Source organism: Ammodytes marinus (assembly GCF_949987685.1).
Source record: "Ammodytes marinus genome assembly, chromosome: 12".
Classification (NCBI taxonomy): domain Eukaryota; kingdom Metazoa; phylum Chordata; class Actinopteri; order Uranoscopiformes; family Ammodytidae; genus Ammodytes; species Ammodytes marinus.
The window spans coordinates 5285435-5405008 of record NC_137216.1 but is presented as its reverse complement, the minus strand read 5'-3'; the positions used below and the strand labels follow the sequence as shown (position 1 = coordinate 5405008).

The window sequence follows — 119574 nt, the reverse complement described above, 5'->3', positions numbered from 1 at the left end:
ATAAAAATAGCATTCTTTGCACTGATGCTGTTTGATGTTACATATCATTTATGATCATCAGAGGAAAAATTTGACTGTTTCAGAAATATTTAAAAGTTTGTCGTAGCTACTTTAAGAACCAGTTGGTTTGATTTAAGCAGACATCTCTTCTGTACTTGGAATGTACACCTGTTCTGATATTCTGTTTTGTAGTCGATTTATAGTATCCACTGAAGTGGTCCAGAATTAGCAAAGCATGTCCATGTTGGCAGCAAAAAAACAAACAATCTAAAAGATGCGGTTTCACTTGGAAAATAGCAGTGTGTTGGCAGAGGTTTAGGCTCTAGTAGTAACAGGTGTCTATTTCTGTGAGATTGTGTCTTTGAAACAGTGATTTGGAATAGGTAGAGAAAATATTTTGAATAATATAAAATATTTGAAAGTAACTGTATTGTAGGACAATTTCTATACAAGTAACAATAAACAAGCTAGTTAATCAAATGATGCTGTATGTAATTTAAGCCATAACTGCATAATGTGTTTGCTCTATTATTATGATTATAATGTAAATATAACATTGATAGGCCTACATCACTTAGACTGAGATTTTTTAAGATTTATTGAACGACCCTAGTGTGTAAATGACTGTGTAGAACCCAGAGAATATAAACCGCAGTCACCTTTGTAAGATTATCCGTCATACAAATCGCCCGGTCACGCACACACCATCAATCAAAATCGGAGAGAAACCAAAAGCTTGCCCTCAGCTACGGCACTGCCTGTTGCTGTGACTCAGCCCAGCACAAACACAGCAGCACAGACCTTGAGAGGATATTTTGTCTACTCCTAATGAATTCCCTCGTAACACTGTCACGTCGGGTTGCCACAGGATGTCCCTTAGCAGAATGCATCGCCATAATTCTCCCTGGTGTGAGGGGCATTAACAGAAAATGAATAGCCAATTGAAATGTCCTTGTATGCCAACAGGACACATTTATGACTCTGTTGGGTTTTGCCTCAGCTGTAATTCCTGCCTAATTGTGAGGCATTATGTCGGAAGCTATGATTAATAAGGAACCGTGTGTGTGTGTGAGTGTGTGTGTGTGTGTGTGTGTGTGTTTCATCATCTCTTCCCCAAATGCCATTGCTGAAATGTCCAGTTCAGCAATGGCACGTCTCTCTTGACATTGGAGAAGGACAGACAACTCCCAGAACACAACTTGAACTCCTCTGAAAGTGTCTTAAGCCGTTAAAACCTTTCCAGAATGACGCTCTTTAAAAGCTGCAGGTGTGGAAGCATTAGCTCAATCAGCCGTTTGCTGGTCCTGGCATTAATCTCCACACCAAACCCTGAGGTGAGTACTCCCCATAGTGCCAAGCCTCTCGCAGATGGCACCAACAACCCCCCCACCCCCCTCATTCACTGTGCCCGTCGACTGCAATTCTTCCCCGATACAAATCAATACTGCTGGGCTACCGCGAGAGCAGAGGGGCTGGTGGAACAAGGGAGTGAGGGAGCCCAGGAGTAAGGTACTAAACTCCTCCTTGTGTCAATGTAGATGAAAAAAGTGCATTTCACATAATAGGTGACATGTTACACTTGTTCTCTTTTTTCACGGGTCGTGAGGAGATATTCACTGATTTTGAAATTCTTTTATGTTGACAACAAATGTTCTCCAGAATCACTGACTCCACCTTTAATGTAGGAAGGAAGGGGAGAGCGGGGAGGAGGCACAGGAGACAAATTGGGCCTCAAAATGAAAGGGATGGAAATAGATGGAGAGTGGTAGGGAAGAGCGGATGATTAATGGTGAAACACAAGAAGGAGGGAGATGGGGTCGGCCTGAAGACAACTGCAGCAAAGAGGACGGAGAGACAGAGACAGACAGAGAAAAAAAAGCTAATGGTTTCTCTTTTAGAAGACACACTGGGACATACGGGGACCAAGAGGGCTGTCCACAGGGGACAGAGAGGGGAAAGGAGGACAGAAAGAAAGAAAGTAAGGGAGGTTAGGAAGGAGGGAAGGAAGGAGAAGGAGCGGGTGGGAAGTGAGAGAGGAAGCATCTCAGTAGGGTTTTCCGCAGGGTGAACTCAGCCAGAGTGTGAGGCGCGGTGCAGAGCTGAGCCCAGACGAGCAGTAGGTCCTGAATTATTAAACACAATATTTTGCAGCTGAGCGAACGGCCGCAGCCATGTCGAATATGCCTACTGATCAAGGAGTGTGTGTGTGTGTGTGTGTGTGTGTGTGTGTGTGTGTGTGTGTGTGTGTGTGTGTGTGTATGTGTGTGTGTGTGTGTGTGTGTGTGTGTGTGTGTGTGTGTGTGTGTGTGTGTGTGTGTGGTTCATGCATTGCTGCTTTTATGAATGCTAACATGAGCTCTGATGTGTGTTGTGTGCGCTTTGTGATTGAGTGCACAACACAGTTTGTGCTCTTTGCTTAATGGTCTTGTTTTTTGATCTTGTGTGTGTGCTTTTGCTGTTCTTTGCGCACGGTTGTGTGTTTGTGTGTGTGTGTGTGTGTGTGTGGGGGGGGGGGGGGGGGGGTTGGACATCAGAGGCAGTGTTTGCCCATTTAGAGCCACTAATTAATGAGGAAGTGATGTCCTGAGGTCCTTTGTTTTAACTCCCTGCCCCAGTGGCGAGCAACCAGCAGTTTAAGACACACACACATACAGAAATACACACATGCACATACACACACAAGCACATTTTGTAACAGGTTTTACTACACAAATACTCCCATTTGACATTTGTCATTCAACCCTGATGTCTAAATATTGCTCAAATTATTTTTCATTAATGTTGTGGTAATCGCTGCCTGGACAATGTTCAGAGGAAGTTTTGAATTAGTTCTGAATGAATGAAGCACAACATGAACGGTGCTGAGTCACAGACAGCTGGTCAAGGCAGGACATTGGCACAAGACCCGGTTTTGGATCCTGATTCATGTATGTGTTATTTTTAACCAATGTTGGTCATTGGTTAAGGTTAAGGAAAGAGCATGGTTTCAGTTATATGGTAATTAACACTATGGGCCAGATCCCCTCCACCACACAGAATGGATTGCACACGCTAATAGCTCCATGATTTTGCGGTGAAATAGGGCCCTCAATCTGCCCCCGTTGTAGCACTTTATCCCCAAATTAATAGTTTTTACATGATTTTGTTTTAATCTTCTACATGACACATTTGAATCCACTCATTAAAACTTATTAAACTAGGTCACCCTGCGCATTTCCAGTAAAAACTAGCAGAGAGTGTCGTCTTAAATCTATAGTGCACAAGATATTCTACCTTTTTTAAATATTATAACATATTTGTGTGCCATTGGAGGTTATTTTGCACTGTAACCCTGCTGGTGTATTTGCATAGAAAATCATGTTTGGTCCAGCTTTAATGATGCATAATTTCTCCTCAGTGTCTGCTCCCTTCCTCCCCTCTCTCTGTACCTCATCCCTCCATTTCTTTGCCCAGCTGTCTTTACCTTACCTGCCTGTGCTCGCCATCCCATTTGTCTTCAATACTTTGCACATATACCGGATCTACTGAAGAAAAACCCCCACCACTCTTTCAGACACGTTCATGGCCTGCCCTCTTCTTAGAAGCGTTTTTTTCACAACTTCAATAACTTTGTCTATAGGGAGATTTTTTTTCTTTTTTTTCAGAGCACTTATGCAGATGAGACCTCGCTTAGATTGGAAGCTCAGAGAGTTTGACTGGAGGGGGTCCTCCAGGTCTTTCTTTCTCTCCCTTTATTAATCTCTCTCTCTCTCTCACACCCACACTGCCTGTCTGTCTGTCTGTCTGTCTGTCAGCCTCTTTCTCCACACCACGTCTCATTCTTATTCCCTATCTCTCCTTCTTTGCTCCTTATGATGTGATTGAATTGCATATCCCTGAATTGAGTTGTAGCCCCTTGAGGAAAAAAGAGAGGGAGAGGAGGACGTAATTACATTTATGTTTGGCTGCAAATGATCCTACTAATTCGATATGGATGTCGTGTCAGGGTGTGTGTGTGTGTGGGGGGGGGGGGGGGGGGGGTTTGGGTCGGTCTTAAGGGCGGTTTGAATGGGAATCAATGTAGAACATTGTCTGTCTGGAACCTGCTTTACCTGTCAGCCAAGAATTGGAAAAAAGGCACAAGGATGAGGCCATTTGGTAGTATAGTGAGATTAAACACATTATAGTGTAATAGTGAGATGAAACACATACATCGATTCAGTAACATTGTACTTACTTTAGTATTAGATTGAGGGGGCAGCTTGCATCACTGATAATCATAGTGGAAATAAGAGATTCAATTTAGGACTGCTCTGTAAGGAGCTCCTTACTGTTTAAACTTTGACATGTATGCATTGGTTGAGATGGTATATAGTACCTGTACTTGATCTTTTTCTCTTTATTTCTATTACCTAAAGCAGGGCCATCATAACCTCTTCCTTTGCTATAATGTCTGCCATCTCAAATGTGTGGTGCCATTATTGCCCTGTAGGTTGAAACAGTATACTGTACATTCGGAGAGTGATTCCTTCACTAATAGATTTCAAGTATCCACTTTGCTTGAAGAAACAGGCCGTTAAATCGGTTTGTGTTTTGTGTGTTTTTTTTTCTAATGGTGGTGTTTCGGTCCTGAGATTATCTGATGAATGAATATCTCATCAAATTACTGTCCAATTCATTCACTTTTCACATTCCTGTTCTATTTTTGATTTGTAGATAAGAGTGGCATTATATAACAGATTTTGTTCATAGTGTTCTTTTTTTTAAGCCATGTTAGCAGTATGCCTCTTGGCATGCTGATGTCAGTCAGTCCACCACTTTGGTTCAGATTGAAAATGCTCAACAATAGACATGTTCTTTACATACAACATAGTGCCCACAGGATGCATTCTACTGCCAAATGATGATCTACTGACAGCCACCATGTCATTCTTGTGTGATATTTCTCTATAGCTATTGATCTATTGAACTATTGTTCAGACATACTGTTCATGTATTGTAAGACATGTGGTGATTCTCTGACCTCTCATCTATTGCCATCATCATGTGTGCTTAGCATGCTAATATAATACACTAAGATGGTGAGCATGCTTAATATCAACATCTTAATTCCATGTAAGATTTTAGCATTTAGTTCAGAGCACCACTGGTGCTAAGCGTGGCCTCACAGAGCTGCTAGCATAGGTCACTGGTGGAATACACTGAAGCAGTACAACCATGTGGAATGATCTGCTGTTAAATGTAACCTTTATTTTAAATGATCATGGCCACTTTCATACATATTCCTTTGTACGTTTCGGATGACATGTTGGGTACTTTATGTCTAACATACGGGGTAAAGCACTGTACTTTCTCATACATAGGTAGCTACGCAGCAAATCATTTCATGTATGTGCACTGAGGACAGAATAACTCAAGATTTATAAATGCTTATCAGAGTGTTGTAGATGCTTGTAATTGGTCATGTTCACAACGACCTTAACAGCAACAACAAGTCTGGTCTGGAATTAATGTCCGACGATAAGATGCTGCCTCATCTATCTTCTGTTTCTCATCTGTGCCAAGTGAACACTGACGAGAGAGAGAGATAGAGAGATGCAGAGAGAGAGAGAGAGAGAGAGAGAGAGAGAGTATGGGTGTTAAGTGTTGGCACCGGCCCTGGTACTTGCATAACTCACTGATAATTAGGGTTGTATTGCTGCCAAGTGTTCTCTATTGCCATGTCTGTGCAGGTATTGGCAGGACATCGTTTAGTGGACTCTAGGGAATAGAATAGAATCTAGAATAGAAGAAAAAATATGAGGAAATAGACCAAAAAGGACACAATGGCCTCATTATAGCCATAAACTGTGTACTTGGCAAGGGTTAAGTGTTTAGCATTTTGTTACAATAAATGAACCAAACACAATGGAGGCAAGTAAGTGGAAAACTGACCCAGTTATTTAGATGTACTAGTTGAATTGTATTAGGCAACTTGATTGATCCCAAGAAGGGCAATGTATTTGCAGTTTACCCCATCAACAAACACACAAACAACATCCAAAATGTTAGATGTCAAAAGCACAATAAATAGACAGTGACAATCGTGTGACCAATCGTGTGGACACAGACATTACTATGCGTTTGCCCCTCCTTTGTCATCTCTTCTCCTCCTCTAGCCCTCTTTGTTTTCCCCTCTTCCTATTCCACTCCACTTCTACCTCCCTCTCCCTTCCTCTCCTTGTTAACACTGGTCACACATGCTTGCCTCCCTGATTAACTAACAACCCATTGGATGCTACTCCGTATAGTGTCTGCTCTGTCTCCCCGCGAGAGAGAGAGAGCCATCCATTTGCTGGCAGGCGGTAACCACACAGACGGCTGGCAGGCAGGAATGAGCCTGAGAAGAAAAATGAATAACATGGGCCTGAATATGAATACACAACATTTTCCGATGAGTAGCTCGTCTGGGATCAAAAGAAGAGTTCTTTGTTGTTTTTATGGCCTTGACGACCATACAAGAATTGTTTAAATTAAGATATGAGACACGAGGGGGTTGGTGAAAGTAGAAGATGAGCTCAATGGCTGAGATGACGCTGAGGAGTTTGAAAATGAGTCCCAAGTGAGACAAAATGCACAGAGAGAGGGAGAGAGAGAATGAGATAGAGAGAGGGAGAGAGAATGAGAGAGAGAGGGAGGGGGCATCTGTTCTTTCTGGAGACGAATACATTTTAAACTTGGCAGGAGAAAAAGTGTGAAACTGTTTGCGTCTGTGTGTGTGTGTGTTGGTGGTGCGTCCTCCCTCCGTCTAAGTGTGGATGAAGATTCCAGCTGACTCACTGTGTTGCTTATGAAGACAGAGGGTCAGACAAAAGAGTTGATGTACGCGAGAAATTCAGAGAAAAACATTCAGACTACACGTTGACACCCCCCCCCCCCCTCAACTTGACACTTTGGGGGGTGGGGGGGATATTTATAATACTAATAATAATACATTTACCTTTTCTCGCACTCAAAGCGATTTACATAGGTGCTTTACAATAGTAGCCACAGCTGCCCTGGGGCAGACTGACGGAAGCATGGCTGTCATTCATCTTCAACCACCTCAAACATACACCAGTCATACACATTCACACCAGGCAAGGTGGGTGTAGCGCAAGGACACACCCCAAGATAGAAACACCTAGGTCACAAGTGGATACCTGTGCATGGAATTAATATGGTTTATTATATAGTTTGGAAAGAAAGAGATGAAATGGGGAATGATATGCAGAGAACGACCACGGGCTGGATTCTAACCCGTGGTCTGCTGCTTCTGAGGACTGAGCCTATAAGGGGAGGGCGCTCAAACCACTACAAATTACCCATGTGCTGTCGTGAGATTTCAAAATAAAGGTCCCAGTGAACAAACCAGTTTGCTATCAATACATTCTCACTTTTGAATATACAACAGATTTCAGCATGAGCTGATTTGATTATCCGGCACTAATCACCAAATCCGATCACTGCAATTTATGTATTTTGGGATAATACGATACATACGCACACAATGTGCAGTATCATGAACATATCTTGGCCTTGAAATTGGAATTACATGGTTAAGTAACACCTATATTATAGACATATATAAGCCATGAGATTGAACAGTGACAACATTTGTATTTCTCTCTGTGACGGAAACAGATATTGCTTTAGCCAAATTCTATCTGATAATCTGCCTATTGTCATTCTGTTACAGTCATTTGGCTTCATTGGAGTAATAGGAGTTCTTGAGATGTGTAGATTCTACTGAATGAAACCCACACAACTAGGTTAAACCCATGACAGTCTCTGGTTGAGTGCCTCTCAGCCAGCAGGTCTCAGCTCTGTACTCTGATCTAAAGGCGTTCTTGGAATGCAGTCACACATAGAGGCTTTCAGCTCTAAGAGCCAATGATCATCAAGTCACTAACAAGTCACTGTTTCTATGCTGGTTCACCTCTAATCCCAGTCAACATTACACACAGCGCATACTAAAGGCTCCCATTTCTCACTATATAAAATGCCACAAATGCATACAGTATAACACATACAAGTGTGTTCACTAGATGTGTCGTACAGACGCGCCGCTCAACATGAGACAGATTATAAATATCCAGCAGTTTAATCAAACGCGATTAGCTCAAGTCACATTAACACAAAGCCAGATTATCCCTTCTTTATTCTTATTAGATTGTGTAGAAATAAATTGTTTTCTTGATTCTTGAATGTGTGCTAGTAGTATTTGACTACATGAATCCAGCCGACTTGAAATGTTCAAGACAAGAAGAATCGTAGATGTATGCAAGTGACTGATTTAATTGTATGTACTGTATGCTTTTTTTCAAGTGGACCTGAAGTTTGAGAAAATCCCTAATATTATTTTCAAACTGTTTTCTTCTTTGGCCCTGTGGTCATGAAATGATCTCGAATCAGAACCAATCATGAAAAGAGGAGATCCTGTCAGATGAATGGCCTGTAGCAGACAGTTCACCACAAACAGTAAAGATCCCTCCATGTGGCTGCATCATTACAAATGTTGAACATTGATCTCTGTGCAAGCTCTGAGCTTGTCATTGCCTAATACACTTTTGCTTTTCTTTACAATTCTAACAATTACACAGCTGATATCTGCTGCAAGTTCTTCAGTACAGCCTCAAGGTGCCTTAAAGTATGTTATAGACCTTTAGACGAGTGTATTTGGATGTCTATTAGCATCTGATTTCATCTCTCTAGCTCATTTTGAGGTGGTAAAGCGGGTCGGCTGATGATCAAAGGTTTGGCAGTTTGATTCCCGCCCTGCCACCTGGTTGTTGTGTCCTTGGGCAAGACACTTCACCCACCTTACCTTGTGTGAATGTCCAAAGTTCGCCTGCTTTTGGTAAATTAATGTGAATGGCAACGTATAAATGGGAACAGGTCTCCCTTTGAAAAGAGTAAAGCTCTTAATGGGAGTTAACTGTATAAATAGAAGGTTAAATAAATAAAAACTTTATTGACATATCTCCTAAATTCCTCCACACAGGACACAAAACAATGTCACACAACATTGCTTGTCAATAAATGATGGCAAATCAGAGCAGCTATACCAAGCATTCTAAGTTTATACCACTCAAACTGACAGAAAGTTAGGTACAGTGAAATAAAGGAGCCTCCACCTATCTGAATACACTATGGTGCTTGAATTTACATTAGAAGCCGGCACACTCCCAGTTTGGCTGAGTTTCTGGGCACCCCAGATGGGCTGGAGGAACGATAGAGCTACGGGGATCCAGCAAAGCCTGTTTGCCTGCGAGAGAGTTTGTACGTGAGAGAAAAGACAAACGAGAAAGAGGATGTGTTATTGTTAGAAAAGAGAAGGAGATTTTGGGTGACGTGAAAGGGACGGAGTGTGTGTGTGTGTGTGTGTGTGTGTGTGTGTGTGTGTGTGTGTGTGTGTGTGTGTGTGTGTGTGTGTGTGTGTGTGTGTGTGTGTGTGTGTGTGCGTTTGGGCAGTCAGGGGTTAGACACCCAGCCTGCCTAGTACCATCTGCCCTGTATCTGGGGTCGGTCTGGGACTGCCCTCTCCTCTATCTTTAACTCAGCTCTTTTTTCCCTTTCGTCTCTCTTTGTGCCGCCCTTGTATGAAAGAGACGCAACAGGCAAACAATTTTTTTTGTGAAGCACCGGTAAATTTTTTGGGATGCTTGGCTATTTTTCTACCATAACATGTCTTTTTTTCATGCTAGGATAAATAGGCCTATATAGTTAAAAAAAAATGCTAAAATTAAAATAAAAGCTGTATCCAGATCTATTCTATGAAAACGTTGGTCTCTATTACGTTGTTAAAATGAATGAATGAATGTTTTTTATATTTTTTGAAAGTTATACGTGTTTGTGTTTAAATATTGACTATAGTAGGCTTTTAGACACTGCAAAGTCACTCCATGTCTGCCAATGTGGAGGAGTGAACCCAGGCATACAGGCTACAACTCAAAGATATGACAAGAGACAGAGACAGAGTGAGACACAGAGGAGGGGGGGGGGGGAGAGATGTGTGTCAAAGGATATCCGAGTGTGAGAGGAAGAAGATGAAAGCGCTGGAGTTCAAACCCACTCCCAGCTTGGCCTCAAATCTCCTGTTACCATGGTGATATAGCTGCAGATATGCTGTCCCCTGAGACTGGCTCCCGAAAAAACACACAGGGAAAGAGAGAGAGAGAGAGAGAGAGAGAGAGAGAGAGAGAGAGAGAGAGAGAGAGAGAGAGTAAAACAAGGACAAGTGGAAGGTCAAACCAGCACAGGACCAGGTGTGCTAGACAAGGGGCTTCACTGCAATGATAACATATCCTTGATGCCATTCGGGGAACAACACATTTTGTGGGGTTTTCTGGCCCGTTAGTGTATACCGTTTCAGTTCAACACTCTCATCCAACATGTTAAAAGAAGCAGTAAAGCCCAATTGTGGATTACATTAAACAATGATTTAGTAAACAATGATGAATGTAGGTTGTATTGAAGCATTTGGCTTGTGAACACTGTATTTTTGACACACACAAAAAGAAATTCCCCCATCCTTTACTGTTATCTTCTTTCATATAATTATTTATGTTCCTCCAGACTGGTGTTTATTACATGAGGCACTGTATGTGCAGATCAACTTACGCACATCATTCATGCAAATACAGTATGCGACATTATGTGACAATGTGAGTAACGCAAGTGTCACATTACTATGCCATAGAAGTGGCTGCTGGAATTAAACCTACTTTATCAATTAATCAATCAGTTCTAACTACATTCTCTCTCTCTCTCTCTCTCTCTCTCTCTCTCTCTCCCTCCACAGCTGTTTCATTCATGAGACACAGCGCGTCAGCCTTTGGATTTGCCGTGAGTTCAACCTCCCTTTTTTCCCCCTCCATTTACATTGATCAATTACTCATCAGTTTGGTTTGTGTGTGATTTATTAATGAATCCTGCTATACCAAAGTGTTATTGGTCCCTTTGTCTCCACGGTAACAGGGCAGAGAAAAAGACACTGAGCTTTTGTGTTTGCTAAACCCGTCTGGCTGTCTCACCAAAATAAAGCGTGTTATGTGCAGCTTATTATTTAGAGGAGGTGATCGAGAGTGTAATTAGTTTAAAAAATAAGACTTAATAAGCGTGGAGTGAAAATGAAACTGTTCACACCCTAGGCCAGTGAAGGTGATGAACATTGTGTGATTAAAATATTATGATCCATAATCTGCTGTGCTAGTAGCTATCTCTTTTTAAAGATTGGATTTTAATTAGAAAGCGCCTTGCTGTCTATTGCAGTTTTGATAAAGTGGCAAGAAGACAATCATTTGATAAAGCCTAACGAAAGAAGGGTTATATCACAGCAAGTGATACCCTCTTTATACTGCAATGTTGAAAGTTGGAGTTTTTAAGTTCTTCTATATTAACCTGACTTGAAATCAAAGGATTGATGATCATGGCAGTTTTTAGATACATCTTCAGGTGGGGGTGACTCATGCCTGTAGTCTCCTTTGAGAAAGGATAACGGACAGATGCTGCACAAACGGATACATAATGTTGAGTCCTATTTCTCCCTTCACCGTGCTGGTAAAATGACATGCTATTTGTAAATTCCAAAACCATAGCTCGGATTGGGATTGGGATCCGCCACCACACATTTGGGACGTTAGAATTTGGTGGTGCGTGTGGTTTTCCAATGCATTGCAGTCGCATTGATACAGTACTATATCACACAACACATCATAATGTCGCTGATATTTTTAAATGTGTGCTGTGCTGCATGTTAACAACTAAACCAAGCTGCTGGTTGCAACACACTCTCTATTTACTTTGTTTTTGCAATGCTGCTGTTATTGTCAGATGTAAGCACACTGTAATAACGTGTAACTCAAGCCAGCTTTGCTTTGTTGCTGTGTTCACTGCATTAGTTTGATGCCACGCTAGACGTCATATCGTCAATCATCGTCATCTGGCGCTACAGCAATGCAGCAGCTGTGCACTCTGCGCACAGAGAGTATCTGTGAGTATACCAAACAACCCGCTGACTTTGAAGTAATGTTTGGCTAATGATAAATATATGTGTGCGTGATGCAATTTGGGTCACTTTACACCACCACCTGCGTCACAGCCAGAGGTATCGTGCATTTTAAAGGTGTAGTCAGTGATTCTGGGGAATGTTTGTTTCCGTAATGATCGAAAACAAATGGGGGGGGGGCCACCGTGGCTAGCAACATGCCCGTTTACAGAGCCTAGGATGTGTATTAACACTGGATTTTTTTTTCAGTGCACACACAGTACAGACAGGTAGCGGATTGTGCAGGGATATTCACTGATTTTGAAAAAAAGTGATTGTGGCATCCAGAATGGCTGACTCCACCTTTTTACTGTATATGTTCACAGATGTATTGATCCCTGGAAGGAAAGCTCAGAGCAGGGGATTGTTCTCTCAGGTGTTGTTATGTCAGATTGAATATGAAGAAAGGGAGAGAGAAGAGATAGGAACAAATAAGAATGGATGACAAACAAAAAATGTCTAGCGAGGCCTTGATCCACCTGGAGCCTCCACAACCTCCTGGATATACATAGGTTATCCAGGTTTCTTTGATGGCAGTGGATGGATGAACAGCATTCTACCAAGAGACATTCCCTCAGTATGGGGCTTTGATGATGATGGTGGAGAATACACTGTCTAACGCAGTGATCCAAAGTCTCCCAAAGATGTTCAATTGGGTGGAGATCTGGTGACTGTGAAGGCCAAAGCAAATACTTGTCATATACTTATCAAACCATTCCAGTGAGCCAGTGTTTGTATTGCATGTTCATTTTACTGAATGGGAGTACGGACACAATGGAAAAAGTGAAAGAGCTTCATTCCTGGGCCTTAAAATGAAGTCATTAAATATGTATGTGTGTTTGTGGCACGTCTTGATATTATCCTGAAAAACAAACTACTTAGCAGTTTCAGTGTGAGAGCTGATTTTTTTTTTTGCAAGGCTGAGGCATTGCACTGGATTCATTACTAGATAAATCAATTGTCTTTTCATATTCTTCATTAGGAAAAAAAAGGTGTTTTAAACTCCCAGCGGAGGAGCCTGCGTGTTTCAAGGATGGATGACTCTTTTACGTAATGGGTATATTCTCACATTAATATTGCTTTTTATTTTTATTTTATTGTGACTTGGAGATATGGAGCCCTGCCTTATTAGGATTGTAATCAGGTTGGGCACAGCCAGCTGGTCATATTCAATGAGAGTATTCCTCCATTTGAAGGTGGCAGGGAGTGGAGCAAATGACTGTGAACTAAACGAAGTCACTGCGTGTCACCATACCTCACTGCCAAACACAAACCTGTTAGTGCATAGTACATATACAGTACCAGTTTCAAGTGTGTCATGGAGAGAAATCATTCTAATACATGCAGACATTAAAAGTTGCCTTTTTCTGTGTAGCCGTTTTAATTCCATCCTGCATCTCTTAGGGTGTATTCACACTGGGAAAGTCCGCTAGTGCACTTGCTTTGGTCCAGACCAAATAGAGTTTTGATTTTTTTTGTTTGGTGTGGTCCACTTTCATATTGCCCCTTTTGCAAGTGAACCAGCATTACGAAGCAAAACCACACGTGATCTGAGGTCATTCATTCATTCATTGGACAGACATTCTGGGGTGGAGAGAAACAGGAAGCACGAAGTTTAAACTGCGAAATATATATCATTGATATAATATGGGGCTAAAAATAATAAAAGGGCCTACATCTAACCTATAAATAAAGAGGAAAAACATCAAATTATTGTTGTTTCATATGGTCATAATGTGTAGCCTTATGTCAATGCCACGTTATGTGGCTTGTAGCCTACGATGTGAAACATCATTTTTACTGTATTTTTGGTGCTGGATGCGCGTCACGCGAGAAGAATAGGCTCAAGCTGACACTCAGCTGATTAAGCTGTGTATCAGCTGGGTCGGCGCAGTTCAGCTCCAAACTGACACGGGGATAGTATTGACGGTCCCGTACATGGGAAGCAAAATAAAAACACACACTTCTTGCGCAGCGTGAATCTGTTGGCACTGTGCGAGAGACGCTCCCCTCTCCTTCATCTGATCGCTGAACACATTCAGCATTTATATTGTTCTGGGCTCCCGGTCAAACCACAACTAATCTTCCTAATAATGGTGACAACAACACTTTCCCATAATGTGAAGCTGACGGCTATTTATTAAAAAAGAAAAGAAAGAAAAGGCACAGTGCCTCCTGCATTTGGGTCGGATCGAGTCCGAACAAATTCACACCACAAACGAACTGCAGCAGAGTGCGTTTGGAAACGCATCGAGACTACCTCTTCAGCTGGGTCTCGGAGCGTTTGTTTGGTCCGCACCCGAGTGCGATTGCTGTATTCACACCTGCCTGAAAGATGCGCACCGAAGGCAGAAGTGCATCTGAGTTCGTTTCAACCGAACTAAACACGGCATGTGTGAATACACCCTTAGACTCGGTTCTGTGGTGAGATAGATGGCACTTACTGTAGATATTGTCATCTGAATAGTCATAGCAGTATACTGCTGCTAGAGCAAAGCAGTGTCAGTATTCAAGCATCCTGTAGCTCCTCCCCCAATCACATACATTCCTTTACAGATAGAAGCTATGGCTGTAGTTTGAGTTGTTAATGGCTGATTCTTTTATATATTGAAATGTTCCTTCGATATTGGATGTTGGTAAAAAGACGTTGCTACTTTGCCTCTCCTGTCAACTCCTTTATGTTATTGCTCTGGTTTCAACTGTAAGTACATTCCTCATGGCAGGTTTATCAAAGAGATCACACTTGTTGAAGCTAACTCCTGACATTCTGCTGTCTGTCTGTCTGTCTGTCTGTCTGTCTACAGAGCGTGTGTAGTGCTTGGGATTTTGTTCATCCTCTCCTCCATGTGCATCCTTGGAAAGGCCATCCATGATCTGGCTACCAAGGTGCCCCCGGAAGTGGTAAGACCAGACACACATATGCACGCACGCACGCACGCACACACACACACACACACACACACACACACACACACACACACACACACACACATACACAACAATACAATCTTCTTAGGAATTTGTAGACGGTTTGAGGTCCAATGTGGACATGAATAACCTAATAAAGAACTTTGTGGCGTTTATGCCAATTGGATAATAGTAAGTGTGAATGTTGCAGCTTCACTTCGAGGTTACATCCCATCTCAAAGTAAGACAGTAGGTTACCTTGGGTTTGGCTATACTTCATAAACACTGTGATCATGCCAGCTTTAAAAGTATAGTACTTTGAACCCCTCAAGAAACTCTAGAATCTACTCATCAGTAAGTACATTAAGACAATTATGTATCGTCATCTCAAGTCATTGTTGACAGCTGTAGAGTCGCAAGACTGCACTTTTTTTCCATAAAATGTGGTGCGAACATACGTTTCTCACTCACGTTTCTCATAAAACGGCACATTTATATATATGAATTAATGTATCACTATAAATTAATAATGGGGTGAGTGCTGGCATTTGTGTGTTATCGGAGGGCAGTACATATGTTAATTATTATTTAATGACCATTTGTTAGAACCTTGGTATACAATCAATGAGACGGATAATCCACCAATTCATATGTTTAGTATTACTACTCCCCAACATGGGTAGAGCTTCCCAACAATGTATATCCTACACTTCCTATAATGCAAATCAATAGTTTATTTTATTAGATTACACAATTACAAAGAACAATTTATCTTTTTTTTTTACCTTCTCCAAGACGATAATAAATAGAAATATATGTGCGCAATCTAAATCTATATAAACACATACAGTAGCAGCACACATAGAGAACACACACAAACACACACACACACACACACACACACACACACACACACACACACACACACACACACACACACACACACACACACACACACACACACATACACACACACCCACACACACTCACACCAAAAACGATGAGTTAGTGAGAGAGGTATCTTTTTATAGCTCTTTTCCGCGGCTCTTCTGACGTCAGCGTTTGAGTCTCCTCACACCTGACTTTTGTTCCTTTCTTCTCTTCGACACAGACACACACATTCATCTTCACCCCCCATACACACACACACATCTCCCTGGCGGTGTTAAGAAGGTGAATAGGGTCCCAGAATAGTCTCATATTTGTGTTGCTAGGGAATGGCTCACCCTTCATCTATTTTGCTCTTCCTTCATCACACTGTTTAGGGAGTGCCCATTGATTCACTTCCAGCTCTGTGCTTTTTAACCCTCTAATTTGGTTTTTAAATGATTTTAACCCTCACCATCTGTCCATCAGGCTTACCAATGAGTCCTCAACAAAGAGGAAAGTCATATTTGTACACTCCAAAAACACACACACTGTAGTTCCTCTGTAAGTTTCCAATAAGATAGTTTCAAGTTTTTTTACGATGCACTTCTTGATTTTGTTATAGAGCACAGCAGCGCTCCCCAAATCCCAAAATACCTTCACATTTTACTGTTGATGTTTTTCAGCTCAACACAGTTCACACTTGAATTTTTTAAAGCAGCAGTGAGCCGAGAGGAAATTGACTGTAGAGTTGGGGGCACTGCTGGGCCCTTTAACAGTACCAGGGTGGGGATATTAAAGGCCCCCACGTGGAGTCTTCCTGCAAATAAAAAGAGAACACGTGGCATATTTACTTGAGGCCTACAGTTGACAGTTCGGTCCCCGCCCTGCCACTTGTGTCATGGTTGTTGTGTCCTTGGGTAAGACACTTCCCCCACCTTGCCTCGAGTGAATGTCGATAGTTAACCTGCTAACGGTTTATGAATGTGTGTGTGAATGGTAACGTGTAAATGGGAACAGGTCTCCCTTGTAATAGAGTCTCCGGTCTCAATGGGATTTACCTGTATAAATAAAGGTTAAAGAGATCCTATTATACTACTTTTCTGGTCTTAATTCCTTGTTAAAAACTGCTATAGAGCAACCTGACACGAATCACGTCACAAAAAACTATGTAGATTTTCGGGAAGCTCTTTCTCTTATTTTGGCGATCCAGCAGGCCCTGTAAACACTTTGCTTCTGCCATCTCCGCCCCCTCCCCCCTTCCTGCAAACCCAACTCCGTTGTGATTGGTTACCTTGCGAAGGGAAGTCGTGATTCTAAATGTCTGCAAAGAATCAGCCCGGGCGGGACTCGAACGCGGGTCTACTGCTTCGTAAACGATCTCTCTACCGGCTGAGCTAAGCGAGCACTGGTCTAGTGTTGTCACCCCCTGCTATATATAGCAACCTGGGAGCTTGCCTGACCATATATGGAAAACATATCTGGTGACACACACATACCGGAAATTTTAACAAGTTCGGCTCGACTGGCTGCCATAGTTTTTAGTGCTCTGCACAGCCACCCCAGACGGTCAGCAGGGAATACGTCGAAATGCATGTACGTAATTACTTGATACTCTGGTATGGTTAAACATGACTATAAATCATTATAACAATGTTTATAGGTCATAAAAGTCGAAAAGTATCATAGGTCCTCTTTAAAGAAAAAATTATAATATGCATGTTCACATCAGCTAGCAGTTTTCTTCTTCTTCTATGGTGTTATCTGTACATGTATTGGCATTCTATATTGAATATTGGAATAGAGAGAAAACCAATCGGCAGGAATGTTAAATGCATGCCTCATGTGATGTGCATCATTGTTGCATTTTTTTCCATGAGTAAAAACATATTTCTGACTATGATTGATTTGCGGATATTTTACAACAATTACTAAAAGGTCGTCTAAGTTTTGGCTTTGCAAACTTTGTGTACATTTAGACCTCTTGACCACTTGGGGCGGACTGCTTGTGTCCGTTCCAATCAACCAATTTCCTGACTGTGGAGATGTTATCTACATGTTAGCAATGGATTTACTGTTGCAACAGCTGTCTGCTCAATTCTTTTTTCATGTCATGGATGTATATTAATGAAGCATGGTTAATAAAGCCCCAGTGTTGTGACTCTGGCGCTTTGACGCTTGTTCCTCTGACTGACACTACAATCTCTTGTGAAAACCCAATGCAATCACAAGCAGGCAGAACAACTTGCATGAGGGTTCTATTACCAAGACATTGCAATACGACATGTAATCCAAAACTTACATCTCTGGTCCTTTACTGATGTCCAATAATTTCACATTTAATCACAATCTTTTTTGCAAAAAAAATTCACTATTTGACACGGTCAAAAGCGTTCATGGATCCACACATACACACTTCTCTTCCTGTCAATAACACGCACTACCACATATTACGGTAGCCTGGTTCTACCAGACCATCGTACTTCATTTCATTTGTACAGAAGGTCTGGAATCGCTCAATTGACAAACGTTCCCTCACTTGGAGGCGGGTGTCTGTTGAGGTTTAAAATGATTGGATCTGCCCAGTGCCACTCTGGATCTGCCATAACCAATCGCATAACGTTTGGTCGTGACGTAGGTCTTGCGCCAGGACCGGCCGGAAACCAACAAAACTCAGCAAAGCTTGTTCTTGCTCCGGCTGAAATTTATCGATATTCGGCAGCGTTGCCGCAACAGACTGAATAGCTTCGTACAGACTGAATAGCCCGTATCCTTATCCATTGTCTTCCTGGTCTTCTTCTGTCTACAACTGAAACTGGCGCACAACCTCGACGTCATTGTTCTCAGCAACTTGATCTGTTCGCTGATTGGACCGGTAGAAATCTGTTCGAGCAGGAACCCATGAATACACCGCAGCCCCAGACTGACTACTGAAGAGAAAATTAAATTTGAGCGGAAGTAGGTAGGCGGGCGGAGCCAGGCTAAGTAAGTAGGCGGGCGGAGCCAGGCTAATATTACGGCATTGTACCTGTTGTAAAACAAAAGAATATAGCTTCTACACTTCATCTTAACTATTGTGTAAAATGAAATATGAGAATGAGAACATTTCAAAGAATGTGCTAAAGTGGCCCTTACAAGCAGGTTAGGCGTGAATTGAATTAAAGCTTGGGGGTATGCATATTGGACTGATGTTTGGTGAAATGAGGACGAAACAGCAAAACAGAGTGTTGTCATTCATGTAGATATAATGTGATTCAAGGGAAGATAAATGAGAGGTGCTCTACTGTGGGAATGCATATTATACTAGACAAATCAGGCGTGCGTCTTTCCTGATCATTCTAAGTGCACGTTTGATGTTAAAATAGAGTCGCTGAAGCCTCTTTGACCAAAGATCTAAAGAGATAAAAGCAGACAGAGTGAAGGTGTTGGTGGAGCAGGTTGAGGGCAGCAGCCATTCAGACTGTATTTGAGGCTCCAGTGCCATTATGTTAATAACAAGGTCTCAGAGGAGCTTCCTGACACCTGCAAGAGCCCATTACCCTTTTTTGACATTTCTCTCTCTCTCTTTTTTTCTCACCCTCCCGCTCTCTCCATCTGTCAAAACGGGCTCAAACACTCTTGTCTGTCTGTTTATTTTTTTATTTTATTTTTAAATGGAATTGACGTTGCTCTGCTTGGAGACATTTTGCATACACCCATACAAACAACTACCTTGCACATTATCCCTGGGCACTCTCACTATTTCATTCCTCTTTCAAAGTGTCCTCGCCACTGGTTCATCATTACACTGAGTCTATGTCTCCAGTCCCTCCCTATAACGCACCTTGTCTCTCTCCCTCCATTGTTGTGTTCATGCTCTTACATTTGTCATTCATAGCCTCTCCCTCTATTCCTCTCTTTCTCACTCTCTCACTATCTCTCTCTCCCTCTCTCTCTCTGTCACTCTCTGTCTCTCTCTCTCTCTCTCCCTCTATTCCTCTCCCCCCCCTCTCTCTCTCTCTCCTTCGGGCTGAAACAGGCTTTACTGAAGTCTTCATCAAACGGCAGTCGGAAGAGATTTATCATACCAGCAGTGATGTGTATGTGCCTGGTTTGTGTGTGTTTCTGTAGGACACAGAATCAGTGACTGAAAGAGCTTAATAGAATTGGATGTTTAAAGAAATAATGCAAAACTTCTGTCGCCCCCATGAGGAATTCTGAGTAAAAAAAACACTGTCGGCACATCTATGAGGTTATGGCTTTCGGTGATCGTGCATGGATTTTAATCCTACTGCTGTACGTCCAGGTTTTTTATTAAAAGTAGAATCAATAACTGAAACATTTTCTTGTTGCTGAGTTCTTGCACTAGTGTCGGGGGGGGGGGGGGGGGGGGGGGGGGGAGGGACACCAGTTTGTAAACGCTGCCATACTGAGAAATACAGAGAGAGTTTTATGGAGCTGATAGGCTTAATCAATTTGGTGTCAACTCATTAAAATTGGCTTAAATGTAACTGGCATTCTTTTATATACAAAAAGCTACACACTATAGCTTTAAGAGGGAAAGTATAATCTGCAGCTGGGATATGATGTCTCTGTTGATGGTTCCATTGACTAAAGTGGGTTTTCTGGATCTTCCTTTGCACGTCGTTTGTCCGGTAGAGAGAATAGAGTCTGAATTATGTCAGATGTTGCTACCTTGGAGCGCAGGGCTGTTAAAATCGGAGCAGACACAGAGGGTGAGGAAATTCAGGAATCCTGATTCGCGTCACGTCCCGGGCTGCTGCTCTCATGGCAGGCTGTCTGTGTCGGGTTGCCTGATTAAACACACACAGCTGAGATTGCCAATATGCCCCTGTGCTGGAGTGGACGGATGGACACTGAGGCAACAAATACATACATAAAAGTACATGCATGTGGACTGGACACACATTTGTATCATTAAATAGCAATCCAAACGAGGAATCACCTGTAAAGAGTTGAAAAGAGATCTGTTCCTTCTTAGCTCGTTTAGCTCATTGGAAACATGCCAGGCAGCTACAGAGAGGGGCAATGAGGCAGGCTAGCCTATTAGAATCTATACTGTATCATAGAATATGATACTGTAGGGAAAAGAATAGAGGATGAGAGACACTGAACACAAACAGCAGTCAGCCACTAAAGGCTACGTGTGCATGTGATGAACAACATGCTAAATTAAAATGTAGTTAGCTTTCTTTTTTTAATAGGTCTTCATTATGCAGCCTGTATATGTCCAAAGATGAAGAGCAATCAATAACTAAAACGAATAGGAAGCGTATCATGTCGCTTTACGTGACAATACAGTGTGTTTGTGTCTAAAACAAGGGAATACCTAGACTGACAATGTGTGGGGAACAACTGTATTCACTGTATTAACCCTGAACCATTTTATTGTGCCAAAAGTATGCAGAAATAATGCCCTCAAAAAATACACACCATGTAATATTAAAAATGTAGTGACCATGGCATATACTTCCTCTTAGCAATCCCACAGTACAATATGGTATTTTTAATTTAATTTTAAGTTATTTTAATTTAAGTTAATATACAAAATGGTTTATGTTATACTGTAAATAGCCCTGATCAAGAGTCTATGGAAGAAAGCTGAAGTCTGACAAGAACAGCATATTTGGATTTGTCTCACACGTATCGTTATCCTTACTGTCCTAGATTCCCTTTTCCCTTTCCTCTCCTTCTCGTCTCTGTCCCTGTTGGGCCAATTAAAACAGGGAGAAGCTCTGGGGTCAAGTGTTGGTTTCTGCTGCGTCTGTTTGATACTTGAGTTGAAAACAGCGGACTCTAACATCCTTTTAAGAGATGCTCCCTATGACCTTGGGTTTATGTACCAAGTCAAGTCTGTATATCTATATGTATTTATTATTAATGGTTGAATTGGCAAATGCTTTGTGGGGCCAGTCCGTCTGTCAGATTGAGAATGCTTTTAGTCTATGCTTTTTTACAGATACCTTGTGCAGCTTTCGTCTTTCTGTTTGTATGGTTTACCGTTACCCCTTTTAACTGTTATGTATAACCTAAATGCTATGATAAAAATAGAGTGCTTTTTTTATCCTCCCTCCCCCGTCTTTCTTTAGGATGACTTCCTGTACAGTGTGAGCATAGTGAGCGGGTTCACATGTGCTGTGCTGGCCGTGGCCAAGTTCATGCTGGGGAGAGTGCTGACTAGCAGGGCCCTCATCACTGACGGTAGGGTGCGCACACACACACACACACACACACACACACACACACACACACACACACACACACACACACACACACACACACAAAGACAAATTAGATCACCTGACCCTGAAACAAAGAGTGAGAACCAATGGGAAAGAGATTCTGAAACATTCTAACCAAAACCTTAAAATGGAATAAACATGTGTATGTTTCTCAGTGAAAAGAATTGAAAGAACTAATAGGTTGAGATCCCAATGGCTGCTCACAGAAACATGCTTGTTGGAACGAAAGCACAGCATACACACACACACACACACACACACACACACACACACACACACACACACACACACACACACACACACAAAGACACACACACACACACTCTCTCTCTCTCTCTCCCTCTCTCTCTCTCTTTCTCTCTCTCACACACACACACGCACACACACACAAACACACACAAACGCACACTGCTTTCCCTATGGTCTCCGAACATGCAGGCCATCAATCCAATAAACCTGAGGTTGCTGTTCTTAGAGCTTGGAATTTATTTCCCACAAGACTATAGACTTACTGCAGGCCAGACAATAACCCACCTGCTGGCTTTCACACATGGAGAAATGTAATTATGAAAAAAAACATCAGCTGCTACACAGGGTGACTTAAATAGTGGAGATGCAGTCAACATGTATGTCTACAGTAGTTTAAACGTAAGAGTTATTTATTTGTATTTAGTTGTTTGCTAAAATCTATATATTTATCCATATACAGTATGTCTATCTATCTATCTATCTATCTATCTATCTATCTATCTATCTATCTATCTATCTATCTATCTATCTATCTATCTATCTATCTATCTATCTATCTATCTATCTATCTATCTATCTATCTATTTATCTATCTATCTATCTATCTATCTATCTATCTATCTATCTATCTATCTATCTATCTATCTATCTATCTATCTATCTATCTATCTATCTATCTATCTATCTATCTATCTATCTATCTATCTATCTATCTATCTATCTATCTATCTATCTATCTATCTATCTATCTATCTATCTATCTATCTATCTATCGCTTTATGTTTTACTGTAAAGAATGATGCCTCCTGGAATATATACTTTTCCAACTTTGTTTTATGTACAAAATAAGTAATAGATTTAGATACAACGTGGTAATGTTCATAATATCTTGATAATCCCTTTGACGGGTTACTATATACAGTTTTTCTCAGTCGCTTTGGTGCTTTTCTCACATCACTACTAACATTTGCACAGCAGTTAGTGCATTTCTCAAAACAATTAGTGCAAACTGCAAAACCTAGTGGATAACCTGCAAAAGTACGTCACTTGCTCAAAATGGATAGTCTATTCCTCAAAAGCAAGTATTCATGTCAATGAAACTGCCAGTGTCATCAAAATGAGAAGTCTTGACACCATCGTTTATGAACAAGATAGTCAAATGGATTTGTCATGATTTCATTATGACAGTTTATTCTCTCAGTGTTTTCCAATGCAAAAAAAAGGTCAGAACTTGGTGACACTACCTGAAAAGGCTCAAGACAGCACTATACACTACTTGTACAGCCATTTGAAAACTACAGTAAAGTTACACATTGCTGTAGTTAGGGGAGTAAGTGAGTACAAGACACTGAATACGTATGTTTCACATTTTTACTGTATATGCTCTTTGCAATTCTACAGCATTGTGCAAAAGAAAGATACACTTCAGTCACTTATTTAGAACAAACATAAAAAAACATATATAACAGGACATATTGTAACTGAACATATATAGGTAAATCATTCTGGCACATCCAGACGTTCCTGTCTGGCCACATATTTTCATCTACATCACAACGGATATTTATCCCTTGCAATGCAGCGAGGAAAGTCATTGGTTACAACTGATACTTCACACACCTCCTCGTGAGTGAAAGCTGAAGTCCACCTGAGAGCAATTGTTCAATTTAGGAGACATTTCCAGGAAAAAATGAAAAAGAAAAGTATAAAATTTGCTTGACAGAATTTGATAACTAGTTCAACAATTTTGTATGTAATGACTCAAGCAATGAAATGAAGACTATTAGTTTTATTGGGAACGACTATTCAGCATCCATAAGTATAGTTCATTTTGACTGACATGACATAAGCAAATGACAATGTTATAAAACAGCAAAGAATTGTATGAAAGCAACTGATACATGTCCAAAAGCATTTGCAATTTGTTCAGAGGAAGGAGAAATTGCTACTATGATGTGCTCAAATGACTAAATGTTGCGGAGGTTGAACTAATAGTTATGAGAATTTTCATTCTGATCTGAGAAAAGCACCAAAGCAACTGAGAAAAACTGTAGTAAGGATAAGTAAAGTGTATTCAAGGCAAGGCAAGTTTATTTGTATAGCACATTTCAGACACAGGGCCACTCAAGGTGCTTTACAGAGTACACATTAGAACAAAGTGAATGAAAAACATGAACAGACATACAACATTTAAATAAAAGAAATAAAACATTTGAATACAAATACAAATTAAATAAAAATAAAAATTTGTAGTAAAATGATTCAGGTTCACGCAGTTACTGGTTTCTCCGACATGAGCAGCATTTTCCTCATGTCTGTGTTTCTTCAGGGTTTAACTCCATGGTGGGTTCCGTCATGGGATTCTCCATTCTGATCAGCGCCGAGGTCTTCAAGCACCACGCTGACGTCTGGTATCTGGATGGCACCATGGGAGTCCTCATCGGACTCATCATTTTGGCATACGGCATCAAGTAAGACACAATCTAACACATTACAACAACATAACACTTTCCCCCGGACCTATTGATTTAACATATTTCATAATTTCTACCAGCGCCATTTAATATATATTTTTCATCTCTACAGACTCCTGAAGGACATGGTGCCCCGTGTGAGACAGACGAGAAACTACGAACGCTTTGAGTGAGAGATGTGTGTGTTGACCAGACCAACAGGTTCACATACACACAAATACACACACACACACACACGCACACACACACACACACACACTAACACACACACACACACACACACACACACACACACACACACACACACACACACACACACCTGGATGCCTCCTGCCCTCCGCCCTATTTATCTCTGTCTTTCATATTCACTTCAATACAAATTCCACCTGCACATGCAGCACATGTTGGCTTATCGTCTCATGCACATGGATATATATATATATACAGATGATGTATATACTGTACATAGTACATTCAGACATAAACAAACACATACATGCATGCACAAAGACACACACACACACACACACACACACACACACACACACACACACACACACGCACACGCACACACACACAGGTTTCAAAAGACTTTGAGGGGAAAGGACAATGATTGAAGACCAGCTCCTGGAGAGAAGGCCCTGCAGTTGAATCCTAATTCCGCTCTTCGTCACTGTTTTTGTCCATGAACACCACCCGTTTTAAAAAGTAAACCCTGCAATAAGGAAGAGGCCAAAGAACTGAGACCCCAGTTTACCAACGGCAGTTTTGGATTTGGACCTGGAAGATGACACCTTTCACATACTCACCGTTTTCCCACTGCAAAAGATTACAGTATATCTTTTTTGTGTCCTTGTGGGTTCAGCTATTGTCATAGTGAAAACACCACAGGTGGCAGGATGGCATAGAGGAAAGGGGGCCGACCATGAGGTTGCTTTAAAACTAGTGGTATGGTATTACTATACTATACTCCTCTACAGTGGGTATTCCAAACATGTATACTGTAGTTATCAAATGGTGTAGATTGGTACCTCCTCCCTTCAAAGCAGCCACTATACTGCGTCATGTCTTGCTGAGAGAGGAACAGAGGGAGTGGTAAGCAGAAGGGAAGGGACAGAGAGCAGCTACTGAGTCAACAAACACTGCCGTCTCCACAGAGGAGAAGCAGCAGCGGACACAGGGAGGTCAGCCCTGATAGAAATATCTACAGCAAAAAGCAAACAGTACAAAAAGGACAGCACATACTAAGGACACACATTTTGCCATTAAGCGGTATCAAACCGGAGTGCACAAGTCATTTGACCAGTTAATAATACATGGCAAAGCCTAGTGTACTGTATGTAATGTATCCAAGCACAAATGAGCACATTTACCTTAACGCACTGCTGTTTGTGGCCCGACCGCTTAGCACAGTGCTCGGATTAATACAATGGATAAATAAGAACTAAGGAGGGATTTCAGATTTGGGTACTTGGCCTTTGGTTTATATCTTAACTCCTGTTTATGATTTCAGATATGTTTCTTTGTCATTTTCTTTAATAAGTATCTTTTTATTTGATTACAAACACAGATACTGTAGTCGGTAATGACCTGAAATCCAGTCAGGATCTTTTGTTTTATTACTTGAAAAACGTATTTTAATAGAGTAAAGTTTTACCAAGATATAGCTCACACCTGAAGAACAGCACAGAAAGATGAGAGATGAGAAAAGAAACTTCACACACTTTTGTTGTGTGTCTGTTGTAACAGCTGTCCAGGCTTGGATCATTACAGGGTTCCCACTCCTTCTTGAACAATCACATTCAAGGACCCAGTTCCCTCAAATCAAACTCAAAAGATCCAACGTGGTCCTTGAGATTGGACACACAGAATCGAGGTTGATTGACATCTTTCAACTTCAACCACTCAGGCTTAGCCAGAGATAGCCACACTGTCTTGAGCTAGGTGGTGGGAGAAACGTGCCCAAAGTGGGCCCATTTTCTAACATCAGTCGAATTCGAATTTATATTCTTGGACAAAGTATATAGAGACAATAATGATGATGATACCCCCCGAACTCCGCTAAAATGTTTCTCGTACCGTTTGCTATCCGGTTGTTTATAAATGTCATTGTCTCTGAAGCACTGAATCTAGTTGTAGTTATTTATTAATTGTATTAATATTATTTCATTTATGTTCCTTGTTGTTTTTTTTTTCGTTTTTTCCTCATTATGACTGCAAAGTTCACACAGAAAGTACAATAAGACAATGTCGAAACTAAAAATTAATCAAAGCACAATGGCAAAGATATCGCGGACTGATTGCAGAGACGGCGTTTTGTAATGTGTCTCCTTACACTGCTTCATATCCATTTGTTCTGCATGTGTCCACTGTCCTCCTCCGTTTATCATGTGCAATGAACAGAATGTACCAACCCCACCGCCTGTAAATATGGTCATTACACTTGTTTGGGTGCATCAGTAACAACATGTCACAAATATAGTCAGAGTACTGTGACTTAATGGCAGACAAAATGGTCTTTTCGGAGTAGACAGCATATACTGTAGTTCAAGTGCAGGATGATCAATGTTGCTTTATAGTTACAAATGGTTTACTCTATAGTGCTTATATACTGTAAATGTTGTTTTACATATTACTGTAGATTACTGGTGACATGAAATAATAAGTCTTACTGTAAGGTTTTTTGCACTGTAAGGTGAAAACAATCTCAGATTGGATGCAGGTGCGACCTGACAGCGCTGTCCAAGGCTTCTTCATCACTTATCAGAAGAGCAGTATCAACACAAATGAAATTAGATCTAAAATTGGATATCATAATCATATTGTTATTTAGACATTTGAATGCAATGTGTTGCACTAAACTTTAAACTGTACATGACCTGCTTCCCCCCCCCCCTGTGAATATGGCTCCAGTGTGCTTGTGTGCCCCCTTGTGGTAGTGGGTGGCCACATGACAATGAGTTGTAATTAGTATTCAGTGCTCTGGATCTCACAGGAAAAGATTCTAAATGTATCCCACTATGAAAAAAACTGCAACAAAAGCCTTGGACAGTGGTTGTGAGAGCTGGGCCTACATCCACTCTAACACTGTAATTATCAACTCCTGAGTCGACACACACTGGACAAGGTGCAAAGTTATTGGTGTTGTATTCATTTCCGCTGTGTGAAGAATAAGGAGTAGCTGTGTAAACTGAAGTTGTGAATCAGCTCACAGCACTTCGACTCACCAACAGCACACTGATTTGTATTAAGCCCCCTCTCTCTCTCCCCCCTCCCCTTCTCTGATGCATAGAAGACAATCTTTACAAGGACTTTTACTAGACAAAGCACAGTGTTTACATACTTGTAACCACCACATGAGGCAAAACGGCTTCATAATAATTCAGTGTTGGTAACTGTACTGCTTTACTCGCCCTGTTGCTCATACGGCTGGCTGTATTGTGTTTGGATGAAGTGGACTATTTTTTGACTTTTGCAACAAAAATGCTTTCTACCTCTCTACTTTGCCCCTTGTTTTTTTTCCATGCAACTTCTCCTGCGCACATGTGGCGCTGAGGAACGTTAAGGCCCTGGCCCTCTTATGGTCCTTGGTCATTTCATTCATTTAGAATTTTTTATTTTTCCAATGCCCCATTCAATGTGTCAACCGTCACACTCCATCTCGCTAAAATCACATGTCTGTGCCAAATCACTGAAAACATCCCTCCGCTCTTCTAACGTGTGTGTGTGTGTGTGTGTGTGTGTGTGTGTGTGTGTGTGTGTGTGTGTGTATAGTCATAATTTAATTGTGCTTTGTATTATATTGTATTGTAATTCATTCATTCAATTATTGTTGTTATTGCCCCAGAAGAGTCATCAGATTATTGTAATTAAAAATCAAAGCATTTTTTGACTTTATTTTGCTAAACTTGTGATAGCAATACCTACCTCTGTTGCTATTGGCTTTGCATGGGCTTGTGAAAACCCCTTACAGCTTTAGCGGTTACAAAAATGCACTGCAGCCAAACATGCGCGCACACACACACACACAAAACATGCAAAGATAAAACTGAATTTCCAATGTAACAGAATTATGATTTGTCTGTCTGTACATACATGACTTCAGTGGTATTATAGATGATGTACACATTTATTTATGTAAAAGAATGATATCTCTTTGTCAAAGAGCAACGTTTTGTTGATTAATAAAGTTGTATCCTGCTTATCCATCAGCAATGCTGAGACACAGCCCTTTTTTCCTTCTTTTCAGCCGTGAAATTTTCATGAAAGGCCTGTAGCCTACATAAAAATAATATAGGCAATATTATACCAGAAATACTATACTATACTATAACAAGCCAAGCATCGCAATGATGAAGCTATAACCTTAGCTTCAAAAATATACTCATTATGTCCACTAGAAGATGCTGTGAGCATGTTAAATAAGTCTTGGCTACCTGTGTATTTGCTTGTGTTATCCGCATTCTAATTGTGTTGTCAAATTGATTAGAATGTTTTCTCAAAGAGAGGACATTGATTCAGTGCAGGGACCCCTGCTATTAACATTAGCTGTTGTGTTATCAACATTTTCTTTGGAAAGTAAAGAGGCAGCTTGGGCTAATTCTTCTTTTCATCAATTGTATATATTTTTTATTTGTGATCTGTAAAACATGTTTTACAGATTGCACGCATCTCCTCATAGTAAGATGCTGAGAGTGAAACGACTGCACTGTGGGGTTCTGATTCACGGTACAGCCAACAGTGAGGAAACACCTGGAACAATAGCAGGTGCTACAAACTACATCTGAGGAAAGAGTTAATGTATATATTTAATAAAATACGTCTGAGTGCAATCTGAAAGTGTTTGTAGTCCAACTGTTTTCCCTTTTCTATGAAACAGTGTTGTTGCCTTATCCAGGAAACCTGTGATGTCATGATACGTTTATGATTTTTGATTTCCATCCAGCAGTTAGACATTACACAATCTATCTAAGCTATCTGATCCTTCATATATTCTCTACAGGGGCAGATGTCGGGTAAGGGTTGGACTGAAATCATCAGCAATTGTTTATCAATGAATAAAGTCATACAAGTGTGGCTAATGGCTGTACAAACAGAGATGGAAGAGGACGTGAATGAACTCCATATTATAGGGAATTAACCCTGGCTGAAATAATGCACAGGTGTAGCTCCAGGATTCAATTCAATTAAGAGGTGAACACATCACTTATGGATGGTTGGGATATGGGTCAGTACTGGGTTAGGTCTTTTTAACACTAGTGATGGGGACCTGTGCAAAGCAAATTCTCCTTAGGCAAAGGAGAATCTGCCTAAAAGTTTCATCTCACGGGTATAGCACCAAACTCTCACCTCACAAAGAAGATAGAAACAATGTTTTGTTAGCTACTATTTCCCCTTCTTTATTACTTGGCACAAAATGAAATTGGCAAGATTCTGTCAGTGTTATTGAGCAGTGGGGAAATGGAAATAAGCTTTGAGACCCCGGGGATATTCCACAGTAGCTTTGAACTTAAACACATAATATGTGTGTTTCCCAACAAGAAACAGTCATAGTCAAAATGTTTGTCGGTTACAATATTTTAGAAAAAAATATGTGTTGAATCTTCCAAATAGATTCGTTACATTTGTAGTACTGTGCAGTAGAGCCAGTAGATGTTATTGAATAAGGTCTCCAATTTCCTTGTTGCCTAATTTTGAATACGAACTGTATTCTGAGATGTATCTATGAAACAGTGCAATTCAGATATGTTGATTTATTCATGGACAAATTCCCTCTCTAATCAAAAGGATGGAGGAATAATTCAGGTACAAGCTTAATGCATATTATGGAGGTCGATATCCACCACTGAGAATGTACACACGCCAGTATTAATGTAGGTAAATTAGGATAAAGGCAAGCCAAGGGCAAGGCAAGTTTATTTGTATAGCACCATTCTGACACAAGGCCACTCAAGGTGCTTCACAGGGGCAAGATTAAAATACATCAAATATAGAATACACATTAGAAAAGCAAATGAAAAATATGAATAGGAATAAAACATTCAAATATTAGAAATAAAACATTTAAATAAAATACAAATTACAGGTTAAATGGGAAACAGAAAAGTATTCAGATTTGATTCAAAGGAGCTGAGAGTTGCAGCAGACCTCAAGTTTTCCAGCTCCCTCTACTATGGCAGAAGTCCTGAGGCAAAAATGACAGCAAGCCTATTTTTAAGACCCCAACCAACGTTCTTCCAACACGTTTTTCAAGCAGAACTCTGAAGCATCCCTTCACAGGCAACCTGATAGGGAAGGTGGGGAGCAATCTGAAATATATACTGTATACAAAAACGGCAATGTAGCTACAGTACAGACAATATGAATTCCTGTAGTGATCAGGATGAGATTTTTATTTCCACTGTACTCTTTTGGAAATATGTAGATCTGACACCATATCAAGAGATATATTTGTAAAAACATGCAATTATTATTATTTTAAATGTTTTCTTGGCAAAGACCATGGCTTGGTTTCCCTTGCTCATTATTGAATGTCTTTCTTGTTAATTCCATTGAGATTGTTAAGTATTTCTGTCACAGTGTGTGAGGTTCTGCACATGATTAAGTGTTTAACATGTTTGGTGGTGACGATGGCTCTACAGCAGACCACACATTTAAAAACCTATTGAGAATTTCCCACACACTTACAGTTTTTGCCGAATGCTTACACACATGTTGCAGACTTTGGTCCACTGTGTCAAAACTTAACACACAGGCCGAATAGGACAAAGCACATGGAGATAAACTTCTAACTTATACGGCAAAACGAAACTCTTGAAACAAAACCTAACAATCCCATTTGAAAACTGTTTTTAGCATCAAAACAATACACACATGCACTTTTGAATTACTCTTTCCTAGCAGCAACAACACACAGATGTGCTTTATGCAACACACAGCTGTATTCAGTACTTTGGATGGTTTTTGACTTTAAAAGTCTCATAAAGATTTTTTTTTGTGGAAGGTTGATCCACTACAGTTGATCTAGACACATGAAAACAAAATGTAAACGCTTCAGATTTTTTATTTTATTTAGCCATTTCAGGTTTTTGCAAAAGTAAAAAAAGAAATGGTACAACTAGAATATTCTACAAAACATAGTTTTCTAAGGGAATGATTGGAAGACATTTAGGCTATGAATCCTGTCACCTGTTGGCATCAGGGGCCTGTTTCAGGTAGCTGGTTTTACATACTCTGGGTTTAACCCTGCGCTCTGAGTTGGTAAACTCAGAGCGCAGGGTTGATAAGCAACTCTGGGTTTTCGGTTTCAGAACAGTGGATCAGCGTTGGGTTAATCAACTCTGAGCGTGTTCACTCTGGGTGGAGCGTGTGCATAAAAGCCATCGTCAATGGATCGCTGATAACATGATTCACCATGGAAACAGAAGAAACAAATGATTGATCCTCCCACTTCTCCACTTCTCAAAAAATAAAAAAATAAATCTCCGCTCCTCCCACTGAGTTAGAAATATTAACGAATGAGTTTATGGTAGCCTATGGAGAAGAATTAACGTGATATTGTCTCATAACTCTGATCTAATCTCCTCGGCAATTCAGAAAAAAACAGAGCAAACATTTTTTGTCAAGATAATCATTTCGCTTCCGTATGAGAAGCCATAGTCTATCTTAAAAAGTTACGCATATCAGCTGTAAAGTAATAAAGCTGGCGCGGCACAGCATTACTGACAGTGCCTAAAGCCTACTGTGCAGTAAACAGAACAGACTGTCGCTTCTTTTAAATGGGGAGTGAAATACATTAACGTCAAGACACATTAGGTGACAGTTTCCATTGAAGAGCCTGATTGATTTATTACCAGATCCATTTTCCAGTTTAAATTATTATATAATTTTTATATTCATATTAGGCTATTTAACGAGGCTTGTCTGTGACTTTAGGATCGCACAAGTGAACTACAACGATCGCGTGCAGCCGCAGCGTTACATGAATCCACCTGACATAAATCTGTTCAGTGGCACAGACGTTAAAAAACATACAATAGGCTACAAATAGGTTTATTAATCTGAATGTAGAGCATGTCACGATGTGTAAGGTGGCCGCCTATATGAACGGACCGAGGGCTGAGAACAAGGCTACTGATCAGATAAATGATTGGTCAAACGTAAAATCATCAGGAAATGATAAAAACATCCCGATGGAGATTTCTATAGAGTGATTTTGCTTCAAACTGTACAGGGACGCGTGTGTCAGTGACACTCTTTCTTCAGTCGGAGCTGCAGCGTAAAGTGAAAACAAACTCAGGGTAGGTCTAACCACCTATCCAGCAGGTTAGACCCACGGCGTATGTTGCCGCAGTAACTGACTCTCGGTTGCACTGAACCTGCTACCTGAAACGGAAAACCCAGAGTTTCCACCAACTCAGAGCGAACAAACTCTGGGTTGCCTCAAAACCAGCTACCTGAAACAGGCCCCTGGCCACATCACCTCATCCACGTCACAGGCAATGTCCTCCCTTGCCAAGCAACGGGGGAAATATCGCCTTGCGTGCCGTATCCAACCTTTTGCAGAATTTTTTGGAAAGATTGATCCACTATATTTTCAATTAGAAAAGAAAACAAGTTTATATTGCAATTTCATGGTTTTGGCCAACAAAAGAAAAAAAACAACAAATAGGTAGGATCGCAGTTCAACAAGCAATTCAGTGTGTCACAATGAACTCTGAAACAATTACAGTAAAAAAAAAGATGTGTTGTAAGTAGGGCTGTCAAGCGATTAAAAAAATTAATCTAATTAATTACAGGCTCTGTGATTAATTAATCTAAATTAATTGCATACTTATATGACACTTTTATACCTGTTTGTAAACAGCTGTATAGCCTACTACAGTTTGTTTCTCTCTCTTTCTCTCTCTCTCTCTCTCTCTCTCTCTCTCTCTCTCTCTCTCACGCGCGCGCGCGCTCGCTCTCCGTCTCTCGTAACTTCTGTCTCCTCCCCTCAGCCAGCTTTATACATGAACTAGCGCCGAATTTTCTCAAAAAAACAAGCAGACAAAATTACGACTTTCCATCTCCCACAACAGACAGCGCTGCACTGCCACCATTTCGTAGCCTACTCATAGGCAAAAATATTGACACACACACACACACACACACACACGGGGCGGGTGCTAGACAGCTAGCAAACAAAATTGGAGGAAGATTGAGAGATATGGCCTACTCACTGTTTTGAACCTACCATTGTTGCACCCACTAAATAAATAATGCACGGACACTGCGGAGAATTAAGTAAGATGTCTTCCTACCTTCATGCATCCCATAAACCGTCCATAGTCGAGTCGGCCCCTTTCCCTTGCTTCTCTCTTTACCTTTCTCCCTTTAACCCACGCGCCCGGCCCGGCGAGCTACAGTTGCAGCTCCGCACCACTTTTGCACCAGGTCAAAGGGCATTATAGAAGTGCGATTAATCTGCGTTAATTTTTTTAATCGCGTTAATTTTTCTGTGATTAATTAATCGAAATTAACGCGTTAATTTGACAGCCCTAGTTGTAAGGAATGGGGCGAGTGGATTATGAATCCTTTGGATACCGCCTCCCATTTGTGTTTGGCAATACATCGCCTCATCGACATCACATGCAATGTAATCCTTTCAGAAGCAACAGCAAAACTATTCCTGATATCCAGTCTAAATGTCCTAATTATGGAGCTATTGTGTTGTTGGGCTGGAATCTCAGACCACTGAGACCAGCCTCCTATATTGTTAGGCCATGATCTATAACATGGTCCACTATAGTGACCCTGTCTCCGTCTGTTGTCTCCTTTGTCATCGTCCTCCTGCCGCTCTCTCTTGTCCTCTTCCCCTGACTCTTACTGTCTCACAAAGGAGCTGATATGAAGGTATTATTGTAGCATAAGTCTTTAGCACATGTAACTGCAGATTTTGAATGCGTAAACTGAAGTCACAAATGTGTAACAGTAGATTTGAAGTCGTAAATATTTGTTTTGCATGTGTACTCCAAAGTCACAAATGTGTAACAGTAAATTTGAACTTGTAAATATTTTTTCTACCATTGTGGACACAAAATAGGGGATACGACTTCACAAATCGTTGTTACGGGTGCACAAATCCTATCCTGTGCATCGCAACTTCAAAGAGTCATGCGCTTGACACTTTTGTATGAAGGTATTATTGTAGCATAAGTCTTTAGCACATGTAACTGCAGATTTTGAATGCGTAAACTGAAGTCACAAATGTGTAACAGTAGATTTGAAGTCGTAAATATTTGTTTTGCATGTGTACTCCAAAGTCACAAATGTGTAACAGTAAATTTGAAGTTGTAAATATTTTTTCTACCATTGTGGACACAAAATAGGGGATACGACTTCACAAATCGTTGTTACGGGTGCACAAATCCTATCCTGTGCATCGCAACTTCAAAGAGTCATGCGCTTGACACTTTTGCTACAATCATTGCAGCACAGTTGGTGCAAAACACATTTGCACACCCGTGTTTCATAATGTGAGAACATGCCCCCAATTTGTGCATTCGTAAACCCAAATGTGAACTAACGCATCAGAAGTTGCACATCTGTGAAAAATGTCCTCTCAAATAAAATGATATCGAGCACAGCATTTTAATGAGCGAGCACAAATCGATGATACAACTGCTCAAATCTGTTCCTACAAGTCTCAGCTGAGGGTTTTCTCTGCTCGAATCTGCTCCTGCAAGTCTCGGCTGTGGGTTTTTTTGCAGGTAGATTTGCACCACGCCCAGGTGGTAAATGTGGTGCAAAAGTGTTTCGTATGTGTAGAACAGATTTGTATCCGTAGAAGGTGGGCGGGACAACATTGTCGTATCATCCAATGAAAGCGCCGGTTGGGACACGTGACGTCAGCATGTGAACAGACAGAGGGAAAGCCTGTTTCCGTCGTCTCCCTCATATGTCCATGGCTGGTCCATGGTCGTCTCTTTTCACCAGAAAATGTAGGAAATGTAATAATAAGGGAATTGAATAAGAGGGAACTACAGCGGAGCCTTATGCCAGTAGTGAAAGTCATAAACAAGTTTACTTTAGCAGATATAAGGGCCAGCGTCGACGTCAGTTAACGTCTGCTGTGTGATTGGCACTGTTGTAACTGTTTAAACCTGCTGTTTTTCTCTTTAAAACCTTTACATTTTAATAAAAGTAGTCTTATTAAATAGAGAATGAATTTCCATATATATATTTTTTTAACCTTTATTTATACAGGTATATCCCATTGAGTCCGAAGACTCTTTTGCAAGGGAGACCTGTTCCCATTTACACGTTACCATTCACACACCCATTCATACACCGATAGCAGGCTAACTATCGACAATAGTTTATTGTCCCGCAGCCGCTGTCAAGGCTCCTGGCTGTTAAAACTATCTATGGTTAAAACACACCACACGCAGGGGGTGAGGAGGACGTTGCAGGCATTGAGGACCAAAGTAAATAAAGTAGGCCTACATATCTTGCTGCAGAGTATTCAGTATCTAAATCCAGAAATATGCTTATAAATCATACACTTAGTCTTCTAAATGTAGTAAGCTTAATTAATTTAAACTTGTGAATAGTGAAGTGAATAAGTAACCTACTCTACAAGGCAATAGAAAAGTATAGAGGACACATTAAAACTGAATTGGAATAATTGTTCCTCTATCTCACATTTTCCATGTGAAATTATCACTACTTGTATCACAAACTGATAATTAGATGATCAGGTTTAACTGTGTGCTTATCCCCAGACAGTTCTGCTATACACCTTACCTCATGTGACGTGTCCAGAAGAACAGGGTACAAAGCTTCATATAACCTCATTTCAGTGATTACTTTAATTAATCACAATCACAAAGTGTCACACCATAACATTTTATGCAGTTTAGAACATGTTAATTCAGATCACGTGCTGCATTAATAAGTAGGTCTGCATACTGCTAAAGCAAGACTAATAAATGTCCTATATCAATTATATTTATGATTTGCAGTTATCACATCAAAGCACAATCAGTACAAATGTATAGTAAAAGCTTACCCCACAAACAAATCACAAGATTTGGACTTTTTAAAATATTTGTGGATTTACTAAACATATACATACGGTCAAAATGAAAAATACAAATCAACCAGTTTAAAACTATAATGCACTCACAATTGCATACCTCCAAGTAAAGTTGTGTATGGCGTTATTTTATTAAGAGAAAATGAACAAAATACCCAAAATGCTCTGGCATGTGCCGGAACAAGACTTTATAAAACAAAACATAAAACTAGTAACTTAGTCCTTGGTCTGTAGCCCAACTGTTTACCATATTTAATCAAAATCTCCCCTACCTTTTTAATATGTCAAACAAATAAACATGACTGAGTATGTCACCTCATTTACTGCAATCAATATGATTATGAATTGAGTATGATCTGACTTTGTCTAGATTTATAATAATCACAATCTAAAAATTGAAAACAAATTGTGTGTAGAGTGTAGAGTCGGACTGATGTGCTGTGACTGCCAGGTGAGTTCCACGCTGCTCCATCTTCGGAGATCTTCTCAAGGCAGCAGGAGCAGTGAAGTCTTCAGTTATCTGGAGTGTCCTTCCCTCAGCAATGCATACACTGGGGACGGAAACAATTGTTAGATCCCATTAGTGATGTTATAGTAAACACATGACGGATAATAGTTAGGACTGACTGTAGCTGCTCACTGTACAATGGCTTCTCCCTGACAGGATGGAAATCCCAGACACTTGTGCAGGCCTTGTGCAGGACAGCCAAGATGAGTCTGTGGAAAAGCAGATGTCCCGTTCAGATGTTAAGATAATGTTAAGATTTATAAAATAAATAAAATACATGTAGGTTCGAGTTGATGAAGAACACAAAGCTAAAAACTAATCAATATAGTTTATTATAACAGCCCTGCAATTCATTCTCTTCGTGGGGGGTATCTTGTCATTAGTGACTTTTAAAATTAGTTGTAAATGGTTTTTTTCAGGCTGGAAAAACAGATATAAGATATGATTTAAACACGATGGAGCTGCACAATTAAAAAAAAATCCTTTGCATAATGGGACGCTTGTCTACCTGTTTTTATTCAGAAACAGCAACATGATGTTGAGACGGGCTGAGCAGAATAGTATACAGCTCACATGTGTTTATTTGGATCTTCATAGCCACTATTAAGACAGAAAACGCTCTATATGAGGTCGACACATGCTAACATTACATCCTGATGTAAAACTAGTAGGCTATGTATGAAGGTGCCGATGTCCCAGAAAAGCAGACACGCTGATTATTATTATAGCAACGAGACTCCAGTATTCAGCTGACTCATATTTCCCTGGCTAGCGCCGGGATTATTTTAACTGATTAACGGAAGGATTCATTGGTCAGCCTTCTTATTTTACGTTAACAGTTAATTATTAACATCCTTAGAAGTGACCAAATGCCTTAAAAAACGGTACATCCTTTAAAAGAATATGCTAACGAACATTAGCTGTTATACCCATTATGACTTGTTAGCTAGTGGTTAGCTATGCTGCCTGCAATACATTATAACCACACGTTGCTTCTCATCATTGAACGTATTATACCGACCAACTTTGAAGTTTAAAAACATAAGAAAACCAGACTTACAGTTCATAGTTTCCGTGGGATGAATCTCTGATGGCTCCATGTCCTGTAGGCTCTAGCTAAACCCTAGGTCTGTGTTCGTGACCGTCAGTCCAGACACTGCTGTGGCTCCGGACAGAGATTGTGAAGCAGCTCAACTGTGATTAAACCACCGCAGGTCCTGGTGTTTAATGGGTATCCCCTCCTCAACTTCACCGTGTCACATAATAAGCCTCCTGTCCTGTCTAAAATGATCGGGAAACCACCTCAAAGCTAGCTAACGCGGCTTATTTACTGTTACAGACACCTTGGACTACTTTTCCTCAAAGGCTGGAGTACATATAATATAATTCTCCATTACTTAAAAAATGCTATGTAAAACTACAGAAAAAGAGTTCAATTCACTACTACCTACTACTTCGCATTAGTTTGATAGTTGTTGTTGCTCATTTAGTCATTTCCTACAATTTCTGGTGAAAAGCATGGACATATAAAGAAATGGACACCGTATTGAAACATGGCGCCCATTCATTCCTATAAAAGCTGCTCATAGGCGCAGAGAAGCATCAAGGAAGCATAATCCGGAAATTCCATGCGGCCCAAAGCATTACGTAGCATGGACGTAGCGGCATTATGGACCTATCAAGAAAGAGGGCGGCAAGCGTAGCGGACTGGAGGCGGGTGTCTCGTTCTGTAGCATCTAGCCTGGCGAAAACAAACTGAAAGCCGTTAAAAGCCGTTGGGCTAATAAAACGCTTGAGGTGGCGTTTTGAAATGAGAAAACTTACATTTTAATAGTATATGGTCTAAAGATAAGTATGAGTCTATGATTGATATCCAGAAAAAATGTGCAGAGACACAATCTTGTTCGCTGCTTGTACTGTGTGGACAGGGACATCTGCCTACGGGCCGCATGAAAATAAGCTCCACCCCTTACCATGCAATACCAATGGGTTGGCCACATGTCCATGCTGGCTGCTCGGAGAAGGCAGCATCCTGGGGGCCTGGTGAAAAGGGACGAAGGAAAAAGGCTTTTCCTCCGTTTGTTCACATGCTGACGTCACGTGTCCCAACCGGCGCTTTCATTGGATGATGCGACAATGTTGTCCCGCCCACCTTCTACGGATACAAATCTGTTCTACGCATACGAAACACTTTTGCACCACATTTACCACCTGGGCGTGGTGCAAATCTACCTGCAAAAAAACCCACAGCCGAGACTTGCAGGAGCAGATTCGAGCAGAGAAAACCCTCAGCTGAGACTTGTAGGAACAGATTTGAGCAGTTGTATCATCGATTTGTGCTCGCTCATTAAAATGCTGTGCTCGATATAATTTTATTTGAGAGGACATTTTTCACAGATGTGCAACTTCTGATGCGTTAGTTCACATTTGGGTTTACGAATGCACAAATTGGGGGCATGTTCTCACATTATGAAACACGGGTGTGCAAATGTGTTTTGCACCAACTGTGCTGCAATGTTTGTAGCAAAAGTGTCAAGCGCATGACTCTTTGAAGTTGCGATGCACAGGATAGGATTTGTGCACCCGTAACAACGATTTGTGAACTCGTAGCCCCTATTTTGTGTCCACAATGGTAGAAAAGATATTTACAACTTCAAATTTACTGTTACACATTTGTGACTTTGGAGTACACATGCAAAACAAATATTTACGACTTCAAATCTACTGTTACACATTTGTGACTTCAGTTTACGCATTCAAAATCTGCAGTTACACGTGCTAAAGACTTATGCTACAATAATACCTTCATAAGCTGAGCTCACCTGAGGTCTATGTGTAATGCTAAGGCTCACACTGATTGGTATTATATTAGCTTTATTTTTTATTTTTCATGTGTGTGAATCTGTGTGATTTTCCAATTTTAGTTGTGTTTTGTATTTTAAATAGATGTGTTTTCCAAAGGATTGCAGGTGATTTCCTTTTTGACCAATGTGTCTTATGTAAACACTGTGTGTAGTGTTTTGCAAAAAGTGTGTTGGAGAATTTCAAACACAGTGCAAAGCACTTATTGTGTTTGTAGGGTTGGTGCTTGTGTTTAGGGCATGGTCACCAAAGTTAGAGGTTGTGATGCTTTGGACCTAGCAACCACTATTAGTGTGTACGCATTAGGCAAAAACTGTAAAGAAAGCTATGCAGAGATGTGTGTGTGTTGTGACCATGTGCACTTCTTCCCTATGGCCACACGGTGTCGGCCATCACCAGGACAACAAGTGATGAGACAAGCTCTGCTCCTGCAGTCAGTGTTGTTACAGCTTACCCAGGAAGGCTTGTCCATGAAAAATTAGGTTGTGCGAGCAAAGGAAAGGATCCAGGTATTGGTATTTCCAAATATTAGAATGACATGCTGAATAACGGGGAAAAGCCTATAAAACGGTGCAACCATAGCTTTTTTGTAGATGTCAAACATAACGAACATAAAAGCACGGTGTGTCCTTTTGTTTTTGTAAACTAACTGCAGGGACTGCAAATGTTAACAAATCCTCCTCCTCTGAAACTGCATAGTGAACCCATAAGGACCCATGGTGACATCCATGTCACACACACTTTGAATGTCCTAAAATTTTCCTCATACAGGTTTATACTAGATTTCTACTCATTAAAGCTGGGGTATGTTTAGTTTAGTTTAGTTTATTTGTCAGGGACCATGTACAAAGTAACATTAATTTCACATAAAAAAAAGATGCATTGTACCAGATTATAGCAGTTTGCTAATTTCCATCTGCAGTCCCTGTGCAGGTCAACACAGAATACAATAACAATATACAATATATATACATATCACATCACCATATGGCACACAAGAAATCACAATTTCAAAATTACACTGAGATAAAACTATCATTAAAACGAGGACTTCTAAAGAACTAATGCGTGCAGGTTTGGTTATGTGATTTCTGATTGGTCAAAATTAACATGAGCTGTACACTTTGACAAATCAGAGCGAGGCTCTGATTATCTGTTCTTATTGGCTGTTGGGACTGTCCATTCACTTTGGCACAACTTTGTTGGTGTAGAGCGTGTCAGGGAGGGACCATAGGGGAGGGACCAAAGAGAACAAGTGGATCCGGTATTTGGATTCGATTCTCTATCCCAACTGCTATTTTCTCCCCAAATCCTCCACCCCAGCTTTAAAGGTGCTGTGATGGTTCTTTTAGTTAACTTCCTGTCAGTTACTGCAGTTAGCAGTCCCCTCGCTCGTCCCTACGTCACCACATTAATGCACTGCGGCCTTCAAACATCGAGTTATCTAGGACCATCTCAGATAAGTAATTGTGATAAAACATGATAAAAACCATCAAAACAGACATTGGGAAGGATTTTTACCTGCTCCGCCATTGTAGGCGCATAAACATTCACCCATATGTCCTCTGGCGTGCACTGGCAGTGAGAAAATGAGTGAGACGAGTGTCGGTGTGTACCGTTCTCTCTTGTGATTGGATAGTAATTTCGTGATCCGATAAAAAGTTTATGGATATCCGGAACCCGCTTCACATACTCGCGCGAGTCGGCAGCAATGGATGGCCACCAAAAATGGCGTTGAATCAGGCCCAGGGTACGGGAAACTCCAGGGTGACAGGCGAAACGTGAAGTGTGACCCCACTTCAGCACCTGAGGACGGACAGAAACAGGCACAAACAGACAACCCGGAGGCCCATCCCCAGGACCGGGGTCTCCTTGGAGAGCCACCTTAACCAAGGACTCAATCTCTCATGTCAGAGAGCCCACCTGGCAGGACTGGGGAAGGATAGTATAAGGAACTGAGGAACTACCGTTGTCTGAGTTAAACTGTCTGGAGAGGGCATCAGGCTTAATGTTCTTGCTACCGGGTCTAAAAGTGAGGTTAAAGTTAAACCGACCAAAAAACAGAGCCCAACGTGCTTGGCGGGAGTTTAACCGTTTAGCAGTCTGAATGTAAGCCAGGTTTTTGTGATCTGTCCATACAGTAAATGGAGACGCCGCACCCTCCAACCAGTGGCGCCATTCCTCCAGAGCCAGCTTAACAACTCTCTGTTGCCAATGTCGTAGTTCCTCTCCGCAGGAGACAGCTTCTTGGAGAAGAAGGCACAGGGGTGAAGCTTGTTGTCTTCCTCGGCTCTCTGCGACAACACTGCTCCCACTCCAAGATCCGAAGCGTCAACCTCGGCGATGAACTGGCGAGCTGGGTCGGGCTGCACCAGGATGGGAGCTGAGGAGAAGCGTCTCTTAAGCTCGCAGAATGCATCCTCAGCTGCAGGCGACCAGACAAATGGAACAGACGGAGAGGTTAGCTTAGTGAGTGGTGCTACTACCTGGCTGTAGTTCCTCACAAACCATCTGTAGAAGTTGGCGAAGCCCAAGAATCTCTGGAGCTGCTTCCTTGAGCTAGGATGCGGCCACTCCGTAACTGCCTGGACCTTGGCAGGGTCAGCTCGCACCTGTCCGCACTCCAGGATGTAACCCAGGAACGACACTGAGGAGACATGGAACTCACACTTCTCTTGTTTGACAAACAACTTATTCTCCCACAACCTCTGAAGGACCTGGCGCACATGCACAACGTGCTCCTCAATGTTGTGGGAAAAAATCAGGATATCATCGAGGTAGACAAACAAAGAGTGGTTCAAATAGTCTCTCAGCAAGTCATTTATCAAGGCTTGGAATACTGCTGGGGCATTGGTTAGACCAAAAGGCATGACTAGTGACCTAAAGGGGTGTTCAACGCAGTTTTCCACTCGTCTCCCTCCCTGATGCGGACCAAGTGGTAGGCATTACGTAAATCCAACTTAGAAAAAACAGTGGCACCATGGAGTGGCTCAAAAGCAGAGTTGATAAGAGGCAGGGGATATTTGTTCTTTACTGTAAAATTGTTCAAACCCCGAAAGTCAATACATGGTCTCAGAGTCTTGTCTATCTTAGCCACAAAGAAAAAAACAGCTTCTAATGGAGAGGAAGAGGGGCGAATGATACCTGAGTCCAGTATTCCGAGGTGTATTTCTCCATGGACTCGCGTTCCGGAGCAGAGATATTGTAGAGCCGGCTGGTGGGAAAAGGGGCACCAGGCAGCAGGTCGATGGCGCAGTCGTAAGGTCTGTGAGGAGGTAAGGATAAGGCCCGGTGCTTGCTGAACAACTCGGCTAGGTCGTGATACTCCCGAGGAACAGAGGACAAGTCAGGAGGTTCTAGTGAGGCAACACACTCTTTAACGGAACATGGGGGCTGAGCTGATCTGAGACATGAAGCATGGCAGAAAGAGCTCCAACTAGCAATCTTCCCAGTGGCCCAGTCAATCACAGGGTTATGTACCTGCAGCTGGGGAAGGCCGAGCACTAGGGGGGCATGTGAGGAGGGCGCACCTTGCGCCACCAACGCCTGGTGAACAGGGTCTGTACTTGCTGGGTCCATGTTGGCCAGAGTATTCTGTTATGATAGCTTTGGATGACCCAAACGCAGACAGAAACCCAGGTAGTCAGTTTAGAACAATGTTTATTTCAGGCAGGCTGGCAGGACACAGGACGGCTGAATGGCGTGGCGATCAGAGGCTAGTGGATATCCAGAACCCGCATGCAGGCGAGCAGGAAAGGTGAACAGCGGCGGCAACGCTCTGGTACGTAGTATACTCTGGCGCTGAATGACTGGAGTCCACAGGCTTAAGTAGAGAGGTCTGATAAGCCAACGATCCACACCTGGAGCAGTCCGCCCTGGAGTGCCGCCACGCCCACATGCCAACAGGGAGGCAGACACATGGAATACAAGAAGGAGAGACAGACAAGGGAAAACATACAGAGGAGAAGGAGAGACTGCCGAGCCGTGAGTCATGACAGAAACACACACACATTAAATTGATGAAATACAATACAACGATGTACAGCACTGGAGCATATATATTATGCTGCAAACATGCTTCACACTTTAAATCTTGTCATGATAAACCATACAAGACTTTCATCAGTCAGAAAAGCCTTCATTGCATCAATTGTCGTGATATAACAATCTATTAAAGGTATTCAGGCAGTTTCTCATGAAGAACATCCTTTATTTGACTGAAAGGCCACTCTTTACAGAATGGGTTTTCTGAGGTTTGTTCATTCTGTTGGACAAAAAAAGCAACATAATCAATTGCCACTTGTCTAGTTTTGTAACAGTGTTTAACCCTGGTAATGCCTTTCCTTGGAAAAAGTTAGATTATAAAAAGATTATAGTCACTAGCCTCACCTGGAATACCCTCAACATACTGTCTGATTGAAGATTCACTTCTGATTCTGAACTATGTGGAGCTTCTGCGCATCCTTTATTACTGGGCAATGGTCCAGAGGTGTCAAATACAAAAACACATACGACCTGCCACCTTCCATGTCCTTGAAGAAAAAAATAAGTAACACTTTTTAAGAGCAGATACAAAGATTGGTTAAGCAACAGCTGGTGACAATAGTGTAATTGATTACATGTAATGAAGAATGATGTATTATAGAAAAAAATACATTCCAAAATAGTATGTTAATTTTCCTTCTATGTTCAAACTGATTTTGCTTTTGCGGTCAAATGAGGCCAAAAGTTATTGGTAAAACATTGGTGCCTTTCTAAAAAAAATTCCTGCCATTGTTTAAGTACGGTTTTTGTTTTCGCCCTTTCCGTGCACCATTGTTTTGTTTTGTTTTGATTTGATTGTTGTGCTCCATGCCATGTGCTATGGCCGAGAGCTGTGCACAAATAAATTAAATTAAATTAGATATTACTCCGCCCAGTTTTATTATTATTGTGTCTATATGACTACACCAGCACATAGACAAAGTAGCAAAGAGAAAGGATAACAGTAAGGCTTTTTTACAAACTGTTTTTTAAAGATGGAGTCAGCGATTCTGGAGAATGCTTGTTGTCAAAATCACTTTTGGTCAAAATCAGTGAATATCTCCTAGAAAATCCAGTGTTAATACACAACCTATGTTCTGTAAATGGTATGAAAATAAACGGTATGTAATCATAGGGAGGCCACCATACCTAGCTAGCAACAAGGTTGTTTACAAAACCTAGGCAGTGACTTGATTTTATTTTCAGCGCACACAAAGTACTTACAGTTAGCAGATCCTCAGGAGATAGTCACTGATTTTGTCAAAACGTGATTTTGGAAAAACAGAATGGCTCCACCTTGGGCCTATTTAAAATCAAATCAGTTGTATTTGTATAGTATAGCCCAATATCACAAATAGACATTTGTCTCATTGGGCTTTACATTCAAAGTAAGGGATCCCTCTCTATTTACCCTGCAGTGGGACAGCAGATGAAGCGAAAGGTGACTTGGAGGAAAATCAATTGGCACTGCATGAATTACACCTCTCCCTTGCCAATGTCATTTTTTCCAGGTTGGCCTGAATGAAAAGGGGGGAACCCAACCAACAGAATACTAAAGGCTTACAGATTAATTCCAAAAGTGCCCAAAAGGTTAAATGAGTTGACAAAGTTTTTTAGAAAGTCATATCATAACAATCAGAACTCTGTTTCCAAACAGTCCAAAAGACAGATGTGCCTTCATCATTGTTTTTTTTTGTTGTGCAATTCAAAGAAAATGTGTAACGTTTAGTGCTGAGTGACCTTTTTTTTTCTCTTAAATTTATGTCAGTTCCTAAAGAAAGAACTATTGTATGCCATAGTATACTTCCAATAATTATGTCAAACAGATTTACCAGGCTATTAAAATGTTTTTCACCTGCAAATAATTGGCGTTCTTGCCGTACAAAAGAGCCTGGTTAAGTCTTTTGATAGAGGTGATCTGTTCCTTTTCTTCAGAGCTCATTCAGTACTGCACCACAATGCCAAGGAATGTGTTATCAGTTAATGAGCTGCTCACAATGGCAGAATTTTGAATACTACACTGTATTAATAATCCTGCAGTTTTGATTTCAATGCCAATAGTTCAGAGTGTTCATAATTTCATAACAATAAAAAAGGTAGCCATTTCTGTTTACATAACAAGCATCATATCTGAATCAAGGCTGTGTGATGATAGGTTTGAAATCCTTAAGGTAGATATTATTTATTTATTGCAGTTTATGCAAATTAGGCTAGGAAATGTGACGGAAGAAGAAGAAGAAGAAGAAGAAGAAGAAGAAGAAGAATGGTGGATAACAATAAGTGCAGGTACTCAATACTTGAGGGCCTGCACTTAATAAATGGAAACATACAGAACATGGTGTATAACTGCAATGGGAACAGGTTGAGGCTGCCATGTGGCTCCTACTGTTGTGGATGTTGGCCACAGTTGTGTGATTATGTCGGTCTCAGTGCCATAGCAGTCCAAAAAACAAAACAAACATCTGTTTGATAGACACTGGCTCACAGTTACACATTATACACACATCATACATACATTTCCAACCGCAAGAAGGAGCAAATCATTTTGCACCTTGACATCACACATTGTGATTGTTAAACATGTCATTTCCAAGCATAAAGCCAGACTATATTCTGTCATAACTTTTCCACTTTTCTGGTTTCAGGCTGTCCACAAGATTATTGTATTTGCTGCAAGGAATGATCCTGTTGAGGCACAAGTATGGTGACCCTGAGAGCTCAAAGCCCTGCAACTTCGGACAACCAGACACCAAAAGTGTCCAGGTGACACAGCTTAGACATTCTGGGAAAATGTTGTCAGTAGTTGATAGAATAAAACAAGAATGTCAATGTCACTCAAACACATCACATACAGTTAGGGATGGGAATCGAGACCCGGTTCCTCTTCAGAACCGGTGCCGAGTCAACCAATTCCCTGGAATCGTTAACATGCCTGCTTAACGATTCCGCTTATCGGTTCCGCTTGTTGCAAATGTGTCATGACTTGACACTCGCGCTGCTTTGTTTTGGTTCAGAACGCAGCAAACATGGTGTTGAGCAGTGGCGGACTCAGACTGTTTGAAGGGCAGGGGCGAAAAAATAAAAAGGGCACCATGTGGATACACAGTGGCGTTTGTAACTCGATGGTGTTTTGTTCCCCCAGCGGAGCCTTAAAGGCAGCGCTGCCTGGAAGGCCCCGTTCGGGGCACTTGTTACATCTCCATGTAGCACTTACTTGTGGCACTTTGTAGTTTGGTTTATTTGCAGCTATAGTACTGACGTGATTCTTGTTGTTCTGAGTTTGTACCCTCATTGTTGAATGCACTTAATGGAAGTTGCTTTGGATAAAAGCGTCAGCTAAATAGAATGTAATGTAACGAAACACCAAACACTGTGTTTGTAGATGTTAAAAAAAACTGTTGGGCTAATACAATTATCCCCCCCAGAAAAAAAATTGCTTCAAAGACACTGTTTCCCCTAATTCTAGCGACTTTATAAACACTAAAATGAGTTGTTCACATCATTGGACTTTCACATTTTAGCCTAAGAAGGGAGGATGCCTTGCTGCTTTCATCTTTACTAACAATTAAGTAAATTAGACTGGAGAAAAATCAATGTGCCACTACCATACAGTCTTTGACCGCTGACAGCCAGCTACGGAAATATTGAAGGAAGTTTTCCTTCATGTTGAGGTGATAGCTGACTATTATCGTCTCTCTTGCATGAAATGACCTACACTTGAATGAGGACCGGATCTTGACATTCAAAAAATGTATATACATTTTAAATGGATTATGCAAACTGAAAATATTAAGTTTTTCTAACTTGGCATCTAATTGCACTTTTCCACTATGGGTACTGACATACTCTTAATCCGCTTTTTGCTTTGTTATCCTGTAGAGATTTAAATACCACTCGATGTAGCTGTTTGTCATAGCGACGCCACATGAAAGCAACGCCTCTTTCGCATTCCCCGTTCGTCGGCTACCAAAGAGAGGAACGTCTGCACCTCATTAGCTAACCGCAACTTATCTTTTCGGTTTGCCATATTCTTGCTCCAGAGGGCTCATCATCATCATTTAGGCCTATTGTATGGAGGCGCAACCTAGGGCACTCAATCATTTTTGTTCACATGTAAAGGGCAGCCAATAAGGCACTTTCTCTCATTTTCACCACCATAGAGGGCACTTTAGCAACACTTTTTCAACCATGGGGGCACCAGATGGGGAGAAGGACACTAGAAGGGCACTAGAAGGACCAGAAGGGCACTATCAGGGCACTAGAAGGACCCGACGGGCAGAAGGGCACTATCAGGGTACGAGAAGGGCACTAGAAGGGCACCAGACGGGCAGAAGGGGACTAGAAGGGCACTCATTAAGGCACGTCATCGAATTTTCTTGTTCTAGAGGGCACATCATCATCATTTATTGTATGAAGGGGCATCCTAGAGGACACCCAATCATGTTTTGCGTGAAAAGGGCAGCAAATAAGGCATTTCCTCTCGTTTTCACCACTCTTGAGGGCACTTTGTGGAGTGGAGTACAAACAATAATCTCCATCTCAACACCACGAAAACGAAGGAGATAGTTGTGGATTTCAGGAGGGGGAGGAGGAGGACTCAACCAACACCAGTCAGCATTGGGGGTACTGTGGTGGAGATGGTCGCCAACCACAGGTACCTCGGTGTGCAGCTCGACAGTGAGCTGGACTGGAAAAGCCACATGGAGGCGGTGTACAAAAAGGGACAAAGTCGACTCTTTTTCTTGAGGAGACTAAGGTCATTCAACATCTGCCAACCCCTTCTGTGCACTGTCTACCACTCAGTGGTGGCCAGTGCTTTGTTCTTCGCTGTGGCATGTTGGGGAGAAGGCGCCCGCACAGCGGACAAAAACAGGCTGGACAAGCTGATCAGGAAGGCCAGCTCAGTGGTCGGGGCTGAGCAGCTCAAGGTCCAGCAGGTGGCAGAGGCCAGAATCCTCAACAAACTGGCCTCAATAATGACTAACCCCACTCACCCACTCCACGCCCTGAAGGTGATCAAGAACAGCACCTTCAGTCACAGACTAATTGCACCAATGTGCAAAACAGAGCGCTACAGGAAGTCCTGTTTACCAGCTGCCATACGGTTTTATAATGCACAAAAATAACTTTGCACTTTGTAGTATTTATTATTGTACTTATTGTTTTTTATCTGTTTTTAAGTATTTTAGCTATGAGGGAATGTGTGTTTGTTATGTCTGTCCATACGCTGTTTGTGACACTGTAATTTCCTGTAAAGGATTATTAAAGGATCTATCTATCTATCTATCTATCTATCTATCTATCTATCTATCTTTAGCGTGCTTTTTCAACCATTGAGCCACGAGGGGGGGGGGGGGGGGTTCGCCCCCCCTGCCCCCACCCTGAGTCCGCCACTGGCGTTGAGACAGAATCTCTCTAAATGTTGGTTGTTTTTCACTTGAAAAGACGACAATACGGCCACTTGCAACAATTATAAAGTTTCCATTTCGTCAAATGACACGCGCACAAGCACGAGCGCAAGCGAGCAGACGGCGATTGTGTTGAGCACTTAAGGCCACCGTACCGATGGTGTTATTAGTCAGGTCAAACATGGATGTGTTGTGGTTTTTTTTTGTCTAAATCAATTATAGAAATACCATTTCCTAAAGCAGCAGATATTTTCTTTGAAAACATAATTGCTTTCAAGCACTCAGATCAGATGCTTTTAATCCTCTCTCTCTTTCCTGAAACTATTACCGGAACCGCTACGCTTTTCTGTTTTCTCTGTGCCGGCATTAACTCAAACCCATTGACCCAGGCTTGATGTTTCTCACTGCCGGCCTTCCCTTTTTGACTTCTTCTCAATTGACTCAGGTCTTTTCACGCAGAACAATTTGACTATTTCTTTCAACCTGTTCTCCTGGGCTCATATTTAAAGGCATGCTAGGGAATTATGGAGAATAGGGGTGTGCGGAGACGTCATTATCTGTATCTGTATCTGTATCTGTTCAACCAACAAAATTATCTGTATCTGTATCTGTATCCGGATACACAACAAGAAGTGGGCGTGGCGTATACCGGAAGTTTCTTTTACATTAGCCTACATTAAAGGAAGTCACACCTAAATTGATTTTCTAAACTAATATTCATTGTCAATGCAATTGTTGTCCCTTCAAAGCATCACATTGATGTAATGTTGACATATAAGTCAAAAAGTCAGATATATTTCTACCTTTTCATCTCTCTCTCTCTCTCTCTTCTTTGTTCTCAGAATACGAATAAATTCAGGGAACGAAAATATTGATAAATAACAGCCCAAATCTGTGCATAGGCTACTCACTGTTAGTAAATGAGGGCCAGTGTTTTACTTTGGGCCAGTGTTAACTTAATTAAGGTATCCCTTTAACTGGGGGAAATACAGCTGTATTTCATGATTATTTTTTTATCTCTATCTCTCCCCCTCCCTCTTTTTTTACTTTTGTTTTAGTAAACTAAGATTTAGGAACAATATTTATCAACATACCAATCTCATAAACCCTAAATAATATGTTAGCCTTTCCACAAAGCCACATGTGATTTTAATGAGTCAAGTTTGCAGTTTCCGATTTTATTGTATAGGTCCTGAAGTAGGCCTAGCCGTATACGCATTGATTGACAGCTGAAAAAGAACAGGTCCTAAGCATCAGTTTGATGGAAACGTTGTGGTGTTTGAAAGAGTTTAAGCAGTAGGCCTAGTGAATGTAAATACATCGGGGAAGGGCTGACGGTGACTCGGGGTGCAACATATTCCATCGGTTCGTCTCTTCTCCGCCACGGCAGCGGCCGGGTTCCGAGGAAACTCACATAAAAACGGCAGCAAATGCGATCGGTAGAACCCTCTATTCAAGGGAAAGGGCGAACGCGCTGCGTTTATCAGTGGATAAAAAGAGAGAGACCGCGGGCCACGGGACGCGCCCGGTCCTCTCATGTCCACCGCAGAACAGCTGTTAGTGTCATTCTACCTGTTGTGTCATTGAGGCGGAACGCGCTGCGTCAATTAGGCGCATAATATTAAAAAAAAAATCCCCGAATAATAACGGGACTATTCGGAAATTATCCGTATCCGTATCTAACTCATTATCCGTGCTTATCCGAATACATATTCGGATTCGGGCTCATCCCTAATGGAGAATGTTTTTTGACGAATAAAATGTTGTCGAAATCAGTGAATATCTCCTAAAAATCTGCTACCTGTCGGTACTGTGTGTACACTGAAAACAGATCTGGTAAACTCGGACCCGATAATAAATCTTAGTAATTTGATCATATTAAATAACTGAACAAGCTGTTGTGGATCTAAGTTAGCCTGGCTCCGCCCGCCCACCTACTTCCGCCCAAATTAAATTTTCCCTTCAGTAGTCAGTCTGGGGATGGGGCCTATTAGTGGGAATTTGCTTCAACAAATTTCTGAGTGTCCAATCAGCGAACAGAGGAAGTGGCTGAGAACGATGACGTCGAAGTCGCGCTCCAGTTTCAGTTGAATGCTGCTTTCCTTTGTACTCGGAACTCGGAGATTTCCTACTTGGTAGTTCCGAGTTCCGACCTGTCTGTGTTCCAGTGCATCTGCTTGCGAAAGTATGGACGCCTAAAACCTTTCTCATCCAAATAACTAAACGTTAGGCTCTAGCACGTTACCGTTGCCAGGTACCGGTAGATCCATAGACAACAATATGTAGTGAAGTCGGAAATTTCCGAGTTCCCTGAACGCACCGTCAGAAGCAGGCTCATGACATACGTCACACGACCAAACGTTGTGCGATTGGTTGGCTGATCCAGAGTGGCACTGGGCAGATCCAATAGTTTTAAACTTCAACAGACACCCGCCTCCAAGTGAGTGAACGTTTGCCAAATAGAGCAGTTCCAGACCTTCTGTACAAATGAAATGAAGTACGATGGTCTGGTTGAACCAGGCTAGATCTAAGTATAGATGAACAGAAAAAGTGTCAACATTAGGTATGCTTCTACAATAATCGTCGACTAATTGGAGATTCAGTCCCCATTTCCTACCAGAAGCCGAAATGTCCTTGGGAAAATCATAGCCGTCAGTGTGTGTGTGTGTGTGTGTGTGTGTGAGAGAGAGAGAGCGAGAGAGAGAGAGAGAGCGAGAGAGAGAGAGAGAGAGAGAGGCCCAATCCCAAATGACTCCCTAGGCACTCCCACTCCGTGAGCGAGTGTGACTCGCTGTGGAGTCACACTCGCGGCTGTGAAGTGCCACTCGATCATTAAGGGCGGCGAGGGTATAACAACGGTGCGGCTTTGGCAAGCCCTCGCCTTTGCCAGACGGAAACAGGAAGAAGACACTAGTTTGTCTTTATTTCTCACCCTAAAATAGAATTCCACCACATTTATATTTGACCTGAAACACTCTTTACATTCATATATAGGCTACGCATGTAAGAGTAAAATGTAGTATTGAATAAAAACAAACTCACTCCCATGCTTTTTTGGCTGCATAATTTATTTGTTGTTAAACATTTTCTAACTGCATATTCTTAATTTTACCAGCTCAGTCTGTAGTGGAGAAAACGGGTGGGTGTTTGATCCGCTGTTTAATTATCCTTTTAGTTTACATGCACAGCATACAAAACCAGGGAAAAGAACAATAGTCTGCTAAAGCATGTATTCCACTTGTCATGATCTGCCATTACGACCAGCAAATCGCGGCAGTTAATTAGCGTGCATAAATTATAATGCACTGCAAGGGTGGTCATAAATAAGAAAAGTCATGCGCTCCAGCTGACTGACGTCACCACCGCTATTACTCCTCATAGGCTGTATCAGAAACACAAATCTTACTAACAATTTAAGGAAATAATAATCACTGTCCCTTATTAACTTGTGGGCATTTTCTTCATCTGCTTCGTTTTATCTTTTTCCACGCCTTGAAAATACACTAACGGTAGACAAGTGGCATAATCAAATCAACAAGTGTAAAACAACATGTTCATTCCGATATTATAGGCTACCCTCCGGTTCCGTCATTTAGGGCTATGCATAAAAATAATCAATCAAATGTCTGTTTGAGGTAAGAGTACCTACGTTTCATTTATAATTCGGGAAACAAACTCCCTGGAACTCTCATTTGTAAGTTAGCTCCCCCATTCCGGACATAATTGATTGGCGGACACCTGTGTCAAACGTAGGGCTGAGCCAACGTCGATGCAGACTCGATGATCGAGGGCTTTATCACCCACTTACACTCGAGGCTCGATGGTTTGGGACGACACTCAATATGGCGGGCCCTCCCTGCGAACGCGCAAACGGAGGGATAGTGGATAGGGTTAAGGTGTAGGGGGTGGATCTAGATTGGGCCAGAGAGAGAGATAGTGTGAGTGTGTGTATGAATTTAAATGACTGAGTCTGAGGCTTCAGCTAAAAGATCTGTATAAATCCAGTCCATTTATAATTAAATGAACGGTAAGGGCAGTATATAGCCTGGTCCTACCAGACCATCTTACTTCATTTCATTTGTACAGAAGGTCTGAAATCGCTCAATTGACAAACCTTAACTCACTTGAAAGGCGGGTGTCTGTTGAAGTTTAAAACTTTTGGATCTGCCCAGTGCCACTCTGGATCTGCCAACCAATCGCATAACGTTTGGTCGTGACTTATGGCACGCGCCGGGTCCTGAATACAAGTGAAACTGGCGCACGACCTCAAAGTCATTGTTCTCATCCACTCTCTCGGTTCGCTGATTGGAACGGTAACAATCTGTCAGAGGAAACTTGCGAATATATCGCGGACCCAGACTGACTACTGAAGGGAAATGAAAATTGAGCGGAAGTAGGTGGGCGGGCGGTGCCAGGCTAGGCTATCTACCTATTTCTAAAGCAGTTATTTTAGTATTTCCTTCTAGTTTAAGAGATGATTAGAGATGAGTGTGATTCACATTTTTCCGGATGTTTTTGTATTATTGGGGTGAACATCTTATTTACAGAGAGAGGGAGGTGAACAGCTCTAAAAGCTTCTATTTACAAAAATCTGAAACTGTGTTTATTTCATGTTCCTATTTATGAGAGCAATGATGTCACACTGATAAAATAACAGGATCACAAATATATAACACTAATGCAGTGCGATTAATGCACTTCATATTCTCTCTGAAGTATATTTATTAGTGTATTATATATTCCTGAATGGCATAGTAGAGCATTGAAGGCCATAAGAGTAGTATTTAACTCATTGTTAATATCAGGTTTTTGAACTACCCTTGACAATTCAAGTGCTGACAATTAGCTTTCCGTTAACTCTGGCACATTAAAACAGCAACATTTACGTTGGTTTTTCTCTATAAAATATGCATACTTTGACAAAGTATGGTGTTAGCCTGAGGTGTGATGGCAGTAATACATGTTGTAATCATTTAACCTCCAAGGTTTCCCAGAATACCCTTGTTCCCCAACTCAAAACAGTGAATGTCCAATCGCATTTCAGCAACCATAACTAGGCACGGAAGGTCAAGCTTTGTATTTTCCAACATGTCAAAATGTGTGCATGGAGCTGTAAGATGGAACGCTCTATCAAAAGGTTTTGTCTTTTTCTTTTATCGCCAATCCAAAGACAATACATAAAGGTGTAACTAATGTCCCAGTCCCTGTTCCCGACTGGAGAATAGACTGTATGGGTATCATGAATTAGAGTGTGTCTAGACGTCTGCAAAAATTAACAAAAGATGTTCTTAAATATTCTGTAGATTTGAGCATGGCCTTCCAAATTCCCTCATAATGGGCTCTAGAGCGCTGCAAAATGAGAACTGTTCTCTTTGAGAGACTAAGCTCAACAGGAGCAGAAGTCAATGCCAATGACACTCCTCCAATTTCTTAACACACCCTATCCATCAGCATTCAGTGAAAATTCAAAACAGAAATGTGTTAATTAAAATGTATTGAGTATGGGCATTTAAGTGACATCCTGACCATAAGTTAGAAACTAATGTAGGAAAAAAATAGCTCAAGCCTCAAGGGACAATGATAGAATGTTAGAACTACAATTCAGACATGCAGTTCTACTTGAAAAAACATAACACTACTCTGGTTAAGTGCAGGCCTGCAAATGTTGTATTCATACATTTTACACACATTACCCAAGTACATGCATTATTTGGACTTTTCCTTGACTTGGGAGTTTTCCAGGATCGCTGGGCCTGGAAGCACATGACCGCTTTACCTTAACACAGCAAAGACAGAAAGAGGGGGCTGTCTGTTACACAGGCACAAACACAACCATTCACTGCATGTGATGATAAAATCGAAAAAAAAAAAATAGAAATAGATCTATCGCCTTTCTTCAAATTGCTGTTGTACCTCCCATCTTTTCACTCATTTGCATTACATCAAAGCAAAACCAGGAAACTGATTGAACACACAATCACTTTATTATATGAATACATTCTGAGAAAATGTGTTAGCTTTAATTTCTTCTTGCATTCTGGGTATCCATTCACAGTTGTCAGTGGGCAATGTTCTTCTTATTTGATTTGAACGTCTCAGAACACACAGTTGGCTGGTTCAGAAAGGCTCTATTCAGTAAAATGCAACAATGATGAATGGAATGAGATAGCATCCCTACGGATAAAAACCTGGAGCAAAAAAAACTGTTTACTTTAACCTTTGTATTTACAGTGACGTGCATGCGACGTCGAAGCCGTGATAGTAAACATCAAATATGGCTGCGGATATGTTGTGTGAGTTTGAGACTGCTTTGGCCTCGACCCTTAACGATTTGGAAGACGGCACTCAAATCTTTCATTAGCAAGTAAGTGGAATGTTCCATTTTGCCGACCGACAACGGCAAACGTTTAATTTAACAGTTTAACAGCTGTTCGCTAAACGAAAGGGGCTTACGTCGCCTTGTGCATCGCTCTGATTGGTTGTAGTGCTATCCAACTGCGTGCAGTGGCATTTGAAATGCACGAGTAGGAGCCGCCCCTTGAGTTGGAAATTACTAATGATCGTGGCCAGACCCTCTATCGTTCAAGATATCAGGGTCTGGATTTCCAGGCTATGAATCTGGTGCACTTTGAGAGGAAAATTAAGGGTGTATTCACACTGGGAAAGTCCGCTAGTTCACTTGCTTTGGTCCAGACCAAATAGAGTTTAGATTTTTTTTGTTTGGTGTGGTCCACTTTCATATTGCCCCTTTTGCAAGTGAACCAGCATTAAGAAGTAAAACCACACGTGATCTGAGGTCATTCATTCATTGGACAGACATTCTGGTTTGGAGAGAAGCAGGAAAAACGAAGTAAAAACTGCAAAATATATAACTGATACGATATGGGGTTAAAAATAATAAATAAATAGGCCTACATCTATAAATAAAAAAAAAAAATATTGTTACTATTAAAAAAAAATTATTGTTGTTTCATATGGTTATAATATGTAGGCCTGTGTCAATGTGTGGCTTGTAGCCTACGATGTGAAACATAATGTGAAACATAATATTTACTGTATTTTTGCTGCTGGACGCGCGGCTCGCGAGGAATAGGCTCAAGCTGACACACAGCTGATTTAGCCGTGTGTCAGCTGGGTGTGAGTTCAGCGCGGCTCAGCTCCAAACTGACACAGGGATAGTATTGACGGTCCCGTAACATGGGATGCAAAATAAAAACACGCACTTCATACAAAGCGCAGCGTGAACCTGTTGTCACTGTGCGGGAGACGCTCCCCTCTCCTTCATCTGGTCGCTGAACACATCAGCATGTTTATGCGTCCTGTCTATCAAATGTAATATATTCGCTCGGGGCTCCCGGTCAAACCACAACTAATCTTCCTAACAATGGCGACAACAACACTTTCCTATAATGTGAAGCTGACAGCGATTTATTAAAAAAGAAAAGGCACAGTGCTTCCTGCAATTGGGTCGGATCGAGTCCGGCCAAATTCACACCACAAACGAACTGCAGCAGAGTGCGTTTTGAAGCGCATCGAGACCACCTCTTCAGCTGGGTCTCGGAGCGTTTGTTTGGTCCGCCCCCGAGTGCGATTGCTGTATTCACACCTGTCTGAAAGATGCGCACAAAGGCGGAAGTGCATCTGAGTTCGTTTCAACTGAACTAAACACGGCGTGTGTGAATACACCCTAAGAGGCTAAATCTAAGGAATTTTTGTGTGAACAAATGATTTGGAGACACTGGGTCGGATGAATTAGAAGCTATTGAAGAAAGACACATGGATTTTCCATAGAAATATAAATTTGAAATAAAATATTATGCAGGGTCCTCTGGATTGGGCTTGGTGCTCTTTTTCTTTTACGGGACATATTTTTCTGTAATATAATGAATTCATTTAAATGCAGTGAGAGGAACGAAGAAGAATAACTCTGTTGTCCAGTTATCTTTTTTTCCACAGACGAGGCTGAAATAGGCTATAGACTATACACAGTGCATGGGCAACAGAGGGCAGCCCCATTTTCAAATATTTTTAAATAAACTCAATACACACTGTGCATGCCATGGACTTGAATTTGACGTGATCATTTAACCTCGGATTACCTCCCAGATGAACTGATTCAATTATTAAGCTATTAACTATCTACCAAAACATTGTATTCCTTTTATTGTATGATAATTTACATTTATATAATATGATGTTGATATCAAACACACAAACTAAAAATAAAAAAATAAAAAAAGCAACCGTTCATTTCGCTTATGCCTCGGGCCAGCTCTGCTGACCAGTGACCACTATAAGCGGGTGGGTAACTTGGAGGCAGGCTATCCTGCCCACCCAATAATACAATTAGAAGCAATGCATTGTCATGGTATATTCTTTAGTATTAATCAATTGTCTGAATTTTATTTGACATTTTCTTGGACAGCAAATGAACAGGTCTGTCCGATAGTGGGTCTGGACTTCCACCAAAAAATAAAAAATAAAAAATTTTTTGATTGGGTGGGCACGGCCCACCCTGGCCCCTGGCTACCGCCGGCCCTGATCTAGATCATTATTTCAGAAAACATAAAAGAAAGGAATCAGCTATGATGGTGTGAGGGGGAGGATGAATAGCACAGCCCAAGAAGACTGCATCCACACTTAGTTTAGCATTACACACAGAGACGTTTGGAATCGTATTGCATCAAATGAGTTTGCTCTTTTGCTGTGATTTGTTTTGTTTTTCTTCTCATTTCTGGCTTGTTTTGCTTTGAGGCTTGCCAATGCATTTGAAATCACTGAGACTTTTCAGTTTTCATAAACCTCTAAAGACTTTAAAGACTTACACTGTTTTAGTGTTGGACAATTCTTCCATTGTAATCAAATTAATTTAATTTGCGCACGTTAACGCACCACTGAAGCGACTGTCCCTACCAGTCCCATTTTTTTCAACGCATTTTAAAGCGTAGAACAACAAGGCAGCAGCCAAACTTTCTGTGCTGATAGCAGTTTTCCTGGCAATAAAGGAGAAAACATGCCATCAGTTGGTCAGAAAATAACATAAAAATATGATAAAAGTTTGAATTACAATGATCAAACCCGAACATGTTGAACGTTCGCCGCAAACTGATGAGGTCTGAAATAATGAATACTAGGTTGCAAAATTTAGATTACATATATGTATTCCGTTTCGATTGGCCATCAACCTGGCGTTTACTCACACATCGTCAAAAAAATAGGATTGAAGCATTAAAAACTTGCTTACGCTTGCGTGCGTGGGCGTTTACACAAAAACTACCAGAAACTTTGAGTTCCAGGAACTCCTCGAGCAGGAACCTTTAGTTCCTAGGCCACAATGGCTGTGTGTGTTTCTGAAGTCCTGGGGAAGTTATGCATATCAGGTCGATTACGTATGGAGAAGCAGTTGGCTAAAAGTACCTGCACTGCACATCATTTTATGACAGAATCAGTTTATCAGAATCAACAGATTATTTCTCTATTTTAGCAGAGTGGCTGCTCGACCTGTAAGAATTCTTCAGTACTGCAGCCCCGCCTCAAAGGTTAATGAACCATGGTAAAGTAACCCCAGAGCAGGATCTTTTTCTGGGCTCATCATACTTCCGGGAACTACGGATTGGACCCTTGTTCCTGCAGTGGAAACACGCATGGTTCCTGCAAAGATTCCTAGTTCCGGGAACTAGGTTCTGCGGTGGAGATTATTATTTAATTAAATTTTTTTACTTACCAGCTTCTTGGAACCAGCCTTTAATATATAAAGACAAAGCAAAATGCAATATTAACAACACCAACTGAAAATAGAGAAGACAGAGGGCTTAAAGACGTGGGCGTATTATTCTCTCTGTCGTCAGTCAAAACAGTAAAGCACTTAGCGAACCAGTCTGTTTTCATGTTCTGATAACAACAGACAGTTATTTTCTTTAATAGGGTAAAAAGCCTTTTTTTTAAAAGCACAGTGGTTGCATGGTGCCTGTGGTTGCTGCTGTTTACTCAAGGCCCAGCCTGATTTAAATGCATTTCTTTTTATCCCACATAATACGGAATCACAATGAACAAACACAACTGTTAGTACAAGGCTTCAGTTGCTGAATAGCCATTAAAGGGATAGTTATTCTTTTTTAAGTGGGGTTGTAGATACCTATGCATTGTTAATCTGTTACCTTAGAGATGGTGATCAGCGCAAATGCACTCCTTTGTGTGTGTTTCTCTTGAATAAGCTGTGGTAGCTTAGATTCAAACAGCTGACTGGCGGAGTGATACACTGCACTCCACTGGCGCAAAAATAAACACCCAAACTCGTTATAAAGACTGTGCTGACAGCCATCTCCATACGGTTTACAGGCTATAAGCACCTCACCCAACCCCACTAAATATATACTGAACTATCCCTTTAAGTACTGGAAAATTGATATTAAATGCACAAATAGAGACATTGTCAATAACATCTCTTTTTGCCCCTGCACAGTACACTCAGACATAATTATACAGCAAGATGAACTCGGAGTCGGATGACAAGCAAGCTGCATGGAAAGACATGAGATAATTTGATGAGGAAGCAAAGATAACAAAGGAACATATGTCAAACCCCACAAGTTGGAAAAAAAAAATTCCGGATGATATGTAAGATATTGATATGTCGGATGTGGAGAATTCCGTTAATCAGAGATTGAGAGACTCATTAGATACTGTGATCCACACTAGGAGCAGTAACTTCCTGGCAATTTATTTAAGTACACAATTTAAGTTTACTAGTTAATCCCATTTTCATATTAGTGTGTTTTTGTGGGGCTGGGGCATAGCATTTTATACACCTTGTAACTATACGTAGGTTTACCTACAGAATTAGAGTTCATTCTTATTATAACTCTCCTTGTTATTATTTCACCTCTCAGGATCCGCAAGCAACAACAACATTGTAAATGGCTAAAGATTGCAAAGCATCATTTGCCACGTGATTGCGTTCAGACTCACCCATGCAATCAATGGTAGAATCACACTGATGCATCACTGCTTTAAGTGCTACAAATGACACAATATAGCTTAACACATGAGAAACCACTCGTTTTAGATGACAACCCCCTGTGGATTTGTCTTAGTAGAACTGACATGACTGCATCACAGAGCAGATTCTTAAAGTTATTTTAGGCTTTGTTGTGAAGTGTTGTGTGTTTGTTTCATGACCAAACATTACACACATGTTACTTGACAGAAAGGTTTTACCGGATGGGACATTTTGTGCAATTGTACCATATAATGTTAAATGAATTGTGTTCTTATGAGAACTGGGATGTTTATGTTGATAGGGTTGAACTTCTTAGCAAGCAGTTTCTCATTTCCACATCCAGCAGAAACAGAGCAACATTTGCACGTATTTGGAGTCTTTCTTTGGTGACCATGTTGCCGTCCAGTATACACTTTTCTTTAAACCTTATGTTTGGTCTCTACCAACCTAAATGACATGTCATTTAAAAGATGATAAAGTGTGAGTTTGTTTTTAATGTCTTATCCTACAGAAGACTGCCTTTGGTTCGGTTGTGGAATTGAGATGCCTTTTTTCTATGTTGATTTATCCTTATTTCAAAACAAAACAAAACAGTGTTCAATTATTTATTATGTTAGATTAAAAAACAATCTAATTCAAATAATCCTTTTTTCTTTAAATAATGTAAATACACCCTAATGTCAAGCTATCTTGCCATCTAGTTGAAGCTATACTCTCAGCTGTCTGTGTTGGTGTACAAACCCATTGAGCATGGCCCATGAGCATGGCGGTTAGGTAAACAATGTTCCACAGAACCCAGAACAAGGCGTGTGTACGAGAGGCTTTATGTCCAATCCATTTAAGAGCAGGATGTCAGCAGTGTGACACAGTAGACATCACCAAGACGTTGAAGAGAGTGATGAGACTACAATTTAGTTTTTTCAAGTGGAAACAGAAAAGATGTGCCAGACAACTGTGCTCCTGTTGATCCTCATGACACTCTGGTCTCTGTCCCAAGCTGGAGACAGGAGGAATCTAACTGTTTCCTGTCCAGAACATCAGAAGGCTTTTGGAGGCTCGTGCTATGAGTTTGTGGGTCTCCAGCGTACTTTTTTAGGTGCCCAGGCTCATTGTGAGCAGCGTGGTGGACATCTTGCCTTCATCCCAGATGAAGAAACTCAAATTTTCCTTCAGGGACACTTGGACCCCAAGAAGGATGTGTGGCTTGGAATAGCACCGTCTGCCTCCCCAAATCCACAACGTTCTCCAACTGTCGAAGGTAAGAAGGCATGAAACGTGTGATGCAGACTAATGCATGACATTGGTGATTAAGAATAAAAGTCTAGTAAATTCTGGTACATTTGGGGAAAATGGTGTCTAATTTATTCTCAGTTTTTGTTCCATGTCTCAATAAAAGGAAGCCGTCAATACTGATCCTATTCTCATTTTCCTCTGTTCAATAATTACAGCCATTTAAATGTTATAAAGTCTTTTCTTTCCAACAGTGCAGTTAGAAATGACTGTACACACGACACACAATTTAGAAGGAAGTGAAACATTGTCTGTACCTTTTGTTTCATCTTTAGTTACAACAAAGGTGTTCACTCAGTGACTAATGTGTCCCATGGCAGACAAAACTACCCACTTATCTATTAAAAGGAATTTCCCCCCTATCTGAAACTGAAGAAGTAAAAGGAAATGTCAAAATATTGCTGAACAATGATTACCTGTCATGGTTTAGACTAGAGTAAGACCAAGGCAAGGCAAGGCAAGGCAAGTTTATTTATATAGCACAATTCAGACACAAGGCCACTCAAAGTGCTTTAAAGGGGCAAGATTAAAATACATAAAACATTTAAAAGCGAATAAAAGAAGAAAATAAAATAAAATTTGCAGGTTAAAATGGAAACAAAAAAGTCTTCAGACTCGATTTAAAAGAACTGAGAGTTGCAGCAGACCTCAAGTTTTCTGGGAGTTTGTTGCAGATTTTTGGTGCATAATAACTAAGAGCTGCTTCTCCTTGTTTAGTCCTAACTTTAGGGACTGTAAGTAGACCTGTCCCAGACGACCTAAGGGCTATGGACGGTTCACAATGTATCAGCAGATCAGTAATGTATTTTGGCCCTAAACCATTTAGTGCTTTATAAACCAACATCAGTATTTTGAAATCAATTCTATGAGTGACAGGAAGCCAATGTAAAGACCATGCCATATCACCTCTCTTAATATATCAACTACAGGAGAATTTAAACGAATATTAATCTTCAAGCAAAGACACACCTGGTTCTAGATTGACGTCACGTCATTGGCCCTTATACAAATGTAACAGCATTTTCAGCTGGTTGCATTGCATACCAAAATACATTGTTGAACTCTCCACAGTGTGAACTATGCTCCTGTGGTTGTTATGAGGCATATTAGCACATGGTTTGGAATATGCGCTAGTATTTACAGCAGTAGGACAATGTTTATGTGGGGTGAAGCCAAGTCAAAATAATCTAATGCCCATGTTCATTGTAACGAAAAAAAACATTTCACCCACGATGTGGCTCATTCCTATTTTATTAATAGTATTTGGACAATGGGAGTCTATGGAACATTTTAAAAACCACACTACATGTGTTGTAGCCTGAGCTACATTTGTACTGCCCTTGAAACACGAAGTAAAAGCTGTAAATTATAGCTAATAAACAGAACCACAAATGTAATGTTGTGAGGTAAGGTCATTGTACTTACAGCCTCTACACATGTTTAAAAGAGCGTTGTTCCGTCCCTAGGGGCTCTCTCTTGGCTGAGTGATTCACATATCACCTTTTCAAACTGGATGAGCAGCCCATGGCCAGGAGCGGCTTGTGGACACGTACTTAGAGATTCTGGCTTTAAATGGAAAGCAACAAGAGACTGCAACGAAACAAAAATGGATTTTATCTGCCAGTTTGGTATGTATTCTGAATCTAACACTGTAAAAAATGAATGGTCTAATGATAAAAAAAACTGCATACTAAATCACTCATGAATTACACTTTTCTTTTGCTTTTGTGTTCTTCCCAGAGATTGGAAGATCCATTGTGTGTGCGGGTCACAGCACCACTCTGCAGTGTGGGTCTGGTCAAGTCCTGATGCTAGATAGCGCATTCTACGGCAGTAAGAACATTCATTACTGTCGGTCCGGGCTTTCCCCACCAACAACACACACGCAGCATCAGTGTGGCTGGGTGGATGTTGCAGAATCGCTAACAGGTAAAAAAAAACTGTCAAATTGATTTGTTGTGTGCAAAATAAAGACTTGAATTACTTCCATTTAATTTTAGTTTAGTAACCTTGTTATCATAATTGATGTTTATGTGTTATACTATGATGACAGATCCGATCTGCACGATAAAAAACTATTGTTTGTCTCATTGAATCTGCTGAACCCAATTGGGGACGACATCTGAATAGAAAAACAAACACTAGTGCCTTGCTAGGCTCTGCATGGATGGCAGCTGTGGTGACACTCAATCCACTATTGAAGGAAGTGCTGGCCAGATATGACAAAGCCCATATTGTCTCTACACACATGACATTATTTGCAAAGAATGATTTCCCATCAGGACATTTATGGAATAAAAAAGAAAAGCTTTAGTGCTTAATAGCATTATAGCTACATCATTGTTATCCATCCATTTTGAAGTCAATATTGATTCTTGCATACAACTGATGGTAAAAGCAGACTATCCAACAATCAATTTTACAAACTTGTTTATCCTGATCGGGATCTTGGGGCACGGCTGCCTATGTCAGTGAGATGATGACTAGCTGGTTGCTTTGGGAGAAACATGCATTATTACGCTTACAATTGAAGAATAAAATCATCGAACAGGTGTCCAGAGTCTCTTTTAATGAATTCTCTGTGGATGTATGTTTAGTTATATTAGCCTGTGAATCCCTTATACTAACTGGTATGCCAATCATTAATGTTAATAATTCCTGATATTAGTCCATGAACCACTTACACAAATGGCAGCCATGAATGTTAACTCAACTTCACAGGAGTAGCTGTGATGTAACCTTCCAGTGTTTACAATAATTTATAAGTCACTTTAACAGTCCCTTATAAGTACTTTTTGTCGCTACTAAGAAATAATATATATACTGTACATTCAGGCCTTGTTTCATCATGATGAACATGACTTGGTGGGTTACCCAGTGGTCACAGGGTTTGTAGTTTCTGGCATATCAAGGCATCTTTTAAATCTATAGTGCATAACCTATGTTGCCCACATGAGGAATTATTAATAATTACAAAAGCATTGTCTGTGCATCTAAGAGGTAAGCCATCAGTGATCACGTATGGATTTTATATCTTCTGCTGTACATCCAGGTTTTCTCTTCTGAGTAGAATCAACAACTGAAACATATCTTGGGTTGTTTGTGGGATTTTTCCTGTGCTCCTTTGGCCAGTGTCAGGGGGTGACACCACTTTAGAAACACTGCCATACTGAGAAATACATAGAGAGATTTGAGGAGCTGATTGTGTCAAGTAGTTTGGCGATGGCTTGCATGAAACGGACATTAATTTATTTGAAAAAGTTACGCACTATATTGCTGTATATTATCACTAGCTGATTTTGCTCTCCATGTGTCCCCCAGCTCTCTGCCTCGGCCGTCAGCTCTGCCAGATCACTGCAGACTCCTTTGGTGAGCCCTGCCCTCAGGGGAGCTACCTGTCTTTGGACTACCACTGCAAAGATGGTAAAACACAATCTTTTTCATCCCGGCTCCCAAAATGTGTTTAGGGACTATCACACTTTGTAAATCCAGTGGACAGTTCTGAAATTTTTCCATAACACCCTTCATTATATCCTCTCTTCTTTTATAAGTGGACGCCTTCATGATCAAAACCTAGACTAAATTAATTAAATGAATTAACCAATTGGAGATACACTATGATAACCACCACTTATGAGAGAGTAGATGCCAGACCCCAAAAACACACATGGCTTCATAGAGATCCACAAATAAAAGTAAAACCTCTCTATGAAAACACAGTCGTTTTTACTTTTACTACAAAACATTATGCTGTCATTTCAATTCTTACGGTATGTGTGTCTTGATTACGTTCAAGGAATATTAAGGATTCATTAGACTATGTTTTGGGTCTAGTTTATTTGAAGGATATACATACATCTAGCTTTATCACACATAAATCGGGATTGGCAGAAACTTTGGCAGGAGGAAAGCCTAAAACCCTATAAGGCGATTTCAATACTCTGTTTTCACTCACTTCACCTCACCACTGATGGGTTTAAGAAGACAAAATTGTGTAAGTACAATTATGCAAAAGTCCTTCTCCTCTGAACTGACCAGGGTCTGTGCCTGTCAGTTTTCCTGGAAGCAATGTTGTTTACACACACGTTGCTGCATTTCCTGTTGTTTTCTGCCCCGCAGGGCTCGCATTATCATTGAGCACCGTGGCTGCTGTTTTTGATGAAGTCACCATCAGCGTGAAGTGGCTTTTACATTCTCCCTGGGAAAACGTTAGCTGCAAGCTTGACACCGGAGATGGCCATGTTATTCATCTGCCTGGTCTGAAGGGGTGAGTATCACTTTTACAGACTGACTGACCATATGGTTGAACTGAATTCTTTGTGTTGATCTACCATTGTGTAATGAACTAATGATATGTACATGTGCAGGTCGGACACAAACGTAGGAGCGAGTCTGTAGCATTACACATGCCCAATTCTGCGTTCAATTGTATTTGGAAATTGGGAACTTCCTAAAAGTAGATGCACACAGTGATCAGTAAATTGACTATACATTTAAAAAATATATGGATGCACTGAATGCATGCAGCTGGTAAATCGGTAGTGCCACGTCGAAAGTTCACATGTTCTGATTACAATGGAACGCACCACTGTAGGCCTTGTCAAAGTCGTCACTTTCTGTGTACTGCTATTGATTTAAGTGTGGAAAAGTTGCCACAGATCATATTCCTCTACAGCAAAGTTGCAAGTATACTGTAAGTGCTTTCATCAGTGGGTCCTTTTCTCCAACATCATTGTTTTAAGCTCACTCTTTGATAGATAGCAACGTGACAGACCATTGACAAGATGAAAATCTAACGGACTACAACTTTTAAGTGTCCTGACATGACTGTGTGCTTCCCCCTCAGCTAAAAGTTTAGAGCTGCTCAACATAACTGGCCAAAACAAAATAATAATGTCACATATCATAACATAAAACAGGCTGTTTCTTCTCTTTGATTATAACAAAAATATATAGAGTCATAGGCAGAAAAGTGACAAATCATCCAGTTTGCTACTGAGGGTGATACATCATGTCTCTATCCCCAGGCACATGTATGCCATATTTTCAATATTGTTCATACACTGCATGGCAATGTAACTTATGAATCAAGCAGTCCTTATTTTGTTAACCAAATAGGGGTCTCTATTGTGGTTTTGGCTTAGAGGCAAAACGTTTATATACTCACATGCAGTGGTTTGTTATCTTGGTGACTTGTGCTGTACACCTGTGAGAGAGGATGAGCAGTAGAAGCTGTGACCAATCGTCCCACACCTCAGTGCACTTCTGTTCCTTAACATTTTGGTCAGTTTATCTGGAGAAAGCACAGATAGAAACTTTCCTCAAATCACGCAGAACTCTTTTCTCACCTCATTTCATTATAATGCGTAATAAGTGTTTTAACAAGCTTCACAGTTTCACAATAAACTGACTAACATAACACTCGTAACCATAGCTACTGCATGTCAACAATCAGCTCTAGTAAACAAAAGAATACAAAGAAGGGAGGACCCTAAACGTCGTCGTAACAGTGAAACAAGAAACATTTTAGAAGTGAACTTTCCCTGACTTTACTTCTATTGCATTCATTATATCAGTAGACTTTATGCACAAAGCATATTATCTTTAATTAACCCATATCCTCAGTCCAAACCACCATGAAATGAGACCGAAGACTTACATTTTTCATATGAATAAATCTCCATATTTTAGAGTAAAGGAAATGACTGATTTGGCTTTTAAGGACTGGCTGCTTTGTGTATGACATTTGTAACCCAAATGACTTGTTTCTACTCCAAAAAGCAACAGGAACTACTAACTATTTCTATGGCCCTTTTTTTAGACAGGAGAGCAGCATGGTGCACAAATATATTAATGCAAGGACATGTGTTGTGTTGGTGGAATGCACCAGCAGTGACAAGCACATTGCTGTTCAGAAAAAGATTACAATTCAAGAACCCATCACAGAATTTGGTGCCATCAGGTGCTACGCCCGGAAACAGTCTTTTCATGCAAACCACTGCAGAGCCCTTGACGGAGAGGCATTTCAAATCCAAATGGAAGTAAAAGCAGGTGGGTCCCAGGGTGACTATACTATACAATAATGTGTCCTGTTTATTTTGATACAACCGCTGCACGTATGAATATATAGTAATGTATTAAATTTTTTCCCCCTGCAGGAACGAGTGTGACCTATAGGATCCAGAGTGATGAAATGTTGTTGTCCAGCTTATCTGTGGTCAGAGGAAATGTCCCCCAAAACATTACAGTCAATCCAGATATGGTGAGGCGGCTTGGGCCTGGCTGCCACCAGCTCACCCTTTATGCATCCAACATGGTCACGTCCCCTGAAGTGTCCACAGACCTGAAGGTAGATCACCTTTAATCCAGGAAACATGTAGTCCGCTTTTAACTGAGCAAAAAGTAACATGATGAAGCGTCATTTGGTGATTTTATTATGATTGTGATAGTGGCGTATGGAATATAAGATTTGAAGATATCCTTTGATTATAGAGATGATTAAAAAGATAAGATTTAAATGTGAAATTAAATTATGCTTACTTATGTTTAATTATGTAACCTTTAATTATAGAATCCCATCACAATAAGTGCCACTTTGATCTACATGAGGCTGATCAGTGTTAAACTGAAACACTCAAACATGGTGTGAAAATGAGGTAAACGTCTAATCACAGTGTTAGACTTCAGGCATTTTTTATTCTGCCAGAGTGCCATGTTAAGGAGATTGAGCCCCTCTTCTGTGCACTTCAGCTATCACCGTGGCCAAGCTATCTAATGTTTTCAAAGATTCAAAATACTTTATCTGTCACATGCGCGTAGAGTAGGCCTGTGTGAAGTTAAAAGTCGGCGTGGCAGGCCCCGTATTACTGTGCTCAAAATAGAAAATGTAAATTAGTCACAAAAAGTACGTTTGCAAGGGTGATGGGGTCCTTCTGCCGTCCCCATGCCCATGGTCCGCTCAGCTGACCCCACCACTCTCTGCAGGGCTCACTGGTCCCCAGAGGAACTATTTCCATAGCAGACAGTGATATCTCCAGTCTGAATACTCTGTATGCGGGGCAGTGTAGAAGGATTTCAGGATCCTCTGGGAGACCTTTATCTCCTGAGCTGTCTGAGGTGATACAGGCGTTACGTTACCTTTTTTTACCCCAATGTCCGTGTTTACAGTCCATGATAAATCCTCTGAAATGTGCACACGGAGGTATTTAAAGATATGGTATCAAGTCAGGATTTGAACTATAGAAAAATAAATAAAGTCGCTGTTTTGTTTCCTTCCATCCTGTGTTGTATTTCTTGACTTTGTGTCTCAAATGGAAGACTTACAATACGGTAATCAAAATGTTTAACAGTTTCAAAGTGGCGATAGAAAAATTACAATAATTTCTTAGCACTAGAGAAACTGCCTTGAAGAGAAATGTCCTTCACATAAATACTAGAGTATATATATGTAGATAGCAGGGGCCGTATTCAATTCACATCTTAAGGCTTAGAGTAGCTCCTAACTTGCTGATTAGGAGTAACTCTTAGAAATAAGGGGCGTTTCACTCCTAATTGTATGTGGTTGTACAGTATATAACTGGCTTTGTTCTATATTTCTTTCTTCTGCTTCATACCATAGTGTAAAAATGTGTTTTGGGCTGCATAGACAGATGGATTGACTAAGATAGAAAAAAAAAGTATGTTACGTCAGACTCATGACATGGAGAACTGGCTAAAGCAGCTGAAAGGCTTCCTATGTTGACACCTCATAATACTTCATAACCAATTTCATAACTGCATTATCTGTTGATAAGTCTGACAGACAAGGGATATTACAGGGAGGTTGATGTGTTTCTTTGTCTTGTAATTCTTCATGTACTGCAGATGTGTGTGTTGGAGAACATAGCCGGGCTACAGGCCTCTGTGTTGACAGACCGTCCAGATCTTACTGTTGGTGTTTCGCTGGAACAGGGAGCACCTGCACTGCTCCTCTTCTCCCTGACTGGAGAAAACAGCTCATTCTCTGATACCAGAGAAATTAATACAAGGAAGGACATTTTTCATATTGGTCACCTGATTCAAGGTATGTCAAAATATAGAGTGTTATGGAAAACTGGGGGAGGGGGGGTATCAGTATCAGCTATGTTTGCAGATTTTATTGATTGGGATTGAATATTTGTTGTTTTAATACCTATATGTTTTGATACAGGACCTGTTCAAGTAAAACTCAGAGCTTGGAATGTCTTCTCCTCTGTGGAAGTGAATGTGGATATGTTTGCTTCCTGTGGCAAGGCTTCGCTTGTTGAACCAATAGGACATAGTGGCCACTTGTTAGGTTTTAACCAAAGTCCGGTAAAATATTTTTTTGTTTACATTCAAGAGAAGTGGTGTGTTATATTTAAAGGGGAAAATATTACATTTTAATTTATTTATTTTATTTATTTGATTATTTGACAGGGACAGTTCATATTAATAAACATTTCTGAACATCTGCCAGATTTAGCCAGAAGGCTAGTTTCCATCTGCAGTCCTTGGCCAGATGTAACAATAGGCTCCCTAAAAAGCAAATAACAGGAAGAGTTAATAAAAACATATAAAAGCAACAGGTAAAACATTCATAAAACCACGTACAAGTATTCAGTAGTTCATGCATTAATATACATAAAGCATGCAGGAAAAACAAGTCTGACAAATTCACAGGCACGCTAACACAAGGAGGCAAGAGCAGGCAAGTTTAGTGCGGGCAGGTGAATGAGCCACTGTTTCAGATTAGAACTAAATGACCGATATGTGTTTAGGTCTATCTGATACATGTTGGGATGTTATTCCATTCACGTGAGGCTGCAGCAGAGAAGGCTGACTGACCGAAGGCTGACTGAATATAATGTTGTATTCTACACTGCAATATTTCTAATTCTTTTTTTCTTTTCTTTTTTAGAGAAAGAAACATATTAGAGTTGTCAGATCTCCAGGAGATAAACAAATTAAAATCATTGCAACATATTCACTCTCACTATCTAAAAAACTTCAACGCATCACACTCTCATTAAGTGAAGACTCCAAAGAGGAGAAAGACTCCAAAGAAGACTCCAGAGAAAAGAAAGACTCCAAAGAGGAGAAAGACTCCAAAGAAGACTCCAAAGAAAAGAAAGACTCCAAAGAAGACTCCAAAGAAAAGAAAGACTCCAAAGAGGAGAAAGACTCCAAAGAAGACTCCAAAGAAGAGAAAGACTCCAAAGAGGAGAAAGACTCCAAAGAGGAGAAAGACTCCAAAGAAAAGAAAGACTCCAAAGAGGAGAAAGACTCCAAAGAGGAGGAAGACTCCAAAGAAAAGAAAGACTCCAAAGAGGAGGAAGACTCCAAAGAAAAGAAAGACTCCAAAGAGGAGAAAGACTCCAAAGAAAAGAAAGACTCCAAAGAGGAGGAAGACTCCAAAGAAAAGAAAGACTCCAAAGAGGAGAAAGACTCCAAAGAGGAGGAAGACTCCAAAGAGGAGAAAGACTCCAAAGAAGACTCCAAAGAAAAGAAAGACTCCAAAGAGGAGAAAGACTCCAAAGAAGACTCCAAAGAAAAGAAAGACTCCAAAGAAAAGAAAGAATCCAAAGAAGACTCCAAAGAAGACTCCAAAGAAAAGAAAGACTCCAAAGAAAAGAAAGAATCCAAAGAGGAGAAAGACTCCAAAGAAAAGAAAGACTCCAAAGAGAAAGACTCCAAAGAGGAGAAAGACTCCAAAGAAAAGAAAGACTCCAAAGAAGAGAAAGACTCCAAAGAGGAGAAAGACTCCAAAGAAGACTCCAAAGAAAAGAAAGACTCCAAAGAGGAGAAAGACTCCAAAGAAAAGAAAGACTCCAAAGAAGAGAAAGACTCCAAAGAGCAGAAAGACTCCAAAGAAGACTCCAAAGAAAAGAAAGACTCCAAAGAGGAGAAAGACTCCAAAGAAAAGAAAGACTCCAAAGAAGAGAAAGACTCCAAAGAGCAGAAAGACTCCAAAGAAGACTCCAAAGAAAAGAAAGACTCCAAAGAGGAGAAAGACTCCAAAGAAGACTCCAAAGAAAATAAAGACTCCAAAGAGGAGAAAGACTCCAAAGAAAATAAAGACTCCAAAGCAGACTCCAAAGAGGAGAAAGACTCCAAAGAGGAGAAAGACTCCAAAGAAAAGAAAGACTCCAAAGAAGAGAAAGACTCCAAAGAAAAGAAAGACTCCAAAGAAGAGAAAGACTCCAAAGAAGAGAAAGACTCCAAAGAAGACTCCAAAGAAAAGAAAGACTCCAAAGAGGAGAAAGACTCCAAAGAAGACTCCAAAGAAAAGAAAGACTCTAAAGAAAAGAAAGACTCCAAAGAAGAGAAAGAAAAGAAAGACTCCAAAGAAGAGAAAGACTCCAAAGAAAAGAAAGACTCCAAAGAGGAGAAAGACTCCAAAGAAGAGAAAGACTCCAAAGAAGACTCCAAAGAAGACTCCAAAGAAAATAAAGACTCCAAAGAGGAGAAAGACTCCAAAGAAGAGAAAGACTCCAAAGAAGACAACAAAGAAAAGAAAGACTCCAAAGAAGAGAAAGACTCCAAAGAAAAGAAAGACTCCAAAGAAGAGAAAGACTCCAAAGAAGAGAAAGACTCCAAAGAAAAGAAAGACTCCAAAGAAGAGAAAGACTCCAAAGAAGAGAAAGACTCCAAAGAAAAGAAAGACTCCAAAGAAGACTCCAAAGAAAAGAAAGACTCCAAAGAGGAGAAAGACTCCAAAGAGTCCACAGAGAAAGAGTCCACAGACTCCAAAGAGTCCACAGAGTATAAGTGGTCGTGCGGTAAGAATCATGGTTTTGCTACTATTTTTGACCCAGAGATTGTTTTTACAAAGTTTTTATATTGTTTATTATTATTATTTATTTATCCTTTATTTAACCAGGTTAGTCTCATTGAGATTAAAATCTCTTTTTCAAGAGAGACCTGGCCAAGATGGACAGCAGAACACAGTTACACATAAAACACAATACAAAATACAAGTTCGATATTAAGTACAGTTGTACAACATAAAAATAAGATTCTTAACTAAAAACATTCACAATTTCCGATGGAGTCCAACTTCAAACTCTTAACAACAGCCTTAAATTTGTTTAGAGTTACTAGGTCCTGAAGCTTAAGCTGCTTCTGCAGGTTATTCCATGACGACGGCGCAAAAAACGTAAAAGCTGTTTTACCCAGCTCTGTACGAGCTTGAGGAACAGTCATGAGCACCATGTCCTGAGACCTTAACGCATGGGGGACACATTTTCTGGACATATACGATGACAAATAACAAGGGAGTTTACCTAAGATCGCCTTGTAAATAAAAACATACAAGTGACTAAGTCGTCTCATAAAAAGAGAAGGCCAGTTTACTCTTGAGTATAGTGTACAGTGATGGGTTAAGGTTCTGCTGTTTGTAGCTCTCATTTAAGAAACATGTGAAGCAGGTGTGTAATAGGGTCAAATTCAATTTACGTAATTTTAGGTACATCAGGAACCAGCTCCCTCTAGATGCAGCAAAACTTTACATGCACTCCATGATCTTTTCACACATCTCATACTGTATTACAAGCTGGTCACAAACTGGAAAAACAACACTTGCTCCACTGCAAACACTTTACAAACAGACACTCAAAGCACTGGACAAAAAGCCACTAAGATATCACCACTGTAACATAATTCAAAGACACAATCTCATGACCTTTGAAAGTTTTGTATTTTTTGCGGATGTATGTTTAGTGTATAAAATAATGAAAGATTTGGCTGCTCCTCCATTAAAGGAGTTTGTGTCACTGCGCACAGACAATAGGGTAACTAGAACGTCTAACAGAGGGGACTGTGTAGTACAGCACAGGTCCACTGAGTTTGGCATGTCTGTATTTTCAGTGAGAGCCACTAAATCTTGGAACTCAATACCAATTGAGATAAGAGAGTGGAACACCTTTGCTGGTTTTAAAAGTAAAATGAAATCATGGCTGAAATCAACCCAAGCATGCACCCATCATCCATAGATTGTTTTCTTAATGTTGTGATGTCCTGTTGTCTTGGTGTCTTACTGTTGTGATGTTGTTGTTGTGGTGTCTTAATGTTGTGATTTTAATGTCGTATTGTGTTATGTTTTACTGTTGTGAAATTGTGTGTTATTGTTTTTATACTTAGGTTTCCCTTTTTGACAGAGATGTATTACTCTGTTTCCTGTCCAGGGACTACAGATGAAAATTAGCTTATAGCTAAATCTGGTACTGCTTATGTGCTGTGCATTGTCCCTGTTAAATAAACAAATAAATAAATAAATAAAGAACCTCAAGGCTCCATGGTATACAGTGTCCAACATATGTAGACAGTGAGCTGATGCATTCATGTACAACAGATCACCATAATCAAGAACCGGCAAGAAGGTAGCTTCGACTAATCGTCGTCTGGCCTCGAGAGAGAAACATGACTTATTCCTAAAGTAAAAACCTAACTTTAGTTTCAGTTTTTTCACCAGGTTTTGTATGTGAGTTTTAAACGAGATGTGGTCATCAATCATAAATCCCAAGTATTTGTAAGTAGTTACAACCTCAATTTCATTACCTTGGGAAGTTAACATTTTCTGATTTAACACAATCTTTCTGGAATTTGAAAATACCATAAGTTTGGTTTCATCAGCATTGAGAACAAGCTTCAGTTGACAAAGCTGAGCCTGCACTTGATCAAAAGCACTTTGCACATAAACAAAAGCCTTACTGAGCGAGGATCTGCATAGAAATGGAAAGCTGCATTTGGGACATTTTGTCCAAGGCTATTAATATACAATGTAAATAATAGCGGTCCCAGAACTGACCCCTGGGGAATTCCCTTACGCACTGAAAGCATCTCTGAAGTAAATCCATCAAACTGAGTAGCCTGAGTTCTGTCAGTGAGATAGTTGACAAACCATCCCACAGTATGATCAGAGAAACCAATCTTAATAAGTTGCTGTATCAGAATGTGATGGTCCACAGTATCAAAATTATGTATAACATTAAGTGATTATGGTACGCTCTAGGCAGCGTATGGTCAAGCAGATAAACACACTGTTTGGTTTGGTTCAATTCTTAGGACTTCTTTCTTTTTTATGGCAAGATGATAAAAACACAATTTTTAAAACTCTTTAATGTAAACATTTGAGTTTTCACTATATCTTCATCTCCATACATAACACAATACTTGTGATGTGAAACTGTCATTGTAGTAGTTTAATGACTTTCCTTTTTGATTCACAGGAGAGCCCTGTGGTTGCCCGGGTGAATACGAGGGACTGACATACATCATTGAAGGAACATGCCTACCACAGCCATTTGAATTTAATAGATATCATGTTGCGACAATAGACGCCGATAAAGCTGACATATGTGTCACCCTTACCCCTCAGCTTAACGTGTCACTTCTTCAAAGGTACTGTACTTAACACCTTTGAAACTGATTTGCCCTGATCACCAGAAGCACTGAGCTTGACATTCACAAAATATATCTGTGTATAGTATTTCATGTGTACCTGAACTCTTCTTTCAATGCAAACCTGCCAAAGAGGCAAAGTGCTAAAACTGATGATAGAAACAACATGAAAAATCATTCAAACAAATGAAAAGGCTTTGTAGAGAGCTCATGAATCTCACAAACTTTGGAAAAAACAGACTTAGTGTGAAAATGTTTAGCTTTGTTATTGCATCTTGAACAGTCTTATCATAAATGACCATCAGTCAAGGAGTATAGCCTATAGTATAAATATAATGTTTTTATTTTACATTATAACACTGTTTTAACTGCATCTTTCGGCCTTTACTCAGAAAAACGGCGTTGGTAGCAGGGTGATGGAAGAAGACACAGTTTGAGGCAGATGAGGAGGTCCCAGGAACAATTATTTTATTTAAACAACAAAACTCATCCTGCAATCAAAACAAAGCCAATACAAAGTTAAAGTGTTTGTAGCCAAAAACGAATGGAGGTACATGCATAAAAGAAAAAGCTATGAAGAGTTCCTGTAAACTAAAATACCTGTCTCTTCCTACATTGTGGTGGCCTTTAACCTGCAAATCTAAGTGAGCTGATTGGTCCTTAGGTCAGTAAGGTCCACCTCTCCTAACTCCTGATTGGTGGACCCTAACTAACTCCGACCTACACTGTTCAGAGGACTTCTGTGTTAATCAATCCCTGGAGGCGATATCTCGTGGGGCACTAAGAAGTCTGATTCAGTAACTTTAGGACAATCCCTTTAGCTAGGGGCCAATAAAGTAGCTGTTCACTGTTAACCAGGCTGTCCTATATTGCCCCCACCAAGGACCATCTACGAGTCTCCCTTTGTGTGCAATTTAAATGATCTACAGATCAGCCTGCTGGCTTCCTCAACTTAAGCAGTTCACATTCCTATCCTGCACACACATATACCCACGAGAGCTGCTCCTGGCTCCCCTTATAGTTAATTATATATGTAATTAAACAATCTCCTGATTATCAGTAATCTTAGAATGTGTCATAACGAAATACACTACACTGGCTTTCAAAAATGGTAAACATTGTAGTTGTTGTTTGTTGACCAAATGCTCTATTTATTTGTTGTACCATAGTCTCACTTGCACTGAAGGCTGTAACCCCATAAAGAAGGACACAGATGCAAAAATCAAAATGACTTGTCCATTAACGTGTCCAGTTGTTGTGTGGAGCATTGAGGATCCAAATGATGAAAAGGACTGGCCAGTAAGTTTAATCAATTCATCCCGTATGTTCTTAAAATGAAAAATAAGATATGGTAAAAAACAATTGACAATTGACTTAATTAATTTGCTTGTTCATTAATTTAAAGAAAGAAACAAAGGACTGCTACAAAAAGGAAAAACAAAGACCACTTACAGAGAAACAAAATGGTGGGACTGAATACACTGTGAGTTATGCCAGTCTTGCACTGGCCAAATCTAACGGTCTGGATGTCACTGTGGTGATAACGTATGGTGCGTATACAATACTTGTAAAGAAATGTTAAACCTGCTATGTACATTGCCAAGGTCTATTTATTATTTTTGGGTTCCAGACTATTATTAATTGGTGCTACTGTTACTGAAAATGCAAAGCTAATGAAGGGTTAATGAAGAGAGAAGTTTTTTTCATGTATTATATGTTCAGTTTACTGAAGGCTAAAAGTTTCATGTATGCACAGAAATGAACTACACACCATTGCAGAACATTTAATATTATTTCAGTTTGAATAAATTCCTTTAGTTGCCGTCGGCTATTTATGTAACCGAGATTATCATAGCTGTTCTTGCACCATCATTTCTTAGAAATAATACATATTACACATTGTTTCTTTCTTCTTTTCATACCAAAGAGATTGGCGTACTTTTGTACCAAAAATACACCATAAAGACATCATCATCTTCAGGGAAACCAGATCCTGACTCTGAAAACCCAGATGGTACTGGTATGACAACAGAAGATGGACAAAGTGAGGAGAAAACAACAACAACAACTGCTGGTGCTGCAATTAACACACCTGGCACAATGACTTCAGCCTCCATACCCTCTACCAACCCTTCTGGTCCTGCATTGACCTCACCCGGCCCAATTAGCTCCACTGCTATCACCACTACCATTGCTGGCCCAGCCACTACCTCAGCAGCGACCACCAGCAATGTTGAGAGCCTCCAGTGTAGCATATCGCCACAGAGTGGAACAATCCTAGATGCTTTCACATTAGCTTGTGATACGAGAATTAATTGCTCCAACTGTCAATATTGTCTCAAGACTCCTGCAGGTAAGTCATCAGGGGGGTATTTCAGGAAGCAGGGTTTACAAACTCCGAGTTTAACCCTGCACCCTGAGGGTTGATGAGCAACTCTGCGTTATTGGTTTCAGAACAGGTGAGCGTTGGGTCAATCAACTCTGAAAGTGTTCACTCTGGGTTGAGCGCGTGCGTAAAAGTCATCGTCAATGGATCGCTGATAACATGATTCACCATGGAAACAGGAGAAACAAATGATTGATCCTCCCACTTATCCACTTCTCAAAAAAAATAAAAAGTAAGCTGGCGCGGCACAGCATTGCTGACTGTTTTATATTCGCTGTATATACTGTGCAGTAAACAGACTGTCGCTTCTTTTAAATGGGGAGTGAAAGACTTTAACGTCAGACAAATTAGGTGACAGTTTCCATTGAAGAGCCTGATTGATTTATTACTAGATCCATGTTCCTCAAGTGATCACAGTTTAAATTATTAAATTATTTCTATATTCATATTATTAGGCTATTTAACGAGGCTCGTCTGTGACTTTGGGATCACACAAGTGAACAGTTATGATCACGTGCAGCCGCAGCGTTACATTTCCACCTGACAGAAATCTGTTCAGTGGCACAGACGTTAGAAAAGTCCTGATATACTTATAATACAAATAGGTTTATTAACCTGAATGTAGAGCATGTTCACGATGTGTATGGTGGTCGCCTATATGAACGACACGAGGGCTGAAAATACTGATCAGATGAATGATCGATCTAACTTAAAATCACCAGGAAATGATAAAAACATCCCGATGGAGATTTCTATGGAGTGATTTTGCTTGCACAGGGACGCGTTGTGAGAGGGACTCTTCTTCAGTCGGAGCTGCAGCGTAAAGTGAAAACAAACTCAGAGTAGGTCAAATCACCTATCCAGCAGGTTAGAGTCATGGCGTATGTTGCCGCAGTAACTGACTCTGGGTTGCGCTGAACCTGCTTCCTGAAACGGAAAACCCAGAGTTTCCACAAACTCAGAGTGAACAAACTCTGAGTTGCCTCAAAACCAGCTTCTTGAAATACCCCCCTGGACTGCCAAATCTTTCTGGGATAGGAATACTGATTTATTTGACTTTTTCATTGCATTTCACCTCTCACATTAGAGTACTCTTCCACAGATGTATAGTTCTAACCTATTGTCTTCTTTGGACATTGTTAGGCGAGCATTTGGGCTGCAGTATGACCAAAGAAATGAAGTTTGTCTTCCTTCCTCTTGGAGACAGCAGTTCCAACTACAACCTGATCGTCATAGGAACTGCCAAAAATAGCAGCTTTGTGGCTAGCACTGTTATAACTACACAGGTTTGTCAGATTTGTTTAATTAAAAAAAGAAATTGGGGAACTAAGAACAAGACATGGAAATGCTCTTATATTTATTTTCACTAGTGTAAGAAAATTAGTCTTTCGTTCTCAGGTGCTGGATTCCCCAGAGGCCTCCTCTTCGGTAGATGGTCTGAATGCTGCAGTGGATGACACTGTGACTCAGCTAAAGGAACAGGGTCAACTGTCAGCAGACAAATTGGCACAAATCTTCAGATCTGTGTCTGATAAACTGAACGTTCAATCTGATAAATCCAAAGAAGCTGATAGGCAAAAGGTAAATACACTCAAAACTAAAAATGGGGTAGACAGTGCATTGGACTGCCAAATGTCATGCAACAAAACAAGTCTGCAGCTTGTGGGTCAGTGGTTAGATCCATCCAAGAAAAGTCACAATTCCACCTGTTGATTTGCATTGGGGAGTGAAACCACACCCCTTGGGCCAGGTTAACAAATGCTTTGGAGGAAAAACAAATGTTGTATCATTTATCTCTTATGATGAGAGAGTAGGCTACTATAAAAATAAAACACAGATTTCTCATTACAAAAATTAGCTGCGTCCACTTCAGATTTCCTTTGATTGGTTTAAAAGATATGGTAGAAATTAGTACCAAACTCAATAATAAGACATCCTAAATGCTCAAATGCTTTTGTCTGTTGAAGCTTCGTGAGAAGATGCTGGGTATAATGATTGACACTGTTAAAGAAGTTCCTCCCAATACTCCAGAAGAAGCTCAGGTGCTAACCAGAGCACTTACTGCTGTCATCAATAAAGGCACTGAACTCAGCTCTTCTGCCCAGGTACTACATGGTGAAACACACACACATTTATAGATTCACATTAAAGGAGAATGAAATAAACCATTCACTGTATACAATAATTATGTGCTGCTTTCCCTCCGGATCACTTGCTTTATGTTGATGAATACATTTGCAGGAAAAGCCTTTTAATGTGTATGTGTAGAGTTATGCTTTTAGAGTTTAGATATCGGAGGTGTGTTATTATGTCCTTCACGATGTAAACAATGGTTACTTCTAGCATAACAGCTCCAAACATTATGTCTGTAATTGTAAGAGTTGATTCCCACCTCCAGGAAGAGACTACGTTACTTCTTGCAAACCTCAGCTCATCACTCCTACACATGGATGTTGAGAAAACCGAAGATAACAAAATAATAGTGCTCCATGCAGCCAGAAACATGGTGAAAGTAGCAAGCGATCTCCTGGTCTATTGCTTCAATGTGAGTGCTTAACCTTAATGGGCCATGCTGATGGGCTTTTACTTTTCCAGGAATGGGTTGGGTGATATAAGTGATATACGTTTATGTGCTGAGCAGTGACTGCACTAAGAGCTGTTATGATGTTTCTTTAACTTGACACCGATTTACTTATAACCTTCCCTCAACGTTACAGTTACTGACTTGTGTTATCATTCACAGAAAAAAATCTCTGATGGCATTCTCCTTATTCTAAGCAATGTAGAGAGTGCAATATTATCATTAAAAGATGCCAATGAGGGACCAACTATCATCCAAGAAGCTCATATTAGTCTAATGGTTAATAGGTAAGTTCCTCTTCAACCACATGCTATGACTTAGCTAGGACAATAGTTAAAAATATGTTTGAGAGTATCATGAGAAGATTAATAATACCATATCGATGTCTGTAGGGTTCATCTATGGCAACAACTAGAAGCCATTTAGCAACACTTAGCATTAAGACACAGGGGAAACAGGGAGCTAGCTAACTCTTTATTATTATATACATGTAGCAAATCTTCCTACTAACACATCTTAAGCACTAATGAAAGCACTTTGAATCTAAAAACAGGGGTTTAAGTTCTGCAGAATTGCTTGACCTGAAACATCAACCTCCTGGAATCAATTACATTGATGAAACCCAGCTAAGAAATAGTCTGACACACCATGTTGCGGTTAGAAATAACCTGTTTAGTAGTGTGCTTTAGGGTTCCTGGTGTTTTTTTTTCTTTTTTCATGTCATATTATTTTAATCTTGTTTGAAATAAACAATGGAAGTGGCCTTTATCAAAAACCAGATTTGTTTTGAACAAACAAGAAAGTGCAGTGAAGAACACTAGCAAACTGAAATTCTTAACAAAAAAGTATAACTGGCTTATAATTACCCACCTAACCTACTAATTTAAATGGGTCTCTTCATATATTTCCCCTCAGAGTGGGACCGGAAAGTTTTCCAACAGGGTCTATACATTTTCCCAACTGCTCCTGTCCCACATTTTCTCTCCCAACACTACCTTCTAACATACTACCTTCAGATGAACCATTGGATATACGAGTAAGTCAGTAAGAGTGCTGATGTGTCAATGTGTTTATTTGCATATGTGTGTCCTTGTCCCTGAATTAAGGATTAGCATAGTCAGCATTTTAAACTAAAATCCATTGTGGGGAGGGGGAAACCTCAACTTCTATATTAGTATACTATTCTAATGTGGTCTTTCGGTTATTTCGATAAAGCCTTTTCTTATCTATTTTTTTAAATTTTGATAAACTTATAATTGTGTTTCTTTAATAAGCCTTACCTACAAATATGAGAATTATATTATTTGCTCCCCAGTACAGTAGGTGGAGTCAGTTACACTCAACTGTAGAGCTGCCAAACACAAACTCAGTAACAGTATAAGCCTATATGAGTCTCATAATTGTCAAACAACAGACTTCCACATAGTCGGGGAAAGCAATAGTGCGAATCCATGACATTGTGCACGGTAATTTAATCCTAGCGCACTATTCTCTGGACTACTCTAGCATTCATCACCAGAGCTGAGAATGTCTGAAAAGCAAATAGAAACAATTGGGCCCCCTCCATTCCTATTACCATAACAGTTAGTTTTGTGGTTTATTCATTTTGAGACGAGATAAAGAAATGACCTATAACTTGAATAATCGAAAGTTAGTGGGCTGCCCTTGTGTGCAGGTTCCAGTGTTCAACAGAAGACAGTGTGCGTGTTGAATCCCATGTTTTTCTCAATTTTCAACGGTGTCATATTTGCTAAAAGGTCTTAACTTTGCTCTTTAAAACACAATAACAGATGCTGCGTTTCGATAATAACCCATTTTCCTGGAAAGAGAGCGGGAACATCAGTGGCCTAATAGGAGCTCTATCCCTCACAACAAAGGATGGCTCCAGAATCCCTGTGGAGAACATGAGTGAAGAAATTGAGGTCAGTGCACCATAGTTCTCCTGCTGAACACGTTTCTTCAAGGAAACACAGTTCGTATTCAACAAGACAATGAACTGTGGGGGCTTGTACTTGAAAGAGCACTCTTTAAAACTATGTATGGTAATGAATAGTGTACATTTATTATGTGAATTCTTATTATTATTATTATTTATTATTATTATTTTTACCAGAGGGTTAATGATTAAAAGGTCTGAACAGTTTCTAAGTTCATGCAGTGGAAATAAACTTTGATAGAGAAAATTATGCTTGAATAACATTAGGAACTTTAAGTACTTTATCTACACTCGTGTTTTTGTGTCCTCGACCGTCATTCACAAGAGTTGCACCCCTGGTGGTTATTGTTTGGTGGCTGTGTGTCTTCATTGATTTTGTGCTGAACAAAACTAAAAGTAAGACAATAAACTGTAACTTATTTACCATGAATTAAAGAACACATACAAACATTTGTAGCGTATTCATTTTTAGAATTTGCAGGGTGATGAAAACATGACAGCCAATTTAGTTGAGGTGTAATTAGTTGAACAACATAGGGAAAAGCTCTCTCCAATGTGCTGTGCATTGTACCTCCTGGCTGCTTGTTGAATAGTTTTTGATTGATGTTGAGGGCGATTGTGTAACACTTGTATGCCAACATGTGATATTTGTATCTATTTTCTGGCATTTTGCCTGGTCTACAGATTCTGTTGCCAAGGCCTGTTGGAGAGCAGGTGAACACCTCTGTTATGGACCTGGGGAACTTCAGCACAACAGTCATAGACATTCCTTCAGCTAATACTACGCTGGTGATTAAGGTGGAATAAGATTATTTTCTCTCAACTTCTGCAACATGTGGTGATTTGTTTTTTATTTTTTTTGCATTACCTTTGGCCTACATTGACACTTACTATATCTTGCTAGACTTTTAAAAGTTCAGCCACTACAAGTCTTTTCAGTATAACTTCTTCAACTTTAATTATATGTTTGCTAGTTGTGCTACTTTTTCTTTAATCTTGACGATAAAACATAGATGTATGTATTTTAAAAATACATACATCTATCTAGAGCAGGGGTGTCAAACTCATTTTCACAAAGGGCCGAATTACGACATGATAATCACACGAAGGGCCAGACATGTCGCTTACTGACATGCCTTCTTTTTATTCCAAAAATCAAACAACATTTCTAGGTATATAACCTGCGTACATACGGGGCATAGGCTAGGTTTCGTTTACATATTTTGGGGGACAAATTATAGGTGGGGGGTATGGGGGTGCTCCCCCAGAAATGTTTGTGCGACAAACACTTAATTTCCTGTATTCTGGTAGATGTTTCTGTTTTCTGTGCCTTTTCTGCATCAATTTATGGTAGAAATGTCTTTATTTTTGTAAAGGAAAAGACAACATTCAGGTTCCTGGTGAAACAATTCTAAAGGACTATAATGCAGTAAGGCTCTCAGGCATCCTGGATTGGGCCACAATATGTTTTCTCTTGGATTTTTCAAAACCTTCTGCACTTTCAAAACATATCCCTTTTTTTTTTTTTTTTTTTTTTTTTTTTTTTTTTATATGAATCATGACCCAGCACCAGTGTTAACTATTTATGACAATTTACATTGGTAATGAAATGCAAAGCCACCATTGGAAATGAAAGGGGTGGGCTATCAGCGGCTATCTAACGTTAGCTAGTGAGCTATATTGTAACTTGAGGCAAAAGTTAGAAACCAGATAATGTTAGCATTCATCCTTAGATAGTTGACACAATCAATCATCCTATTAGCATGCTATTTAGCCACATAGATTGGCCTATTTACAGCCATTACAAAACTGACATCTTTTCTTCAATGCAAGTTCATCAATTCATGGCTTAATAAAATCCTGAGCTGTGGAACTTTCAGCAGACATTCCTAGTGGTAAGCTGTGCGAGTGTCCTAACGGTTGGGAGTGTGTGCGACGTGCGGATATGGCACAGGCTCCGCATGAGAGAAAAAAATAAATAAAAAAATTATATTTTTATTTATTTATTTTTTCCCGCGGGCCGAATTTAATGGAATTGCCGAATTGGTTCGCGTGCCAGATTAAATATTGGAACGGGCCAGATTTGGCCCGCGGGCCAGAGTTTGACACCCCTGATCTAGAGTATAATCATTATACTATTCTAGGTTCTTAAATAAAGGTTGTTGTTATTGCTTTTCTGGATTCATTAACTTTTGTAATGAGAGATTTGCTGCAATGTGAACTGTACCATACATTTAAAAGATGGTGCCCTCAAAGGATCCTTTACCCTTCAAACTGCTCCTTGGTTATATGGACTACCCCACTGAAACAAATCATGTCGCCATGACAGAGATGCCTCAACAGGGGACAACGCAAGGTAATAAAGCGCTTTGCTAGCGGTGGAGACAGTATGTTTTGAACTCAAATGCCATTTAAATTAGATTTTTGAAATGTTTAAGACATTTAAGTGCTGTGTTTGTGTGTGTGTGTGTGTGTGTGTGCGCGTGCGTGTGTGCATGCGTGAACATGTGTGTGTATGTGCTTTATACAGAGGAGAGATACACTTGGCTACTTGATCCTGATAATTTAAAGGGAAGCACTGGAGCTCACTATCTTGTAGTGAGGCCCATAGTGGGACCAGGTATAAAGTCCATAAATGCCAGTTTATCTATCACCTCCATTGCTACAGCGTGCACATTTTGGGATGAAGCAACATTGGATTGGAGCAATTTGGGATGCAGGGTAAGTGCGGTCAATTAATCTACCTGTTGTGTGTAACATGTTGCCGGGACTACAGTAACATTACATGTTGTCATCCAAGGTTGGTGTTGGAACCACACATTTAGTCACCCAGTGCCTCTGCAACCACCTCACCTTCTTTGGGAGTTCTTTCTTTGTCACTCCCAACCTTGTCGACCCGTCACGCACTGCCGAGTTGTTTGGGAGTTTTGCGGAGAATCCAGTGGTTGTGTGCTTCGTGGGGGCACTCTTTGTGGCCTATTTCTTGGCACTCGTGTGGGCAAGACGAAAAGACACTCGAGACACGACCAAGGTATGTTATATCTCGAGGACCAGAGTATAATTAAGAGCTAAAGTAATATTACCAGTTTCCCAGTTACAGAAGGTATGTTTAGAGAAATAGGCTTTATGTTGATGGTATGGTTTTCAGGTGAAGGTGACTGTGCTGGAGGACAACGATCCCATGGATGAGTACCGTTACCTTTTGGCTGTGAGCACTGGGCATCGTAGAGGAGCTGCCACTTCCTCCCAGGTAGACAGTGTCTACGGAAAGTACTCACAGCGCTTCACTTGTTCCACATTGCGTTATGTTACAGCCTTGAATAACACTGGATTAAATTCATTTTCTTCCTCAAATTCAGCACATACCGTAATTTTCGGACTATAAGCCGCAACTTTTTCCCCATTTTTCGACCCTGTTATTACACAGCACAGTATATATGTTCTGTAGCTACTAGGGATGGGCGTTAGTAATCGAGTACTCCTCGTTTCAAATGAACTCGATTGGTGGATGAGGAAAATCATTTTTTGTTTTTTTTAGTGTCTGTAGCCTTTAGGCCAGCGGGCCGCGCCCGCCCCTATTTTAAAATGTTATATACGTGTACAAAACGGATAAAATAAAGTTTAACAAAATTAAATATTTTGATGCAAGTGCAATAAACTGAGCGTTGTGTCAAACAGCAACTGCAAATAACTGCCACCTCCGTGCCACCGTCTGTGTTCTCCACGGCACCGCGTAGCTGAACACGGTCTCTCCTTTCTTCTCTAGAACATTTTCAGGAATAACTGTCCAATTATTTCAAAGCAGATGATAAAATTACGTTTATAAAAAGGGGAGATGACACCTGTTACTCTCAGTTAGTAATGAGTAGGCTAGACTCCAGGTGAGCATGCAAGGTGCTCTCCGCTTGGAAATAAAAGTAAAGAAGAAGCAAGGCTTACTTCAGGCACATTCGCTCCGAGCCAACAACAGTTAAGAAGCCTTCATTGTCAATAGGGAATATGGGGATAAGATTCAAAAACCGACCGGTGTAAAGTTCCGTTAATGAGGAATTAGTCGTAATTATTCACGGACACGGAGTGAGCATTACGCGGTGGTTGGATATACAACTATCTGCTTTGGTGAGTTATTTATATGTATTTAAATTGTAGGACAATCATTTTATATTATTTGCTGCCCTTCTTATTTTAAATGGTGACTTAGACTTATTTTTTTTGTTACAACTACAGCCCATGCTTTTTTTCTCTTTTTTTCTCCCCATCGCAGACCTACTCAATCGGTTTAAATTGTGGCCCGTCTATTTAATTACTTTCAGTGAGGAAAATGTGTTTTAAACTTGTGGGAAAAAATCCTTAATATCATATGGCAACTGTGACTGTTTGACAATAAGCAATGAGCACTTTATTGCGGTGAACCGTTATTCTGCAGACAGATGCGTTGCGTTCTAAAAATAGAAAAAAGTTGAACGAGGAATCGATTGATCCTCGAGGAATGCAAGCGATCACACAAGTAGTGAAAACACTCGTGCCCATCCCTAGTAGCTACTATTGCTCTAAATGGTAACACTTGAATACGTTATTCAAATATGCAACTTGTTTGTTGAAAATGTTAATAAATGGGAGCTTCCTCAAGCAGCCATCTCTTTCCCGACAATCCCCTCTGTGCACGAACTCTTAGGTAATTAAACATTATAACACCTGCGGCTTATAGTCCAGTGCGGCTTATAGTGCGGTGTGGTGTAAATTGTGCGGTTGGAGAGAATACCATGGGGTAAATTGTGCCATTGCTATATATCTCATAAACTGTAATGCATGACGAATCCATTACACAATCATTTAAAGCTCACATATTATGCACTTTGCTGTCAATTTTATATGGTCTAAGTAGTCCCTAATACTTATTTTTTTAGATGTTTGCTGAAAAACCCGTTCAGATCATTTATAGTAGCAAGCCTCTATACCCTGATTGTCCTCTGGTCTCAGGATTGACCTATATTTGTGTGATCTGGCTGGCCCCTCCCACCTCTCTGCCGGGCTTTCTTTATATGTCCATGGGGCTCTCCCACCGCCTCTGCCGTGCTCTCGCGATACTAGAGAGACACTGCGTGACTGCGAACACAGTGTTTACCCGGCTGGAGCTAAGCCATACTTTGAGAACAGTTTGACATGACCTGACATGATTAAAACCAGTGAAAACAGTAGCTTCAAAGTTTGATTTCTACAGGAATATCTTCCCATCCTTTGTCATGTTGAAAACGAGTCATGTTCAGACTGCTGTGGGGAATATAAACAGCGTGTTATGAGCAAAACTTGAATGAAGCTACATGGGCGCTAACGCTAAAAATAAGACGATAAAATAAACTAAAAATACCACACAAATCAGTGAAAAAAATATCTTCAAAGTTGACTTCCACACTATTAAGTTCCAATCCTGTGTCCTGTTAAAAACAAGGCATTTCCAGACTGGTGTGGGTAATAGAATTATGTTTTTATGAGCAAAAGCTGAATGCTTGTCTCGAAGCTAGCTCGGAAGCTACCGGCTAAAAATACCAAACAAATCAGTGAAAAAGCTGAATGCTTGTCCCAAAGCTAAATAGCTATACACCAGTCAGGCAAAAATACCAATAAAAACATTTATTTCAGTTTCACTGTTTGAAAAAACCCACAAGTAGCTTCCTATCCGTTGTGTTATTAAAAACGAGGCATAGACTGCTGTGGTTAAGATAAATTAGTGGAGTATGAGCAAAAGCATTCTGTGTTGGTGTATGTAACATTCAGGCTGTAGGCTACTATGGGCATCTTGTCGCTTAGCGGGGAAAGCAACATGGCTGTCACTCGGGAAAATTTTCCATCGGATCTCGGGGCCGTGGACCAATAAGAAATGGGGGGGGGGGGGGGGGTTATCATAGACTACTGCTAATGTGGGGGGGAAGCATGCACATATAAAGAAAATATGGGGATGTGGCTGTGCAGTTTATGACGTCATAAACCGCGAGAATTCTGAACAGAGTATATTGGGGGGAGGGGTGGGGGTTTCAGAAAGGGGGAGAGTGAGAAAAGGAGATTGTTGTCTTTTTTGATATGTTGGCAGTCTTTAGGCACACCGTGGACCCATGGATATGTTGGAACACATTTGAAAAGTGTATTTAGCATAATATGTGACCTTAAAGGTGTATTTAAAGTAAATAAAGTAAATAGTTGACAAAGATTGAAGGACAATTTTCTTAAACAAGGCCTAGCAGATCTAATGGTTTTACCTGCAAAGCTCACAATGACAAAGTCACCATCATCTTCTTTCTGGCCATCTGAACTCTCATCAGTGGTGTCGTTAAGTGGAATTGAGATGTCACTCTCTTCTGAGCTACTGTAGACAATCACTTTCTTTTGGTGACCAGCGTATACAGCCATGCCACTGGCACAACTCTCAGAAATGTACTTTGCACTAGTTGCTCCGTGCTTGTGGAACCAACTGCCACCTGACAAATGTGATTCCCCTACATGTCTGCCTTGTACTCCTCCCCATTAACTATCTTACCTCTGCACTACTATCTGTGTTTATGTGGATGTATGGGCTTTACGTGTTTTATTTTGGTTATTGTTATTTTACCTTCATTGTTTACCTACTGAATGCACTATGTACAGCACTTTGGACAGTGCAAACTGTTATAAATGTGCTTTTATAAATACATTTTACTTACTTACTTACTTACTTATAACTCACCTAGGCCCTTTGGCACAAATCACCCCAACCCCAGAATTTTGGATAATAAGCATGATGCAGCAATTTAGGGCTGACATCGTGCTAACTGTATAGACTCAAAATGTAGCATACCAAAGCACTAAAACATGTGTCAAATGTTTTCAAACGTGTCTATAATTGTTCAGACGCAATAATCAAAAAACCTTAATCATGGAAATTTTACTTTGAAAGGCAAAACACAGTTTTTTGAGCTTAAATGTGCTTATATCTTATTCCTTGTGTCTCCCTTCTTTACAGGATGAGTCAAATGGATGGCTCTTCTTAAATATGTGGTCACATTTCCAATTTCTTCCACGGTTTTCTAGAAACAAAGGGTGGCACAACTTCCAAAATGCACAACTTAGGCCACTCTCCCCTATATATATATATATATATATAGGGGAGAGTGGCCTAAGTTGTGCATTTATATATATATATATATATATATATATATATATATATATATATATATATATATATATATATATATATATATATATATATATATATATATACTGTATATATATTTTAATACATTTGTAAAAATCTCAAACAAACTATTTTGAAGTTGCCATTATGGGGTATTATGCGTGGAATTTTTATTTATTTAAAAGCGTTATTCCAGACGTAACGAAATGTGGAAAAAGTGAAGCACTGTGAATACTTTCCGTATGCTCTGTATGTGTTGATATCAATCAGATATACTCATGGCAAATAGTTAGATAATCAAGCAATAAGCATACGTGATCATAAATCGTACGTAAATTCACAGTATTGAACATATCTCTTAAGTAGGAGGTTAAGGTTGGTGGAGTTGTCTGCACAGTTCAACACAGTCTGTTGAACTACGCTGATGACATTTTGTTTGAATAAACAAGTTATTATTTTTTTATATACAGTCATATGAAAAAGTTTGGGAACCCCTCTCAGCCGGCATTATAATTGACTCTGCTTTCACAAATAAAATATAAAAGTGGTATGTCTTTAATTTACTAGGAACAGCTAAGTACTGGGATGTTTTCCAAACAAAGATTTTTTGAAAAGCAGTATTTGGTTGTATGAAATAAAATAAAATGTGAAAAACTGGCTGTGCAAAAATATAGGAACCCTTGTGGTTTTGTTGATTTTAATGCCTGTAACAGCATGTAAAACTGATGACTTTAAACACAAAGTTGGTTGGATTATGTTGTTAAGCCTTGAACCTCATAGAAATGTCTGTTTAATCATGAGAAAATGTATTTTAGGTGCCTAAATGCAAGTTGCACTTCTCTTTGACTCTCTGCTGAAGTGAGACAGAATGGGATCATCAAAACAGCTCCCAAAAGATCTTAAAAACAAAGATTGTTCATTGTCATGGTTTAGGGGAAGGCTACAAGAAGCTTTCCCAAAGGTTTCAATTGTCAATTTCGACTGTAGGGAACGTTGTCAGGAAATGGAAGGACACAGGCATAGTGGCAGTTAAACCCAGGCATGGCAGACCAAGAAAAAAACAGGAGCGGCATAGGTGGAGGATTGTGAGAATGGTTGCACACAACCCACAGATCACCTCCAAAGACCTGCAAGAACATCTGGCTGCAGATTGTGTATCTGTACATCGTTCAACAATTCAGCGCAATTTGCACCAAAACATCTGCTTTTCATCAAGACCAAATAACTTAATTTTTGTCTCATCAGTCCAAAGCATTTTCTTCCAATATGAATCTGGATTGTCTAAATGAGCTTTCGCATACTCCATGCAACTGTATCTGTGGCGTGGGCGCAGAAAGGGCTTCCTTCTCATCACCCGGCCATACAGATGTTTTGGTGCAAATTGCACTGAATTGTAGAACCATGTACAGATACACAATCTGCAGCCAGATGTTCTTGCAGGTCTTTGGAGGTGATCTTTGGGTTGTGTGCAACCATTCTCACAATCCGCCGCATATGCCGCTCTTGTACTTTTCTTGGTCTGCTAGACCTGGGTTTAACTGCAACTGTGCCTGTGTCCTTCCATTCCCTGACAACGTTCCTTACAGTAGAAATTGACAATTGAAACCTTTGGGAAAGCTTCTTGGAGCCTTCCCCTAAACCATGACAATGAATAATCTTTGTTTTTAAGATCTTTTGGGAGCTGTCTTGATGATCGCATTCTGTCTCACTTCTGCAGAGAGTCAAAGAGAAGTGGAACTTGCATTTAGGCACCTAAAATACCTTTTATCATGATTAAACAGACCTTTATATGAGGTTCAAGGCTTAACAACATAATCCAACCAATTTTGTGTTTAAAGTCCTCAGTTTTACATGCTGTTACATGCATTAAAATCAGCAAGACCACAGGGGTTCCCATATTTTTGCACAGCCAGTTTTTCACATTTTATTTAATTTCATAAAACTAAATACTGCTTTTCAAAAAATCTTTGTTTGGAAAACATCCCAGTACTTAGTTGTTCCTGGTAAATTAAAGACATACCACTTTTATCTTTTTTGTGTGAAAGCAGAGTCAATTATAATGCCGGCTGAGAGGGGTTCCCAAACTTTTTCATATGACTGTAACTCGTTAACTCTACCATTTCTATTGTATTTGCACTAGATTGCCAAAGGTGTCTGATCTTAATGTATTTTAGTTTTGGACTTTTCAGTTTTAACATACAGGGTAACTCAACTGTTATAGGTGATAGTAACTCTGCTGGGTGAGGATGGGAACAGCGAACCACATCACCTAACCGATCCTAAGAAATGTGCGTTTGAGAGAGGGGCGGTGGATATGTTTCTGCTAACTACACCCTTCTCCCTGGGAGACCTTCAGAGCATCCGACTTTGGCATAACAACTCAGGAAGTCATCCTGCCTGGTAAGCTAATTAATTACAGAAATGTCAAAAATCATTCTCAAAAAGTTTGTAATTTATTCCTATCTCATAGGAAGCTATAATCATAATGTTACAGAAGTGATGAGATTTTATTTATGACCTGGAGTCCTGGGAACATGGAACATAATGTGAGCAGAGTGCATCACGGCTAATAATTATCCCGACCTCACAGAAGATTACTTGCTCTTCCTTTCAAGAGAACACATTTAATTAGTAAGAACTCTTTCAGGTAGCCATAGAGACAGGGCTGTACAGTGCGACAGTTTTGATCGCATTTGCTACTGAAATTGATCACGTGCGATGAAGAATACAATTCCACTCGCACGAGTGCGACAGCTTGCTAATGAGCAGATGCTGTCCGTCTGAGACACAGAGGAGAGATGCACAACACTGCTTAGAGGGACATTAACACTCTCCACATTCGGGTAAATGTAGTCTTAGGCAAGTAAGTTATTGAGTCCACCCTCCATTTTGGCTGGTGAAAGATGTGTGCTCGGGACCTGTGCTTGTGCGGCGATTAATACACTTCACCAACGGTAATAACCGGAAGGAGACGGCACACAGTTAAGTTAGCGCGTGTGCAAACAGAACATTTCCTGTGCGCCTTCACATTAAAAGCCTGTTACTAGCCAAACGTGAGTTGACTTTTATTTTGAAGCCGGTAAGAACAAGAAGTTAGCGCTTCACAGCCCTGCAGTGCGCTAGCTTGAAAATCAACTGCTTCAGCTGCAGAGAGCAGTCAACAGTATATATACAGAAAATATATAGATATTAATTTTATGGGGAGAAATAATTCTGAATCAGCAAAAAATTACAATTTGCAGGTTAGATTTTCTTGTCTAAATTGCAATCAGTGCACCCCTATTAATTTTTCTACAATTATTACTGCACACACTAGGATATGATATTAATTGAGAATTTCAAATGAGACCAAGATGACAGGCTAAAAGGTAATTAGAGCGAAATGCATGGGTTAAGCAAGTTTTCGATCATACTTTGTGTGCTACTGAATTTATTTTTGTGCTACTGATTTTTTTTGCTTGCTGGCACCAGTGCAACCACCTAAAAAAATAAGCGTACAGCCCTGCATAGAGAGCTTCTTCAAGGTTTTTTTAGCAAACCATTTGGACATTTGTTTTTTTCAGCCTGTCAACTGTGGTATACCGCATAACTATGAACTTTTTTCAGGTATGTAGGCAGTGTCATGGTGCAGGATTTACTGACCAAGCAGAAATGGCATTTTCTATGTAACTCTTGGCTGGCCATATACATGGGTGATTGTGTCCTCGACAAGGTTGTCCCTGTTTCGACAGAGATGGATTTGAAGAGTTTCAGGTAAGCTAAAAGCATTGAGGTGCGGCGCAAAACAATTCTACACAAAAGCACAGTGTTGAAGTCTAAAAGCTGAGTGGGGACAGATTAAATGCAAATAACATGCAACAGCTGGTTGGGATTTAACCGTTTTTTCCGCCAGCTCTGTTTTTTGAAATATCACAATGGAGGCTTTTCAATGGACTCCCATTTCCATTGTAACAAGGCAAGTTACAACTCCAAAAACCTAGCGACACTTGGTGCATTTTGTTTCATGAGAAAAGAGAAGAGAATGAAATGGAGACAAGTAAAGACATATCTACAGAAATACTTAGAACAAAAAGCCTTAACCCAGGCTGACCTGAATGTTCTTTGTTTTAATCTTAGTTATTTTTTAAGTTTTTGCCAAGGAAAGAAATCTGTTGATAAAAACAAAAAACTGTAAAAGAGCTTATGTAAACCTTCGATGTAAATGTATTTTGCCCCTTGCCAGATTTTCAAAGTGCATCCTAAAATTTTAATTGAAACATGTCATAGGAAAATACAAACCATGCAATATAATCCTAAACTATTGTACAGTATGTTGACTTTTTTTTATCTCTACAGGCAGATTTATAGGTACTTTGGATCCAGCTAAATTTAAGATGAACTGAATTGAAATAAAAATATATCATAAAAAACTGTTACTTACCTCTAATCCATGTAGATCCTCTAAATATTTTGCCTACGCAATGATACTTGGGATATATTGCCGCTTCTTTTGACACCTTTGGATAGTATCAACTGCAGAGCAATGGCGAGGTTTAGCAGCAATTCAAATATAGTCAAAATGTGATGCTAATCCATGACTAATTGTCATTACATGAAGCCATACAATGTGTTTCACAGTCTTAACAGTAGCTCCCAACACCCACATCTACATTTTTAATCATTAATAATTTTTAATCTTCATATGAATTGCATATATATATATATATGTGCAGAATGATCCGCCCCGTGCATCCCACCCGCTCTACACTACAGTCACTCTTACGCTGTGGCTGACCCAGGATCAGTAGCTGCGCACAGCCAAACATAGCAGCACGCTAGTCTATGTTTTAAACTACTAACCACAGACCTATAACTGCTGCTAACGGCCACGTCTGTGTCGGTCTGTGTCGTGGGCGGCAGTTGCTCTCGGAAGCAACAGGAGAAACATTCTGCTCTGTTCACGGGAGGAAACAAACGTCAGTGCCACACTGTATTTCGTTGTGTATTACAATGACAATAAAATCCTTGAATCTTGAATTAATTAATTACACTTGTTTGTATTCTTTTTCCCAGTAATTTGTTCATGATAAAGACCATAAGAGATTTCAATGACGGACACCTGTGGTACTCTGTGATCAGTCGCCCTCCGGGCAGCACTTTCACTTGTGTTCAGAGAGTGTCCTGCTGTTTCTCCCTGCTGCTCTGTACCATGCTGACCAGCATCATGTTTTTTGGCATCCCATCAGATCCCTCTGAGCAGACAATGGACCTGGGTAACACAAGTCCCTTACAGTTCAATTTTACAGACATTTTCTGCTTCCTGTAATCGGAACGTTGTTGTCTAGCTCTATCACCTAGTTAAGTCACTGTTCTTTGCCATCCATCTTTATCTAACCATAATGCTGTTGCCCTATTATATTGGAAGATCAGGAACCGCATTTTATGACTAAATATCCATGCAAACTTTATTAAATTGCTCTCTCTCTCTCTGTTTTCAGGTCACTTTGAGTTTACCTGGCAGCAGTTCATGGTTGGAGTGCAGAGTTCCCTCATCATGTTTCCCGTGAACATCCTTATCGTGAGCGTCTTCAGAAATACTCGTCCACGGGAGACGTCTTGTTGCAATGGCAAAAAAAAAGAAAAAGATAAACCTGAACAGATGTCTTTCCCACAAACAGTCACCACCAACATTAACACCAATGTCACTTTAGAGAGTGTCATCAAGGTACGGTGAACTTCATGTGCTACGTAGCTATTGCAATTTTTTTGTATCCGAATACTTCATCCAAATTATGTGATCAACTTTTTATGGACTATGATGATCCATGCACATTTTTAAAAATAGTGATGGATTTATAAACGATTAAACATTCATATACCGTAGTATTTTCCTTTTCATACATTGTCTGATGTATCTAATTACTTTAATCAACTCTATGTATTTGGACATTTTTGTAATATCTCTCAGGATATTACAAGAATAGCACATTCACTGTCTAAGTCAGGGAAAAGCAACGTACCGTGCAAGGGGTCTGAGTTTGGGCCCAGACAGCAAGACGATATCAATGGTGTCCTTTCTGTGGTGGAGAACTTCATCAAACAGAGCAACAAAACCAGTGACACAACCCAATCCAACCTCCTTTATCCTCCGCTACCACCAGGTATTTATTTAGCTGCTGTGGATACGGACTATCGAAGCGAATGTGTGTTTATCAGTGTGATAAAACGTGTTATATCAGAGTGAGTACTCCAATGGTATGGGGTGAGGAGGATGCTATAGAGCTGAAGACATATCGTATACCCTTTTCAAGCACTGCTGAATTCGGCTCTAAACTATTTCTATCAATAGTACTTTTAAAGGAACTTGATACAGAGGGTTTCAGTAGTGTAAAAACTTTTTTGCGCATTAGAGGATTTTTTTATAATTATTTTAGCATTTCCATCACTCTTTTCTGATGTAATACTTCAAAATGCGCATACAATCAGGCTGATGGAAACCCGCTGTTCATCTTTAGAATTTACAACAATATATTAAAAAAAATTATCTTAAATGTCATATCTTTGACCGGGTGTCAAAAGAACATCCCTTCAGACATCCAGCATGTGCTTAAACCAATATCACCAATATCAAGGTCGACAAAGTCCAACCAGAAGGCATGAATTATTTATGTTTTAACATTTCTAGAGGGCAGCACGGCTCCTGGGTCAACAGTGGAAGGAATTCAAAAGAAGAGTAACAAAACCCAATATCTATATCAGCAACTGTGTCGCATTGACAAAAAGCTCGGTCTACTGGGAACATCCGACTTCCCCTCGGCACACAGCTACAGCCAAGCTCTGCTGCAAGTCCAGGGCATGAAGGGCATCCTCGAAGACCAACTCTTCAAATTCAGCTCCGTCAACCAGGCTGACCTTACCCAGAATAAGTACACACGTCAATCATTTAAAGCCCCCTGTAAACTATGTAATTTCGGGGAGTTAGTTGCATGAAAGTAAGCATCTGAAAAGAGTTAGGCAAAGATATTGTAAGTTTGATAAACTTTACAGAAATTTGCTTCAGATGATGCTCTGGTTCTTCTAACACAATCCAGTAATGTCAGAATGCATAAAAATAATGACTGTTGTCGTGGAGACTGTTTGCTACGGCCACGCCCACACAGTCTACGTGATAAAATAACTGGTTTTATAATATTATGATGATGTATTTTTTTTTTTTACTATTTTAGACCGGGTTCCCTTGAGGCTTTAAAAGACCTCTCTTGTGGTTTTGCATGTGCTAGCCCATTATACTGTATACAGTCTGTGAATATTTAGTTTTACTTTACAGAGCATTGCAGAACTTTGATATTCTTTGGAGTGAAGAATCACTGTGTGTGAATATAGCCTCTATAAAGCTGAATTTAGCTATACACTGTATAGGAATATTTTTGATATATGGAAGGCAGTAATTGCACTACAAAATAGTGTTGTATTTGAATGAATTGTATTATTCCACTGCTTTCGTTTGCAGGTTGGGTCCTGTAGACAGCAGTGATGGCAATAGTAATCAGAAGAAGAGGACGTGCTGTCATGGAGGGCTACCCTGGTGGTTCATATTTGTCGGCTGGCTGCTAGTAGTCGCCACCAGTGTTGTGTGTGGATATTTCACCATGATTTATGGGTTGAAATTTGGGAAGGAACGCTCTGTAAGCTGGTTGGTATCTATGATCATCTCCTTTTTTCAGAGTGTCCTCATCATTCAGCCTTTGAAGGTAATTGTATATGTGTCAGGAGGTGTGTTGTTCTTTTCTTCTTTTGCTGCAGAGATCATTGTTTGTCTGACATCTCATATGATTAAACATTTTTACCACAGGTGCTATGTATTGCAGTCTTCTTTGCGCTTGTAATAAAGAAAGTAGATGAGGATGATTTTCCAAATGTTCTGATGGTGGCACAAGATAGAATTCTAGGTAAAAAAAATAAATGTTTGGTCACCAATTTAGAATTCTTAATCATGATCATAAATGTTCAGGTCTTACAAAAAACAAATAACTCTTCACCCACAGGTAAGGACCAACGGATGTTCCCACGGGATGACAGCCTCTATGAGCCTCCTGCTCCTGCAGACATTGAGAAGATGAGAAGAAACAAGATCATGGATCAGAAAGCCTTTGCCCTACTGAGGGAGATTTTGAGTAAGTTGAAACACATATTAGTGTTTTTGTTTTTCTGGGGATATTTTAGAAGGGAGGATTACTATGTTCACATCGACCACAATTGATGCAATTTTGTTCTATGGAGAGATTTCTTTGAAAGATTCTTCTGACACCAACTGAAACATGGCTTATTCACAGACATTTACTTCTCGCTTATCCTCGTGTAAATGTTCTATGGAAATAAGTCAAAGCTAAAGAAAATAATAAAATGAAGGATGCCTGAAATCCAATTTGATGCTTGGTTTCAGGGTTCTTTGACTTTGTTTGGGTTTTGCTTTATCGTCATCAAAATATTTGAACTTTTTCTATTGTGTGCTTCACATGGGTTGTTCTGTGGTTGTTACCACCGCAGTTGTCTCTTTAAATCAAAATTGCTTAAACTGAACCCACTGTTATGGAAACTAATGTCAAGTTGTACTTGGCCCGCCCACCTTCCTTCTAACCTGCATTCTTTTGTACATTTGTCATTATCAATCACTTAAGGCATAATAAAGGCCACCTTTCACCATAAGTGTTGCTTAAATTTCAAGTAACTCATGCCCATTTGTTGCAGCGTACATGGGGTACATGTGGATGCTGCTGTTGGTGGCATACGGCCAGAGAGATCCCAATGCTTTTCTGCTGAACCGTCACATTCGGGATAGCTTCAGTGGAGGGATCTCAGACAGCATGAGTCTTGGGGATGTCTTCACTTGGGCCAACACATCTCTACTGAGTAAACTTTTTGGAGAATATCCAGGTAAAAATGTATTCCACGTAATTACTTTCCAAGCCTAATATATATGCATTGGCCACAGCAAAGGAATGTAACATGCTTGGATGTTTACAAGTACATTGATAGAATATCAGTTTTGTTTATTGTTTGTCAGAACGGAGGGAGCTTCCTCAGCAACTTAAAATGGAAATACTCAAGGTTTTCTCCACCCTTATGGCCACATTACCCATGTCTCATGTCCCTCTTAGGGCGCACTCACACTAGGGCCGCTGTTCCGTGCCCGAGCTTATTTGCATACTAAAGTCTAGAACATTTGGCTAGTGTGACCACGCCATCCGTATTCCAGCACGGAACACCCCCTTGGCCACGGCACACTTGGGAGAGATGTGCAGTGGCCAAACGTGACTTGGATTACTTGATGGAGCGATCGATGTGTATACAACCATCTGGTACGTATGGTCTGATGACGGGCCGTTATATTAATGATAAACAGCGTGCTGCACAAATATGAGACTGTCCACTGCAACCCATTACGTCAAGGCTACATTTAAAAAATAAAAAACAATAGCTTAAGGATTCTCGTTGCTCTAATGAGGAAGTGGAATATTTGATGCAAATTTGGCTGGATGAAAATATTCACAAACAGTCGTATGGCCTACAAGTAGACTATGCTCCAAATCCTAAACGAGAAGTGTGACGTAGGCAAGGTGCAATCGTGCCCAGGCCACGAGCAGTGTGAGCACAGGCCAGCAGGGGAGTGGGGAGGGGGGGGCAATCATGCTGGAGTACGGAACAGGCAAATTTGCCTATTGTGAGTGTGCCCTTATTCTGTTGACCTCTACCTTGCCCAGTTCTCACACTTCATCAGACATGTCATACTCGTACTGTCTACCACATGCCGTTGTACTGTCCCAGACAATCTCAGTCATACTATCATCTGTTATCACTATCTCGTCTGCTTCTCACCCCTCCTCAACTGTTTCATCGATTATCCAATGGCTATAACTTGTCCTGCTGCCATAACAGCATAATGAATATGTAGCACTGTAGAGCAAGCACTTCCAAACTGTATTAAAGCACACCAAAGTGTTTCCTCCTATACACATTATTATTATACTCAGTAGGTTCAACTAGGAATATTGGTCAACCCATTGGTACGGGGTTAAGTCAACTCAGTGTGTGCACTCATCCACATTATGAAGTTAAAAGTGTCAAATAATGATCGTTGAAAATATGTTTTACACAAATGTTTAAGAAATTACCTTTGGCTCAGACCAAACTAACCGGCCCAAAGTGCTTAAATGTGACGTAAAGAGAAAACTAGCCGAATATGACTTCCATTCAGCGCTACCTGATACACAAACACGACAAAAACACTTTGATTAAAATGCTGTCTTCCAGGGTTTATCACAGATGGAAACTCCAAGCTAGTGGGTAATGCTCGTCTTCGCCAATTGAGAGTGCAGAAGGACTCCTGTCAGATTGCCGAGCCCATGCTCCCGTTTGCACCGGACTGTCACGCACCATATTCATGGAAGGTGGAAGACATGGGCTCCTATGACCCTGGCTGGAATGGCTCTGTGAAGAATAATATCTCTGGGAGCACCTTTGGCCTATGGGAGTACCAGACACAGGCCCAGCTCAGGGCTTATCCTGTCTGGGGCAGAACAGTGCTGTACAGGGGGGGAGGCTTTGTACAAGAGCTCGGACCAGATTTACAAACTGCCAGCAGGTACTAACGGACATCGGTAAAACAAATGCATGGAATACACGTTAACATTACCATCAGTGGGCAAGTGAACAACAACGCACAACGATTGAAAAATATAAAGTTGTAACAAAAAATAAGTCTCAAAACACTATTTAAAACAAGTCTAACACAACAGAGGAAACTATGGCAGACTATGAGGGGCCTCTACAATGATAGCAAAGATTCATCGTTTGTTTATCAATAACGTTTCGCTCATCATTCATTGATCCAGGAAGTTCACATCTGTCAATATCTGTCTAACTTTACCGCAGTCTTGAACTGTCGTGTTTAATCTCGACTTCAACTTCAATCTACACATTTCTACTTGTTTTTTTTTCAATGTTAATATTGAAAAAGACAACTTCGCCTCTCATATTTTTCTCACCCGTGGCCCTTATACTAAGAAGGGAGGCCTAGAGCTAAAACTATTCTTATGTATTTCATCTACAGCTCCCTTGAGTATCTGTTCAGGACCAAATGGCTGGATGAATACACTCAGGCGGTCTTTGTGGAGTTCTCCGTCTATAATGCTAATGTCAACCTCTTCTGCATCGTCACACTCCTGTTGGAAAACACAGCCGCAGGTAAGGCTAATTGTTGCAATCATAATTATTTCACACAGCTTTTGGCAAGGATGCACTGCCCATGTGATATTCCTATATGGATGTTGTTTGTGTTCAAATACAATTAATCCTGTTGATTTTTGTTTGTATTTTAAATGTTTTATTTCTATTCATTCACTTTTCTAATGTGTATTATGTATTTTAATCTTGCCCCTTTAACGCACTTTGAATGGCCTTGTGTCTGAATTGTGCTATAGAAATAAAATTGCCTTGCCTTGCCTTGCCTATACAGGAGCATTCCAGTTCCACAGTGAGCTGCAGACCATTCGTCTTTACCCGTCTGTCGGTGGCCTTCACGTCTTTGTCATGGCTGCTGAGATCATATACTTGCTCTTCATCCTCTATTACATGTTCCTGCAGGTAAACAAGCATAGCCTCTACAGAAGGTTTTCTCCAGTCCAATAAATTGCCTGTCTCTCGGTTGTCAGTGCAGCTCTTGATATTGAATAAGATTCGCAAGGCAGGGCTCATTAATTGGTCCACATGAACCCTGTCAACCCAGCCTCCTCCATGCTTCTTTTAGGTAGATGCTTTCCGGTTCCAGACCAATATTTTCTATAATACACCGCTATGGTTGATTACTGGTAGAAACAACTCGGCAAACTTGGTAACTGCTTTGTTTTTCAAATTCCCAAAACTATTTTCAGCGGACTCAGCTCACCTGTTTACACTCCATAGTTCATGTGTCCTGTAATCTTTCCTGTACATGATTACATAAGGCAGAAAAATGGGGACATTACTGTATGAGTCCATTAGTATTTATCTTGTCAGTGATTTGCTTCTCTTTTTTGCTTTTTTTTTCAATAGAGCAGCCATTAGTTATGTCATACTCACAAGGGTGGCCAACCAGTCAGAGACTAAGAGCCACATTTTTTACTGTGTTACTGCAAAGAGCCACATCGTACACACGGGTACACATGAACATCCCCCCATCCCTTCCTCATACACGCGCACACACACACACACATAGACACAGACCTCTGCTCAGTCAGATTTACTGTAAATGTCACAACCAAAATGATAATGCAGTAACTATGTTTCACCCGTTTCAGTTGAATTTTGTATTATTATTATTTTTTAAATAAATAATGCTTGTGCATGCTACCAGGCCCAGGGGCACAAGGGCTCAAGGGGGCCCTAAGCTAAGGTACTGATAACTTTACATGTCTTATAGTCAAAGAGCTCAGTCACTCATGTCAATAAAAGGTTACAAAAAGGAATAGCCTAAATATAAGGAAATAAATCATCATGGGCCCCTCAACTAGTAGGGGAGAAATACAAAAGCAATTGTAAAGCAACAGCATTATTAGCTCTGTCTTAGGGGCTTCACGAGGGGCCTCTAAGGCCCCCACACATACAGGAATAAACTTTCTATGTGTAAATTCTATACTGTTCATAAAAAGTAGCTATCCACCCTTTATCTGTTGAAATGGGTCTCTCCATCATATAACATGGGTCTGCAGACCAATCTACTGTTTTTGCAGTTGCAGAGTAAAGGATGCTGCCTGCTTAAGAAACATCTGAAAAATAATTTAACATAATAACAGTTTCTTCTGCAGCTCAAGATTTGATTTAGCCTCTAAATTTTCCTCTCTAAGTGCATCAGATTGATGCATTTTACTTTAAAACGGTACACATTTTCTTCCAGTGTGCAATGCCCCCTGACCCCCCAACAAGGACCAGGGTCCCTCCCACAGTGTCCCAAAATCATCTGGGAAACACTGACTTTCTTAATATGTTTTTTGCCAATAATTGTATGTATCTGTGCGGAAAAGTCAGTGTAACTGACTGGATAGGTATGAGTGGGGGGGCCCTTTGAGAGCCTTGGTCCAGGGGCCTATTATCTCATAATCCGTCGAAGAACCAACTGGATTCCACAATCTTTTTAATTTTCGCATTATTTATTAAAAAAAAAATAAAAAAACGGGGGGCCCCACACTAGGACTTGAAACGGGCCCCCAGATCGTTAAGGCCGCCCCTGTGATAATGACAGAACTGGACTCCTACGGTACTAAGACGACAGGCCAGTCATTTTCAACAATGAACATTGTGTGCACTGCCTCACACACAAACTCTCAGTTCAACCAAGTCCACAAACAAAAATATAACAATTTACAATAGCGTTTTTCTCTTACTAAGCATGTTGCTTAGTGGGACTTACTTTTAGCATGGAGTGAGCTGAAGTGGCGCTGAAGATTTGAAGCCTTGAAATGCGCTAATGACGCCTGGCATATAAGGCAGAATGGCTTGGTATAACGTTCAACAACAAATATAAACTCTCCCACTCTGTTTCGGAGCGAACTTGACACAAATTGTTTACTCACGGAAAACCTCCCTCCAAGCTGAGCGGGCAGTTTTAGGTTGCGTCCACACCAAACGTTTGCGAACGTTATGTTGCGTGCTCAATTAAACATTTGCGAACAGGCATACACATACACATTAACAAAATAAAAAATGAAATAATAAACAACATGTAAAACGAACGTAAGAGCCGCATGAAACGTTTGCGAACATGCACATACATAGGCCCACACACAAAAAAGTAGCCTATAGAAGAAAAAAAAAAAAATTATAATCACAAAATTTGATATGAACTGAAGAGCCGCACGAAGCAAGGCAAAGAGCCGCAGGTTGGACCCCTACATGTTCTTCTATAATCTATATCTCGTTATTTTGAGTACAGCACTGACTCATACCTCTATTATGTTTTTCCACTTCCATCAGGGCCAGTAAGATTTATGTCCATGGGTGTACAAGATTAGCAATCATTTCAGAGATACTAAGGTCCCATTGTATGTCTATCATTGCAGCCTTTTGAGACGTTTTTTTAAACAATTTAAACTGATTTATATAGCAGTAAAAAAGTGCAATACATATTTCACTTTCCATTTTCATTATGTTATTTGCATTTATTTATTTGTATTTGAACCCCTTACTGAACACTGTTAGGAATTCCACAACCAAATGCAGATGACTCGTATAGTAAATATGTTGTTAAATCAGCTTACATAAAAACAACCTGCCTTTTAAATTCAGTCTAATCAATATTGTTATGAAAACATACAGCTCTGGAACCAGTCTGGATTTTTCTTAAATCTTCATCTCTACATTACTTAATGGAAATACTCTTAAATGACAATATTTTTGGAGGGAATGTGTTAGAAATGTTGTTAGCAGTTAATAGAATACAATCAAAATGTTAATTTCACTTAAACATATGCCTATAAATAGTAAAACGAGAGACACTGAATATTTGGAGTGTCTTCTTAATTTTTTCCACAGCTGTATATTATTAATATACATTTATATTGTTTGGCCATGCAGACAAGCTGGCTATGATAAGTCTCTATTATTTTTCTTTTGTTGAAGGGCAAATTAATGAAGCAGCATGGGTGGGCTTACTTCAGGAGCGGCTGGAACCTTCTTGAGCTCACTATCATCTTACTGAGCTGGAGCGCGGTGGCTGTCTTCATCAAGAGGACCATACTAGGGGACCGGGATATGGCCTACTACCAGAACCACAAAGACCAGTGAGACTAATGCCTCGTTTCCACCGAGTAGAGCGGGTTGGGTCGGTGCGGCTCAGAGCGGGACAGCTCACTTTGAAAGAATCTCGTGGTGTTTCCACCGCCCTCTAGTCTTAGCTTAGGAGTCCCTCCCATTCCTTAGTAAAAGTTGGTCTTAGCAGCTTTGTGAAAAGGTTTTAAGAAATTACTAAGAACTTTTAGTGCTCCTTAGGAGTACTCTTAGAGCACATGTTTTGTGAATACGGCCCCTGGTCAACTTTTGAATTTGTCCAATTGGTTTCTGACAATGTATTTGCAAAACTGATATCCATCAGACCTGCCTCTCTTGTTAAGTGCTAATAAGCAAATGGTAGTATGTTGATGTGCTTAACTAAGATGGTGAACATGGTAAACTACTATTTTAATTTTTCATGATATGCTAATATTAGCATTAACTATAAAGTACCACAGTGCCTAAATGCAGTGCAGAGCCAGTGTCATAGCCGGAAGATTCTTAGTCTTGCTTTTTGCCCTAAACTCCCCTTCTGTATTAGTTCAAATGTTTACATTGTTCTTCGATTGTATTATTTGTTTTAGCTCACATATTTACTGTGTATGTAGATTTGCCACTTTCTACGAGACAGCAATAGCAGACTCAACGCTCCAGTATTTGATGGCCTTCCTGGTCCTGCTGGCCACCATTAAACTGTGGCACCTGCTCAGACTGAATCCCAAGATGAACATGATAACTGCCACACTGCAGCGGGCCTGGGCTGACATATCCAGCTACCTCATGGTCATTGGGATCATGTTCATTGCTTATTCCATTGCAGTGAGTATCATACTCTTTACCAACTACCTTGCCATTTACTATATAAAGACCAGTATTTCCTGTTCTTATTTGTTAAAAGGTGCTCCGAGGAACTTTCAGATTTTGTTCATTCTTGCACCCCCTTTGGACAAAAGTGGTAGTGTTTTTACTACACCAGCTGTTGTACCTGATAGAGGCATTAAGAAAAACTATATAAAAATAGCATTATTTGCACTCATTTTGGTCTTGTTTGCTGTTACATGCAATTTATGATCATCGGAAGAAAAAATTAGACTTAAAGGCCCTGGCAACCCAAATCCACTAAATCCTTGTAACTATGTTATTTGGGGGGTAAAATCAGTGCTAATATGTATATGAAAGGTTTTAGGAATAGCTGCCAACCCCCCGCAAACATACTGTCATGTCAGTTGGTCGAGCATTTGAAAAATCCTGATTCGAATGTTGCCTCAGCTTAGAGCGAGCTATATCTTGTGATGTCACGCGAAGGATCTCTGTTCTAAAATGCATTGAGACGGCCATTTGAAAATTTCTGATTCGAACTTTGGCTTACGTCTCTATCTTGGGACGTCACACGTTCTAAAAAACAAATATATACAATATCTCTGGAGCCGCGCAAGAGATACAGACTGTCTCTTTGCGCCTGAGCCTACACTCACAGCCCCGTCTGAGCGAAGCAGCGCGCACCCCGGTGAAACACTGTGATGGTAACGTTCACAGTGACACCTCGCCGAGCCGCCGTGCAGAAAAACTATGTGGTTTAAGACTAAATGATCACCGGGGATTCCTGAACGTTAATGTTGTAGAGGGGACAGGCTTTCACGATCCGATTGTGTCCCGAGACCTGAGAGACAAGTCTCCAAATTGCGCAGAAAAGCCACTGTCGATCGCTGCGCCGATTCATGCCTCTGACACGTCGACTCGCAACAAAAAAAAAGTCAAGGCTTTGAATTCAGTGCTGGGGATGTGGAGCTCTTTGGCCATTTCTCGTGCCTCTTTTACCGCTCGACTCATCGTTCTCTATCCAAGCGCACACACCTCTGTCCGGCCGCATCTGAGTGCGCAGCTCGTGCTCCACCCGAAAATAAATAAATAAACACAAGTTGGACACAAGACCAGCTGATGATCGCTCTGGTAACGGTCAGTCCATAACTGGACGCTGAATATTAGACCCCGAATATAAAACGACACGACTTTTTACGACATATTCCCAGGGGGAAACCCTGTCTTATAATCAGACCAATAGCCTACGGCATGTGTCACTGCTGCATGTAACAATACTGCATTGGTGATGCATTTTTTTTTTATCAATGTAGCGAGTTTTTATTGAAGTGCAGGCAGAGTTTTTTTTTGTCAGCTCCCTTCTGAGAATATGTTTCTGCGGCTGCCTGTAGCGTAGGCTACTTCAACAGCGGGTCTCCACACTGTTGATCGTCTGGACAACGTTAGCCTGCATGCTTAGGATCCAACTGGCCGGCTGGTTTGAACTCATTTGATTGTCTTTTTTTATATTTTACTCCTTGTGCTCTTAATTCAAACCGCATATCGCATCAGCTCACGTGATGAGAAACATAATCCGACTCCGTTTTCTCTCTCTCTCTCTCTCTCTCTCTCTCTCTCTCTCTCTCTCTCTCTCTCTCTCTCTCTCTCTCTCTCTCTCTCTCTCTCTCATTCCCACTCCTATCCTCAAAAACATTTAAAAATGCATATGTCTAAAATAGATAGCAGATTTTTTTGCAAGTTAAATGGGAAATAAACTAGGTTAATAAGAGATAACAATAAATATGAGACAGAGATATTTTTATATATTTTCATTGTGACACTGACACCTGTTTCAATTAAACAGGTTGCGGTTGTAGTGGGAAAAAATATCCTACAACTAATTGCAAACCTATATAGGCTTAATAATAATAAGTTAGGCTACTTTCTGCAAGTGATGTTGAGCTTGCGCTCTCAGCTGTGCCAAAGCATTCACCGTTGCTAGGGAAACCAGCTACCGTCGCAGCCCGGTGCAGCAGTGTGAACTGCCAGTCAGGCTCGCTGTGAGCATGTGCAGCATTTTCAAGTTTGCGTCTCGTTGTGTGGTGAATCTTTTGTCTGAACTGGGTTTAACTTGCTCAGCACCGTGAGTGAGAGAACGTTCCCTTACAGAACGTTGTTGGCCACGCCCACACCACCCTGCAAAATGTTCTAGGCAGCAAAAAAGCGGTTTTTTAGACTAAATTTTATAATATTTATGAAAATAAAATTTTAATTGGATGACTGTAAACAGCTTATAGAGAAACCCAACATTAATGTCATATATTTATGTCTGTGGGTTGCCAGAGCCTTTAAAATATTTTTACCTGGATTATTTTTTTTTATATTCGTAGCACCTTCAAATGAGGAGAGTTTATTAACTGCTTATTGGGGTTAAACCATAGGTTATCTTAAATATATTTATACATTGTATTATTCTTATGAGTACATGTTCTCTATTAAAATGATAATGCATGATTGAGGCATCTCTAAAATAACCAATCTATTCCTTTTAGAGCAACGTGATGTATGGCTGGAAGGTGGCCTCTTATAAAACTTTCACGGATGCTCTCCTGACCCTTATCAGTTTGCAAATAGGCATCTTCAACTATGACGAGGTATGTGAGAGATATGTCTCTATGCAAAATATTTTCAATATGAGAATTAGTCTATCTATGGAATTAGTAGATAAATATTAAGGACATACTGCAGACTATCTAACCAATATCCATGTGCATGAATATGCTGTTTCTGTTCCTCACTTCCCAGTGTCAGCTCAAACTGATATGGATGGTCTCATTGAATTTTCTTTCTGTCTTTTTTTTTATCCAGGTATTGGAATGCACCCCACTGCTCGGAGGATTATTCTTTGGTTCCTGTATTGTGTTCATGACCTTTGTGGTGCTCAATCTCCTTGTCTCAGTGATCCTTGTGGCATTCAACCAGGAGCAAATACATCACAAGGTAATATGTGTCATCAAGTCATTTACATTTTACATACTGGTGTATCCCTGGCTTGCTCTTGTACAGCACTGAATTTATAGATTATATCACCTTACTATGAAATTAAATTATGTTTATTTCCATTTGCAAATGTACAAGTACAGGTACATTGGAAATTATTTCAGTTTATACCCCGCCAAGAAACATAGAAAGACAGTGACCTATAACATGGGGGACAGGAGAGTGTAACTGTAGAGTCGTCTAGCGTGAGCCGCACCCCTAATCATAGATGGAAAAGGAAAACAAAAGGGAAAAACAGGGTAAAAAAAAGGCCATTCTCTCAGCGCAGTGTGGGATTAGGACCAAAAAACCACCTCGGCACAATAAACAACCTAATAACACCACAAACAAACAAAAAATAACTCGTACTTGCACATTATAGGGAGGGGTGAGGGGGACTATGTAACGTTCTTTATATATTGAACTGAGACCAGACAATTGGATGGTGTGGTCAAGTGAAACAAAAACCCATCTATATTCCATCAGTGCAATGACATATCACAGCCCCGTATCTGCTGAAGACACAGTAACAGTGAAATACCTGTTATTAACCCTCTGAGGTCTATTCACGCGCCGAGGCGCGCGCCTGCGCGCGCCTGCGCGCATATCTTTATTAATATCTTCCTGCAGATATGGCTGAAAAATAAAATGAAAACATCATCTCAAACTAGAGGTCCTCCTGTTTCCAGGGAATGTTATTGTGATACTGTCAGTCCCTTAGAGGCTTAGAAAACTCTGTGAGAAGTAGGGGTGTGAACGTTTACAAAAATGTCTAACCGTGTACACGACGGAATTTTTTTCGTGTACACGGTTAACCGTGACGTCATTGTCTTCGCGCGCCGTCCTGTAGGCGTGCGTGCACGCACACACACACACACACACACACGCACACACACACACACACACGCGTTCGTTCGCCTGTAAACACACAGTTGAAATGAACTACGCTCGTTTACACACCTCTTATAATAGGTCCATGGCACAAACACAAACACACGTTCGCCTGATATGTACGCCGTCATTATCGCGCTTCATTCATTTCCTGATTAATATAGCCTATCGCTTTCTACATGTCCACGTTCATGCAGGTTGAACAGGTGTTATAAAGTTCGGGCTACTTACGAGCTTAGTTCACGACAACCGAGTAACTTTAACCTTTAGGTTATCTTTCATCACTCTTCCGTGGCTGTGAGTCGAGCACCGGCACGGCGACTCCCCGTGTGTGTGTGTGTGCGCCGATACACACACTCACACACTCGCCGAGGGACAGACCGATTCGGCAGACTAGCTTTTATCATCCCCAATTAGTTTAGGCCTACTATTGATGTAAAATCAATAAATGTGTGTCTCCAGAACATATTTAAAAACTTTGAAAAAAATAAAATTTTAAATTTGAAGATTTTTTTTTTAAACGGTTTTCGTTTATTGATTTTTCCTAAACGGTTATGATTTACTAAACGGGTACACGTGTACACGTGTACACGTGCACACCCCTAGTGAGAAGCAAGACCCAGAAGCTCCCCAGCTACCACTTAGCTTGAAAATAGTGCATAGAGTATACACATAATGTGAATGTAGTTTGTTATTATTGTTTTTATATTTACTTAATGGTTTGTTTGAAAAATGTTTTGTGATGCTTCCTCTTTTATTAGTATACATCCCATGAATCATCATATGTGGTTCAAAGTCTTCATTCAGTATAATTTCCTAATGTATTTTGAAAGTAGAGACAACATTTCTACCAAAAAGCGTCTGGACCAAATTTTATATTAGTCATGTTTTGTGCACTCCCCTACTGTGTTTTGGAAAATTTCCACTGCATTTTTGAAGCTAAGGCTTAGGAGAAGCAATTTCAAGAGCCAAAACAACTCAACAGGATGACTAAAGGTTCTTCTTTCACACAAATGTCCAGGTTTTTCAAAAATCGCAATACATTTTTCAGCATGTAAGCCAATTATTTATATACACAATGGTCTAGGACATAAGTAGACCTCATAAAACAAAGGTCTAATGTGTTCTAAACATTTCCATATAAAACACTTTGGTATAATTTATCTTCTTGCACATTTGAAATAGGTATTTATAGAAGTATGTAAAATCGGAGAAAATACCCCTAGACCTCAGAGGGTTAACTAAGAGAATAAAACTGGAAAACCAACGTAAAAGCCATAATGGTGGTTACGTACTGTAACAGTCCACACAGAGTATGAGACTGTGCAGTTAAAGCACCACAAATAAAAAGGCATTCTGACGAAACACACAATACAGAGTGGGTCATAGAAAATTGAGAGACATCCCACAGGGAGAAAATAGTGCAAGAGCAGGGGTGTTAAAGAGAAGAAGGTGAATCTTTTATTAGCCTTGCAGAATGTTTTATTCATTAATTAGTTTCTACACAAATACACACACATGAACAAAAAAGACCTATACACATGCATTATATAAGAGATTGTAAAGCAAAAGGGCTGCCCAATACTGGATGGGGCCCCAAGTAGTAATTTACGGGCTTGGTGCCTTGCTCAGTGGCACATTGGCGAACTGGTGAACTGGCCCCTCCTGGCCTGGCCCATGTGGGACTTGAAAGCAGCCACCAATTAGTTGCCAATAGAATGAGTTATTTTTCAAATCAAACATCTTAAGATAGCTGTGGAAAGGATTGTTCTCGCAACTGCTTTTTTTAGACATGTTATACCTAACTTATTCCTGTGAAATGAGGGGTTTATAGAGATAGGATTATACAGAGGTGTTGATGTATACCTGCTGCTTTAGTCATTGTACATTCAAAATGGTTTGCAGCAATTGAGTCACAAGACGGAGCTTGTTAGCGTCTTTCAGGTCATTGCTTTTGGTTTTCCACCACATAACTCTGCTCTCATCTGCCTCCTGTGGAGACACAGCAGGCAGCTGTTTTCAGTCAAATAGCTTCTGCTTTTAGGGAGGAGGCTACAGAGAAACTGATTCATTACAGTAATGAGAAAATAGAAAATCAGAGCTAAAGGAAGTTTAAAGAAAGTGTTTTAAATGAAATAAAATTCAGATAGTTAAAGAGATGACTCCAGGTAGATGCTGTTGTTGATCCATATCAGCCGGGTGTGTAAAAGCCAACTCTTCTCTCTAACATGTTTGCTATAACAGTTATAATGTTTTTATCTTCTTCACTGCCACCACATGGCCCAATTCATCATTATTAATGCTCAGTGGTTATTATAGTGTGCAACTCAAAACGAAAGCTTGGATATTACAATTCTAAAAGCCAACTTCCAAACCTTCAGCAGAGGCAACAGCAAATTACACACAAACACAAATCCCTATACAAGTAGTGCAAATATATTCAAACTAACAGCAGGACTGTATGTGTAGACAGTTCGCAACACAGTTTCAGTGTGCCATTTTTCCATCATAAAGAACAGCGTTATCCATTTTATATACTGTGTATTATATATATATATATATACTGTGTATTATATATACACTCACCGGCCACTTTATTAGGTACACCTGTTCAATGACTTATAAAAACAAAAAGCTAATCAGCCAATCACATGGCAGCAATTTAATGTATTTATGCATTTGGACGTGGTCAAGACAATGTACTGAAGTCAAACCGAGCATCAGAATGGGGAAGAAAGGGGGTTTAGGTGACTAGGTGACTTTGAACATGGCATGGTTGATGGTGCACGGCAGGATGGATCCATACTTTCATGTTGTTTACGCCAAATTCTGAACCTGCCATCTAAATGTTGCAACTGAAATCGAGACTCATCAGACCAGGCATGATTTTTCAATCTTCTATTGTCCAATATTGGTGATGCTGTGAGAATTATAGCCTCATTTTCCTGTTTTTAGCTGACAGGAGTGGCACCCGGTGGGGTCTTCTGTTGCTGTAGCCCATCTGCTTCAAGGTTGGTCTTGTTTTGCGTTCAGAGATAGTATTCTGTATACCCTGGTTGTAACGAGTGGTTATTTGAGTTACTGTTGCCTTTCTGTCATCTCAAACTAGTATGCCCATCCTCCATTGACCTCTGACTTCAACAAGGCATTTTACATCCACACAAATGCCGCTCACTAGATATTTTTTCTTTTTCGGGCCATTCCCTGTAAACCCTAGAGATGGTTTAGAGTGAAAATCCCAGTAGATCAGCAGTTTCTGAAATACTCATAGCAGCCCTCCTGGCACCCTCAACATTACCATGTTCAAAGTCACTTAAGACCCCTTTCTTCCCCATACTGTTGCTCGGTTTCAACCTCAATAAGTTGTCCCGTCCAAGTCTACATGCCTAAATGCATTGAGTTGCTGACATGCGAGTGGCTGTTTAGTTATGTGTTAACAAGAAAATTAGCCGCTGTACCTAATAAAGTGGCCAGTGAGTGTATATTAGGGCTGTCAAATTAACGCTTTAATTTCGATTAATTAATCACAGAAAAATGAACGCAGATTAATCGCACTTCTATAATGCCCTTTGACCCGGTGCTAAAGTGGTGCGCAGCTGCACCTATAAATTGCAGACACGGCCCGCACGGGTAAAAGGGAGAAAAGTAAAGAGAAGCAGGGGAAAGGGGCCGAGGGCTCTATGAACAGTTTATGGGATGCTTCGGGCAAATAAGCATGAAGGTAGGAAGACATCTTACTTTATTCTCCGCAGTGTCTGTGCATTATTGATTTAGTGGGTGCAACAATGTAGGTTCAAAACAGTAGGCCTATCTCTCAATCTTCCTCCGTGTGTCTCAATTTTGTTTGTTAGCTGTCTCGTCTCCGCATTAACGGACACCCGCCCCGTGTGTGTGTATGTGTGTGTGTGTCAATCTTTTTGCCTATGAGTACGACGATGGTAAATTAATCGGCTCAGTTGTGGGAGATGGAAAGTCGTCATTTAGTCTGCTTGTTTTTTTGAGAAAATTCGGCGCTAGTTCGAAACCTGACTGAGGGGAGGAGACAGAAGTTACGAGAGCCGGAGAGAGAGAGAGAGAAACTGTAGTAGGCTAAACAGCTGTTTATAAACAGGCATACAAGTGTCATAAAAGTATGCGATTAATTTAGATTAATTAATCACAGAGCCTGTAATTAATTAGATTAATTTTTTTTAATCGCTTGACAGCCCCAATATATATATCAAATATTTCATTATATCTATTCATGGGACAGCACTGAAGAAATGACACTTTGATACAATGTAAAGTAGTCAGTGTACAGCTTGTATAACGGTGTAAATGTACTGTCCCCTCAAAATAACAGCCATTAATGTCTAAAGTGCTGGCAACAAAAGTGAGTACACCCCTTAGTGAAAATGTCCAAATTGGGCCCAACGTGTTAATATTTTGTGTGGCCACTATTTTTCCAGCACTGCCTTAACCCTCTTGGGCATGGAGTTCACCAGAGCTTCACAGGTTGCCACTGGAATCCTCTTCCAGTCATCAATGACGACATCAAGGAGCTGGTGGATATTAGAGACCTTATGCTCCTCCACCTTCGGTTTGAGAATGCCCCAAAGATGCTCAATAGGGTTTAGGTCTGGAGACATGCTTGGATAGTCCATCACCTTTACCCTCAGCTTTTTTAGCAAGGCAGTGGTCGTTTGGAGGTGTGTTTGGAGTCGTTATCATGTTGCAATACTGCCCTGCGGCCCGGTTTACGAAGGGAGGGGATCATGCTCTGCTTCGGTATGGCACAGTACATGTTGGCATTCAGTGAACTGTAGTTCCCCAGAGCTGGGAGCACTCATTTAGCCCCAGACCATGACACTCCAACCACCATGCTTGACTATAGGCAAGACACACTTTTCTTTGTACTCCTCACCTGGTTGCCGCCCCATACACTTGACACCATCTGAACCAAATAAGTTTATCTTGGTCTCATCAGACCACATGACATGGTTGCAGTAATCCATGTCTGTAGTCTGCTTGTCTTCAGCAAACTGTTTGCGTGCATTCTTTTGCATCATCTTTAGAAGAGACTTCCTTCTGGGACGACAGCCATGCAGACCAGTATGATGCCGAGTGTGGCGTATGGTTTGAGCACTGACAGGCTGACCCCCCCACCCCTTCAAGACCTGCAGCAATGTTGGCAGTATTCATAGAACTATTTTCCAAAGCCAACCTCTGGATATGACCCTGAGCAAGTGCACTCAACCTTCGTAAACTGGGCTGCAGGGCAGTATTGCAACATGTTAACGACCCCAAACACACCTCCAAGATGACCACTGCCTTGCTACAGAAGCTGAGGGTAAAGGTGATGGACTGGCCAAGCATGTCTCCAGACCTAAACCCTATTGAGCATCTGTGGGGAATCCTCAAACATATCCACAAGCTCCTTGATGTCATCATGAATGAGTGGAAGGAGATTCCAGTGGCAAACTGTGAAGCTCTGGTGAAGTCCATGCCCAAGAGGGTTAAGGCAGTGCTCGAAAATAATGGTGGCCACACAAAATATTGACACTTTGGGTGCAATTTGGATATTTTCATAGCCTGGAAATCCAGACCCTGATATCTTGAACGATAGAGGGTCTGGCCACGATCAATAGTAATTTCCAACTCAAGGGGGCGGCTCCTACTCGTGCATTTCAAATGCCACTGCACACAGTTGGATAGCACTACAACCAATCAGAGCGATGCACAAGGTGACGTACAAGCCCCGTTCATTAAGCAAACAGCTGTTAAACTGTCAATTAAACTTTTGCCGTGGTCGGTCGGCAAAACAGAACATTCCTCTTACTTGCTAATGAAAGATTTGAGTGCCGTCTTCTAAATCGTAAAGGGTCGAGGCCAAAGCAGTCTCAAACAACATATCCGCAGCCATCTTTGATGTTTACTATCACGGATTCGACGTCGCATGCACGTCACTGTCGTCATCCGGTTACGTCCGCCCCAGAGCACCATACAAAGGGCTCTGGCGCGCCCATATTAGATAGAATCAATTGAAACGTGAGTCAGGATTTCTCAGCTTTTTGAAAAAGCTTCAATGGAGAGTGTCCAGACCAACAGGCGCAGCAAATTTAATTTTCCAGCGCCTAGTGGCAGGTCTGGGAATGCCAGGCTAACATTTTCACTTAGGGGTGTACTCACTTTTGTTGCCAGCACTTTAGACATTAATGGCTGTGTGTCAAGTTAATTTGAGGGAACTGTAAATTAACACTGTTATAAAAGCTGTACACTGACTACTTTACATTGTATCAAAGTGTAATTTCTTTAGTGTGGTCCCATGAAGAGATATAATGAAATATTTGAAGAAATGCGAGGGGTGAACTCACTTTTGTGAGATACTGTATATATATGGAGGCAGTGGGCAGTTCCATCAGGAGCAGTTTTGTAAAGCTGTTACATGCAGAATGTCACTGTTGGGAGCCCCAGATGGTTACTGCACATGCTGCATAATAGCGGCATTGCTGATTCTATTCCAGCCAGCATACAGTCAAGTGCGAAAGTTTGTGAACCCCTTGAGCCTTTTGGAATTTTATTTATTTTAACCATTATTAATTCATTTTTATCAATACCAGTATTTTTTATATGAAATAACAGATGTTTGTTTATCAATTCAACATTTTTATTTTCCAGAAATCAATTGTTAAAACAGATAAAACAAATTATTTGACGAATGTTGTATGTGCAAAAGTTTGTGAACCCTGAGCTGCATTGCTTAAATCGAGCAAGGTAAACACAATCAGGTTGGCCAAATTGGTTGATGAAATAGACCAATGTAATGAGAGATCTTTAGGAAAGAAATTGGGCGGCACTAGATAAAACAGAGATAAAACCAGGTCAGTTTAGGCTCACCAAAGTGAACCCATACAGGTCAGACATGCTAAAAGGGAAACAAATCTCAGAGGATCTCAGGAATAGAGTTTTGATGTTACACATTTGTCTGGGGACAGTTATAAATTCATAAAAAAAAATTTGAGCTCAATCGGTCCACCGTGAGGCAAATCATCTACAAATGGAGAGCTTTAAGAGTGACTTAACATCTGCCTAGAAGTGGACTTCCTTCAAAAATATCCTCAAGCGCCACAAGAAAAGTGATTTTTCAGGTAAAAGCCAACCCAAACATTACACCTGGAGATTTGCAGACAATTTGAAACCACCATTATTCACTTGGGAGAAGGTTCTCTAGGTGGTAGGCAGAATTGCGTTTTTGCCCAAACATGGCGGTTTTGGTTATGACCAAACAGTTCAATTTTTGACTAATCTGTCCACAGAATAAGACTTCAGGTATCTCCAGGTGCTCTCTGGCAAAGTTGTGACAAGCAGTTTTGTTCTTTTTTGAGAGCAGAGGCTTCTTCAGCAACCATCCCATGAAAGCCATGTTGACTGAGTTTTCTTCTTATTGTGGAACCATGCACATCTGTCCCAGATGCTGCAAGAGAGGTCTGCAAATCACCAGATGTAATGTTTGGGTTGGCTTTTAACTGAAAAATCACTTATCTTGTGGCGCTTGTGGATATTTTTGAAGGAAGTCCACTTCTAGGCAGATGTTCAGTCACTCTTAAAGCTCTTCATTTGTAGATGATTTGCCTCACGGTGGACCGATGGAGCTCAAACTTTTTTTAAAATAATTTATAGCTGTCCCCAGACAAATGTGCAGCATCACAACTCTATTCCTGAGATCCTCTGAGATTGTTTCCCCTTTTAGCATGTCTGACCTGTATGGGTTCACTTTGGTGAGCCTAAACTGACCTGGTTTTATCTCTGTTGTATCTAGTGCCGCCCAATTTCTTCCCTAAAGATCTCTCACTACATTGGTCCATTTCATGACTCAATTTGGCCCATCTGATTGTGTTTACCTGCTCCATTTAAGCAATGCAGCTCAGGGTTCACAAACTTTTGCACATACAACATTCGTCAAATAATTTGTTTTATCTGTTTTAACAATTGATTTCTGGAAAAGAAAAATGTTGAATTGATAAACAAACATCTGTTATTTCATATAAAAAATACTGGTATTGATAAAAATGAATTAATGATGGTTACAATAAATAAAATTCCAAAATGTTCAAGGGGTTCACAAACTTTCGCACTTGACTGTATATATATATATATATATATATATATATATATATATATATATATATATATATATATAGAATCAGCAATGCCGCTATTATGCAGCATGTGCAGTAACCATCTGGGGCTCCCAACAGTGACATTCTGCATGTAACAGCTTTACAAAACTGCTCCTGATGGAACTGCCCACTGCCTCCAAAGTGTTTGATTCAGAAGATACAATCCTGAAGTTATTCCTTGTAAACTCAAGGATACTCAACATGCGTATTCATGTACAGCTGCTTCAAAGTCCAGACTTAGTAATCCTGACATAATGTTCAAATGATTTGAATAGATATCACTCTTGTTGATCTTTATTAGTGTATTATGTGGCAGCGGCTGCTGACTTTTGAGTAGGCCCGCTTACTCAGAATTTAAATGGCAGATTTTGGCTGTTATCATAGTTTTTTATAGTGTTAAAACTTGGAGCATCATCAGTGGTTTAATACACTTCAATTCTCACATCAAGATAAACACAGCTTTAGAGTTAACATGTGCATTGCTGTCTCTAGCCTGAGAGTAAAGCCTGCTCCTACTTACCTTATACCTCTGCCACAGCATTTCCTTTCCTTCTATTTTTCCAGTTATTTTCACAAATTAGGTCTGACAGCAGCACCATTATATTTAGCATCTAGACAATGTGGCTCATCACAGCTTTCATTTCAAATTTCTTTAAAGCATTGAGCGTATAGGCTATTATCCACAACCAAAAGGGATGGCAGTTTCATCCAGATACAGATTGTGACAGCCTCTAATCATACCTAGAATTAAAAATAACAACTATGCTGTAACTGAATTGTACTCACATTTTGAGATGTCTGTATGTTAAAGGAATTATTAAAAACCAAGTGTTTGTAATAAAGAGAACTGAGTCAGGCTTCTTCAAAAGCAGGTGAAGTTTACTTGCAAACAGCATACAAGGGAATCAACAATGTATCTGGGTTGGTACATGGTTGAATACAAAGAAATGAACAGTGTACATGGGATTATATGCAAGAGAAGGTGGTGTGTGCGCAAACACACACTAGGTTTGGTGTGTCCAGCCCTTGTTTTGCTGGCGAAAGCAGAAATGTTTTTAATGAGAGAGGTATTCCCAGAAAATCATCTCAGCACAGGTGTTATTCTTCTGATAACAGAATATGGGAGTCATTTCTCCCTTGGGGCTGAGTGATACAATTGTACTGATTCAAGTGCAAGAAGTCCTTGAACATGTGCTGTGTGTTTCACATCTTGATGTGTGACGAGGCTTAAGAAAAACATGTTTACCACAGTGTTTGTACAACAGAGTTCAATGTGAGGTGAATAGAATGATAGCATTAATATGTTATACAATCACAGATAAATAGATTGCGTTAACACTGTATTTCACACCACCTTAAAGAAAAACAAATGGATACAAATGGAGATCCTAAATCAAAAGTGCTGTTACGGTGACGACAGGCAGACAGGCAAGCAGGACCCAAATGCAGAAAGTTTCAAGTGAGGGTAATTTATTGTCCAAAAAAACACAAAAACTCCAGAAACGCAAAAAGGCACATAGGCAAGGCACATGGAACACAGGAACATACAGGGACAGACTCACCAACAGGTACAATGCAAAGACACAGAACAATGACACAGGGAGTTAAAGACACACACACAAGACAGGGTAGACAACGAGGGACAGGTGTATCACATTAGGGGAGGGAGCAGTAATCACACAGGAGGGAAACTTGACAGGACATGGGGAGGAACAATACAGACATACCAAAATAAAACAGGAAACGTGGGGAACCACCAAAACAAGACAAGACAAAGACAGACCATGACAAGTGCTCCCCTACATGATACGTCCTTTGGCTGTGCCTATAGTTTCAAGAGAATGACTTGCAATAAAACTGATTTAATCATGTCTTCTCTTCTCACCCAGCCTTCGGACGAGGAAGAGATTGTGGACCTGATGCTGAAGAAAATCTGCAATCTTTTTGGGATCAGATATAGAAATGAAAAAGACACTGTGGGGCCTGATGTGAACGGGGACCGTGGCTTGACACTCAATAGCAGCAGAAATATCCTTAACAAATCGGACATCTGATAACATTGTCAACCACTACAGAACATACAGTAGCTTTATTTTGGTGTATTATATATGAATATCTTGTTATCTCTTATATCCACATGCTCATTTCATGTTTGTTATTATTTTCATGTTTCCTATAGTGGGTTCTGTAAATGTCATTGTTGTTGAGAGTAAGTACAAAATCATAATATTAATTCACAGCAATGCCTTGCTTCCATTGACCTTACTCAACATGCATAATGAGAAAGTTACCCTTCAGAATATTTAGTTCATACATCAAATCATTTGACAATGGTGTAGTTCCCAATTATTAACCAGGGGTGTGACACAATTATGTGGGACACAGTTCATGTTCTTGCCACTTGTATCACAACATGGCAGCTCACATAGACAAAATGCAAATACATAATTAAAAATTAAGCTTGAAAAGATAATGTATTTATAATTTTT

General features: G+C 40.4%; 2 protein-coding genes across 2 annotated transcripts in view; both read left to right on the top strand.

Moving 5' to 3' along the window:
• LOC307258533 (transmembrane protein 163a-like) overlaps positions 1–24958 on the top strand; it is a gene marked incomplete at both ends in the record, with an annotated part of 60330 nt that extends 35372 nt beyond the window's left edge. The window contains 6 exons of the mRNA XM_080038100.1: positions 10802–10845; positions 11901–11992; positions 14851–14947; positions 21910–22021; positions 24641–24782; positions 24898–24958. Of these exons, the coding sequence (XP_079894226.1) occupies positions 10802–10845; positions 11901–11992; positions 14851–14947; positions 21910–22021; positions 24641–24782; positions 24898–24958 (548 nt within the window). The remainder of the gene's footprint in view (positions 1–10801; positions 10846–11900; positions 11993–14850; positions 14948–21909; positions 22022–24640; positions 24783–24897) is intronic.
• Positions 24959–61600: 36642 nt separating this feature from the next.
• Positions 61601–119139, top strand: LOC307258448 (polycystin-1-like protein 2; the record flags this gene model as incomplete). The annotated part of the gene is made up of 38 exons (XM_080037977.1): positions 61601–61919; positions 63692–63880; positions 65273–65374; positions 66071–66218; positions 67773–68002; positions 68110–68300; positions 69815–70013; positions 70140–70217; positions 77331–77702; positions 78879–79021; positions 79134–79316; positions 79703–79840; positions 80134–80280; positions 80479–80603; positions 81232–81352; positions 82107–82238; positions 82937–83050; positions 84494–84608; positions 84783–84973; positions 85053–85283; positions 85401–85502; positions 91639–91817; positions 93024–93170; positions 94470–94669; positions 94895–95121; positions 95365–95557; positions 96082–96322; positions 96907–97147; positions 97249–97570; positions 98145–98330; positions 99708–100038; positions 100507–100640; positions 100912–101039; positions 104049–104209; positions 104807–105017; positions 107549–107650; positions 107865–107996; positions 118975–119139. The coding sequence occupies 38 exons, from the start codon at positions 61601–61603 to the stop codon at positions 119137–119139; spliced, it is 6870 nt and encodes a 2289-aa protein (XP_079894103.1).
• Between the last annotated feature and the right edge of the window lie 435 nt (positions 119140–119574).